General features: G+C 38.5%; 2 protein-coding genes and 1 non-coding gene across 3 annotated transcripts; 2 read left to right on the forward strand and 1 right to left on the reverse strand.

The window, feature by feature from the left end:
• Nucleotides 1–21,801: 21,801 nt before the first annotated feature.
• On the forward strand, nt 21,802–22,845 carry LOC122055040. The gene has a single exon (XM_042616438.1). The coding sequence runs from the start codon at nt 21,802–21,804 to the stop codon at nt 22,843–22,845; it is 1,044 nt and encodes a 347-aa protein (XP_042472372.1).
• Nucleotides 22,846–22,944: 99 nt separating this feature from the next.
• LOC122055041 (beta-glucosidase 26-like) lies at nt 22,945–73,839 on the forward strand. The gene is made up of 12 exons (XM_042616439.1): nt 22,945–23,206; nt 71,141–71,326; nt 71,435–71,493; nt 71,802–71,877; nt 71,968–72,039; nt 72,118–72,205; nt 72,338–72,581; nt 72,734–72,849; nt 72,933–73,150; nt 73,236–73,267; nt 73,377–73,479; nt 73,568–73,839. The coding sequence occupies exons 1-12, from the start codon at nt 22,945–22,947 to the stop codon at nt 73,837–73,839; spliced, it is 1,728 nt and encodes a 575-aa protein (XP_042472373.1).
• Nucleotides 73,840–85,992: 12,153 nt separating this feature from the next.
• LOC121968945 lies at nt 85,993–86,098 on the reverse strand. The gene has a single exon (XR_006108453.1). It is a non-coding gene; the product is annotated as a small nucleolar RNA R71 (small nucleolar RNA).
• Nucleotides 86,099–144,179: the final 58,081 nt, after the last annotated feature.

Below are 144,179 nucleotides of genomic sequence, written 5' to 3' on the forward strand. Positions count from 1 at the left end.
ACGCCACCTGATCTAACCAGAATTCAAACTTTGAGGATTTAGCATACAGCTGCTTTTGCTGAAGGGTCTGCAATACTATCCTCAAGTGCGTGTCATGCTCCTCTGGGGTTCTTGAATAGACTAGAATGTCGTCGATGAATACGATGACAAATTTGTCAAGGTATTCTCTGAACACTCTGTTCATTAAGTCCATGAAGACCTCTGGTGCATTAGTCACACCAAAAGGCATGACTACAAACTCGTAGTGTCTGTATTTGGTCCTGAAAGTCGTTCTAGGTATATCCCTTTCTTTCACTTTCAGCTGATGGTACCCAGAGTGCAGGTCTATCTTTGAGAATACTGTTGCCCCTCTCAACTGATCAAATGAGTCGTCGATCCTGGGAAGAGGGTACTTGTTCTTGATTGTCACTTGATTCAGAGCTCTATAATCCATGCACATCCGCATAGATCCGTCCTTCTTCTTGACAAACAACACAGGAGCTCCCCAAGGTGAGTGACTAGGGTGGATGAAGCCTTTGTCAAGTAGCTCCTGAAGTTCCTCTTGTAACTCTTTCAGCTCTGCTGGAAACATTCGGTACGGAGTTTTTGAAATTGGACCAGTACCAGGAACCAATTCAATTTCAAACTCCACTTCTCTGTTAGGAGGTAGTCCAGGTAGTTTTTCTGGATATACCTCTAGATACTCGCAGACTACCCGAACATCTTCCTGCTTGGGTCTTTCTTGTTCTTCTGCATTCACAATGTATGCAAGAAAACCAGTACATCCTTTAGCTAACATCAGGTGAGCCGTTAGGGAGGAGAGGAATTTCTGGGTCTTCCTCTTCGGCACTCTCGTGGACTCAAAGGATGGTTCACCTTCTGAATTCTATAAACTCTTCATAATGTTTATTGGTGATCCGTTGGCGGAAGAATTCTTCGTGAAACTCTATCTCGGAGTCAGTCCAACTCATCTGATTGACTACTCTCTTGCTCTTAACTCTCTCTCCCACCACATACGAGCATTTCCTGATAGGCAGAAAGAGGCACACTTGACCTTCTCGACTTATGTCCAGTCAAGAAGCTCCATGGTGCTCTCCAGTATATTGAACCAAGCCTGAGCATCCCAGGGCTCAGTCGTGCCTGAGAAACTTTCTGGCTTCAGCTTCAGCCACTGCATCAGGTATGCTTCTTGTCTTCTAGGTGTTGTGGCGACTTCCAGGGCAGCTGGTGGAACTTCAGTTACCACTGGAGTCTCCACATTAATGGTTGGAGAAGTGGGAGGAACTGGCTGCTGATTGGCCATCAGATTGGCAATCACTTGTTGCTACTCTACTACTTGTCTCTGGAGTTGGGCAACAATTTCAGAGAGATTGGGCTTAGTTAATCTAAGCTCTTCATTCTCCTAATCTTGGTTCTTCGTACGAACAGTACAAGGACGCCCTTTCCTTGAAATCTAATTATGCAAAGAAAAAGACTTGGTATCTTCTCCATCCTTTCTAAACAAACATATGTATAAATAAAGAAAACCAAACTTCTATATTACTAAAGCGCATACATATAAGTAATTACTCTCTACTGCAAATAATAAAGAAAGCATAAAAGGAAAAACTTAAATGCTTTCTTACTTGAAGACGGCAAGGCTGGTGCTGATGTGTGTGTGATGCTGGAGAATGGGAACTGCTCTGATACCAACTGTAACAACCACCCTTCTTACTATACTATATTACTCTCTAAGGATGACCGTTACTTAACTACTAACTCTACTTAACTGGTATGATCGAAACCACGAGGAGTCCTTATCGAAAAATTTTGGCAGAGTCTCCCCTGTACCAGTGACAATAATCTGAGATACATAAATATATACTTCAGCCACAGGCGGCTGGAACATGTATCAAACACTCATGCAGTTTAATAAGTGTCAAACACTAAAATAACTACTTATTACATAGAGACTCATCACAGCATGCAATCTAAAATACGAACAAACTCAATAAAACAAGGAATAAAAATACAATCTCAAATGACATAAACCATAAAGTATAACTCAACTATTTCTTATCCACTAAACATGAAAACTCAAAACTTCCCAGATCTCTCCATAGTCCTGGCATCACACACATCCATCACGCATCCTCCTTGTCGCCATCCTCTTTACACTTTAACTTTTCCTTTATCTGCAGTAGGAGGAAAATAAATCTATAAGCAAAACGCTTAGTAAGTACTATACTATCTCACAAAAACTCGAAAGTACATAAGATGCAAAGGATGCTGAAACTGAAATGCTAAAAAGAAAAGCTACTCATGCTCATCTAATAGCAAAGCACTAAAATAATCTACATACTCATGATATACAAGAATAAATCTGCATGCTGGAAATAAAACTAAACATGTGAAAGCTGCTCATCTAATAGGTAAACATGAAAAACTACTCATCTACTAGATAAACATGGTAGAATAAAGAACTAAACTTGCTGATTTTTAGAACTATATGAAACTTATTTCATTTGTTCAAAACTTATACTTATATACTTCAAAATAATAATCAACTTCTTTGGGCTCATGCGTAGTACCATCTTATGCGCGTTCCCTAATAGGTTGGGGTAGCAAGCCACCAATCATAAAAGAGCAGACCTTGGTCTACCAGGGCCAAGACCTTGGAATTGGACACCTGGATTTTATTTAACGATAACCTTGGAAGTCGGGTACTAGCCTCTTAAAAGTAAAATACTTATTATCTTTTATTACTTCTTCTTTAAATGCCTTGGCATTTTAATAAGCACCTTATGTGCCAAAATCCCTAAAATCTTGACTTTGAGATCTACTTAAGGTCTTGGCCTTTTTCTTTCTTTTATTTATCTTTCTTATACTTTTATTAAACTAAAAATACTGTATTACTTAACAAGATTTGTACTATGATACTTAACAAAAATCTGCATACTATGCTAATCAAAATTCTGCATACTATACAAAAGAAACTAGAAACTGATTGCTTTAAAAGGAAAGCAAATCTGAACTCTCTAAGCATGCTACAATAAACATAAGTCAAAGGAAAGCAAATCTGAACTCTCTAAGCATGCTACAATAAACATAAATCTAAGAGGACTGCCCATGCTCAGCTAAAGAAAAATGAACACAAACCATGCTCAGCTAAGGGTAAAATGACAACAAAACAAAGGAATCGATGTTGCACAGCTAAAGGGCCGGCTGGTTTTACCTGTTGAACTAGCAGGGAAATCAAAACAGCCTAGGATGCATAGTAGGGAAATATCTAAATCTGCAATACTTAGAAAGAATCTGTTCATGTTCAAGAAATCAAGAAACTAACACTACATGCTTTAAATAAAGGCTATTCTTGCCTTTTTGAGTAGCAAGGAAAATGATAAATCTATTCTAACTAAATAAAGGGTTGTTCTTGGATAAGGAACTACTCATGCTTATTTAAGAAACTTTCCTGCTTAAAACAAAACTGAAACTGAATTGCATGTTGAAATGCAAAGGAAACTAAGCAACTGAAATGCAAAGAAACCAAACACTGGAATGCTAGATAAGGTAAAAAAATAAGCTAACTCCGAATTATTATAACAAGGTTGTTCATGCTAACCAAGGAAAACAAGGAACTCAGAACTGAAATGCCGGAAATTAGGACTGATCAACCTTATTGAGTTAACACAGGAAGGTCTAAACAGTAAGCTCAAGGAGGGATGTTCATATTCAAGAATAGCACCAAAAACTAATATTGCCACTTAAATAACCTGCAGATCATGCCTACTAATTAACCAAGATTACCTAAACTTGAAATGCTAAAGATCAAGGGCTGTTTATGCCCATCTGCACGGGCCAAAAGAAAGCAAACTTGCTGGAATTTATGGGCAGTAGGTGGATATGCAGGGATACAAAACTGAAGATCTACAGACATGCTTAAAACATGAACTACATGCTAGAATTAGAGGGTTGTTCGTGGTTGCAGAAATGCAAATAAAACTGGGAAAATACACCTAACTTTACCAGTCATAAGAATCCAGAACTATACAAGATATAGAAGAACATGATAGCATAACAAGAACAAAATCTGAACCTTACCAGCTTCATTAATCCGAACAATACAAGGCTACATAGACTAAACTAAGGCACTTCCATAATTGCAAACATGCACCGTTCATATTAATTGAAGCAAGGAAACAAACCAACCTTAGCAATTCGGCTAGATAATCAGAGCATAGAGAGAAAAGCCCTAGCTTATAGTTCTACTCGGCACAGAAAAATCCAAAAGCAAGGAAATGAAAACCGAAAGTTCGGAGCAACTCCTACCACAGGTGAGTAGTACTTACCCTTGTTCTTGCACTTTTAGCCGACGGAATGTTCTAGGGTTTGGAGGAGGTGAAAATCTCAACGATCCCTTCCTGTCCGCATCCCCTCCTCGACGGGATGACCTTGCTTCTTCGTTGCTGTCGCCCGAGAGGAGGATCCCTAACCTTGGCTACGCCATCGCCCAAGAAGAATCGCTCAAAGAAGGGAAACGACACCGTCGCAGGAGGAAGAAAGGGAAAACGGGATTTAGGGTTCGCATCGGGCGCAGGAAAAGGATTAAATCCTTATACTTAGGGTTTTTTATTACTTACTATACCTTTAATATTTGTCGCTCTTTCCTTATTCAACAATGGCTGCGTGAACACTTGGTTGCCTGCGTTCTGCTTAAGGCTTGGCTCGTGGGTTCAAATCTCGGCTGCAACCCTTTTCTTCCTATTATTTCCTGTTATTAACTTCTACTACTTATATAAATTTTGTTCTCTATATGTTAACAAAAAGGTCATGGAACAATTGACTGGTTGGATTCGGTTAAGGTCGGGTTCGGTCCGAGGTCCACGGTTTGAATCTCGGCTTCAACATTATTTTTGTCGGACCTTCTTTCGTTTAGTAAAAATACCAAACGACCTTCAAAAATTATATAAAACTACTCTAAAAATTTCTAAAAGTCTCTAGAATATTTTAAAAGTATTTTCAAATATTTTTAAGGACATTTAGAACTCGAAATAGGAAAAGTTGGGTCGTTACAATCGTTATGGCTCTGGTAGATGTCTGTTAATTACTAACATGATCTCAAAGTTATCTCAATTTAGAAGTGTAAGCATTTAAAAAATATATTTGGATGGAATGACTTTTTGTTTAAGTTATAATTCACTTATAAAAATTGTAAGTGTATTTGGATGAAAATGGGTATTGTTCAAGATGGTTCCAATCACTCATAAAAAATTTATACGATTTAGTCAATTTAAAGTCATTTAATAAATTTTTATAGGTTTTGATTTAAAGCTGATACAGTCTTTAAGTGAGAAATATTTAATCAATTTTTATTATGATTTCACAACAAGTGAATCAAAGTAATCATGGAATCTCGATGTACCACATGGGTTAAATAAGTGAATGATACAAATTACATTCTTTGTATTTCTAAATTTTATTTAAATAAAAATGAAAAGTAAAACTAGATTTTTTTTTTTTTGATAATTCAAGTTGTTACGGTCACTATTGTAGATTTATCAATATATTTTTGATTGTTTGATCTACCATTCATTTCTACTAAATATATTTTTTTTAGAATAACAATGGATTCATCAAATGTGAATACAACATATAAGGGTGTGTTTGGTTAGGGTTTATCCTTGCTAATCTTAGTTATCCATCTAAGTTTATCAATAAAAATCTTATTTGATTTAGGTAATCGACTATTCCTGAGTAATGATCCATGGTCGATACATCATCAAAAAGGCATGCAACCTGGAATCAGAAAACTTTAAAAAAGTGAGGTTTTTCTTAATTATGGGTTAATGGAATTTTTTGACCAAAAAATATTATTTATACTTTGGGATAAAAATACCCTTAAATTTTTTATAACAAATTTTTTATTTTAAAATATAAAAAATAAATAAATAAAATAAAAATATGTGATATTATATATATATATAGGAAAGTAAAAAAATATTAAAAACTCATAAAGTTCAAAAAAAAATTAAAAAAAAAAGAGAAAAAAATGTAAGATTTAAAAAAGAAAAAAACCATAAAGTAAAAAGAAATACGTAATATTAAAAAAAAAGGAAAAAATATATGAAATTAAAAAAACATAAATTTAAATAATAATAATAATAATATTTGATTTTGTAACGTAAGGTAATATAGTAAAATATTAAATTAGGTTATATATTAAAATATCTAAATAAATAAATTTTTATTACATTATCTAGGTTGAATCAAACAATATTAGGGTTTTGGGTGAGTATATAATTTTACACAATTTTTTATAAATTATAAATTAAAGTCACTTAATTTTCATTTATTTATATTATCATTTTTATTTAATATGTCAATCTAAAAATATATATTAACAATCGATATATGGATATATACTTATTATATTATTAATTTTGTTTTAAATTTTAAAATAATGAATGATATATTTTTAAATAATTCTAAAGATAAGAACAAGTCAAATGAAAAATAAGTGATCAATCTCTAAATATTTATATATGATATGTTAGATATGGATGATAAAGTTACACAAATCATTCTCTTCTATGTCTATTAAAAAATTTAAATGATATTTTAGATGTAGATGAAAATCTCAAACAAATTAATCTTTTTTGCTTAAACATTGCATGATATTTTAGATTTAGATAATATTGTTATAGTGCACACACTCATTTCCTCTTCTTTACTAATCATAGTGCACACACTCATCTCCACATTGAATCAGAAAGTCTTCCTCATTATTTTTCTTTGCATTCATTTTACTTCTCAATTCTCATAGTCCATTGTATGTATGGATATGGCATAAACAATATGAAATCGACTTCAAGTGTACATAAACTAAGCCATAGTATCTTTTCTGATGGTTTTGTATTTCGTGCTACATATCTGCTTATCAAGTTGAGAGGGAGGCATTCAAAGGTGGTCAGGGACCTAGCATCTAGGAAGAATTTGTAAAAATTCTAGGCACTCAATGTATAACTTTACTTATTTATTTCTAAAATTGAAGTTATATTGTGAAATGGATTTGATTTGTTTGTTGTAAGTGTAGCTATAATTCCAGGTAATGCAACTAGTGATGTTACAGTGATGAGTATCATCATTTCAAGGTAAATATTGACTTATTTTTTTGGAAAAAATTAAAATTATTGTTATCCAAGACAACTAAAATGCAAATAGATTTTATCTTTTCCTTAAGTGTTTCTTGAGTTTTATCGTATAAGAAGATATTGACATCATGAAGGAGCACAATTTTGATGCTTATTGATTCTCAATCTCTAGGAGTAGAATTTTACTAAGTAATGGAAAGATATAATTCTTTTTCAATATCTTACATTAGGTTACCTTTTTAAATATACTAATAATTTGTTATTCCTTTTATTTTGTAATTGGAACGGGAGGTATGAACTGGAAAGGTGTAGATTATTATGATAGGTTAATTGATAATTTAATACTAAAAGATAATTTTAGAAATTAACCATGATATATATGTTTGGTCTTTTTTCTTTTAACTAATAGATAATATTTTCATTTTACATATTTTATATTTTTTAAATATTTTATTTTTATTTTTTATTAGGTATTACTCCATATGTATATCTCTATCACTACGTGTAACGACCCGACCACTCGGCCCCTCGGGCGGCTCAACTGATGACCCATTTGGCGGCCCCTTGGGCGGCCCAACTGGCGACCTTTTATGAGCCAAAGAGTCGTCAGTAGACGACATAAGGGACCACCCAAGGGACCGCCAAGGGGCCGCTAGTTGAACCGCCCAAGGGGCCGAGGGACCAGGTCGTTACACTACGATCTTCTATTGACACATAAATATTTTATTTTTATTTTTCCAAAGATAGTGAAAGTAGTAGAGTAGAATAATTACTCATAGTATTGAAATTGATTATGATTATTGTAATCTAAGAATTTCTAATGTCACATATCCAAAGATCTTATGTATATTTGATTTAGTATTTAATCATTTTGTTTAGGGATGTGTTTGTAGATTATGTTGAGTTTTGTTTTGAGAGATATCGTGATAGGGTGAAAAATTGATTCACATTCAATGAGCCAAGAATCGTGACAACTCTAGGTTATGATACTGGCTTTCATGCCCCTGAAGGACCTATTGGTAGTAAATTTGGAGAGAACTCAACTACATAACCTTACGTTGTAGCTTATAATCTAATCTTACCTCATGCTACAACAGTGAATAGATATCGTGAAAAGTATCAAGTAATGTATTCTCAACATGTTTTATATAGTAATGCATTGTCAACAAGTTTTATAATAATGTATTTCATTATCACATTATACATAATTTGAAAATTCTCTTTTCGTCAAATTACCAAACTCATTTAGGCTGCGTTTGGTAGGGTGTAATCTGCCTTGTAATGTAATCCAGATTACATTACTAGGCTGATTATTTTGTTTGGTTTCATTTTTAACTTGTAATATAATGTAATCTGGATTACAAAATGCAATGAAGTTTTGTAATCTGGATTACAAAACAAACACATTGTAATCCGATTACATTACAAGGTCATCTTTTAACAAAAATTTGAATGTCAAATATACCTCTAGTCTGTCGCCACCCATCTTCGCCCACCGCCACTGCCACCGCCCACCACGGCCCCCCCGGCGGCTGACTACCAGCAGGCGCCGGCGACCGGCGGCGGCCGACGATCGATGACCACCGGCGACCGGCTGCGGCCGACGATCGATGACCACCGGCGACCGGCGATCGACGACCGCCGACGGCCGGCGACCGGCGATCGACGACCGCCGACGGCCGGCGACCGCCGGGCGGCCAGCGATCGCCGGGCGGCCAGCGACCGCCGACAACCAGCGCCGGCCGGCGACTCCGACGACCGATGGCGGCCGGCGACGGCCGACGACGCCCCGACGATGGCCGGCGACTGGTGGCAGCGGCCACCGCAAGCTCCGACAGAGATGTAGCACCCACCGATAGAAGTCGTAGGATATTTTTGTCATTTTATAATAATACGAATTACATTACTTATAAAAATAATGGATACCAAACAAAAGAATGTAATCATCTTTGTAATCAAAGATTACATACATTTCATTACCAAACGTAGTAATGTAATCAAGATTACATTACATTATATTACAAATTTGATTATATTACAAGCTCAATTACATTACGCCCAACCAAACGTAACCTTAAAAATTGCAATATCATTGCTTTTATAATGAATTAGGAAAACTTATCTCTAGATTTTGGTACATGTAAGCTACAAATGCAAACAATAATAAAAATATTTTATTTTCTTATTCAGAAGGAGCAACAAGGAAAAATTAGAATTCTTCTAGATTTTGTTTGGTACGAACCTCACACGTACTCTGATAATGATACAACTATGACTCAAAGAGCTATCGATTTTCACATCGGATGGTAATACTGATTGCAAGCTTGATTTCCAAAACCTACCTATTAATTATGATTACCCTTTTCGACATACTCTAATTTTTCGTTTTCAAATTCCTTCACCCTCTGATATATGGATACTATCTTGGATCCATTCAAGACATAGTTAAAGAAAGAGTGTCAGAATTTCCTAATGATGAAGTGGAGTTGATTAAAGGCTCATATGATTATTTGGGAGTCAATCAATACAAAACCTATTATGTTAAGGATAATGGTACAATCAATCCTAAACCTATTAGCTATCATAATGATTGGTACGTCGAATTTAAATGTGAGACATATTCAACCATTTATTTCTTGTCAATGTTTAACTTAATTAATAAAATGATCTATTAGTAATATAATTTCTTCTACTATTTCTTTTTTTAGATATTGAAATAGCGTGCCAATTGGACCAAGAGTAAGAAATTACCTTATATTTTTTCCCCATGTGGTTATGCCATGAAATTTTGGATTTTGATTTAACGTTGGCTTATAATTGATAAAAAGTAATTTTTTATATGCTATTAGACCCATTCAAATTGGCTTTACATAGTTCCATAGGGTTTATATAAGGTAGGTACATATGTTAAGGAAAATTATGACAACCCAATTATCTTTCTATCAGAAAATGATAAATATTTGTATAAGAAATTATATATATTCTCTAAATTCAAACTTAATTGATTATAATCTTAGGTATGGATCAACTTGGCAATGTCACATTTCCATGAAGCTTCCAAGATACTCAATGGAGACATTATTATAAGAATTATATTACTGAACTAAATAGGGCAATAGATGATGATGCTTTAGCATTGGATACTTTGTATGATCTTTTCTTGATAATTTTGAATGGACACATCAAGGTTGTCTATGTTAGCTTCAAGAATAATAAGTGTTATCCAAAGGAATCAACACGTTGGATCAAGAAGATTCATGAGAGGAGTCAATAAATTAGGTTTTTGTTTAAAAAAATATTTATTATTGTCTTTAGTCCCCCGTTTAATTGATTTGATCATGAAATAAACACAATTTGTTGTTTTGATGTCTCTGAAAATAAATAAAATTATATTTCAATCACGACACTATTTCATTTTGGCACTTTTAATGACCTGACAAATTAGTTGTAAAATATCGAAAATGGACATAACTAAATGTAGTTCAAAACTAAATCATCTTGATTCATAATTAAACCAAATCCTTTTAATTTATTATTAAACCATCATGGATCATAATTAAACTAAATGCTTTTGGAATGTAAACTTGTCTATAAGAGGCATGCCCCACTATTGTTTCTGTTTTGCCAAACACCTTCCATATTTGCTCCTCATCTAGTTCTACTAGACTTAGTCTCTTTTAATCTGATAATCTAATTCTCAATATTATTTTATATCTTTTGAATATACTTGTAATATGTATAATCCAATAGGTTTCCGGTTTATGTTGGTCATTCATAATTAATCATTAATTATGAATCGAGCATGAGTGACACCTAGTAGTGCATTATATATGATCCCCAATTAATTGAAAAATTACAATTGATTCTAAAACCACTTTTGAACATTTCAGTAATTACAGTAAGTCATGCCTCGTTCCTTTCATTTGTCTTATACCCACTTAGTTTATGACATATTTTATGTATCAGTTTCCACTAAACTGACTATGTCACACCTAGCCCAAGTACTAGTTCCTTGTTTTATGGATTTAAATTACTCAATCATGTGTCCAAGAAGACCATCCTCTTGATGTGTAATTCTTTAGCCACAGATTTACGAGTAATAATGGTGACAAGAGACCATAGAATATACTTCTCCTAATAAAGAAGTGGTGAATCTTCTATGAGTTATTCAATCACTTTCGTGTACTTTGACTTATACCCAATCATCCCGAATCTATACCTCAAAGGAGATGTTTGCTTAAGATGTTAAAGCATAAGTCTCTATGATCAAGATGACTTGAATACCTCAAGTCAAAGGAAACTTGCACTTGAACTGCACTAAAATTATTATTGAAATATTCATATATGTATAAAATCATATGAAGTCTCATGGCGGGTCATTCTAATGAACTAGTTACCTTTAATTAGTATTCACGTTTAACTCTCAACATACCAATGTCTCCAGCCAATGAGAAGCAACTGCATGGATAAACCAAGGAGTATAACACATTCTAATATCTCGAAATCGATAATATCAGAACTCATCAATTCATTGACTATGAAATATTTCAATACATCCAAAATTACATACGTAAAGATATTCACTAGTTATGATCTAATCATAAGTTTTCTCATACTATAAATCATATTGTAGACTTTATTAATTAAGTTTAAGATCGATATTAAATACATAAAGAATGCATACTTAAATAGTGAATTAATTTATCCAATAAATAATATAATATCTAAAATGATTTTCTTAGGACACTTTTCAAATATAACATTAAAATGGAAAGGTCTGCTCCTCTAGTTAGTAGCATTTTTTCAACACATTGGTGGAGGGCACCCTCAAATTCATATCATAGCATGTCACTAGTCATGTTGATAGTTTTTCATAAAATTTAACGGAGGTTAGAAAAGTCTTCTTTTGCTCTGCTCATCGATTCCTCATCTGCTTTGTAGTCACTCAAATCTTTTGAGCAACCTCCTATTGGGCATTCATGGCCTTCTCTTTCTCAATGGTGATTCCCGACTCTAATGCTACCTGGATCCTAAGAGCTTCTAGTTTAGAAGTCATGTTCATATCCTGTCTTTTGGGTTTAGCTATTTCTAGCGCCCATTTCTTCTTGATTGAAGTCTCGACACGAATGTCACTTTAGAGATTTAGTCTTCAAGTTTCTGTAGCGATAGACCTCACCATTTTGGTTAGAAAATCATGTTGAACTTGAAATTACTCTTCTTGATCCTTTTTGGCCAATGCTTTAGAGACCCTTAAAGCAGCTAAGCTTCAATAAGCTCTTGCTGCAGTCTTTGAGTTTTGTCAGAATAGCCCTTGGCTTTCTTGCTCTAATACACAACCGATGTCTCATTTTTAGGTTTTTCTTTTGTTGTCTTAGCCAAAGCCTCCTCCAATTAAGTTTTTGCTGCTATTGTTTTAGTCGAAGTCTCCTCCAGTTGGGTTCTCTCTACTATTTTCTAAGCCGAATTCTTCCCAAGCTAAGTTTCCTTGGCGGTTGATGAAGTCCTGATTGAAGTTTGTCTCAGTTTATCTATTTGACTCCTTAGTTCTATTATTGTATCCTTCCTCTACTAGAAATCTTTGCTAATAGACTACACAAGCAAAGTTAATAGTCACATATAATTTATGGATTTTTTCTTAACTAAAGACCCTACCCTCTGAATGGACTAGAGCAAGCTTCTACTTAGTGTCAAGAAACCATATTTGGTATGGTCCCCTTAGCATAGATGGAAAGTTTCTCTAGTAGAGAGGTGCCTAGCGGAGGGGGCTCAATTGGGATTTGGGGTGCTTCAGCAAAGGAAGTGTTGGGTTTTTCGGGCCGCGAAAACAGCTTTTTCGCGTCGCGGAAACCCCGAAAGCCCCAGCCACCGGATCCGTGCGAAGTAAAAATTTTCGAAAAACTTACGAGTACGAGTTTTATGCTAGTTCTAAACTAGGAGAAGGAATTACCCTTGATGCGTGCCCTTTACGAATCCCGCTCGTCCAAGGAAGTGTCGGATCTCAAGTTGTCAAGGTAGACAACTCTCTATGCATATCCACACGAACACAAGAAGGAGATAACCAAACTATAGGAGTGCTAGCACCTTAGTAGGTCTCGGCAAGATGAGGAGAGGGAGAGCAAGAAGAGAACTCAAGGAGGAAGAAGAAGTGAATAGTCTTGAATGAGAAAAATGAATTCCCTTCATTTTTGTGTGTGGCCGGCCATAATTGTAACTCCATTACAATTAATGTGGCTGGCCACATTAAATGGAATGGAGGTTTGTAACCTCTATGATGTGGCACATACTTAAGTAGCCATGATGATGTGGAGCATCATCATTGGTCCACATCTTGCCAACTCACTAATGATGTGGCATAAAGTCAAGTTAAACTTGACTCTTCCTCTTCCTCTCAAGTCAAGTCAAACTTGACTTAATCTCTCTCATGGTTGATCTAATCCAACCATTTAATTCAAGCTAATTTAATATAATGAATCTAATTCATTTAATTAAATTGATTCAATGAGTCATAATCTAAATTAGACTCATTGAACACATGAATCAATTTGAGTCCAACTCAATTAGCCCAATTAGGATTACTCTTAATCCAATTTGATTCATCAAATGAATCTAATCATCTTGGTTCATCATATGAACTTAATCTCCATCTAATTATCCTTAGTGTGTGACCCTATCGGTTCTTATAACGTTGGCAATGCCCCTAAACCCATTTAGGAGCATAAGTAATGAGCGGTATCTAGCAACACATCATTACTACCCAAGTTACAAGAATGTCGAGATCCAACATCACCTTTGTGACTACTAATTGTGACTCCTCACAATATATGACAAGTGTCCTTCTATCTTAGACATCTAGATTGATCAATATGAGGCATAGACCATGTCATCCTCTGATCAAACTAAATCTTGAACTCCAAGTAGACTCACGAAATCAAATGAGCTCAATATCTCATATTGACTCATTTGGGCATGGTCATGCACTTCGTGGTCTCACTCTATCAAGAATATCGATGTCTCTCCCATCATATAGGAGGGATAGATCCCATCTACATCACTCACATCCCTCTGGATAATTCGTTACATACCCAGTAATCGCCTTTATAGTCCACCCAGTTATGGGTGACGTTTGACGAAACCAAAGTATATAACTCCTTATGTAGGGAACCATGGTGACTTCAGGTCTAAGGACTAGTAGTCATACTAATAGCCACATGAGAAAGTATATGACACTAATATAATGATCCATGATACTTTCTCATAGCGGATCATTCAGTATACATTCTCCAATGCATACCCATGTGTCAACTTAATATCTCTATATCCATGACTTGTGAGATCAAGTCATCGAGTTGACCTACATGCTAGTCTTATTGCATTAACATTGTCCCTTAATGTTAATACTCGACTAGGAATGATTAAGAGTAGTGTTCCCTATATCATCTCACTATCGGTTCAACTAACTGATTGATATAGGTGAGAATCTTCTACTCAATGACGCTATTATACTTAGTTTATTTGGCACCAATACAAGTAAGTATAATAACCAAAAATAAATGCCTTTATTTATATAAGAATATGATACAACAAGTCCATAATACAATTATCAAATGATTGGCTCTAGGACTTTAACTAACAATCTCCCACTAGCACTAGTGCCAATCAGTGTAGGCTCTAAGCCCCAAGACCTAGTGTGATCATCATGCTTCCTCTGTGCCAAAGCCTTGGTCAAGGGATCTGCGATGTTAGCCTCTGTAGGTACTCTGCATATCTTCACATCTCCTCTATCGATAATCTTTCGAGTGAGATGGAAGCGCCGTAGTATGTGTTTGGTCCGCTGGTGTGAGCGAGGTTCCTTCGCCTGTGCTATAGCTCCATTGTTGTCACAATAGAGCTCAATACGGTCAACGATACTGGGAACTACCCCAAGTTCAGTGATGAACTTGCGGATCCAAACTGCCTCCTTTGCTGCCTCTAATGCAGCAATGTACTCGGCCTCTGTCGTAGAATCAGCTACTGTGTCCTGCTTCGAACTCTTCCAGCTCACAACACCACCATTTATGCAAAATACGAACCCTAACTGCGATCGATAATTATCCTGATCGGTCTGGAAGCTAGCATCACTGTAACCCTTTACAGCTAGCTCATCATTGCCTCCATATATCAAGAAATATTCTTTAGTCCTTCTTAAGTACTTAAGAATATTCTTTACCGCTATCTAGTGACTTTCACCTGGATCTGACTGGTATCTGCTCGTCATGCTCAAAGCATATGAGACATCAGGTCGAGTACATAGCATGACGTACATGATAGATCCTATGGCTGAGGCATAAGGGATCTGATCCATGCGGTCTCTCTCCTCTCTAGAAGAGGGACCTTGAGTTTTCGAAAGACTCGCGCCATATGACATCGGCAGAAACCCCTTCTTGGAGTTCTGCATGGCAAACCGTAGGAGTACCTTATCAATATATGTACTCTGACTTAGGCCAAGCAATCTCTTAGATCTATCTCTACAGATCTGTATCCCTAGAATGCGGGATGCCTCACCTAAGTCCTTCATTGAGAAGCAACTCCCTAGCCAGGTCTTGACAGACTGAAGCAAAGGGATGTCCTTCCCAATGAGTAGTATGTCATCCACATACAATATGAGGAAGACAACTATATCCCCTACAACCTTCTTATAGACACAAGGCTCATCTTCGTTCTTGATGAAACCAAACTGTTTGATTGCATCATCGAATCGAAGATTCCAGCTCTGAGAAGCTTGCTTTAGTCCATAAATGGACCTATGCAGCTTGCATACTCTGCTAGTATGCTGTGGATCTACAAAACCCTCAGGTTGTGTCATGTACACATCCTCGAGTAGGTTTCCATTCAGAAACACGGTTTTGACATCCATCTGCCATATCTTATAGTCATGGTAAGCTGCAATAGCAAGCATGATCCGAATAGACTTAAACATCGCTACTGGAGAAAAGATTTCATCATAGTCAATACCATGAATCTGCTTGAAACCTTTAGCTACCAAGCGACCCTTATAGATAAGTCCATCCATGTCAGTCTTTCTCTTAAAGACCCACTTACACCCTATGGGTTTTACCCCTTCAGGTGGATCAACCAAAGTCCATACTTGGTTGGTGTACATGGATTCCATTTCGGATCTCATGGCCTCTAGCCATTTCTCAGAATCTGGTCTCATCACAGCTTCCTGATAGGTGGTAGGCTCATCATCTATGAGCACAACGTCATCATGGTTAGATAAGAGAAATGAGTATCTCTCAGGCTGACGACGTATCCTATCAGACCTGCGAAGAGGTATGTCTACTTGAACTGGTTATTGTTCCTCAACTCTTTGTGGAACAACATCATCCACAACACTTTGTGGTTCCAGTTCAACTTCCATCGAGGCTTCAGTGTATGGTCCGCATCTTGAACTTCTTCAAGATCGAACGTACTCCAACTAGTCTTTCTAGAAACAAAGTCCCTTTCTAGAAAGACCCCAGTTTTTGCCACAACTACCTTGTGCTGACTGGGAATGTAGAAGTAATATCCCTTAGTTTTCTTGGGATATCCAATAAAATAGCACTTGTCGGATTTGGGTCCCAATTTGTCTGAGACTTAACGTTGAACGTAAGCCTCACAACCCCAAATCCTCATGAAAGACACCTGGGCATCTCTCCCAGTCCATATTCTATATGGTGTCTTTATCACGGCCTTGGATGGAACTCGGTTGAGTATAAAAGCTGTCGTGTCTAGAGCATAGCCCCAAAGGTATGTCGGAAGATCTGTGTGACTCATCATAGATCGTACCATATCTAATAGGGTACGATTCCTCATTTCGGATACACCATTCCACTGTGGTGTTCCAGGAGGAGTGAGTTGGGATAGAATCCCACACTCAGCTAGGTAGTCACGAAACTCATGGCTAAGGTATTCTCCACCTCGATCGGATCGAAGTATCTTAATACTCTTGCCAAGCTGGTTCTGTACTTCATTCTTGAATTCCTTGAACTTTTCAAAGGATTCTGACTTATGTGTCATCAAGTACACATAACCATATCTACTGAAGTCATCAGAAAATGTGATGAAGTACCTATAACCGCCTCTAGCAGTAACATTGAAAGGGTCACATACATCACTATGTATAAGACCTAACAAGTCAGTCGCTCTCTCACTGTGCCCACTAAAGGGAGTCTTGGTTATCTTGCCTAGTAGGCATGACTCGCACATCTCATAAGATTCAAAATCAAATGAGTCCAGCAAACCATCCTTATGGAGCTGGGATAAGTGTTTGTCATTTATATGACCTAAGCGACAGTGCTAGAGATAAGTTTGGTTCAGGTCATTTGACTTGAACCTTTCGGTATTTATGTTATAGATAGATCTTTCAAGATCTAGAATGTAGAGTCCGTTCATCAGAGGTGCACTACAATAGAACATATCTTTTAAATAAACAGAACAACATTTGTCCTTTATAATAAAAGAGAAACCTTTCTTGTCAAACCAGAAACTGAAATTATGTTCTTAGTTAATGCAGACACATAACAACAATCATCCAACTCTAATACAAGCCCAGAGGGCAGAGATAGAAAATAAGTCCCTACAGCAACAGCAGCAACCCGTGCTCCATTGCCTACGCGTAGGTCCACCTCGCCCTTCGCCAATGCCCTTCTATTTCTCAGCGCCTGCACATTAGTACAAATGTGAGATGCACATCCGGTATCTAATACCCATGATGAAGAAATAGATAGATTGACTTCTATAACATATATACCTGAAGTGGAAGTCTCACTTCGCTTCTTCTTAAGATCTTCCAGGTACACCTTGCAGTTCCTCTTCCAATGATCGGTCTGACCGCAGTGGAAGCAGGTAGCATCCTTGGCGACCCCTCCTTTAGCTTCAGTGTCTTGCCTTTGCCCTTGGCTTGGGACTTTCCTTTGCCTTTGGGCTTGCCCTTGCCCTTGTGTTGCTGAACCATCATAACAGAGTAGGGCTTTGCCTTCTTAAGGTTCAGCTCAACAGTTCTTAACATGCTAAGCAGCTCGGGCAGTGACTTGTCAATTTCGTTCATATATAAGTTTAGAACGAACTGACTATAGCTATCCGGCAAGGAATGCAAGATCAGGTCAGTGGCTAGCTCTTGGTCAAGCGGGAATCTCAACCTCTATAAGTTTTCTATGTACCCAATCATTTTGAGTACATATGGGCCTACCGGAGTGTAAAATACGGTGCCCAAATAATAATTAAATAATAAGGTTTAATGGACGAATAATTTTATTAGAATTTTTAGAAAATTTTAGGAACTTTCTAGAATTTAATTGGAGCTCGTATGATGTATTTAAAGGGGATGCACTAATGGGGCCGATAAAAGCCTGTTTGGAATACCCGGGGTGGGAGTTGATTGAGAAATCGATCTAGGGTTTGATTTTACAAATCCCTAGGTTATAAATATAATCTTCCCGTGCCCTAACTCCCACACCCGCCGAACTCCTCATCCTCCTCGAGCCCTCTCCCGCTCGCGATCCCCTGCCCAAAACATCGCCGACCCCTCTTCCCTCTTCGTTGAGCTTGCGACGTCGTGCCCTAGCCAACTCGGCGCCGCTTCCTTCCTCCGTAGCTTCTTCCCTTCTCTCCCGAGCCACCGCCGAGCCTCTTCCTCTCCTCGCACGCAAACACCACAGCAGCCGGCAACCCTTCTCCTCTCTTGAGCCATCACCGCTGGTGATCTTTCCCCTAGTAGGTATGGAAGTTTGTCTCCCTTGGTAGCTAAGCGTAGGGATTAGAGGATGGTCCGAATTTTTGTGGCATTGCTTGATTTACTGCTCTAGAGAGATTTGAAGTTTCAAATAGATATTGCTTAATGAGGTTCTGGCTTTTCAAGAGGGTTCTTGTTTATTCATTGAGTTTTTGTTTTCTTGTGTTGGTTGTATTCTATTTGAAAAGGGTTCGGGATGTATAGATGGGCGTTTCCTCATGTAGGTTTGTAAATGATTCAAATGATGTCTTTATCTTAGATCCATGTTTTTCCTCCTATTACTGCTCTAGATTTTTTGAGATGTTGAGTTGGTTTATGATATTTGCATTTTCTCCTCGCAATGGATTTGATTCATCAGGATAGACTTGAGGGTTTGTAATTGGATTTGGTTTTCTTTCAATGCCTTGGGAAGGATTTCTAATTACGAATCAGAATAAAAGGGTGTGCTTTAGGTTTATTGTTGCTCTTGCTTTTCCTCATGTTATCTATTATTTAGGGGATAAAAGTAGTAGGTCGTAATCTGATTCGAGGTTGTTTTTACTTTCATGTTGATCTCGGATTTCTGGAACAGAATTGCTGGGTGGTAGTTGGATTACGATGTCACTCTTTCATGTCTTCAAAATAGCCTTGGTTTCTAGAATGGTTTTCAATGAAGTTCCTCTCCTTCATGATGCTTTTCGGGTCTTCTTGGCAGATTTAGTATTCTTTGGGTTCCTTGGGAAGATTTTCATTGGTGGTGTTCTAAAGTTGATTTGTGTCCAGGTTTGGTTATGATTTCGGTTTGTTTCCTTTCCGGATGGGATAGATTTAGATAGTGTGGATTTTAATTAAGGATTTATTCATTGTATCTGAGTGAATCGAGGTTCATAGTTGAATTAGGGTTTTTCCCTAATTAAGTTAGGTTTCGGTTTAGCTAGTGTCGTTTATGAAATTAGCTAAATTGTACATCACGTGATTTGGAGGACGTTGATTGAAGACGGTTGACACGATCTACATATAAAGGCGGGTACTTCTTGCTTTGTTTTCTTTTAGTAATTTGACCTTAGTGCATGAATTATTTTGGATAAGGACTGTTTACCTTGACTCCACTCTTACTTTCCTGCGCTTGATACTTCCACGCAATCTTTGAGAAATTCGTTCCATATCTATACAGTCTCTTGTTGTTGTCCATGATCAGTAGCAGATACTAGATACCATGTTTGTATGCTTTGACTGTTGGTTATTTATGTACTATATTGAGCATGTTAGCTTCATGTAGCATACCTGTTTCTGCTTATATATATATATATATATATATATATATATATATATGATGACTGTTGCATTGTTCGCATCATGTCATTGCATGCATGCCGCACCCTCTACCACTCGTGAGAGTGGTAGCTGGAGTTGATGCTGCTTGTCCTGTCGTGCCGCACTCGACCACTTGTGTGAGTGGTAGCTGGAGTACGAGCAGCAGGGACCCCATCGCAGATGTAGCTAGTTAGCTACTATGCAACTGTCCCCTCGGCCACTTGTGTGAGTGGTAGCTGGTGTGGTGTACAGTCTGTCACTGGCCCGGCCTCTCGACCATACAGGGGTCATGGTGCAAAGAGGTGGGCGGGAGTGACCATCCGTGCATACGCTGTTATTATGATATTTGTTTTGGCTGCTGCTGTTTATATATGCTGTTGTTGCTTACTTACTGCTGTTGTTCACATATGCTGATGCACTTACTTATGTTGAGATATATTCTCATTATGGATGTTTAGTCATTGGAAAGTTGTGTATGCCTTGCTTATTACCTCTGTATTTATGAGCAGTACTGTAGCAGATTAGTACCAGTTCTGACCTAATATACCTAGCCTAGGATATGGTTTCAGGTATGAGCATTTATTTTGATTCTATTGTAGTATCTGCTATTCTTTTTACGAGACTGTATTCCTTTTGACATTCGTTATTGGATTATTTTGTTCATGCGCTATCTTTTCCGTACCCGCTGAGTTCCAATACTCACCACCCCGTAAAAATGGTTTTCTTTCGCCAGGTAGCAGTAGATGATTCATGGATGCTTGGAGAGATGCCGACTGCCAGTCCTGGGTCCCGCATCATATTCGAAAATTGATTTTTGGTTCTGTTTCTCTTTACTTGCATTTCGTGTTCGTTGGATTTGGTGTTGTGAGAACTATGTTTTGATACTTCTTGTGTGGACTTGGTATTTGTGATGTTTTGATAACTTTGCAAATTGTGGGTTTTCTCTTCGTTCTCTTTCCGCTGTGCTTATTTTATTATATTTTCCTGCCGAGTAGGCTGAGTATATTAAACTGCGTGGTTGTGTTGTTTCCATCTTCTATGGTATATATATTCCAGCCGAGTGTGGCTGATGTATATTTTGTATGTAGTAATGTTTCATATTGTCCGCCGTACAGGGGAGGTGCTGCCGAAATTTCTTCGGACAGAGACCCCCCTCCCGGGGCATGACAATTTTAGTGGTATCAGAGCCCAGGTTGCGAAGCCTATTTATGTGTTTCAGATTGTGCGAATTGTTTTTCGTGTTGGGTATTTTCGAGTTAATCTGATACCAATTTAGCGGTATCAGAGCAGTTTCGATCTTGTTTCGGTTTATGATTATTTTCGAGTTAATCTGATACCAATTTTATGGTATCAGAGCATGGTTCGAGCCAAATGTAGGTTGTGTGTTTTTTTGAATTTTGATCTTGTTTCGATTTATGATTTTTGGTGTTCCGATTATTTTGTTTTCCCCTTGGTAAGTTGATCCCTTGATGTGACTCTCGAGTTTTGGGACCAGGTAGCGGCAGGATATCTCCAAGCTATAGGATGTAAGTTGTCTACCGTTAAATCATTTTTCTCACATACTTATTATTAACAGGAATGGCACGAAAAGGGTCGACTGCTATGCATCACCGTGGGCAAGGTCGACCACGAAAACAACCCACAGTATCGATGGGTCCCGAACCTACTGGCCAAGAGACGGAGTTTACAGGAAACCCGAATGAGGCTGATTCAGGTAGTAGTGATCGGAATCCTCCAACCTCTACTAGGGAGCCTGAGTTACGGACGCCGGGAGTACCACCTTCTATTCCTGCTCCAGACACTACTGGTTGGGTGATGGATAAAGCCCGAATACCCTTGTTGGCGAAGTCTGTGAAAGATCGGACTACTCTGTTCCATGGGGGTGCTGACCCTTGGGCGGCTCGTAGCTGGTTGAAGAACTTGGAGAGCACATTTTGGTACATGAAGTGTACAGATGAAGAGAAGGTGGAGTTGGCGGCATATCATCTTCGGGATCAAGCCGTCACTTGGTGGGACATGCAGAAGACGATCTTTGGGGAACAACATATCACGTGGCAGATGTACCGGGAGGCATTTGAGAGACAGTATTTTCCGGTTACATTTTGTCTAGCCCGTCGTCAGGAGTTCCTAAACCTCAAGCAAGGCGACCGTTCTGTGATGGAGTATAATGCAGAATTCAGTAGATTGACCGAGTTTTATCCTCATCTGGTGGCTCAGGATTATGATCGGATGCAACAATTTACGCAGGGACTAGCGGCATACATACGACTCAAGATGTCCGGATTTCCCGGTAGTTCTTATCGAGAGGTCTTAGATCGGGCGTTATTCATTGAGATGACTCAGCAACAGGTGAATCTGGAAAAAAGTAATAATAAACAAGTGACACAGAAGAAAGAGAAAAGAGGTCAAAGCTCACAGGTTACTTCAGGAGGGTCCTCTCCACCTCAGAAGACAAGGCGAACCTCGGATGGGGGTTCTCGTTCCTCTCAACGAGACCAGAAGAACAACTTTGGAGGGATCATGTGTTTTCAGTGTGGCTCCAAAAGTCATACCAGGAGTGATTGCCCGTTGGATCATGCTATATGCTTTTATTGTAAGCTTCCAGGGCATGAGAGTCGAAATTGCACTCTGAAGGCTCGATTAGAGACGACCAAAGATACCACTCAGGGAGGGCGACCCACCCAGCCACGATAGCAGAAAGGACCTCAGAGGACTCAGAACGCTTCATATCAGCCGCAACTGCCGGGACCCCAGGGAAAGGTATATCATATCCAGAGTCAGGAGTATCCAGTGATGCCAGCGACCACGCAGTACTCTATTGCGGCGTCCCCTTATCAGACATATCCGGTACAGCAAGACCCTGCACTTCCATCTCAGCCTTATTCGGCATTCCAGCCGCAGACTCAGCCTCAGTACCCGCAGCAGCAGCAGGGTGACGCTCCTCCGATTCCACGTCAGCCTACCTTAAGGATGCCACCATCAAGTGCAGAGGTGGGACGGGGTTATGCCGTCACACGGGAGGAGGCACAGCGAGCTGAGGGATTGGACTTCCGAGGTACTGGTTCACTTTATACATTGATGTAGATCTAGTGATAGATACTGGTAGTTCTCGTTCGTTTGTGTCTTGGGTACCTTTGGATAAGATCGGGGGGTTACCTACATGTCAAACGCATGAGTTAACCGTATCTGTACCATTTAAAGGGGTATTTATTAGTAGTCAAGAAGTCAAAGAATGTTCTTTGGACTTAGTTGGTCAGACACTGGTGATGGATCTATAGGCGTGGGAAAAAGGTGGGGTTGACCTCATACTAAGCTTAGAGTGGATGGCTATAAAACATGTCATTTGTGGTCTAACGTGGTTAGGTAGTAAATTTGGGGACCAAATTTTTATTAGTGGGGGAGAATGTAAAATACGGTGCCCAAATAATAATTAAATAATAAGGTTTAATGGACGAATAATTTTATTAGAATTTTTAGAAAATTTCAGGAACTTTCTAGGATTTAATTGGAGCTCGTATGATGTATTTAAAGGGGATGCACTAATGGGGCCGATAAAAGCCTGTTTGGAAATCCCGGGGTGGGAGTTGATTGAGAAATCGATCTAGGATTTGATTTTACAAATCCCTAAGTTATAAATATAATCTTCCCATGCCCTAACTCCCACACCCGCCGAACTCCTCATCCTCCTTTAGCCCTCTCCCGCTCGCGATCCCCTGCCCAAAACATCACCGACCCCTCTTCCCTCTTCGTTGAGCTTGCGACGCCATGCCCTAGCCAACTCGGCGCCGCTTCCTTCCTCCGTAGCTTCTTCCCTTCTCTCCCGAGCCACCGCCGAGCCTCTTCCTCTCCTCGCACGCAAACACCACAGCAGCCGGCAACCCTTCTCCTCTCTTGAGCCATCACCGCTGGTGATCTTTCCCCTAGTAGGTATGGAAGTTTGTCTCCCTTGGTAGCTAAGCGTAGGGTTTAGAGGATGGTCCGAATTTTTGTGGCATTGCTTGATTTACTGCTCTAGAGAGATTTGAAGTTTCAAATAGATATTGCTTAATGAGGTTCTGGCTTTTCAAGAGGGTTCTTGTTTATTCATTGAGTTTTTGTTTTCTTGTGTTGGTTGTATTCTATTTGAAAAGGGTTCGGGATGTATAGATGGGTGTTTCCTCATGTAGGTTTGTAAATGATTCAAATGATGTCTTTATCTTAGATCCATGTTTTTCCTCCAATTACTACTCTAGATTTTTTGAGATGTTGAGTTGGTTTATGGTATTTGCATTTTCTCCTCGCAATGGATTTGATTCATCAGGATAGACTTGAGGGTTTGTAATTGGATTTGGTTTTCTTTCAATGCCTTGGGAAGGATTTCTAATTACGAATCAGAATAAAAGGGTGTGCTTTAGGTTTATTGTTGCTCTTGCTTTTCCTCATGTTATCTATTATTTAGGGGATAAAAGTAGTAGGTCGTAATCTGATTCGAGGTTGTTTTTACTTTCATGTTGATCTTGGATTTCTGGAACAGAATTGTTGGGTGGTAGTTGGATTACGATGTCACTCTTTCGTTTCTTCAAAATAGCCTTGGTTTCTAGAATGGTTTTCAATGAAGTTCCTCTCCTTCATGATGCTTTTCGGGTCTTCTTGGCAGATTTAGTATTCTTTGGGTTCCTTGGGAAGATTTTCATTGGTGGTGTTCTAAAGTTGATTTGTGTCCAGGTTTGGTTATGATTTCGGTTTGTTTCCTTTCCGGATGGGATAGATTTAGATAGTGTGGATTTTAATTAAGGATTTATTCATTGTATCTGAGTGAATCGAGGTTCATAGTTGAATTAGGGTTTTTCCCTAATTAAGTTAGGTTTCGGTTTAGCTAGTGTCGTTTATGAAATTAGCTAAATTGTACATCTCGTGATTTGTAGGACGTTGATTGAAGACGGTTGACACGATCTACATATAAAGGCGGATACTTCTTTCTTTGTTTTCTTTTAGTAATTTGACCTTAGTGCATGAATTATTTTGGATAAGGACTGTTTACCTTGACTCCACCCTTACTTTCCTGCGCTTGATACTCCCACGCAATCTTTGAGAAATTCGTTTCATATCTATACAGTCTCTTGTTGTTGTCCATGATCAGTAGCAGATACTAGATACCATGTTTGTATGCTTTGATTGTTGCTTATTTATGTACTATATTGAGCATGTTGGCTTCATGTAGCATACCTGTTTCTGCTTATATATATATATATATATATATATATATATATATATATATATATGATGACTGTTGCATTGTTCGCATCATATCATTGCATGCATGCCGCACCCTCTACCACTCGTGAGAGTGGTAGCTGGAGTTGATGTCGCTTGTCCTGTCGTGCCGCACTCGGCCACTTGTGTGAGTGGTAGCTGGAGTACGAGCAGCAGGGACCCCATCGCAGATGTAGCTAGTTAGCTACTATGCAACTGTCCCCTCGGCCACTTGTGTGAGTGGTAGCTAGAGTGGTGTACAGTCTGTCACTGACCCGGTCTCTCGACCATACAGGGGTCATGGTGCAGAGAGGTGGGTGGGAGTGACCATCCGTGCATACGCTGTTATTATGATATTTGTTTTGGCTGCTGCTATCTATATATGCTGTTGTTGCTTACTTACTGCTGTTGTTCACATATGCTGATGCGCTTACTTGTGTTGAGATATATTCTCATTATGGATGTTTAGCCATTGGAAAGTTGTGTATGCCTTGCTTATTACCTCTGTATTTATGAGCAGTACTGTAGCAGATTAGTACTAGTTCTGACCTAATATATCTAGCCTAGGATATGGTTTCAGGTATGAGCATTTATTTTGATTCTATTGTAGTATCTGCTATTCTTTTTATGAGACTGTATTCCTTTTAACATTCGTTATTGGATTATTTTGTTCATGCACTATCTTTTCCGTACCCGCTGAGTTCCAATACTCACCACCCCGTAAAAATGGTTTTCTTTCGCCAGGTATCAGTAGATGATTCATGGATGCTTGGAGAGATGCCGACTGCCAGTCCTGGGTCCCGCGTCATATTCGAAAATTGATTTTTGGTTCTGTTTCACTTTACTTGCATTTCGTGTTCGTTGGATTTGGTGTTGTGAGAACTATGTTTTGATACTTCTTGTGTGGACTTGGTATTTGTGATGTTTTGATAATTTTGCAAATTGTGGGTTTTCTCTTTGTTCTCTTTCCGCTGTGCTTATTTTATTTTTTTTCCAGCCGAGTAGGCTGAGTATATTAACTGCGTGGTTGTGTTGTTTCCATCTTCTATGGTATATATATTCCAGTTGAGTGTGACTGATGTATATTTTGTATGTAGTAATGTTTCATATTGTCCGCCGTACAGGGGAGGTCCTGCCGAAATTTCTTCGGACAGAGCCCCCCCCCCCCCCCCCCGCGGCGTGACATATGGGCCTACCGGAGCCCCATCTGACATCTTGCACTGAAATAGTGCCCTTGAGATCTCAAATCTCTCATGCCTCGCTTGTCCTTGATATAGTTGACGAAGATGTTCAACCATATCGTAAGCGCCCATCAACTCGTGTTACTTCTGAAGCTCAGAGTTCATGGTCGCGAGCATTAGATAGGACACATCTAATGCGTCATCTTGATGCTTCTTGTAAGCTTCTTTGTTTGCTCGTGGGGCATTGGCAGGAGGAGCCTCCAGAATGGGCTGCTCCAGAACGTACAGTTTACGTTCCTAGGTGAGAACTATTCTCAAGTTCCTGTACCAGTCCAGGAAATTTGCTCCATTGAGCTTGTCCTTCTCAAGGACAGAACGTAGGGAGAAGGAGTTTGTATTCGACGTCATGGTTATCTACAACAGAAAATGTAGAAATAAATATCATATTCTTTTAAATCATTTAATTAGGCCTTTAACTAAATGATGCTCCCACTGAATTCTATAATTCATGTGGGACAAGATCCACATCATACTACGCCTTGAGTTAGCTTTGGCTAAATCACCCAAGACTTAGTATGATCGATAGGTAACAATTTACCAATTACATCTCTATGCAACTCTTTTTTATAGGATCATTATCCGCAGTTATATTAAAACTTGAGTTAGCTTTGGCTAATACGCCCAAGAATTAATATAAATGTGATTTATATCCTATCTTTCCAACCGTTGGAAGAATGCCTATAGTTATACTCGATCCAACCGAGTTAACTAGGAATACTCAATCTAATTGAGTTTGTACTCGCCCATGCGTTGATAAGCGGGACCAAGATTGTCCCTCCGTACCCTACCAAGATAATATGTGTTGCTCTGATTTGGCAGATTCAACAACACATGTGATCGAGGTAGTGATAGGTATCACGGCACGGTAGGCATTAGAGTTGACGCGATTTAGATCTAATCTAATCGTCGATGTGTATCAAATACGCGATAGATCTAATCTAATCGAGGGGTGCATCATGTGCACGACTTAGATCTAATCTAATCGTTAGGCACTAATTAATTACTTAATCATTCATCACATATACACAAGCAATTAATTAAATTTATTTGTGATTAGTCATGTCCCTACTACGATCTTCTCAAGCCAATGAGAAGATCGGATGGTCAACCTAGGGTCAACAGCTTCTCAAGCTCCTCCCTTTGACCACCTTGTGTTGCTCGCGCCCTCCTCATAACTCCGTCTCGAGTGGACCTTCCACGGCTCCAATTTTGTACATTACAATTTTGAAACTCGAGTTACATTTGAGTCTAAACTAATTTACAACGAGAATAAATAGAGAAAGGCACGACGCGCAGGTCGCTTATCAAAAATACAGCACACACAATCAAATGACGGCGTGCAGGCCGTAATATGAATTACAACACAAATATACCAATCCAATTAGGTCTTTTTGGGCCATGACTATCACAAATTATACATAATTCTAAATTATGTATTTTATATAATTTTATGCAATTTTAATACCAATTTTTACAATTTTTACGAGTAAAAATTCCCGGCGGTCCCGTTTAGCGATTTTCGGGCGCAATCACGGAACGAATCCCCTTGCAGGGCCAGAGGCAGCGACCCTACCCGTGATCTAACCATCATGAGGGTTCCTTAGCGATCCTACAGCACCTTAGCCCACTGTCCCAAAAAGTTTTTGGCCGAAACCTTGTCGTTTCGAAAAAATCTTCTCGGTAGTCGAAGCCTACAAGTGTCGTAACACTTATGCTTCGCTTCTACGAGAAAAATATCCATAAAAACTCTAAAAATCAGAAATTTACATAATGTAACAGTACTAAATTTTTGTCATAAAAATAAAAACTAAACTCGTACAAGCTTTGCACGTGGCTCTGATACCACTGTTGGGTTTTTCGGATCGCAAAAACCGCTTTTTCGCGTGGCGGAAACACCGAAAGCCCCAGCCACCGGATCCGTGCGAAGTAAAAAACCTTCGAAAAACTTATGAGTACGAGTTTTATGCTAGTTCTAAACTAGGAGAAGGAATTACCCTTGATGCGTGCCCTTTACGAATCCCGCTCGTCCAAGGAAGTGCCGAATCTCAAGTTGTCAAGGTAGACAACTCTCTATGCGTATCCACACGAACACAAGAAGGAGATAACCAAACTATAGGTATGCTAGCACCTTAGTAGGTCTCGGAAAGATGAGGAGAGGGAGAGCAAGAAGAGAACTCAAGGAGGAAGAAGAAGTGAATAGCCTTGAATGAGAAAAATGAATTCCCTTCATTTTTGTGTGTGGCCGGCCACAATTTAACTCCATTACAATTAATGTGGCCGGCCACATTAAATGGAATGGAGGTTTGTAACCTCTATGATGTGGTACACACTTAAGTAACCATAATGATGTGGAGCATCATCATTGGTCCACATCTTGCCAACTCACTAATGATGTGGCATAAAGTCAAGTCAAACTTGACTCTTCCTCTTCCTTTCAAGTCAAGTCAAACTTGACTTAATCTCTCTCATAGTTGATCTAATCCAACCATTTAATTCAAGGCAATTTAATATAATGAATCTAATTCATTTAATTAAATTGATTCAATGAGTCATAATCTAAATTAGACTCATTGAACACATGAATCAATTTGAGTCCAACTCAATTAGCCCAATTAGGATTACTCTTAATCCAATTTGATTCATCAAATGAATCTAATCCTCTTGGTTCATCATATGAACCTAATCTCCATCTAATTGTCCTTAGTGTGTGACCCTATAGGTTCTTATAACGTTGGCAATGCCCCTAAACTCATTTAGGAGCATAAGTAGTGAGCGGTATCTAGCAACACATCATTACTACCCAAGATACAAGAATGTCGAGATCCATCATCACCTTTGTGACTACTAATTGTGACTCCTCACAATATATGACAAGTGTCATTCTATCCTAGACATCTAGATTGATCAATATGAGGCATAGACTGTGTCATCCTCTGATCAAACTAAATCTTGAACTCCAAGTAGACTCACTAAATCAAATGAGCTCAATATCTCATATTGACTCATTTGGGCATGGCCATGCACTTCGTGGTCTCACTCTATCAAGAATATCGATGTTTCTCCTGTCATATAGGAGGGATAGATCCCATCTACATCACTCACATCCCTCTACATAATTTGTTACATACCCAGTAATCGCCTTTATAGTCCACCCAGTTACGGGTGGCGTTTGACGAAACCAAAGTATATAACTCCTTTTGTAGGGAATCATGGTGACTTCAGGTCTAAGGACTAGTAGTCATACTAATAGCCACATGAGAAAGTATATGACACTCATATAATGATCCATGATACTTTCTCATGGCGAGTCATTCAGTATACATTCTCCAATGCATACCCATGTGTCAACTTGTTATCTCTATATCCATGACTTGTGAGATCAAGTTATCGAGTTAACCTACATGCTAGTCTTATTGCATTAACATTGTCCCTGAATGTTAATACTCGACTAGGAATGATTAAGAGTAGTGTTCCCTATATCATCTCACTATCGGTTCAACTAACTGATTGATATAGGTGAGAACCTTCTACTCAATGACGCTATTATACTTAGTTTATTTGGCACCAATACAAGTAAGTATAATAACCAAAAACAAATGCCTTTATTTATATAAGAATATGATACAACAAGTCCATAATACAATCATCAAATGATTGACTCTAGGGCTCTAACTAACAGAAAGATCATCTAGAAAAGCATGGCTAACACCATGAGAAGGTGCCCCCTTATTTCTCTCCTGAACTCTTGCCGCTAAGGGTGGACCCTTATCCTAGGATCCCCAGTACTTGCTTTAGATTTTGCCTCAAGAGGGCATCTCCTCATCGAGTGTGGTGCCAAAAAAGGCTCCCAGAGCCAGGTCAATGTCTTCTTTCTCTTCTTTTCTTCTGACCCAATCATTATCTATTGGGTCTTTTATGGGCATTCTTGTGGGGTCTTAGACTCAGGAGTTGACTTCCAACTCCCACTTGGAAATGATAATTGAGATTTGGTGACTTTCTTCTTCCTCAGGGATGAATTTCAAACTAAGTATTCGACTATGATACCTCTGTCAACTCAATTATATGGCATGGCATTTCTGTCAACATCTAATCTAGTACAGGAAGAACTATAGTCTTGATTGTAGATCTAAAGGCCCAAGTGGTTACAAGATCACTTACCAGAGAAGGACAAGAGGTTGGTAACCCTGAAGATCTTTTAGCCCCATCCTTAGGGTGACTCAACTCACTAGTGGAGGTTAGCTCCCAGCTCAATTTACTATTTATGGATGTTCTATACATGATTTTTTCTGTAAGGGTAATGAAAAGTTAGTCAGTATAAAAGAAAAACTTTCTAAGTGGAGCATCTCACCCAAGGTGTCATCTAGAGGCACGACGTTTGGGCTTAGCTTCGCCCAATGAAGTAATGCCTCATCCTCATCCAACAGGATAACATTGAACTCTAAATCCCACATGATGCAAAGTGTCTCCACATACATAAGCTCTGACTTATATTCTCTAACTAAGGCTACTACGGTATATAATCCAGCTAGGGTATGGGCCAAGTGTACAACTAAGGTGATTTGATGATGAAGAAGCCTCCTTTCTACCCTTTATGTGAAAAAGGACATTCATCCAAACATTTACACTTCGTTCTAGTAGTGAAGCAGAAGATTCCAGGTTCGATGTGTCAAAGATAAAAAGGGTAATGAAAGATGGCAGGGTCGAAGGAAATATGTTATGCCTTAAAGACGATAGCTGGGCTACAGATCAAGCGGTAGGACTTAGGGACTAGTTGAGTAAGAGATAACTAGCAATGATGGGCAAATTCTTGAAGAACATAAGGGATTGAAAACCAAAGGCCATTGGGGACATGGAAAAAGGTGATGAATCCTAGCGGAGGGTCGTATTAGTATTAACCCTAGTATTAATTATGAGATGATCGACAAAGATACTTTTTGTATCATATTTCACTTATTAATAAAAGGTAAAGTTGATTATTATATTTACTTTAATTCAATGTAGAATGAACAAGTATAATAATGTCTTAGAGTAGAAGGTTCTAGTCTACAACATATCAATTGGTTGAATTGATAGTGAAATATTTTGGATATATAGAATACTACTCTTAACCATTCCTAGTCAAGTATTAATATACAAGGATAATATTAATACGTTGAGACTAGTATGTAGGTCAACAAATGACTTAATCTTATAAGTCATGGATATGCGATATCAAGTTGACACATGAGTATATATTAGAGAATATGTACTGAATTGACCTATCATAAGATGTTTCATAGATCATTATATGAGTATCATAAACATTCTCATAGTTGTTATTAGTGTGAATAATCCTTAGACCTGAAGTCACTACGGTTCCCTACATAAGGAGTTGTGTACTTTGGTATCGATAAATATCACCTGTAACAATGTGGACTATAAAGTCGATCACTAGGTATGCAAAGTTATGTAGAGAGATGTGAGTGATGTAGATGAGATCTATCCCTTCTATATGATGAAAGTGATATCTATGGGCCCCCTTGATTAGTAGGACACAAGAATGCATGACCATGCTCAAATGAGTCAATATATGATATTGAGCTTATTTGATTGAGTGTGTCTACTTAGAGATCAAGAAATACAAAATTGATAAGAGGATAAGATAGTCTATACCTTATTAATCAATCTAGATATCAATGATAGAAACATTAAGTCATACATGATAATGGACACGGAAAGGTTAAGTCGGATCTCAACATTTTTGCCACTTGGGTAGCAATGATGCCTTGGTAGATGTCACTCATAGTTTATGTATCTAAAATAGTTTTAGAGGCATTGCCAACGTTACGAGAACCTATTGGATTACACACAAAGAACAAGTTAATTTGGAGATAGGTTCATATGATGGATCATTAGATTAAGTCTAATTTAAATTGGACTCATTAATTTAGACTCACTATTTGATTGAGTCCAATTCGAATTAGACTCATTGAGTTAATTTGGATTGATGATTAATGAGTTAGACTCATTGAGTGATTTTATGAATTTAAATTCATGTAAGAAGAGGAGTGTTCAATTTAGAATTAATTATGCATTGGATGAAGAGTGGTCAATTTTGAATTGCTTATGTATTGAATGCATTGAATGAAGATAAATATTAATGTCAATTAAGGCAATTGACATTAAGGCAATTTCATGAATGAGTTTAAAAGGGGGTTTGATTCATTTTCATGAAAAGTTTTTTGTGTTCTTGCTCCTTTTCTTCCTTCTTCCACTCTTGGCTGAAACTTCCAAAGAGGTTGGTAGCACAACCTTTGGTTGTTTTTCTTCTCCACTTCGTGAGTTCATGAGATGGACGAAAGACTTGTTCATGTGAATACCAAAAGAGGCGCGAACACTTGATCATGCTGAGATCCAAGCTATTAGGAGTTCGTGTTTATGCAGCAAATGTAACTCCCTTTAACAAATACTTAGTATATGGTTTTCCTTTGCATAGATCTTCTGGAAAGAAACTAATTTTTCTGCTGCGTTTTTTTGTATATTTAGCGCTATAGTTCCTTATAGGTCATGTAGTTAGTGCTCTAACATCAAAATCCTAATCTCATGGTCAAGAGGGATTTCATAGGTTTTTCGAAGCTATGAAGCTAAATCCCTGGGAAGTGTTGTTCGTTAGGACCAATACCACTTGTCATAGAGATCATCGACAGTCATGGATTTGAAAGACAAGGAGGAGGAAGGCAGAATGGATCAATGAAGGAAAAAAGCAAAAGAAGGTTTAGTAAACTTTGTTGGATCGAGACACGCTAAAGGGGGGGGGGGTGAATAGCGCTCGTGGCTATTTCGTTCGATTCGTAAAACTATCGGAGTTAAAACACGCAGCGGAATAAACAAACAAACATAGAGACATAGGGGAATTCACTTCGTTCGGAGCCTAGATCGACTCCTACTCGAAGGCCCGCAATCCTTGATCGCTTTCCATGGGCAACAACTATAAGCTTGAATAGAATTACAAGTGAAGTACAATAATCAATAAGAAATAATTAAATTATACCGACGACAATATGAATAACTGAAGATTCGGAGCTCCGGGTCGTCGGGGGGTCGTCGCAGCACTTCGGGATCGTGTCGTTAGCAGCTAGTCGCAGAAGGATTACTTGGAGTGAGTTGTCTTGAGCTGCTGGTCGAAACCCTCATTTATACTGTGTTTAAGGCACCTTCAAACCCTCTCAAGGCGCCTCCAGCCCGCCGAGTCGCACGCGTGGATCAGCACAGACCTGGTCGAACTCTATCTGGTTCAAGGCGCCTTCAGCCTCTCCAAGGCACCTTCAACCTTCGGTCCAAGGCGCCTTGAGATTCATTTAAGGCGCCTCCAGTCTGCTGCGCTGGCTTTTCCTGGCTCGCACCCGAGGCGCCTCCAAGCTCCATGGAGGCGCCTCGGACACTGTTCATCCGAGGCTATTCTTTGCACTTTGGTCCCTGTAAGATACATTAATACCAAATATACCCTGCAGCACAAAGTTAGCACGTAAAACATAATAGATATGATAATGACAGTCTTCGGCTTGTCCGGGTCTAACTTCGGGTTTCCAACCGGAAACCCTAGGTCAACCCGACGCCTACTGTTCCCTCTACGGGGAACGTGTCCTCACCTACTCCACTCAGGAGATTTACCTGATGCCAGTGCGATCCTCCAGATCGACTGGACTTTTGCTGGGTGCTCGATGCTTGATGCTTCCGGACTTTCTGCTGGACTTCCGCTTCCCGGCTGGTCCAGTCTTTCACCTGGTTCGCGACACCAGGACTTTCCACCTAGGGTTGTCCCCCCTTAGGACTTTTGCTTGAAGCACTCGACCCACCAAGACTTTCCGCATAGGGTTACCAGCCCCTATGACCTAGGGTTACCACCCCCTAGAGTTTTCACTTGCCTAACCACAGTTAGGACTTTCCTAAAATACTTAGTCAAGCACGTTAGATCACAACACACGTTAACTTTGAATCCTTTTCCATTATCAAAACTCAGGTTCGATCGTCGGATACTTCCCGCACCAACAATCTCCCCCTTTTTGATTATGGCAACCCAAATTCAAAGTTAAGTTAAAACAAATGCATAAATATATCAAAAGGTTTAAGTGAGCAAGCTTAAGTACATAAATTCAAATAAAAGTATAACTTAAGCTAACACTTAAACTTTGTGAAGCTCCCCCTTAATACAGGGCTTCCTTTTACTTTTGAATTAGATAGATTTTTACTTTTTGAATTTCCTACTCTCCCCCCTTGCCATTTATCAAAAAATAAGTCAATTTTACTTTTGAATTTCCTACTCTCCTCCTTTGCCATTTACCAAAAAAATAAGCTAGTTGACAGCAAGTTTTAATTTTCTAGAAAAAAATAGACTTAGTCTTCGAATGAAAAAAAACTTGTGTATTACTTAGCTTATAATTAAGTTTTACTGAAAAAAAAGATGTTAGTTAAAGGAGAAAGAGGACTTTAAAAAGAAATATTTTTCTCTTAATTTAAAAAAAAGTTGCAAATCATTTTGAAGTTTCTTTTTACTTAGCAAAAACAAAAAAAAAAAATTGAAAGCCATGAGTTAACTTTTGCAAGTAAAGAAATATGATTTTAATACTTTTAGCTAAGTATAGAATTAATCTAATAGGTAACTTAGCAAAAATTCATAAAGATAGCTAAGTTTGAGGGTTGCTATATGAGTCAGTTAGCCAAATCTTTTGCAAACATTAAATTTTGAAAATATAACTTAAGTGAAAAGATACTTAGCTTAATTTGAATAAAATAATATTTATTTTTGAAAAAATTAGGAGTAAGAATTTATGAAACTATAGGACGCAGAGGGAGCAGCTAAAAGTTTAGGTTTTTTATTCAGTTGGTCCTTAAGTCCAAGCATGAGTCAAGTTAAAAAGTTGTTAACTTATTAATTTGTTTTGATCAGGTATCAGAGCCCTAAAGTACAAGCATGCTTAAGCTTAATATTTCCATTTTCTTCACCAACTGTCTAACCTTTAGCTACTTGCTGATTGCCTAGAGGGCAGCAGCTTTCACCTGGTTAGTCAAGTTTAGTCATTTAGTCCAGTTAGATTTGACTAAGGCTGGAAGACTTGACTTGATTACTGTTAATAAAGTATTTAACGCCCAGACTCATATTGATGCACAAAAATAAGCATTCTTGAGTCCAGGCTGTACCCTATGCATCTCACACCATTCTATGTTTTTCAAACACAAGCAAGGTATACCTAGGTGTTTGTGAGATGCTCTGGCTTAAATATAGGGGAACAGGATTTCTAGGGGGAAAGCCTAAGCTAATTCCATATTTTGAAAATCTAGGAAAATGAGATTTTTAAAATTATTATTTTTCCTAGAATATTTAAGAACAATTTAAAAGTGGTTTTGAAATTATACTAACAAAAAATTGACAAATAATACTGAATTAAAACATAAGTCATCTAAACATAAGATAATCAACTCCAAGATACAACCAAAAGGTGAGTGAAATATCCAGATCCAAAAAGTGAATGACATATCCAGACAATCTAAAAAGATAGAGTCAAGCAGGTGGATCGTCAGCTGGAGGATCAGCTAGAGGCTGCTCGGGTGCTGACTGAGGCTGTCCCTGACGCCGTATCTCGCCTCGGAGAGACGCGAACCCTGCAGCCATCTCGGATCGCATAGATCGAAGGAAGCGATGGCTATCTAGTACAGTTCGTCGCGTCTGAGAGGACTGGATATCGAGCCGAGTGAGTCTGTCCTCGACAGAAAGTGGTGCCGACGTCGAAGGACCGGCAGATGTAGAGGGTCTAGCAGAGGTGGAAGGATCTGAGAAAAAGTCCTCGGCTAAGAAGTCGTCCCACTCCTCTCCCTCGCCTGGTATATCCTCGGCCTCTGGATCGATAGGGGCAGCGGCTGGCTGTGGTCGACCTGTCCAGGCTAGAACTCCATCAGCGTTGACCTCAGCACGGGCTAGTCTACAACTGCGTGACCTTAGTTCATCATATATGGTTAAAGGGATAACTGTTCATCTGGTCACATCTATACCCTCGATGGTCGAAAAGATGGAAGTCAAAATATGACAGTAGGGCATATGCATTATACGGGAAGTGACTATATTATATGCTGAGATGATGTTCTGGAACATGTGTAAGGCTATATCAATGTCCAACCGATGACTCAAGACATATAGAAAAATTGAATGTGAAGATCCCATCTTCGGGACATCTCGAGATGAGATGGGCAATATGCAGGTTGTCAGGACCCTATACATGACATAGTCCTGGACTCTAAGAGAAATTGACCTGAACTCAGTCAAGCCAAGTGGTCCCCCCCCCCCAAAAAAATACGTATAGACAGTGTCTAATGTAATATGAGAGTAGGGATCGCCAAATGGCAGATCTCTACCGGGGTAGCAAAGGAAGGTACACTCTGACGCTCTAAGGCCTAAAGCGGTACGTAACAAAGTGGGGGTAAGCTGAATGTCAGTGCTACCAACTCTAGAGGAGTATGTTCTATCATCAACCCTTTCAAAGTTGTGATAGAACTGTGCACATAAATCATGATTTATTGCATTACTGCAATAAACCAATTTGTCCAGCTGATAGTATTATATCATCTGGACCGATGGGTGATAGAATTGACTAAAAAAGGGCCTATTTATGTATCTAGGTTTGATAGGGTTAAATTTAAAGCTAGTAAATGTAGCCCTAAGTTGGTCGGTTGGGAATCTGAAGTCGGCTGATGGGAGTTTAGCCGGATTGGGATCGACTTGACATCGTTTCCTATTTTCAACATTTTTACACAAAAATTGGCAAAATAAGCACAAAGATTATGTAAAATTGACTGGGTAGTGTTTAGAGTTTACCTAGGAGGCATTGTGGGGTGTAGAAGGGGAAGAACAGGTTGAAGGCACCTTAGATCGTGAAGAAATCGCACACGAGCTTGGGTTGTGTTTCGGTAGAACACGAATAGAATAAGCTTCTGTTCGTGGCAATATGAAGAATTGAAGGTGCCTTAAACATGAGTTTAAGGCACCTTATAAAGGCATTGGAGGTGCCTCGGACATGATCTGAGGTGCCTTAGTCTCAGGCGGTGGGAGTTTTCCCGCCGCTTTTTAGGGTGCCTCCCGTGTATGGGAGGTGCCTCCAACATGCAGTAACAACTCAAATTTCTTCAATTAGAGTCCTAAAAGTAATTTAAAAATATTATAGAAATATTCTATGGATTTTTAGAAATTTTTAGATTATTTTTATGAAATTTTTGGAGGTCGTTTGGTATTTTTACTAGACGAAAGAAGTTTCGACAAAAAAATGTCCAAGCCGAGATTCGAACCCGAGACCTCCGGCCGAACCAATATCTTAAGCAAATCCGGCTGACCAAGTGAGCAAGCGGATGTTGCTAATTAAGAAAGGAGCGACTTTTATTTAAGAAGTAATTAGTAATAGGGTATGAGAGTTATTAAGGGGAGCTTAGTTTTTTTCCCGTGACCTAAATTACTCACCTTTCCCTCTCACGTCGGCGCTTCTCATCTCGGGCGAAACCGCAGCAACAAGAAAGGGTTTCTCTGGCGGCCGGCCAAAGAGGATTTCCGCGAGCTCTTCTCGGACCCGAGTTCCTCTCGTCAAGAAGGAAGCCGTGAGCACGAGGAAGAGGCCACGATCTCAAGCTCACCCGAACCCTAGAAAGTCTTTCTCTTCGGTTGTAAGTCCTAGAATGAGGTAAGTTGCTACTCACCTGTGGTAAGAGTAGTTCCGAATTTGATTTGAGTTTTCCTTGTGTCTCTTGATCTTTTTGGATCATGCTGTGAAGTTGGTTGCTTGTGAAGCTTGCTGCCGTGAATTGAGGATTTGGATTCTTGTTTTCTCCTTGATTTTACTTCGAAGTATGCTGTAAGGGAATAGGGTTTTCAAAGTGTGCCGCCATGTGTAGGAAAGACCCTCTAGATGAGGATGCAGTAAAATGTTTCTGTTAGACTCGCTACCCCAACCTATTAGGGAACGCGCATAAGATGGTACTACGCCTGGGCCCAAGAGAAGTTGATAATTATTTTGAAGTATTATAAGTATAAGCTTTTGAACAAGTAAAATAAGTTTCACATAAGTATAAAAGTATTAAAGTATAAGTTTTAAACAAGTGGAATAAAAGAATAAGTTTAGAACAAATGAAATAAGTTTCATTTTATTTTCAATCAGCAAGTTTAGTTTTCTTTTATGCTAGCATGTTATTTAGATTAGCTTACTGTTCTTTGCTATTAGAAGAGCATGAGTAGCTTTACATGTTTAGCATTCCAGTATGCATTGTTCTTTTGCTATTAGATGAGCATGTGTAGTATTTTCTTTAGAGCTTTCAGTTCTTGGATTTTAGTATATTTACATGCATATTCGAGTTTTTGTAAGTTAGATAGCGCTTACTAAGTAATTTTGCTTGTAGTTTGCATTTGCTCTTACTGCAGATAAAGGAAGGTGACAAAGAGGTGCGGATGGTGTGTGATGCCAGGACTATGTGAGAGACTTGGGATGTAATTGAGTTTCCGCATTTTAGTGATTAATAAATATTTGAGATTGTATCTTAGATTTCTTGTCATTGGAGATTATTTTGTTTTAGATTGTATGCTGAGATGAGTTTGACACTTATTTAACTGTATGGTTGTTTGATATATGTTCCAGCCGCCTGTGACTGATGTATACTATGTATGTATCTCAGTTTATGGTCATCGGTACAGGGGAGATGCTACCGAAATTTTTCGGTAGAGACTCCTCGTCGTTTCAATCTTACTGGTTAAGTAGAGTTAGTAGTTAAGTAACGGTCACCCTTAGAGAGTAGTAGTAGTAAGAAGGGTGGTCGTTATAGTTGGTATTAGAGCAGTTCCTATTCTCCAGCATCACACATCAGCACCAGCCTTACCGTCTTCATGTAAGAATGTATTTATACTTTCTTTTATGCTTTTCCCTTAGTGCTTGCAGTATAGAGAAATGTTTAGAAGTATCTGCTCATATGTGTTTAAAATCAAGAATCATGCTTAAGTAAGATATATCTATAAAGCATAGTGATGATTTCAAGTTTTCCCTCTGCATGACGAGATGTCAAGAAGAGGGCGTCCCCGTACCACTCGTACTGAGGACCCAGCTCAGGAGAACGTAGAGCCCAAAACAACTAAGCCTAATCTCTCTGAAGTTGTTGCTCAACTCCAGAGACAAGTGGCAGAGCAGCAACAAGTGATCGTCAATCTGATGGCGAATCGGCAGCCAGTCCCTCCCACTCCTCCAACTATCAATGTGGAGACTCCAGTGGTGACTGAGGTTCCACCAGCTGTTCTGGAAGTCACCACAGCACCTAGAAGACAAGAAGCATACCTCATCCAGTGGCTGAAGCTGAAACCAGAAAACTTTTCAGGCACGACTGAGCCTTGGGATGCTCAGGCTTGGTTCAAGACATTGGAGAGCACCATGGAACTTCTTGACTGGCCAGAAATCGAGAAGGTTAAGTGTGCCTCTTTCTGCTTATCTGGAGATGCTCGTATGTGTTGGGAGAGAGTTAAAAGCAAGAGAGCAGTCAATCAGATGAGTTGGGCTGACTATGAGACAAGGTTTCACGAAGAATTCTTCCGCTAACGGATCACCAATAAACATTATGAAGAGTTTATAGAATTCAGACAAGGTGACCTGACAGTGGAAGAAGCAGTCAAAAGGTTCAATAGGCTAGCTCGTCTCTGCTCAGAGCTAGTAACTACAGAGAAAGAACGAGTCAGACCCTCCCATCCTTTGAGTTTACGGGAGTGTCAAAGAGGAAGACCCAGAAATTCCTCTCTTCCCTCATAGCTCACCAGATGTTAGCTAAAGGGTGTACTAGTTTTCTTGCATTCATTGTGAGTACAGAAGAACTAGAAAGACCCAAGTAGGAGAAAGTTCGGATAGTCTGCGAGTATCCAGAGGTATTTCCAGAAGTGCTACCTGGACTACTTCCCAATAGAGAAGTGGAGTTTGAGATTGAATTGGTTCCTGGTACTGGTCCAATTTTAAAAGCTCCTTACCGAATGTCTCCAGCAGAGCTGAAAGAGCTACAAGAATAACTCTAGGAGCTGCTTGACAAGGGTTTCATACGCCCTAGTCATTCACCATGGGGAGCTCCGGTGTTGTTCGTCAAGAAGAAAGATGGATTTATGTGGATGTGCATAGATTATAGAGCACTAAACAAAGTAACAATTAAGAACAAGTACCCTCTTCCCAGAATAGATGATCTATTTGATTAGTTAAAGGGGACAACAGTGTTCTCTAAGATGGATCTGCGCTCTGGGTACTATTAGTTGAAAGTAAAGGAAAGCGATATACCCAGAACAGCTTTCAGGACTAGATACAGACACTATGAGTTCGTAGTCATGCCTTTTGGTGTGACTAATGCACCTGCAGTCTTCATGGAGTTGATGAACAGAGTGTTCAGAGAATACCTTGACAAATTTGTCATCGTGTTCATCGACGACATTCTAGTCTATTCCAGAACCCCAGAGGAGCATGACACGCACTTGAGAATAGTCCTGTAGACCCTTCAGCAAAAGCAGCTTTATGCTAAATTCTCAAAGTGCGAGTTCTGGTTAGAGCAGGTGACGTTTCTAGGTCACATCATTTCTAAAGAAGGTATTCAAGTGGATCCTGCCAAGATAGAAGCAGTCAATAATTGGCATAGGCCCTAGAACGCCAAGGAGATCAGAAGCTTCCTTGGTTTTGCTGGGTACTATAGGAAATTCGTGGAGTACTTTTCCAGGATAGCTTCTTCACTAACGGCCTTAACCAGGGAGAACAAGAAGTTTGAATGGTCAGACAAATGTGAGCAAAATTTCCAAGCATTGAAGAAGAGATTGACCAGTGCTCCTATCCTGACTGTTCCAGAGAGCGACAAGAGTTTTGACATCTACAGTGATGCTTCCAAGATGGGCCTAGGAGCTGTACTCATGCAAGAAGAAAAAGTTATAGCTTATGCTTTCAGATAACTCAAAGACTATGAGAAGAACCACCCCACTCATGATCTTGAGCTGGCAGCTGTGGTCTTTGCACTGAAACTCTGGTGACACTACTTGTAGGGAGTCCAGTGCAGGATCTTCACAGACCATTAGAGTTTAAAGTATTTCTTCACCCAGAAAGACTTAAACATGAGTCACCGCAGGTGGCTAGAGTTGGTCAAAGACTATGACTGTAAAACCTCTACCACCCAGGCAAAGCTAACAAAGTGGCAGATGCACTAAGCAGAAAATCCAGTGCATCCCTGATGTCTTTGCCATCATTAGCCCTGTCACTGCAGAAGGAGTTGTTAGATTTAGAATTTGAAGTTATTTATGGGCAACTCTCTGCATTGACCTTAGAGTCAACCCTGCCTGAGGATATACAGAGAAAGCAAAGTGAAGATCCAGACATCCAGAAGATCAAGCAAGGGATACAAAAAGAAAAAAATTCGGAGTTTCGAGTATCAGACGGTGGAATTCTTTATTAGGGGAGCCGCCTTTGTGTCCACAATGATGAAGAACTAAGAAAGAGAATTTTAGAAGAAGCTCATAGTACACCTTACTCTATGCATCCTAGTTCTACCAAGATGTACCAAGATGTGAAACAGAGGTTCTGGTGGTCTGGACTCAAAAGAGATGTCACTAAATATGTCAATACCTGCCTGACATGTCAGAGGGTCGAAGCAGAACACTAGAGACCAGGATGAGTTCTACAGCCTCTCCCAATACCAGAGTGGAAGTGGGAAGACATATCCATGGACTTTATAACAGATCTTCCAAGAACCACGAATGGATATGATGCGATATGGGTAATAGTGGACCGATTGACCAAGTCTGCTCATTTTCTAGCCATCAAGGTGTCCAACTCTATAGAACAGTTGACACAGCTATATGTTAAGGAGGTGATCAAACTTCACAGAGTTCCTAAATCTATTGTTTCTGATAGAGATGGACGTTTCACCTCTCACTTTTGGGAGTGTGTTCAGAATGCACTAGGTACCAAACTCAAATTCAGCACAGCCTTCCATCCTCAGACTGATGGACAGACAGAGCGAGTAAATCAAATTTTAGAAGATATGCTTAGAGCTTGTGCACTAGATTTCAAGGGAAGTTGGTGCAAGTATCTATACTTGGCTGAGTTTGCCTACAACAATAGTTATCAGGCCACTATCAAGATGGCACCTTATGAGGCGTTGTATGGAAGGAAGTGCAGATCACCCATTTGCTGGCAAAACGCAGGTGAAAGAAAAGAAATGGAAGTAGAGCTGGGCATTCAGACTGAGATGATAGATGAGACCACTCAGGCTATCCAGAAGATCAGATAGAGAATTGAGACTGCCCAAAGTAGACAGAAAAGTTATGCTAAGACACGTCGTTGGCCACTTGAATTCTAAGTAGGGGATTCAGTTTTTCTCAAGGTCACTCCTATGATGGGATTGATGAGGTTTGGCAAAAAGGGCAAGTTAAGCCCTCGCTATGTAGGACCCTACCTGATTACAGAAAGGATTGGGAAAGTAGCTTACAAGCTGGACTTACCACAGGACATGTCGACAATACATAACGTATTTCATGTCTCCATGCTAAAGAAGTATCTCCACGACCCTAGTCAAGTGATTCAGCCTCAGTCAGTGCAGATCCAGGAGGATCTTAGCTATGAGAGTAGACCTGCACAGATAGTGGACAGAGAAGTGAAGAGACTAAGAAACAAAGAAGTGCCACTAGTGAAGGTCATCTGGCAGAACCAGAAGCACGAGGAAGTCACTTGGGAGAGTGAGGACAGTATGAGATAGAAATATCCAGAATTATTCTAAGTTCGAGGATGAACTTTTTATTAGGTATGGGGAATTGTAACAACTCAAATTTCCTCAATTAGAGTCCTAAAAGTAATTTAAAAATATTTAAAAATATTATATAAATATTCTAGGGATTTTTATAAATTTTTAGAGTATTTTTATGTAATTTTTGGAGGTCGTTTGGTATTTTTACTAGACGAAAGAAGTTTCGACAAAAAAATGTCCAAGCCGAGATTCGAACCCGAGACCTCCGGCGAAACCAATGTCTTAAGCGAAACTGACTGACCAAGTGGGCAAGCAGATGTTGCTGATTAAGAAAGGAGCGACTTTTATTTAAGAAGTAATTGGTAATAGGGTATGAGAGTTATTAAGGGGAGCTTATTTTTTTTTCACGTGACCTAAATTACTCACCTTTCCATCTCGCGTCGGCGCTTCTCGTCTCGGGCAAAACCGCAGCAACAAGCAAGGGTTTCTCCGGCACCCGGCCAAAGAGGATTTCCGCGAGCTCTTCTCGGACCCGAGTTCCTCTCGTCAAGAAGGAAGCTATGAGCACGAGGAAGAGGCCACGATCTCAAGCTCACCCGAACCCTAGAAAGTCTTTCTCTTCGGTTCTAAGTCCTAGAACGAGGTAAGTTGCTACTCACCTGTGATAAGAGTAGTTCCGAATTTGATTTGAGTTTTCCTTCTGTCTCTTTATCTTTTTGGAGCATGCTGCGAAGTTGGTTGCTTGTGAAGCTTGCTGCCGTGAATTGTGGATTTGGATTCTTGTTTTCTCCTTGATTTTACTTCGAAGTATGCTGTAAGGGAATAGGGTTTTCAAAGTGTGCCGCCATGTGTAGGAAAGACCCTCTAGATGAGGATGCAGTAAAATGTTTCTGTTAGACCTTATGAGTTGTTGTAGGTAAATGCTGTGAAGTTGTTGTTTTTATGGAATTCTAGTAGATTTCAGTAGCTTGCTGGACATTTGGTTTAATTTCGTTGAGTTTCCATGCATAGGAAAAGTTCGAGTTAAGTGATATGTTGTTGCTCATTATCTTGTGTAGTTAGTACAGATTCTGTTTGTAGTTTGTATGTGGAGCTTAATTAACTTAATGCCAGGCTTTACATTTCTTTTGTAAATGGCTAACAATGTGAGAGATGTCAATGAGAATTAGTTTATTGAGCGATACTTCATTCTTTTAGAATTAGTTTCTTGTCAAGTTTAGTTTTTATTCTAACATGTTGTTTAGACTTTTTCATTTGCTGTATAATTTCCCTTTTTGCTGTTTAATTTTCCTTGCTGTTTGCGAGCATGAGCAGTTCCTCTTTGCATTTTTGTTGTGTAGCAATAGATGTACATGAGCAGATTTTCTAATTTTCATTTGCTATTATTGAGCATGTGTAGCTTTTATTTGCCATGAGTTGAGCATTATCAATTTTCTTTACTACTAGATACACATGAGCAGTTTCTTTAGTTTTCATTTGCTATTATAACAAGCATGAGCAACCATGTATTTTAGTGGAAAAATAAGAGTTCTAATAAATTATTTAGAGGTTTATAAGTAGCTATAAGCAAGAGAGACCAAGGTCTTAACAGGATCCCTAAGTTTAAGAATTGGGATCAGTAGCACACCAAGTGCTCAATGAAATGCCAAGGCATTTTATTATAAGAATATTAAGAAAACAAGTATAAGATAGATAAAGAAAAAAAAAGAAAAAGGCCAAGGCCTTAAGTAGATCCCAATGTCAAGACTTTAGGGATTTTGGCACACAAGGTACTTGTTAAAATGTCAAGACATTTAAAGAAGAAATAATTAAGATATTTTACTTTGAAGATGCTAGTACCCGACTTCCGAGGTTGTCGTTAAATAAATCCAGGTGTCCAATTCCGAGGTCTTGGCCTTGGTAGACCGAGGTATCTTCTTTTAGGATTGGTGGCTCGCTACCCCAATCTATGAGGGAACGCGCATAAGATGGTACTACGCCTGGGCCCAAGAGAAGTTGATTATTATTTTGAAGTATTATAAGTATAAGCTTTTGAACAAGTACAATAAGTTTCACATAAGTATAAAAGTATTAAAGTATAAGTTTTAAACAAGTGGAATAAAAGAATAAGTTTAGAACAAATGAAATAAGTTTCATTTTGTTTTAAATCAGCAATTTTAGTTTTCTTTTATGCTAGCATATTATTTAGATTAGCTTACTATTCTTTGCTATTAGAAGAGCATGAGTAGCTTTACATGTTTAGCATTCCAATATGCATTGTTCTTTTGCTATTAGATGAGCATGTGTAGTATTTTCTTTAGAACTTTCAGTTCTTGGATTTCAGTATATTTACATGCATATTCGAGTTTTTGTAAGTTAGATAGCGCTTACTAAGCAATTTTGCTTATAGTTTGCATTTCCTCTTACTGCAGATAAAGGAAGGTGACAAGGAGGTGCGGATGGTGTGTGATTCCAGAACTATGGGAGAGACTTGGGATGTTATTAAGTTTCCGCATTTTAGTGATTAATAAATATTTGAGATTGTATCTTACATTTCTTGTCATTGGAGATTATTTTGTTTTAGATTGTATGCTGAGATGAGTTTGACACTTATTTAAATGCGTGGTTGTTTGTTATATGTTCCAGCCGCCTGTGGCTGATGTATACTATGTATGTATCTCAGTTTATGGTCACCGGTACAGGGGAGATGTTGTCGGAATTTTTCGGTAGAGACTCCTCGTGGTTTCGATCTTACCGGTTAAGTAGAGTTAGTAGTTAAGTAACGGTCACCCTTAGAGAGTAGTAGTAAGAAGGGTGGTCATTACAGTTGATATCAAAGCAGTTCCTATTCTCCAGTATCACACATCAGCACCAGCCTTGCCGTCTTCAAGTTAGAATGTATTTATACTTTCTTTTATGCTTTTCCTTTGGTGCTTGCAGTATAGAGAAATGTTTAGAAGTATCTGCTCATATGTGTTTAAAGTCAAGAATCATGCTTAAGTAAGATATATCTAGAAAGTATAGTGATGATTTCAAGTTTTCCCACTGCTTGACGAGATGTCAAGAAGAGGGTGTTCCCGTACCACTCGTACTGAGGACCCAGCTCAGGAGAACGTAGAGCCCAGAACAACTAAGCCTAATCTCTCTGAAGTTGTTGCTCAACTCCAGAGACAAGTGGCAGAGCAGCAACAAGTGATCGTCAATCTGATGGCGAATCGGCAGCCAGTCCCTCCCACTCCTCCAACTATCAATGTGGAGACTCCAGTGGTGACTGAGGTTCCACCAGCTGTTCTGGAAGTCACCACAGCACCTAGAAGACAAGAAGCATACCTCATCCAGTGGCTGAAGCTGAAACCAGAAAACTTTTCAGGCACGACTGAGCCTTGGGATGCTCAGGCTTGGTTCAAGACATTGGAGAGCACCATGGAACTTCTTGACTGGCCAGAAATCGAGAAGGTTAAGTGTGCCTCTTTCTGCTTATCTGGAGATGCTCGTATGTGTTGGGAGAGAGTTAAAAGCAAGAGAGCAGTCAATCAGATGAGTTGAGCTGACTATGAGACAAGGTTTCACGAAGAATTCTTCCGCTAACGGATCACCAATAAACATTATGAAGAGTTTATAGAATTCAGACAAGGTGACCTGACAGTGGAAGAAGCAGTCAAAAGGTTCAATAGGCTAGCTCGTCTCTGCTCAGAGCTAGTAACTACAGAGAAAGAACGAGTCAGACCCTCCCATCCTTTGAGTTTACGGGAGTGTCGAAGAGGAAGACCCAGAAATTCCTCTCATCCCTCACAACTCACCAGATGTTAGCTAAAGGGTGTGCCGGTTTTCTTGCTTTCATTGTGAGTACAGAAGAACAAGAAAGACCCAAGCAGGAGAAAGTTCAGATAGTATGCGAGTATCCAGAGGTATTTCCAAAAAAGCTACCTTGACTACCTCCCAACAGAGAAGTGGAGTTTGAGATTGAATTGGTTCCTGGTACTGGTCCAATTTCAAAAGCTCCTTACCGAATGTCTCCAGCAGAGCTGAAAGAGCTACAAGAACAACTCCAGGAGCTGCTTGACAAGGGTTTCATCCACCCTAGTCATTCACCATGGGGAGCTCCGGTGTTGTTCGTCAAGAAGAAAGATGGATCTATGCGGATGCGCATATATTATAGAGCACTAAACAAAGTAACAATTAAGAACAAGTACCCTCTTCCCAGAATAGATGATCTATTTGATTAGTTAAAGGGGGCAACAGTGTTCTCTAAGATAGATCTGCGCTCTGGGTACCATCAGTTGAAAGTGAAGGAAAGTGATATACCCAGAACAGCTTTCAGGACTAGATACGGACACTATGAGTTCGTAGTCATGCCTTTTGGTGTGACTAATGCACCTGCAGTCTTCATGGAGTTGATGAACAGAGTGTTCAGAGAATACCTTGACAAATTTATCATCGTGTTCATCGATGACATTCTAGTCTATTCCAGAACCCCAGAGGAGCATGACAAGCACTTGAGAATAGTTCTGCAGACCCTTCAGCAAAAGCAGCTTTATGCTAAATTCTCAAAGTGCGAGTTCTAGTTAGAGCAGGTGGCGTTTCTAGGTCACATCATTTCTAAAGAAGGTATTTAAGTGGATCCTGCCGAGATAGAAGCAGTCAATAATTGGCATAGGCCCAAGAACGCCTGAGAGATCAGAAGCTTCCTTAGTTTAGCTGGGTACTACAGGAAATTTGTGGAGGACTTTTCCAGGATAGCTTCTCCACTAACGACCTTAACCAGGGAGAACAAGAAGTTTGAATGGTCAGACAAATGTGAGTAAAGTTTCCAAGCATTGAAGAAGAGATTGACCAGTACTCCTATCCTGACTGTTCCAGAGAGTGACAAGAGTTTTGACATCTACTGTGATGCTTCCAAGATGGACCTAGGAGCTGTACTCATGCAAGAAGGAAAAGTTATAGCTTATGCTTCCAGACAACTCAAAGACTATGAGAAGAACTACCCCACTCATGATCTTAAGCTGACAGCTGTGGTCTTTGCACTGAAACTCAAGCGACACTACTTGTATGGAGTCCAGTGCATGATCTTCACAGACCATCACAATTTAAAGTATTTCTTCACCCATAAAGACTTAAACATGAGACAATGCAGGTGGCTATAGTTGGTCAAAGACTATGACTGTAAAATCCTCTACCACCCAGGCAAAGCTAACAAAGTGGTAGATGTACTAAGCAGAAAATCCAGTGCATCCCTGATGTCTTTGCCATCATTAGCCCTGCCACTGCAGAAGGAGTTGTCAGATTTCAGATTTGAAGTTATTTATGGGTAAATCTCTGCATTGACCTTAGAGTCAACCCTGCTTGAGGATATACACAGAAAGCAAAGTGAAGATCTAGACATCCAGAAGATCAAGCAAGGGATACAAAAAGAAGAAAATTCGGAGTTTCGAGTATCATACGGAGTAATTTTTTATCAGGGGAGCCGCTTTTGTGTCCCTAATGATGAAGAACTGAGAAAGAGAATTTTAGAAGAAGCTCATAGTACACCTTACACTATGCATCCTGGTGTTGGTTGCTACTCGGAAAACCCAATGGCTCCACTGTACAAAAATTTTGTACGAGATCTGAACCTTTCCTAGCTACCATGTGTTCTTTTAGGTTAAACTTGTATCTCCTGCGGAACTTAACACGTTTGATCCAAATCACCTAGGTTATAAATTCAATTAAATATTAGTTTCCAAAATTGGCTTCCAGTACTGCATGACTAGCCACTTGGCCTTCTTGGCTATAGGAGTAACCACCACCGACTAGACAAAGCCTTTTAAGGAAAGTTAATATTTAATTTCCTTATATAACTCTAGGTTAACCAAAAGGAACAATCAAATCACAAGGAAAAAAGAAAAAGAACACAACATCGAAATTAAATTCGAAAAACAAGAATCGAATGTCTCTTGTATTTGGTATTTATACAAAGAAAAAATAACTAGTATGATGCGGAAATTAAATACCAGTTATACCTCTTCCTTGTATGCTAAAAACCTCGAAATCTTCTGCCGTATCCCTCGCCTCCTCTTGGACGTTGTGTGGGCGACGATCCTCCAAGACGAACACCACCCGGAGAGCTTCTCCTCCTTCTCTAGAATTCGGCCACCACCACCACAAAGAAGCAAAAGAGAGCAAAGGGAAGAGAGGGAGAGGGGCCGGCCACTTGATGATCTCCAACAACACAATATCAATTGTTATGTTTTTCAAGGCCTCCCCTTCCCCCCCTTTTTATATTAGTTTCCCAACGGAAAATTATGGAAAGAGTTTTATAAAAAAATTAGACTCATTCCTATTTCCTTTTAATTTTTTCTTTTTCTTTCCTTTTAATTAATCAATCCTAGATTGATTTATTAATTAAACAACTATTTGTTGATGTTTAATTATTTGACCAGCCTCTTGCTTGGGCACCAAGCAAGGTGGCCGGCCACTTATTAAAAGGGAAAGAAAGAAAAAAATTTTATAAAATTTTAAAAGAAGAAAACTTCTAATAAAATTTTACAAACTCTCCTTTTTTTTCTAATGTGGATATTAAAAGGAAAGTTTTAAAATTTAAAACCAAGTTTTAAAATTTAAAACATCTCTAATAATATTTCTTTTAAAAGAAAGTTTTATAAATTTTACAACTCTCTTTTAAAACCTTGTGGCCTAATTTAAATTAGGAAAATTTTAAAATCTCTCTTTTTACAAATTGTAAATATCTGAGAAAATTTAAAAAATTCAAAAACAACCTTCCTAATTTAAATATTGCGGCCGACCCCTTTGCCCAAGGCAAGGGCCGGCCACTTCTAGAGAATATGTGGCCGACCATTACTTGGTCACCAAGCAATGAACTGGCCCCTTCTTGGACACCAAGATAGGCTTTTCTTTGGATGGACTTGAGGATTTATTGAGGCTACAATAGGACCTAGAGGAGAAATTGGTTTTGGCCTTCCGATGAGCTTGAGTATCCCGTGCTCGCCCTGAACACACAACTCAAGTTCATCGATAATAACTCATTCCACTAGAGAGTTATTACCGCACTACCGCACCAATCCCAAATTACATTATGGGCTCCTTCTTATCATGAGTGTGTTAGTCTCCCTGTGTTTAAGATTACGAATGTTCACTAATTAAGTGAGTTACTGACAACTCATTTAATTAATATCTAGCTCCAAGAGTAGTACCACTCAACTTTATTGTCATGTTGGACTAGGTCCACCTGTAGGGTTTAACATGGCAATCCTTATGAGCTCCTCTTGGGGACATTCTCAACCTAGATAGCTAGGACACATATTCCTTCTATAATCAACAACACATACTATAAGTAATATCATTTCTCAACTTATCGGGCATATTGATTTATCAAGCTAAACCTCACCCTTTGATAAGTCAAAGAAATAAATATTAAATATACATGCCTGTTATTATATTAGGATTAAGAGCACTCACTTCCATAATAACTAAGGTCTAGTTCTTTTACTAAGTCAGTACAAAAAGAACTTACCTAAATGATCCTACTCAATACACTTAAAGTGTATCAGTGTAATTTATTAGTCAAGATAAACTAATACTTAATTACACTACATCTATTCTGATGATTTGTTCATTTCCATCTTAGTCATGAGCAACTGTTTATAATTTATAGAGAACCGACAACATGATCTTCTAAGTGTGACTCCACACTTCATGTTATCTACTATATAAATTAATTGAACAATTACATTTAACAAATAAATGTAAACATTTGACCAATGTGATTCTTTATTTCAAAATAAATGTGTACAAAAGCTAAACTTTTAAGTATACACTCCAACACCTGATTCTACCAAGATGTACCAAGATGTGAAACAGAGGTTCTGGTGGTCTGGACTCAAAAGAGATGTTGCTAAATATGTCAGTACCTGCCTGACATGTCAGAGGGTCGAAGTAGAACACCAGAGACCAGGAGGAGTTCAACAGCCTCTCCCAATACCAGAGTGGAAGTGGGAAGACATATCCATGGACTTTATAATAGGTCTTCCAAGAACCACGAATGAATATGATGCGATATGGGTAATAGTGGACCGATTGACCAAGTTTGCTCATTTTCTAGCCATCAAGGTGTCCCACTCTATAGAACAGTTGGCACAACTATATGTTAAGGAGGTGATCAGACTTCACGGAGTTCCTAAATCTATTGTTTCTGATAGAGATGGGTGTTTCACCTCTCACTTTTGGGAGTGTGTTCAGAATGCACTAGGCACCAAATTCAAGTTCAGCACAGTCTTCCATCCTCAGACTGATGGACAGACAGAGTGAGTAAATCAGATTTTAGAAGATATGCTCAGAGCTTGTGCATTAGATTTCAAGGGAAGTTGGTGCAAGTATCTATGCTTTGCTGAGTTTGCCTACAACAATAGTTATCAGGCCACTATCAAGATGGCATCTTATGAGGCGTTGTATGGCAGGAAGTGCAGATCACCCATTTGCTGGCAAGAAGCAGGTGAAAGAAAAGAAATGGAAGTAGAGCTGGGCATTCAGACTGAGATGATAGATGAGACCACTCAGGCTATCCAGAAGATCAGACAGAGAATTGATACTGCCCAGAGTAGACAGAAAAGTTATGCTGAGACACATCGTAGGCCACTTGAATTCCAAGTAGGGGATTCAGATTTTCTCAAGGTCACTCCTATGAAGGGAGTTATGAGGTTTGGCAAAAAGGGAAAGTTAAGCCCTCGCTATGTAAGACCCTACCTGATTACAGAAAGGATTGGGAAAGTAGCTTACAAGCTGGACTTACCACAGGACATGTCGGCAATACATAATGTATTTCATGTCTCCATGCTAAAGAAGTGTCTCCACGACCCTAGTCAAGTGATTCAGCCTCAGTCAGTGCAGATCCAGGAGGATCTTAGCTATGAGAGCAGACCTGCACAGATAGTGGACAGAGAAGTCAAGAGACTAAGAAACAACGAAGTGCCACTAGTGAAGGTCATCTGGCAGAACCAGAAGCACAAGGAAGTCACTTGGGAGCGTGAGGACAGTATGAGACAGAAATATCCAAAATTATTCTAAGTTCAAGGACGAACTTTTTATAATGTATGGGGAATTGTAACAGCCCAAATTTCCTCAATTATATTCCTAAAAGTAATTTAAACATATTTAAAAATATTATAGAAATATTCTATGGATTTTTAGAAATTTTTAGAGTATTTTTATGTAATTTTTGGAGGTCATTTGGTATTTTTACTAGACGAAAGAAGTTTCGACAAAAAAATGTCCAAGCCGAGATTCGAACCCGAGACCTCCGGCCGAACCAATGTCTTAAGCGAATCCGGCTGACCAAGTGGGCAAGCGGATGTTGCTGATTAAGAAAGGAGCGACTTTTATTTAAGAAGAAATTGGTAATAGGGTATGAGAGTTATTAAGGCGAGCTTAGTTTTTTTTCCCATGACCTAAATTACTCACCTTTCCCTCTCACGTCAGCACTTCTCGTCTTGGGCGAAACCACAGCAACAAGCAAGGGTTTCTCCGGCGGCCGGCCAAAGAGGATTTCCGTGAGCTCTTCTTGGACCCGAGTTCCCCTCGTCAAGAAGGAAGCCGTGAGCACGAGGAAGAGGCCACGATCTCAAGCTTATCCGAACCCTAGAAAGTCTTTCTCTTCGGCTGTAAGTCCTAGAACGAGGTAAGTTGCTACTCACCTGTGGTAAGAGTAGTTCCGAATTTGATTTGAGTTTTCCTTGTGTCTCTTGATCTTTTTGGAGCATGCTGTGAAGTTGGTTGCTTGTGAAGCTTGCTGCCGTGAATTGAGGATTTGGATTCTTGTTTTCTCCCTGATTTTACTTCGAAGTATGCTGTAAGGGAATAGGGTTTTCAAAGTGTGCCGCCATGTGTAGGAAAGACCCTCTAGATGAGGATGCAGTAAAATGTTTTTGTTAGACCTTATGAGTTGTTGTAGGTAAATGCTATGAAGTTGTTGTTTTTATGGAATTCTAGTAGATTTCAGTTGCTTGTTGGACCTTTGGTTTAATTTCGTTGAGTTTCCATGTATAGGAAAAGTTTGAGTTAAGTGATATGTTGTTGCTCATCAACTTGTGTAGTTAGTACAGATTCTATTCGTAGTTTGTATGTGGAGCTTAATTAACTTGATGCCAGGCTTTACATTTATTTTGTAAATGGCTAACAGTGTGAGAGATGTCAATGAGAATTAGTTTATTGAGCAGTACTTCATTCTTTTAGAATTAGTTTCATGTCAAGTTTAGTTTTTATTCTAACATGTTGTTTAGACTTTTTCCTTTGCTGTATAATTTCCCTTTTTGCTGGTTAATTTTCCTTGCTGTTTGCGAGCATGAGCAGTTCCTCTTTGCATTTTTGTTGTGTAGCAATAGATGTACATGAGCAGATTTTCTAGTTTTCATTTGCTATTATTGTTCATGTGTAGCTTTTATTTGTCATGAGTTGAGCATTATCAGTTTTCTTTACTACTAGATACACATGAGCAGTTTCTTTAGTTTTCATTTGCAATTATAACAAGCATGAGCAACCATGTATTTTAGTGGAAAAATAAGAGTTCTATTAAATTATTTAGAGGTTTATAAGTAGCTATAAGAAAGAGAGACCAAGGTCTTAACAGGATCCCTAAGTTTAAGAATTGGGATCAGTAACACACCAAGTGTTCAAAGAGATGTCAAGGCATTCTATTATAAGAATATTAAGATAACAAGTATAAGAAAGATAAAGAAAAGAAAGAAAAAGGCCAAGGCCTTAAGTAGATCCCAAAGTCAAGACTTTAGGGATTTTGGCACACAAGGTGCTTGTTAAAATGTCAAGACATTTAAAGAAGAAGTAATTAAGATATTTTACTTTGAAGAGGCTAGTACCCGACTTCCGGGGTTGTCGTTAAACAAATCCAGGTGTCCAATTCCGAGGTTTTTGCCCTGGTAGACCGAGGTCTGCTCTTTTAGGATTGGTGGCTCGCTACCCCAACCTATTAGGGAACGCGCATAAGATGGTACTACGCCTGGGCCCAAGAGAAGTTGATTATTATTTTGAAGTATTATAAGTATAAGCTTTTGAACAAGTAAAATAAGTTTCACATAAGGATAAAAGTATTAAAGTATAAGTTTTAAACAAGTGGAATAAAAGAATAAGTTTAGAACAAATGAAATAAGTTTCATTTTGTTTTAAATCAGCAAGTTTAGTTTTCTTTTATGCTAGCATGTTATTTAGATTAGCTTACTGTTCTTTGCTATTAGAAGAGCATGGGTAGATTTACATGTTTAGCATTCCAGTATGCATTGTTCTTTTGCTATTAGATGAGCATGTGTAGTATTTTCTTTAGAGCTTTCAGTTCTTGGATTTTAGTATATTTACATGCATATTCGAGTTTTTGTGAGTTAGATAGCGCTTCAAAGCAATTTTGCTTATAGTTTGCATTTCCTCTTACTACAGATAAAGGAAGGCGACAAGGAGGTGCGGATGGTGTGTGATGCCAGGACTATGAGAGAGACTTGGGATGTTATTGAGTTTTCACATTTTAGTGATTAATAAATATTTGAGATTGTATCTTACATTTCTTGTCATTGGAGATTATTTTGTTTTAGATTGTATGCTCAGATGAGTTTGACACTTATTTAACTGCGTGGTTGTTTGATATATGTTCCAGCCGTCTGTGGCTGATGTATACTATGTATGTATCTCAGTTTATGGTCACCGGTATAGGGGAGATGCTGCCAGAATTTTTCGGTAGAGACTCCTCGTGGTTTCGATCTTACCAGTTAAGTAGAGTTAGTAGTTAAGTAACAGTCACCCTTAGAGAGTAGTAGTGAGAAGGGTGGTCGTTACACAGGCGCTACGTGTCTTTTTTTTTTATGAGTTTAATTAATTTTAAGTTAACACATATTTTAGGTTAATTTAAGTTTTGACAAAAATAATTTTAAGTTAATTTTTGAAAAAATAATTTTAATTAAATTAATTTTGAAAAATAAGTTAATTAATTTTGAAATAATTTTGAAAAGATTTTTAAATAATTTTGAAATTGATTTTAAATAATTTTGAAATTAAGTTTTAAAAGATTTTTAAAATGATTTTGAAATTAAGTTTAAAAAGATTTTTAAATGATTTTTCAAATAATTTTGAAATTAAGTTTTAAAAGATTTTTAAAATGATTTTTAAAAGATTTTTTCAAATAATTTTAAAATTAAGTTTTATATGATTTTTAAAATGATTTTAAAAAGATTTTTTCAAATAATTTTGAAATTAAGTTTTAAAAGATTTTTAAAAGATTTTTCAAATAATTTTGAAATTAAGTTTTAAAAGTTTTTAAAATAATTTAAAAAGATTTTTCAAATAATTTTGAAATTAAGTTTTATTTGAAAAAGTAATATTAATTAAGAATTTAATTATAGAATTTGAGTTAATTATAGTAACGAATTTGAATTAATTATAGTTACAATTTTAATTTTGAATTTTTAACTTTCTTAGTCATCTCACCCGATCTAAATTTTCAATCAGGTACTCCTATGATTGTTGTGAGATGAATTGAGGTTCAATTTAAGGGTTTGGTTTAATTTTGTGTTAGATTCAGGTTTAGCTTTGGGTTCAACAAGTAGACATTTTTTGGATAAACTTCCGGGCTATGGTGAGTCTCAAGGACATCATTAAAGTAACCATGCCTTTGAGGTTTTCCAAATAGTCCTACCCATTGAACTTAGTACAAAACCTTGGTCTAACTAGTTAGGATCCATTTAAGGATAGCTTCGGTCAGTTCCACTTGGCCAAATGCACCAGGTCGAAGCCATATCTTCCTAGACATGCGATGCCCAAGCTTCCTGTAACGCCCAAAAATTCTCAAACTTGCATTAGAATTATCCTATGATTTTTCTGGAATTTTTAGATATTTTTCCGGAATTTTCCGAGTAGCGGAAGTAGCAAAAATAATTAGAAGAATAAAAAGGCTTAAGCGGGAATCGAACCCGGGACCTCTCGGGTCCGCTAAACCTTTAGTTAGCCTTGGTAACCGGTGAACCCAGCAGGGCCGTGCTGAAAGAAAGAGGAACCAATTATATTTATATTAGAGTTGGGTTCAATAATCCACTTAATATAAATTAAGAACTTAAGTTGGGTTTGGTTTAATTTGGTTCGGCAGCCCTCTCCTCACAAAACCTCATGCCACTTTCTCCTCTCAAACCCTCACGCCGGCGCCCCTCTTTTCCTCCTCCTTCTCACGGCACACCAAGCCCCAAGGGCCAAGGGAACTTCTTCCGGCGAGATCTTCGATACGAGGACGTTCCCCTTCGCGAGAAGAACACGTAGACGCGAGCGGATCGTCGAGAAGATCATCTCCACCGGAGTTCTAGCGAATAGAATCGTAAGAAATTACGAATAGGAGGTAAGAAGCCCCTCACCTGCAGTATAATAGCTTCCGTTTGAGTTTGTATGCTTTAGTTTGGATGTATGCGATTTTTATCGATATCTAGGGTGTATTTAACTCTCTTGGCAGATTAGGGACTTAGTTGAGCACCTTTAGATGGGCCGGGCATGCCTTCCCTCTTCAGATAGGAGGTTAGATGTCGTCGGGTGCCTAGAGGTGGTCTCCCTAATAAGGAAAAGAGTTAGAGCATCCCAGGTGTTCGATAAAATAGCTAGTTTAGTAAAAATGCACCATAGGCATTTTAACAGCTCAGTTAGATACTTTAGAGGTATCTATTCAGTATTCTCAGTTTATTACAGCTTATATGGATCAGATATCCAATGGGTGGGCTCCCACAGTCGCCTCTAGGTTTAGATAACCTAGCTCTAGGTTCAGATAACCTAGAAACAATAGAATAAGCAGGTATTAGCTATTTCAGTATTTTATTTTCAGTGGCATTGTACTGGATCAGATATCCATTGGGTTGGACTCCCACAGTCGTCCCTAGGTTTAGATAACCTAGTTAGCCCTACTAAATTCGGGACTTGCAAACCCGGGTCTAGTTAGGGATGCGCGCACAGCAAGTACAGTTGTCGGGCCCAAACAGCATGATTATGTATTTTCACTTATTATGAATTAGTTTTCAAAACTCAAAATTAGTTATGTTAGTTGAGTTTGAATTCGGTATCAGTTTAGCTTCAGTTTAGCTTATTATATGTTCAGCCAGTTTTTCTATGATTGGGTATGATAGCTCTATGTTCAGTTCATGTACACATGCTTTAGATGATAGTATGTCATGACTAGCTTTGATTGCTATGTATTGTATGATAGTATGCCATGTTTTAGTTCAATCAGCACATATTTCAAACAGCATGTTTTAAAAGCATAGTACATCGAATGCATATTTTTGTGAGGTAGATGGTTTCTTACTAAGCTTTAAGCTTACAGATTCTACTTTTCCTTATACTGCAGATAAAGGTAAAGGAAAGATGGACTAACAGAGGAAGCTGGAGGGCAATGCAAAGATGGTGTGTGTGGTAGGAACTGGAATCAAAGATCTTTAGGGGACTTAAACATTCTAGCTTAGAAATATGAACTTTTAGTATTTTACTTTTCATGCATTTTAAGTTGTTCAATGCTAGAAATTAAAGAACCATGCACTATAACAAGTTAGATTGCTAGTCCCATGTTGTTAGAATGTTTATTATGCATTAGATAGTTGTAGTGTGAGGTTTTGGCACGAACCAGTGCTGAAATCAGAGTTTCAGTGCGAAATCAGACACCCCAATCGATCGGTGGATCGATTGGGGGGTCCCAATCGATCAGCTGATCGATCTGGCAACTTGCTCCGCGAACAGTAGGTTTCTGGATCGATCATCCGATCGATCCAGCAATTTCTATCGCGAACAGAAGGTTCGGGGATCGATCACTGGATCGATTGGTCAGTCTGGATCGATCAGCCGATCGATCCAGATTATCGTCCCGAGCACAGTAGCGTGCTGGATCGATCCAACTTATGTCCCGAGTACAGTAGCCGGCTGAATCGATCCCTGGATCGATCCGACGTTCCAATCGATCAACGGATCGATTGGGAGATCTGATAACAGCTGGAGAACGTTTATTTCAGCTCCTTGACCATAGGGGATGTAGTATATGTTAGGTATACTTTAGATTACATCCTTCAGTACATGTAGAACCAAGAATAGTTATCAGTTAGCAACTAAAATTTAAATTAGATCAGCTTTTCGCACAGTTAGCTCAGCATAACTGTAGCGATCGGCCTTACAGCCTAGTAGTAGAAGGCGGGTCGTTACACTTCCCTAACGTACTATCATCCAAACACTTCACTAGTATCGTGGTTCAAGTTAAACCTAGCCCATTTTATCTAACCTTAATTACCCTGCCGGGTAGTCTACTTTTGTTTACCCATTTCGGGTAGATTAATTTCGGTTACCCAGTCGGGTAGTTTAGTTGGGGGTGCCAGCTATTTTGGGTCCTCCTTCTATATTTTTTATTTGATTAATGTTGAATTTGAATTAATTTGGAATTGAATTTTGAATTTTTAATTGAATTTTGAATTTTGAATTTTGAATTTTAATTTAATTTTGAATTTTTTTAATTGAATTTTTAATTTTTTAATTTAATTTCGAAATTTTGAATTTTAATTGTATTTTGAATTTTTTTTAATGAATTTTTAATTTTTTAATTTAATTTCGAATTTTTATATTTTAATTTAATTTTGAATTTTTAATGAATTTTTTAATTTAATTTTGAATTTTAATTTAATTTTGAATTTTTAATGAATTTTTAATGAATTTTTTAATTTAATTTAATTTTGAATTTTTGAATTTTAATTTAATTTTGAATTAAGTTCGTTTTATTAATATCGTTTTTCTTTTTGCTCCCCCTGTATCATAGCCTCGATATGGTCTATCGAGGTAGTGTATTTGATCCTTCGGGATCCAATATTGAGCAAGTCCAACTTGATTAATCAATTTGGACTTGGGGACCCATGCTTGGACTGTTTTTCTATTTGATTTTTGTACAAGAGATAAATAAGATTTGTATTTTTTTCTTTGGTTTAAATCCTATACCAGTTCTATTGTAAACGGCTCTTTGTGTCCCATGAATTAGGTCAAGATTCTTGGAACCTAAAGAAAACCGTTCTAGTGTTTTCTCCAGATCCTTGACTTGAGTTTTCAGACTGGAGTTCTCTTCTTCAAGTTTTTGAACTTGAGTTGAGTTTCCAGTCTGAACTGGTTCAGTCAAAGATTTGGAGTCAGTCACTTCTTTAAGGACAGCTACTTCCTTTAGAAGTGACTTAATTCTAAGGTTTGACTTAGCTAATTTTCGCAATAAATAATTAACTAAGTTATTGAGTCGAGGGATACTTACAGAGGATCAATCCCTTCGGAAACAGATACGGATCCGTGGCTTTGCTCAGACTCGGTCTCCGACTCAATCTTGCTCTCGGATTCGTCGATCTGGTCCCGGGCCATTAGCGCAAGTAAACTTGTCTGATCAAGTTCGTCGTCGTCGTCTTCTGAGGAAGATTCGTCCAATGTCGCCGTTAAGGCCTTCTTCCTTCTTTGCTTCTTTGCATCCTTTTGATTAGGGCAGTTGGCCTTGATGTGCCCCTTCTGGTTGCACCCGTAGCAGATCACTTCGAACTTTACCTTAGAACTTGGTTGAGCCTCCTTGGATTGGACTGCCTTCTTTAGGTCCTTCTTGTCGAAGCCTTTCTTCTTCTTGTAGAGTCTCTTCACAAGGTTCATGAGTTCGGTTGTTAGTTCTTCATCTTCATCATCTGAGTCGGGTTCTTCTTCTGACTCTGGTTTAGTTCTTTGTCATGATCTCGGTTCGCGCGTTCGACTGGTACCTGCAACCAAAGCAACCCCCTTCTCGGTTGGCTATGCATTAGTCTGCTCATGTAATTCAAACTCACAGAATAATTCATCTAACTTTATTGAAGATAAATCCTTGGAGACTTTGTAGGCATCTACCATTGATGCCCACAATGTGCTCCTCAGAAACGAGTTTAGTGCGTACCTTTTGACGTCCCGATTCTCTATCTTTTGCCCGATTCCGTGGAGAGAATTGAGGATATCTTGAATTCTTGCATGTAGTTGGCTTGCCGTCTCATTTTCCTGCATTTTCAGATTATATAATTTATTAAGTAAAAGATCTCTTTTACTTACCTTGGTATCGGAAGTCCCTTCGTGAAGCTCGATCAGCTTCTCCCATAGCTCCTTGGCGTTTGAGAATGGACCTACGCGGTTTAGTTCCTCCTTTGTTAGTCCGCACTGGAGGGTACACGTTGCTCTGGCATTTGCCTCCACCTTCTTGATTAATGCAGGTTCCCAATCCTCGCAGGGTGTAGGATTTCCGTCTTTATCCGTTGGCAGATCCAAACCAGTCTTGACAATCATCCACATCTCGAACTGGATCTTCAGGAAGTTCTCCATTCTACCCTTCCAGTAACCAAAGTCCTCTCCGGTGAAGAGCGGGGGACGGACAATGCTATAACCCTCTTGTTGGGCCATTTTAGGTCAACTATGAAGAAAAATAAACGACAAGAAAAATTCCAGGACTTGGTCCTGGATTAGTAGTGTGGGAAGTATTTAAAAGAAAACGATCTCGAGTGGTGTTGCACCAACTTCGAGCAAAAACCGATTCGAGAAAAGAATTAGAATATAGCTATAAAGCTAAATTCTAATTGACTCCGAAAATCTGAAAATTACCATGAAAAAATTGTTTTGAATGGTAGTTGCACCAATTCAAAACGACTCCGCTCTTATACCAATTGTCGGATCGAGACGCGCTAGAGGGGGGGTTGAATAACGCTCGTGGCTATTTCGTTCGATTCGTAAAACTATCGGAGTTAAAACACGCAGCGAAATAAAGAAACAAACACAGAGACACAGGGGAATTTACTTCGTTCGGAGTCTAAATCGACTCCTACTCGAAGGCCCGCGATCCTTGATCGCTTTCCGTGGGCAACAACTATAAGCTCGAATAGAATTACAAGTGAAGTACAATAATCAATAAGAAATAATTAAATTATACTGACGACAATATGAATAACTGAATATTCGGAGCTCCAGGTCGTCGGGGGGTCGTCGCAACACTTCGGGATCGTGTCGTTAGCAGCTAGTCGCAGAAGGATTACTTGGAGTGAGTTGTCTTGAGCTGTTGGTTGAAACCCTCATTTATACTGTGTTCAAGGCGCCTTCAAACCCTCTCAAGGTGCCTCCAGCTCGTCGAGTCGCACGCGTGGATCAGCACAGACCTGATCGAACTCTATCTGGTTCAAGGCGCCTTCAGCCTCTCCAAGGCGCTTTCAGCCTTCGGTCCAAGGCGCCTTGAGCTTCATTCAAGGCGCCTCCAGTCTGCTGCGCTGGCTTTTCCTGGCTCGCACCCGAGGCGCCTCCAAGCTCCATGGAGACGCCTCAGACACTGTTCATCCGAGACTATTCTTTGCACTTTGGTCCCTGCAAGATGCATTAATCCCAAATATACCCTGCAGCACAAAGTTAGCACGTAAAACATAATAGATATGATAATGACAGTCTTCGGACTGTCCGGGTCTGACTTCGGGTTTCCAACCGAAAACCCTAGGTCGATCCGATGCCTATTGTTCCCTCTACGGGGAACACGTCCTCACCTACTCCACTCAGGAGATTTACTTGATGCCAGTGCGATCCTCCAGATCGACTGGACTTTTGCTGGGTGCTCGATGCTTGATGCTTCCGGACTTTCTGCTGGACTTCCGCTTCCCGGCTAGTCCAGTCTTTCACCTAGTTCGCGACACTAGGACTTTCCACCTAGGGTTACCCCCCTAGGACTTTTGCCTGAAGCACTCGACCCACCAAGACTTTCCGCATAGGGTTACCACCCCCTATGACCTAGGGTTACCACCCCCTAGGGTTTTCACCTGCCTAACCACAGTTAGGACTTTCCTGAAATACTTAGTCAAGCACGTTAGATCACAACACACCTTAACTTTGAATCCTTTGCTATTATCAAAACTCAGGTTCGATTGTCGGATGCTTCCCGCACCAACAAACTTATGGTGTGGTAGGACGCAAGGAAGAAGATGAAGGCACAAGATGCAAAAGGCCAAAAGAAACGGACAGATGGACGGGGCACCACTTTCTATTAACTTAATATACGTTGGTGGCGGCACAGTAGAAATGTCGCATCGATTCATCAAACCACTAGATGATGAGATCTATTCTCCACCATCAGATCGAGTCATCATGATCACGAACTAATTTTTGTCATTAACAAGTAGTAAATCTAGGTTATGATGTGGTGTATCAATTCCTAAAGAAGTTTAAATGTAGCTATCATATAGGGAGACTAAGTACATGCCAATGCACTCCCATCGTCTGATAAAGGGTGACATCAACGCACTTCGCTGTATTTATTGTGGTAACATACTCACGTAACCTGAAGCAGGTAAGTCACCTCATCCTTTAATGCCACATCCCAAGACACTAATCATCAGAACGATATGTTATCTTGCGTATCACATTTATTAAATGAAAGGATTTATTCTTCCCAAGTACCAATATTCAGATGTTTACTCTGGTTAAGATAACTATTTCATCTCAACACTCCAAGAAAATAACCTTTGAGAGCAAATGATAACCCATCCTAATCTAGTCAATCGAACTATACCTCTTTCAATTTTACTTGAAGGGAAGGCTTGTGATACAGTGGTTTCCTTCAGCCCTTACGTGTCATGGAGGTCAAGAATCCTGTTGATCTATTAGTCAAAGTCACAACAAGTCAAATTTGACCCAAGGGAGGGCTAACTCTATTCAGGTGGGACTCAGATCTAATTGAACTTGCTCAGTACCATCATCTCCCCCATCCAATCCTCACGAATCTCATCTTAGTCTCAGACTCCCTCTCATTCTCAAAGTTCGTCTCTATTTCAAACTCTGTCTCAATCTTAGACTCTTCTCAGTTTTAGATTTTATCTCAGTTTTGGACTCCACCTCAACAACAGACATCACCCCAAGGAGGATTAACTCCGTTCAAGTGAGACAGACTCTATCTCTATCTCAGTTTCCATTTCAATTTTAAACTACATCTTTATCTCGGATTCTATCTCTGTCTCAGACTCTGTTTTAATCTCGGACCTCATCTTAGTCTCAAACTTCATCTTAGTCTTGGGCTTCATCTCAGTCTCAGTCTTGGACCCCATCTCAGTATCAAATTCTATCTTAGTCTCAAACTCGATCTCTGTCTTGAACTCTATCTCAGTCTCAGACTCCGTATTGTCTCAAACTGTAACGACCACCCAATTTTATTTACTACTACTCTTTAAGGTGAACGTTACTTAACCACTAATTTTTTTTTTTTTTCGAGTCAAACACGCAATTAAGGGAGACAACAAGCATAGCATACAGACATATGTAGCTTAAACACTCTCACTGCTTGCTACATCTTTCCTAACTTGCATCTATTAAAGGAATGTAGTTTTCATTCTGCAATTTAATTCTACTGTTCGTATGTTTCAAACAACTGAACATTATACACAATGCTTCCATGAGACAAAACTCATATAATAATACTAACATGCAAAGCAAATATTGAAAAAAGTTCCAAAATCTGCAAAACCTTTATCATGCTGCATTTATCACCCAAAGGTAGCTCACGCATGTGTACAGTATTCATAAATTGTTGGGATTAAAATGAAGTAAGCACCTTTTGACTCCAACCGGCATACTACCGTCCATCACAACATCCTTCTACAACAAGGCTAAACTCTAACATCCTGTAACGATGCTAACATCTCAATGGTTGTAGGAGAACAGATTACAAACCAGCTAACAGCAAATTCCATCTCCTACTCATATTAAGAATTTAAAGCAACTTAAACATGTTAAATCTGAACAGTCCGAAAGAAGCACCTACTGCAGAAATTTCAAGTAGTACTTAACCATAACAAAAGAACCATTAAAACCAAACCAGCTACTGCAATTGAATCAAATCCAGAAACATGAATTTTACACACTTCCATATACATTAAGTGATAAGGTGAAGCATGCGGCAGTTCTTTTATTGAAGCAAAACTCACTTCACAAACTTGAAAACTAAGCCAGAATAAGGAAAAAGGAACATGTTTTCAGCTTAACAGTTATTCCAACTAAATGACAGGAAGATAACGAAATTAGTAATGCAAGGAAACTACTCTACAGCAACTTCCAATTATTTGTTCTAACACTTAAAAGAAGCAATCTAAAACAATCCTTAGCAATGCAAAATAAATTCTACTCTAACAATAACATAAACACAAGCAAATATGATTTCTAAACTCTTCTAGTAAGGTCCCAAGCTTCCATATCAGCCACCACACACACACCATCGACGTCTCCTTGTCGCCTTCCTCTATAACACTTTAGCTTTTCCTTTACTTTTATCTATATCTGCAGTAGGAGGAAAGTAGTATCTATAAGCTAAAAGCTTAGTAAGTGTTTTCTACTCACAAAAATTCGATAAGAAATGCATGTGCATAAAAGAAAGCAGGAAATACATGCTCCACATGAAAATAGAAACTTAAACTAAATCATGCATCTCTCAAAGGAACAACAGATTTAACTTGCTAAAATTTGCAACTTAGATAAAAGAACTTGTTCCATTTTTTCCCCAACTTATACTCTTATACTTTAAAATAATATTCAACTTTTCTTGGGCCCGGCATTGTACCACTTTGCGCGCATTCTTAGTAAGAATCGAGGTAGCTAATCCCGAAACTACTAAGATACTTCTAGGCCTTGTGCCTAGGGCATCTTGGAGCCCATCCCTTGGACCTTGTGTCCGGTACATGCCCTTTAAAAATAAAATACTTTTTTTTTCTTTAAATACTTCTTATAATAAAATGCCTTGGCATTTATCTAAGCACTCAGTGTGCTTTGATTCTAAATCCTGGAATTCAGGACCAAATCGTGACTTTATTCTTGCTTTACTTGTACTTCTCTCATATATACATTATATAAGAGATTCTAAAACCATTTGCCAACTGATATAAACCAGTACATATGCAAAACCGAACTCCACAGTAATTAAAAAGAACTATACCACTGGTATGTATCAGTATATGCTCAAAACAGAACTCAACAGCCAATAAAAACTACATGATCATAGGGAATAAATTTAGTCAGGCTCACGGCAGCAGAAATTTCCAAATAACAAGCTTGTAAAACTAATTTATTGTTGAATCTTAACAATCTTTTAGGCATGCTGTAACTTGAAGGAAATATACTACTTAGACATGCATACAATGTAGGGTAAATACATCTAAGTAGGCATGCTGTGACAATCAAAGGAGACCATCAAAATTCTGTCCGTGCACTAAAAACAACAAAGGATTGGAACCAAAGCTTAAACTAAATTGCTAGAGCAAAGGCCAAAATCCAAAACCATATGCTAGAATGAAAGCTGCTATTGTTCGACAAAATGCAAAACAAAACCCCGAGAGCTACTCCTACCGTAGGTGAGAAGCACTTACAATGGGTTCTTGGACTTACAACCGGAGAAAGAGATCTAGGGTTCGGATGAGGTGAAGGTTTCGGCGATCCCTTCCTATCCGCGTGTTCTCCTTGACGAGGAGACCAAGAATCCGCGAACAACACCCGAAAAGAAGTCCTCGCCGGCCACCGGAAACGAGCCCTAGCGCCGTCGCCCCCTTTTCGCCCGAGAGAGAAGAATCGCGCCGTCGGGAGAGAAAAGGAGAGGAAAGGTTTTGGTTTAGGTCACGGGAAAAACACTTAACCCTTTATAACCTAGTTTTAATCCGATTCCAACTATGCTTTAATTTATTTCTCCCCATACTTAGTTAACAAAGCCCATATAACTCAGTTGGTTGAGTCGTGTCCGGTTGGGTCAGTCCAACCCGAGGTCGTGGGTTCGAGCTTCGATTTTGACAAATTTTTTGTCAACTTCCTTTCGTTTTGTAAAAATATCAAACGACCTCCAAAAATTACGTAAAAATACTCTAAAAATTTCTAAAAATCTATAGAATATTTTAAAAGTATTTTCAAATATTTTTATGGACATTTGGAACTCGAAATAAGGAAAATTGGGTCGTTACACAAACTCTGTCTCAATCTTGGACTCCACTTCGGCAGTAGATGTCACCCTAGTCTTCCCTATCATCCCTGATGATATCTTCGTCTCAGCTCTAGTCATTGGCATTCTCCTCCAAAGGTGAATTCCAACATCGTCTCCCTCAAGGCCACTTTGTACTGATATCATCTCTATCCTTAAAACAAGTTTATGCCCTACATGGGCTTGATGGCGGTAACTACAAATATTCCAAGACACTTGGCATCTTGAGAATGGCGAGATAGTTATGAGGTTATCAAATTTGATTTCCTAGATACTCCTCTTTCTAACATGTGTCACTAGGTGAATGGAAAGACAACAATGGCTATTGGATCTGGTCCCTTCTTCAGCTCTGCGATGATAATATTCCAACTAATGTGGAGATCTCTTTAGAAAACCATATAAGCACCCATGGAGGTAAAGAAATTAAAAGAGGTATGATTCTTCACTAATTCCACTAGGTTTTATCTTCCTCCTATTTCATTTTTCAAAACATCACCTCAAGTAGACCTTAAATTGAATGTCGAAATGGTCTCGATCGGGATCCATCCCACGATCAGTCTAATCCTCCATTTAAGTGTGTCCTAGGTTCTTTAATTTCACCCCTTTTATCAATGATCATCGGAACACGTGCACATCAACTAATTTATTAACGGATGGCTTGACCATGCACAATATTTTAACTGGAACAATCACTATTAACATCATATATAAAATCCTTGTTAATTCCTTCTTTCTACTAGCTGTTCTATATTATCTTTCACACTCCTGTGGGTTTATAAACATCCACCGTATTTCACAAGTTTGGTATTACATCCCACAAATATATCTATTTATATATTTAATTTACATATGAATTATATTTAAAACAAGTTTATGCCCTACATGGGCTTGATGGTGGTAACTACAAATATTCCAAGACACCTGGTATATCTTGAGAATGGCGAGGTAGCTATGAGTTTGTCAAATCTGATTTCCTAGATACTCCTCTTAGTAACATGTGTTGCTAGGTGAATGGGAAGACAACAACGGCTATCGGATCTTGTCTCTTCTTCAGCCCCTGCGATGATAATATTCTAACTAATGTATAGATACTCTTTAGAGAACCATATTATCACCCATGGAGGTAAAGAAATTAAAAGATGTCTGATTCTTCACAATTCCACTAGGTTTTATCTTCCTCCTACTTCATTTTTCCAAACATCATCTCAAGTAGACCTTAAATTGAAGGTAGGAGGGATCCATACCATGATTAATTTAATCCTCCATTTGAGTGTGTCCCAAATTCTTTCACCCCTTTTATCAATGATCATCGGAACACGCACACATCAACTAATTTATTAACGAATGACTTGACCATGCACAATATTTTAACCAGAACAATCACTATTAACGTCATATATAAAATCCTTGTTCATTCCTTCTTTCTACTAGCTAGCTGTTCTATATTATCTTTCACACTCCAGTGGGTTTATAAACATCCACCGTATTTATATTATCTTTCACACTCCAGTGGGTTTATAAACATCCACCGTATTTCACAAGTTTGGTATTACATCCCACAAATATATATATATATATATATATATAGAGAGAGAGAGAGAGAGAGAGAGAAATTTTATGCTGCGGTACCATTCTTGCGGTTTTGCTGCGGTAGAGATGAGTTGGCATTCCACGTCAAAGCCAAAAAAAAAAACGCGGCATCATCTCTCTTCTCGTCTTCTTTGCCGACCTCGCCACAACGCTGCCGATTCTGGCCGCGATCCGGCCGGAATCCGGTCGCGACCGGATTCCGGCCGGATCGCGGCCAGAATCGGCAGCGTTGCGTCTGCTAGCGTTGCGGCGCAGACGGCCTGATTCTGGCAGCCATCTGGCCGGAATCCGGCCGCGATTCAGCCGGAATCCGGTTGTGATCCGGCCGCCAGCGTCAAACGTCGATCACCGGCAAACGCCGGGAGAAGCGTTCCCTGATCGGTCTAGAGACCGATCAGGAGGTTCCCTGATCGGTCACCAGACCGATCAGGAAGGCAAGTCCGCAGCGTGCGTTTTATTATTTTTTTTTTGGCTTTGACGTGGAATGCCAAATCACTTCTACCGCACCAAACCGCAAGAAATACACCGCAGGAGAACATTTCTCTCTCTCTCTCTATACTAGTGATCATACACACGTCGTGTGTATAATAAAATACATTGACCATTTATAATGAAATTATATTAATTAAAGTATTTTAGCATTAAAATACTAAAATAGAGTCATTAGGATAAAATACTGACTTTTGAAAATCTAAATTATTGGGTCTTTGAAAATTCAAATTGTTTGGATTTTCGAGTGTCACCCTTACGACTCCTCTATGAAAAAAATTAATTTAATTTAATATTAAACTTATATTAGTAAAAAAAACTAAGAAAAGTATATTTTTTAACATTGTCGACCTAAAATATTTATAGAAGTTTGTTTGATCATAGTGTTGTCAATTTTAAGATGTGGGACTAAAAAAAACTATATTTTTTTAATTTATATAAAACAACCATAGAAAATTAATGATGAGAAAAATTCATAATAATATGCCGCATCTGAGTCTCGAACTCTAGATCATTGATTGTTTCACTTGTGGAATTACTAATAAACTTTAGAATTATTTTTAGTGTGAATAGAAAAAAGGATATTAACGTAAATTCATTTTAGGCTTCACCAAAGTTAGTTAGTAAAGGGGGAAGATTTTTAATAAAATAGTAAGATATATATATATATATAAAATTTACATATGAATTATATTTACTTTTATTAGGACACAATCACATGCTAAAGAGGCCTTGGTAGTTGCATCCCATGAAGCCATTATTGCAATTTAATTACTTCATTATTTTGGTTAGATGTATTAATTAAGTGGCGCTAAAAAAAATTGAATTTTTATTGTTTATTTATTTATGGAATTCTACGAAGAAGTGGGGACGGGAGTTGGCATATTAAGGCTCGGTGGACGTTCGTGGTCGTTGATGAGGTAGAGGTGCACATCAAGTATATATGGTTGCAAGTTGGTTGGTGAGAAACCAGCTGGGATTTTTTGTTAAAAATATATAATGAAATAAGATTCAGTTAAATAAACATAATTAAAAATGGACAAATAAATTAAAAAATTTGACTTGATAAAAGTATTTGCTATTATCAAAGAAATAATCTAATCACCACTATGCTCAATTTGTTATCATTTAATAAATACATTTGATAAATTTTAGAGTGTCATACGTATTTAGTTGCAAACCATGGCTTGTTTGTATCATGATGTCATCTTCTCTACCCTTTTGGTTTTAGACCAACATCTGAAGGATCCAATGCATAAATCAGCAATGACAAACCTTGTTTGCCAAATTAAAGTTACAGAACAAAAATGGAAGAACAACTCATTGAAGTCTTCTTCAGTACTTAAAATTAGAGAATCAATTCAACCTTGTCTTTTCCATTACATGGTTTGCTTTTTTATTTTCCTTGGTATTTTGAGCTTATAGAACTATCCTGAAGAACCCAAATTTATGCAGTTAACCAAAGAATAGCCATGTCGTTGTATCTTCAGTTTAGATGCATGCTAATTATCATGCACTTAATTGAATTATTGTTTAAGATAAAATCTTTAAGTGCGCTTGTATCTTCTCATAGATAATCAAAGCTTACAAATAATAAATTTTTTATAGAACAGATACAAAAATGTACAAGATTTTTTCGTTGGCGGTGATATATGAAGAGGAAGGATTGCACATCTTCCTACGATACTTCATTCATTTTGGTCATGTTTAATTTGACTTGATTAAAGTGGATTAGTCATTATTCCAAATGCTAATAGTTGTTCATGATTTACCTCCTCCGTGTTGATCTTGGGATGGGTTGACGGGGGCGTTGGGGGCGAACGTATTCACTTTTGTCATAATAATGGATAATGAAGATGTGTCAATCAAAGCCTATAGATACAATAATAAATTAGAACAATAATAAATTAGAACGAATGAAGCTTTTAGGGGTTCAACTGAAACTATGGTGGACAAAATTGGACATAGCTGTGTGACCTTACACGTGGTTTAGTCCATTGAAACACAATTTATAGAAATAAATTTTGTGACATGTTACAATTTAAGTTAGCAAGCTAAATTAATTTTAACAACCTTTTGTATCCACAATTGTAATTTCTAAAATGTTTAGTTACTTTTATCATAAAAATTTAGATTATTAAAAAATATAATAAATTTTATATTAACACAAATGACAAAACTCCATTTGTGACATTAAAACACCATTTGAATCGTCATCACTAGCCAAAACTTTTTTCTTATCTTTGATCTATATCTTATACCCTTGTGTGTGCTAGTTGACCTTGACCTCGGCCTTATACAGATAATACTATTGATATTTTTATTTTTTAAAAAAGTGGCATAGGCTAAAAATTAGAGAGTAATATTCGTTGATTTTAAAATTCGAAATAAATGATATAAAAGTTAGACTTCGAGAAAATTAAAGTGATATTTTAAATTGAAAATCAATTCATTGAATTCTTGAATTTTTATCATTAGCTTGAAATTTTTATCCTTAAGAATTGGTCCAAGCTTTCTTTTATACTCATCCATTTAATTCTTACAATGTTTATCTAGTAATTACACCCCTATATATAGGTATCACTTGCTTCTTATTTTCTTCACTAATTGTAGTGTTTCTATATCTCTCCCATAATGAACCTTAAAGGGTCCTTAGCATTTTTCTTTTTATTTATTTTACTTCTCATAGCCCAATGTGCATATGGTTATAAAACAAACAATGCGAAACTAGTTTCAAAAGTGCACAAGTTAAGTCGTGATGTCTTCCCTCATGGATTTGTATTTGGCACTGCTTCATCTGCTTATCAAGTTGAGGGAGAGGCACTCAAGGGTGGTCGAGGACCTAGCATTTGGGATGCATTTGTAAAAATTCCAGGTAACATACTAAACTTTAAATTGTATAGTTTTACTTATTTCTTTCTAGAATGAAAGTTATACAATAGAGTAAATTTAATTTGAATTTGATTTGTTTGTTGTGGTGTAGGTTTCATTCCAAATAACGCAACGGGTGATGTAACAGACGATGAGTATCATCATTATAAGGTCAAATGCATATTTTTATGTTATCGTTGACTATTTAATAATTTTAAATTTAATAAAAAAGAAAAATTTTAATTTTTATGAAGAATCAAATATTAAATTTTATTTTTAAAATCATTACTCCATTGGTTCAAGATTTCTTTTTGTAATTTAAAAAGATCTTATTTAATATAATTTTATGTTTGATAATTAAGTTCAAACAAACAAATTTTTGATATTCTCATTGTTGATATTTAGAGACAATTAAAATGAAAATAAATTGGATTTTAACTTTTTCTTAAATATATTAAAATTTGAGTTTTGTCTTCTAGGAAGATATTGACATCATGAAGGAGCACAATTTTGATGCTTATAGATTCTCGATCTCTTGGAGTAGAATTTTCCCAAGTAATTGAAGCTATCATTATTTTTCGTAATATTATATACATCATTATCTTATCGTTTTAAATTACTAAGAATTTTTTATTTATCTTGTAGATGGAACTGGAACCATTAATTGGGAAGGTGTTGATTATTATGATAGGTTAATTGATAATTTAATACTCAAAGGTAATTTATTTTTATTTGTTAAACAAATAAGTTTGGCATGTTTTCATATTTTCTAACCTTTCTATCTCTTCACATTAGGTATTATTCCATATGTCAATCTCTATCACTACGATCTTCCATTGGCACTCCAAAATGAGTACTTGGGTTGGTTGAGTCCGAAGATAGTGTAAGTAGTAAAATAGAATAATTACTTATATTGTTTAAATTAATTATGCTTATTGTATATTTAAGAATTTGTAATCTAACTCATTAAAAGATGTCATAAATATTTGATTTAGTTTATAATCATTTTGTTTAGGGATGCATTTGCGGATTATGCTGACTTTTGCTTTAAGAGATACGGTGATAGAGTGAAAAATTGGTTCACATTTAATGAGCCAAGAGTGGTGGCAGCTCTAGGTTATGATACTGGTTCTCATGCCCCTGGAAGAGCTACTGGTAGCAAATTTGGAGGAAACTCATCTACGGAGCCTTATATTGTGGCTCATAATCTCATTTTATCTCATGCTGCAGCAGTTAATAGATATCGTGAGAAGTACCAAGTAATATGTCTTTAACAAAATTTATGTATTGATAGTAAATTCATTCTTAGCTAATTCATAAAATCACTTGTTATCAAATATAACAAACTCATTTGAAAATTGTAAGTTTACAAATATACATAATACTAAAACCATTTTCTTTTCTTATTCAGAAAGAGCAACAAGGAAAAATTGGAATTCTTTTGGATTTTGTTTGGTACGAGCCTCACACTTACTCTGACAATGATAAAGCTGCTGCTCAAAGAGCTAATGATTTTCATGTGGGATGGTAAGTAATTGTGCATCCTTGGTTTCAACATCTAACTATGGTTATCATTTTCAATGTAACCTAATTTTGTTTACTTTTCTTAGGTTCATTCACCCTCTAACATATGGATACTATCCTCAATCCATTCAAGACATTGTTAAAGAAAGATTGCCAAAATTTACTAATGATGAAGTGGAGCTAGTCAGAGGTTCATATGACTATTTGGGAATTAATCAATACACAACCTATTATGTTAAGGATAATAGTACAATGAATCCTAAACCTATTAGTTATCAAGATGATTGGCTCGTTGAATTTAAATGTAAGATATATACAATATTTTTTTTTGATAATGTTAAACTAAATAAAATGATATGCTAATAATATTGTTCTACTAATAATTTCAGATGATCGAAATGGGGTACCAATTGGACCAAGGGTAAGAGATAACCTTCTTATAACTTTTTTGATTATATTATAGATTTTTGTTTTTAAAAACCAAATGTAGGCCTATAATTAATCGAATTTAATTGTTTATATGTCATTAGGCTCATTCTGATTGGCTCTACATCGTTCCGTGGGGATTGTATAAGGCAGTGACATATGTTAAGGAAAACTATGGCAATCCAATTATCTTTCTATCAGAAAATGGTGAATATTTAGTACTTTTTTAATCTATCTTCTATTTAAGAAATTACATTTATTCTCTAACCACATAATTAATTGATTGTAATTATAGGCATGGATCAACCCGGCAATGTCACGTTTCCAAAAGGCTTACAAGATACTCAAAGGAGACATTTTTATCATAACTACATTACTGAACTAAAGAGAGCTATCGATGATGGTGCTTCAGTGATTGGGTACTTTGTATGGTCTCTTCTTGATAACTTTGAATGGAGACTAGGATACACATCAAGATTTGGTATTGTCTATGTTGACTTTAAGAATAATAAGCGCTTCCCGAAGGAATCAGCTCGTTGGTTTAAGAAGATTCTTCAGCGGAGTTAATAATTTTTTTCTTTTATAAATTTTTATAGCCTTAGGTTTTTCTTATCTTTGCTACTTTTATCATGAAATAATCACTCTTTGTTCTTTGAGGCACTATAAATAAATAAAATTACATTTCAATATGAATGTGTTTTATTTTGGTACTTTTATTTGTGTCTTATTCATTTTGTATTTTCAACATATGACAAGCCTAATTAGTCTCATAAGTCAATCTAGTTTCTATCAAAATTGACTTATATGGAACATGTTCAAAAAGATTTGTATGACCAACTGACCAATTATATAAGTTCGTGATTAATATTAAAGCTAAAATGAGCACGAAAAAATTATATATATATATATATATATATATATATATATATATATATATATATATATATATATATATATATATATATATATATATATAACCTGGTGGAATGAAAAAAATGACAAGTCCCTAAATATATATTTTCAATATATATTTATTTCAAAAGAAGCATATGTTAATTAATATACATACTCTAAACAAGTATAATATTTTTACATACTTTTAGTGTTTTAAACAAGTATAATATTTTTTTCCTGAAAATTTTAAAAGAAGAGTTTAATAGTCAGCCACTAAAAATTGGTTTAGAATCTGAGTTAATTTTAAAAATAAATTAATAATAAAAATAAATGTAAAAAATAGATAGGGATTGGTCTATAATTTACGAGGAAACTGTTGGAGGATCGGTGGCCGGCTTGAAGGGGGGTTGGATAGACGGCACCCCCAAAACTCGCTTCCTACGTATTCGTTAGCGCAAGCGGAAATACAAATACTAAAACAATGAATACGAAAGCTAAAGATAAAGAAAAGAACAAGCAAACCAATGCACGTCAATGTAACGTGGTTCGGAGATGATGCTCCTACTCCACGGCTGTCCGTAAGGTGGACGATCCCGATCCTTCGGTGGATTAACCCCCGGAAACTCTGGCTATCTCAAGTCGCTCCTTGTGGGTGGAGAAACCTCACCACAACACACCAAGACCTCTTGGATTCCACAAACACTTGAGCACTTGTAGACTACTAATTAGACCTTAACCAAGTCTAATTTCATCGCCATACCAAGCTCCTTCTTATAGAGCTTGGAACAAATCGAACCTGATTTGCGGGTTACCAGTCGATGGTCCTTGCACCAGTCGACTGGTGTCAGCCCAACGGCTATCTCAACGGCACAGTACTGCTACAGTAGCGCTACAGTAACGCTACAATACTGTTATGGTAAAACCCTAAAACTAGGATTTTACTCCGAGTACAATCTCTCATGCACTCGTACCCTCACGACTCATTTGACTCTTCTTTGCAGCCTTGCCCTCTTGCCTTCAAGCCTACTTCCTTTGGCTCTCGTCCCTCGGATGCATCCAAGCCCGCGGCTCGTTCCCAATGCCATCCTTCGCGTATGCCTCGAAGTCGCTTCCCTCGGCCCTTGTCCTTGCTGCCTTGTCCATGGTCCCTCGGATGCTCCATCCTTCACCGGACCCGAAGCCGTCAACCTGAGTCACATGTGTCACCTGCAGTCCTGCACAACTCAAGTACACATATCAAATAACAAGGGTAAACCTAACTTAAACCTTTTGCCCAAACACCAAAACACATGATCCCGCGGACCATTGGGATTGCTCCAACAATCTCCCCCTTTTTGGTGTTTGGCAATACGTTTAAGTTAGGGAAAACATATAGCAAATAAACATGCTAAAAACAATGGACTTACGATGCCAAGACTACACACTTGGACTTACTCCGCCGAATGGACTTACATTGCCAAGGCTACACACTTGGCAACCGCCGAATGGACTTACGTTGCCAAGGCTACACACTTGGCAACCGCCGAATGGACTTACGTTGCCAGGGCTACACACTTGGCAACCGCCGAATCAAAATGCAAACATGCATTAGAACCTATCCCAAGGCTCCCCCTACACCTACGCTCCCCAATGAGCTAGGATTTTACCATGGGCTTTTTAAGAACCTATCCCAAGGCTCATCCTACACCTAAACTCCCCAATGAGCTAGGATTTTACCACGGGCTTTTTAAGAACCTATCCCAAGGCTCCCCCTATGCAAAGACACTTAAGGTTTTCCCAATTTAAACCTTACTTCTCCCCCTTTGCCTAACATCCAAAAAGTTCTCCAACAATATCCCAATTGTTGAAAACTTATCATCCAAACTGACCCTAAACTCATGTATTAATCCCCCTTGGATCCCATACATCTAAGTGAGTTGACATGGTCAAGAACAACGCTGAAAAACACTTTCAGGCTGGTACCAGTCGACTGCCCCAAGTGCCAGTCGACTGCCCCCTTCGACAGAACCTTACAGAAACATTCTGTAGTCGAAATTTACTGTTACCAGTCGACTGGTGTCGTCAAAATGAGCTTACAGAAACATTCTGTGCTCAAAAACACTGTTACCAGTCGACTGGTATCTGTACTAGTCGACTGGTACCTTATTTCTGAAAAAATCAGCCTTTTCAGGTCAACTTCAGAAATGCACCAGAAATTCCCTAGACCTCCAAAAATTCCCAAATTTTGTGGAGAGGTCTATTGTACCAGTGTCTACTTGGGAAAAATACATTACAAAATATATCTATCACCAATCCCAAGATTGACACAAAATCCAAAACTAGCTCAATGGTTCAATTGAACCTTGACCTAAAGTCCTAGTTTTGGCTTCCTCTTGATGTATTTGCCCATACCAACCCACAATGCATCCCTAGCATTGGTTTATATGGCATCTATACATCTAAAACCAATTATCATGCTATATGACCCCAAATGTCATATTTATTGCATGAAACACAATCTATGTGTGCCAAATCCCTAGGTTTGAGACTCAAGTCCGTCTCTAAACCATTTGGCACACTCCATGGCTCCTCTAGACCCCCAAGTAGAACCCACCTGAGATCCATTGGCCATGGGTCCCAAATTGACTCTTGGAGCTCCCCCTAGAGCTCTTTACCTTAGTCACCTCCCTAGGTGACTCATCTACAATTACTAGGCCACATCGGTGCACCTCCGGTGACACTTGATCTACAAACCTAACCTTTTTAACCTTGGATACCTTGTCCTTGGTTAATTTCTTCTTACCATTAAATGACTTTCCCTTGCCATTTATTGGCTTCTCCTTGCTATAGTCATATGCAACCCTAGCATAAGACTTTCCCTTAGCTTTGGAGGACTCTCCTTTGCCCTTATCATGTGCCACCCTAGCACATGGTCTCCTTTTGGCCTTGGAGGGACTAGATCGGTATCCCAAACCCGATCTATCATTGTTGGGTTTTTGACTACCCAACACCATATTTAATTCCTTAGATCCAATAGTGAATCTCTTAAGGAATTTCTCTAAACCATCAAGCTTTGCCTTCAAAGCTTGATTCTCCCTTTCTAGGTTCCTAAACCTAGAGTCAACATGTCCACCTTGGGCATTCCTAGACCTACCCTTTCTAGGCATATGTCTCCCCTTCTTGGGATTAATGCCTTGGGTCTCCTTAGGTCTACCATTTCTAAATTTATCATGCATAGATTTCCTAGGGTTATGATCCACATTTACCCTACTCCTATCATGATATCTAAATCCAAAATTTTTCATTGCTACATAATGATAATCATTATTTTTCCTAGCATGCATGGGAGCATAAGAATTTGAATTAAACTTCAAGTTAGGATATACCTCCCTTACCCTTGAAGCTCCCCCTTGACACTTGCTTCTCTCCTTCTTCTCCCATTTCTTTAAATGCACCAACTTCTTGAGCTCTTTCTTCTTTGGGCATTTGGTGTGGTAGTGCCCTATTTCACCACAAGTGAAGCATCTAATGTGCTTCTTCTCCTTCTTCTTCTTGGCATCATCATTTCTACAACCCACATTAGTATTCAAATCAACTTGAATGAGTTTAGAATTTACCTCTTTCTTACCCATAGGACATCTACTCTTGTAGTGTCCTTTCTCATGGCAACCGAAGCAAATGATATGGTCCTTTGACTTGACTTCGGTGGAGGTGCTTGCTAGGTTGATTTCCAAGACTTCTTCTTCTTCGCTTGTCTTGGATTGTTCTTCAATCATTGAGGATGTCTCCTCATCCACACTAGTGGATGACATTTCTTCATCCTTCTCCTCAAATGTGACCAAATTCACTTCCTCTTCTTCTTTTGATGTTGAATTGGTCTCCACATCCGATTGATCCTTCTCTATTTGAGCTTCTTCATCCGTTTCTTCGGATTTTTCTTTTTCTTCTTCTTCTTGTGTAGGCATGAGTTCTTCCCATTGAACCTTCTTTATTTTGCTCCACAGCTCGTGAGCGTTCTTATACTCACCTACACCATTTATCACATTAGATGGCAATATATCTATTAAGATTGATATTACCTTTGAGTTTGCCTCCGATCGTGAGGTTTGCTCTTCCGTCCAATGTTGTGGTCGGAGCTTCTTTCATTTCTTGTCCTTTGGAACTTTGAATGGCTCTTTGACCACCATCATTATGTCCCAATCCGTGTTGAAGAAGGTTTCCATCCTCATCATCCAATACGTGATGTCCCCAAGGCTTCCTCCTTCAAATTTTGGAGGGACAATAAACCCGGCCATCTTGTGCTTCCTTGGCGGTTAGTCCAATGGAGAGCGTCCTCGCTCTGATACCACTTGTTGGAGGATCGGTGGCCGGCTTGAAGGGGGGTTGGATAGATGGCACCCCCAAAACTCGCTTCCTACGTATTCGTTAGTGCGCAAGCGGAAATACAAATACTAAAACAATGAATACGAAAGCTAAAGATAAAGAAAAGAACAAGCAAACCAATGCACGTCAATGTAACGTGGTTCGGAGATGATGCTCCTACTCCACGGCTGTCCGTAAGGTGGACGATCCCGATCCTTCGGTGGATTAACCCCCGGAAACTCCGGCTATCTCAAGTCGCTCCTTGTGGGTGGAGAAACCTCACCACAACACACCAAGACCTCTTGGATTCCACAAACACTTGAGCACTTGTAGACTACTAATTAGACCTTAACCAAGTCTAATTTCATCGCCTTGGCCGGCCATACCAAGCTCCTTCTTATAGAGCTTGGAACAAATCAGAACCTGATTTGCCCGTTACCAGTCGACTGGTCCTTGCACCAGTCGACTGGTGCCAGCCCAACGGCTATCTCAACGGCTCTGCTACAGTGCATCAGTCGACTGGTCCATACACCAGTCGACTGCTACAGTACGCTACAGTAACTGCTACAGTGCCGCTACAGTAAAACCCTAAAACTAGGATTTTACTCCGAGTACAATCTCTCATGCACTCGTACCCTCACGACTCATTTGACTCTTCTTTGCAGCCTTGCCCTCTTGCCTTCAAGCCTACTTCCTTTGGCTCTCGTCCCTCGGATGCATCCAAGCCCGCGGCTCGTTCCCAATGCCATCCTTCGCGTATGCCTCGAAGTCGCTTCCCTCGGCCCTTGTCCTTGCTGCCTTGTCCATGGTCCCTCGGATGCTCCATCCTTCACCGGACCCGAAGCCGTCAACCTGAGTCACATGTGTCACCTGCAGTCCTGCACAACTCAAGTACACATATCAAATAACAAGGGTAAACCTAACTTAAACCTTTTGCCCAAACACCAAAACACATGGTCCCGCGGACCATTGGGATTGCTTCAACAGAAACCAATAGAAATTTATTAATCATAAGATATAAATTCAAGTTTTTTTTATTGTCAAACTTTTTACAACTAAGCTTAAAACATTTCTCAGTTGTATTCAATTGAAATTGAGTGAATAACCCAAATAAATTTAATTTTACCTTTCTTATCTCTGAAGTAATTTTCACTAACTAACACCACTAACTAATAGTAGTGTTATGTGAAACATCGATAATAATTAGTTAGTTATGTTGACTTTTCAATTTTTATATTCGTTAACTATATATATATATATATATATATATATATATATATATATATATATATTCATTAACTATTGGGTCTAGACAATCTCTCTCTCTCTTTTTTTTACATGAAGAAATAAAGAAACTATCCCAATTGCTAAAAATAAAGAAACCATTGCAATTACCATACACATAGTGGAGGATCTTCACTAGAAAGAATTTGTAGAAGAGAGAGAAGGGGAGAAAAAAGAAGTTGAAACAAATACTAATCTCATGTCTGCAGCTGAAGTGCGAGTTCTGAAAGAGAGCCATTGAGTTACATATTTTAGTTACTTTCATCTTGAGAACCCTTACTTTTATAAACAGAACTACCGAGAATTTCAAAATCTAGGTCTTGCATTATCAATTCTAGTATCGTTGTGGCTCTGGTGGATGTCTGTTAGTTACTACCATGATCTCAAAGTTATCTCAATTTAGAAGTGTAAGCATTTAAAAATTATATTTGGATGGAATGACTTTTTGTTTAAGTTACAATTCACTTACAAAAATTGTAAGTGTATTTAGATGAAAATGGGTATTGTTCAAGATGGTTCCAATCACTCATAAAAAATTTATACGATTTAGTCAATTTAAAGTCACATAATAAATTTTTCTAGGTTTTGATTTAAAGCTGATACAGTCTTTAAGTGAGAAATATCTAATCATTTTTTATTATGATTTCACAACAAGTGAATCAAAGTAATCATGGAATCTCCATGTACCACACATGGTTTAAATAAGTGAATGATACAAATTACATTCATTGAATTTCTAAATTTTATTTAAATAAAAATGAAAAGTAAAACTAGATTTTTATTTTGATAATTCAAGTTGTTACGATCACTATTGTAGATTTATCAATATATTTTTAATTGTTTGATCTACCATTCATTTCTACTAAATAATTTTTTTTAGAATAACAATGGATTCATCAAATGTGAATACAACATATAAGGGTGTGTTTGGTTAGGGTTTATCCTTGCTAATCTTAGTTATCCATCTAAGGTTATCAATAAAAATCTTATTTGATTTAGGTAATCGACTATTCCTGAGTAATGATCTATGGTCGATACGTCATCAAAAGGGCATGAAACCTGGAATCAAAAAACTTTAAAAAAGTGAGGTTTTTCTTAATTCTAGGTTAATGAAATTTTTTGACCAAAGAATATCTTCTGATATTTATACTTTGGGATAAAAAATACCCTTAAATTTTTTATAACAAAAAATTTATTTTAAATTATAAAAACTAAATAAAAAAATAAAAATATGTGATATTATATATATATATATATATAGGAAAGTAAAAAAATATTAAAAACTCATAAAGTTAAAAAAAATAAAAAAAAAGGAGAAAAAAAATGTAGGATTTAAAAAAAAAAAACCATAAAGTAAAAAGAAATACGTAGTATTAAAAAAAGAAAAAATATATAAAATTTAAAAAAAACATAAATTTAAATAATAATAATAATAATATTTGATTTTGTAATGTAAGGTAATATAGTAAAATATTAAATTAGGTTATACATTAAAATCTTTAAATGAATAAGTTTTTATTACATTATCTAGGTTGGATCAAACAACATTAAGTTATATTTTATTCCTCCATAATCTTAGTTATATGATTACCAGATAATTATATAACCAAGGTTATACAAGATGACTTGAACCAAATGCTTCCTTAGGGTTTTGGGTGAGTATATAATTTTACATAATTTTTTTAAAAAATTATAAATTAAAGTCACTTAATTTTCATTTATTTATATTATCATTTTTATGTAATATGTCAATCTAAAAATATATATTAACAACCGATATATGGATATATACTTATTATATTATTAATTTTATTTTTAATTTTAAAATAATGAATGATATATTTTTAAACAAATCTAAAGATAAGAACAAGTCAAATGAAAAATAAGTGATCAATCTCTAAACATTTATATATGATATGTTAGATATGGATGATAAAGTCACACAAATCATTCTCTTCTATGTCTATTAAAAAATTTAAATGGTATTTTAGATATAGATGAAAATCTCAAACAAATTAATCTTTTTTGCTTAAACATTGCATGATATTTTAGATTTAGATAATATTGTTATATTCCTATATATATAGGACTCATTTCCTCTTCTTTATTATTCACATAGTGCACCCACTCATCTCCACATTGAATCTTAAAGTCTTCCTCATTATTTTTCTTTGCATTCATTTTACTTCTCAATTCTCATAGTCCAATGTATGTATGGATATGGCATAAACAATGTGAAATCGACTTCAAGTGTACATACACTAAGTCATTGTATCTTTCCTGATGGTTTTGTATTTCGCGCTACATATCTGCTTATCAAGTTGAGAGGGAGGCATTCAAAGGTGGTCAGGGACCTAGCATCTAGGAAGAATTTGTAAAAATTCTAAGCACTCATTGTATAACTTTACTTATTTATTTCTAAAATTGAAGTTATATTGTGAAATGGATTTGATTTGTTTGTTGTAAGTGTAGCTATAATTTCAGGTAATGCAACTAGTGATGTTACAGTGATGAGTGTCATCATTTCAAGGTAAATACTGATTTATATTTTTGGAAAAAATTAAAATTATTGTTATCTAGAGACAACTAAAATGCAAATAGATTTTATCTTTTCCTTAAGTGTTTCTTGAGTTTTATCGTATAGGAAGATATTGACATCATGAAGGAGCACAATTTTGATGCTTATTGATTATCAATCTCTAGGAGTAGAATTTTACTAAGTAATGGAAAGATATAATTCTTTTTCAATATCTTACATTATGTTACCTTTTTAAATACTAATTGATCCTGTCTAAGAGCTTGCGAGATGAAGCACTGGGCGGCGATGGGTGATGGCGAATTCTGATACCGGTGAACAAGAGAGGATCCGAGAAAACCACAGCGGACCTTACTTGCGCTTGAAGACAAGATAACCAATCCGAGAAAATCAAAGCGGATCTTATGAATAGTATCTCACAGAAGAGAACATTGGTGAGATGACTCCAAAGATCAGTAGAAATCTGACGATCCGATGAATGAAGTGATCCCGTGATCCTGCACACAATGAGACTAACTGACAAAGCGTTAGTGACCTAAGACCGAGGTGGGAATCCCTGGCTAGGCCCTCCGACGCTCAAGTTAGTTTCCGGCGAGAAGAGGAAGTCATATGGAAGAAAATGAAAATTAGGGTTTGAGTTGTGTCCGAATGATCACTTACCTGGCCAGTGGAGAGGATTCCCCTTTTTATACCACCTCACTTGACCTCCACAGTCATGAGGTAGACCCCGATTTGTTGAAGCTGGTTATGAGATGACGTAAGCACCACTTGTGAAAATAGTTTAAGGAATCTTTATCGTACTCCAGATGTACCTTCTTTGTCGTTTAACAAACATGTACAAGCTTCTAGAAGACATTTCCCGTCAAATTAGTTAAGCCCTCGTATAATCACAAAGTATTTCCATATGATTTATATATGCCAGAGTTTGTGAGAAGTCAAACGGTACGAGACTCGGTCGGCCTCTTTCGCTCGGTCGGTCTTCACCTGTCGAGCACACTGTGCCTTGTCTGCTATGGGGCCACATGCTTCTTCTGCTCGACCGGCTGTTCTTGCTCGGCCTGTCTCAGCCTGTCGAACTTAGATACTCGGTCGGCCTCTTTCGCTCGGTCGGTCTTACCTGTCGAGCATACTGTGCCTTGTTTGCTATAGGGTCACATGCTTCTTCTGCTCGACCGACTATTCTTACTCGGCCTGTCTCGGCCTGCCGAACTTAGATACTCGGTCGGTCTCTTTCACTCGATCGGTCTTACCTGTTGAGCATACTGTGCCTTGTATGCTATGGGGTCACATGCTTCTTCTGCTCGACCGGCTGTTCTTGCTCGGCCTATCTTGGCCTACCGAACTTAGATACTCGATCGACCTTTTTCACTCGGTTGGTAGATTATATACTCTTTTATGCATGTTTTTACGCACATTTACATACTTTGAGCATGCTTGATGTATGCATTTTTATACTTCCAGCTTTCCTTTTAGCATATTTACTCTTTTGGTTCGGAGATATGCTTTTTGTGCATTTTCTGTACACAGGAGTCGAAATTGGTGAAGATTATGCGTCCTCGGGCAAGCTTGGAAGGAATTGAAGGGAGAGAGCATCAGGCCGTGTACCACACACGGCCGTGTAGTTTTAACAGGAAGGGAAGAGGACATGGTCGTGTGAATCTCACACGGCCGTGTCTTGATTTGAAGAAATTAGAGCAGATGCCTTACATGGCCGTGTAGATCTACACGACCGTGTGAGTTTTCCAGAGGCCAAGCAGGTGGTGGCCATGTGCATCACACGACCGTGTAACATTTCCAGAGAACAGAAGGGTCCTGGCCGTGTGAATCTCACACGGCCGTGTCATGGGGCCGTGTGGCGCCCGATTTCCTTCTCTATTTAAACCCTCCTTCATGAATTGAAAGGGGATCTCTCTCCCTTTGGGAGAAGGCAAGATTTGGTGGTATCCTCCCATTCTTGGGAGGATTTCTGGGCGATTCGAGGGGAGTTCTTGACGATTTTGACTCCGGAGCGAGGATTGGATCCGAAGACGAGGCTTCTTCGTAGATAAGTTTTCTCTTTCCCCTTTTCTTGGTTTCTGGGATTGGGGATTTAAGAAATGCTTGTAATCTTTATTTCTTCGGGTATTCTTCCTCGATTCATGGAGTAGATCTTGTATTCTAGGATTAAGGGAGTATTTGTATGATGGATTGATGTAATCTCTTATGGATTTGCTAATTTCTTGTTTCAATGACATTGTCTTGCTTGTATCAATTAGATCTTGAATGATTAATGGTGATTTATGCTTAATTCTCATTCTTGATTGATTGTTTGGATTTCTTGTGGACTTTGTAAAGATAAACTCTCACTCGATCATCCGAGGGATCCACGTGACAGGTGCAAGCCCGTGTAAGGACGTTTGAGAGATAATCTTGAAGAGGAAATAGGAATATTCAAGAGAGTAGGATGGATCTTGTGATTAGTTTCTTGTATCTCGATAGATTAATAAGTTGTGGGCTTCTATGTTGATATCGAGGAAGGCATAGTAATAGGTGCGCTTCTGTGTAAGGACAACGTAGGTTCACGTCTAATTGATCATATTTAGATACATTTCTCAGTCCTTAGCCGGTTATCTATTGCAAGAGAGAACCGACAACTTTCTATAAGTGTTTGGCAATTGAGGGATAAGAATTGGTGAACCATTTACATTCAAGAAATCTTACAAAGAAACCGAAACTCCTAGAATCTCCCCTTATCATAACCCAAAACACTAAACTCTTGTTTGTTGATCTTTAATATTAGATTTGTTTACCTTCACTTTGCATTTGAAACAATTGGATAGTTGTTTAGCTAATTCGCATTGAGACATTTCTAGTGCTTATTCCAGTCCCTGTGGATACGATAATCTTTTATATTACTTGCGCCATTTCCGTACACTTGCGGAGCGTAACAAGTTTTTGGCGCCGTTGCTGGGGACTGTGCTATAACATTAGGAATTATCAATTGAGTTAGACTAAACATAACATTTGTTTTCCTTTCATATTGCATAGTTGTAACTAATCATTAGATTTCTGTTTTTTACTTTCTTGTATAACTTTTACTTCTTGTTAATTCTTTTTGTACAAATTCAATTCTGCGTTTTTTATTCTTTTATTTTTTTCTTTTTCTGTTGAATTGTCATTTGCTATCTTGTTCTTGTGTATGCGAAGATCTAACTTTGCAGGGGAATTCTTTCCTTTTGACCCTGAGATTGACAGAACTTTCCATAAAAGAAGAATTCTGCAAAGGCAAATTGAAGAACAGGAACATTTGAACATGGCGAATAGACCACTCAAGGATTATGCAGCACCTTATGCAAGAGGTTTTCGATCTAGTATTTCAAGACCTTCAGTAGAAGCTAATAACTTTGAGATCAAACCCGCAATTATATCTATGGTGCAGCAGAACCAATTTGGTGGAGGACCTCATGAAGACCCCAATCAACACTTAGAGGTCTTTTATGAAATATGTGGTACCATGAAAATGAATGGAGTTCCTTCAGAAGCAGTTAGATTATTATTATTTGGGTTTTCTTTAAAAGATAGGGCAAAGCAATGGCTGAATTCTTTGGCCCCTAATAGCATCACCACTTGGGAGCAGTGTGAGCAACAGTTTCTTGATAAATTCTATCCACCAAGCAAAACAGCTCATATGAGGAATTTAATTGCAAGCTTCAAGCAAACTGACTCAGAATCTCTTTTTGAAGCATGAGATAGATATAATAGTATGCTCAGACAATGCCCACATCATGGGTTGGAAAGATGGTTAGTGTTGCACACTTTTTATAATGGTATCAACTATCATACCAAAGTGTCCCTTGATTCAGCTGCTGGAGGGGCACTTATGAATAAAAGTTTAGATGAAGCTGAAGAAATTATTGACAGTGTAGCACAAAATCATCATCAATGGGAAAATGAAAGAAGTGGTGGCTATTCTTCTGTAAACCCAACAATTAAAGCATCAGGGAAGTTTGATGTAGATGCAGTCACTCTTTTGTCTGCAAAATTGGACGCTCTTACAAAGAAATTTGAGAATATGGGGACTAGTGCTAATATGGTCAATGCTATTAGTACATCTTGTGAAGTATGTGGGAGTTCAGAGCACTCAAATGACTCATGTCCATTGGGAGCTATCACTGCAAAAATCAATCAACTGGAACAATGTGATGCAATCATGAGTTACAATCAAAGGCAGAACAACCCATACTCAAATACTTATAACCCTGGATGGAAGAGCCATCTCAATTTTTCTTACAGAAATAATCAAGATCAAGGACCATCTATGGGGGCAAGACCAAATTTTCAAGCTGGGCAACAAAATTTTCAACATCTATCTTCTCAAGGCTTACCAAAGTCAAATATTGAAAAGATGCTTGAAGAAATTATCTCAAGTCAGAATGAAATGAAGCAAGATTTAGCAAAGCACATTCAGAGAATGGATAATTCTGAAAAGCATCAAAAGATCCAGGATAGTCAAATTGCCCAACTAGCTTCCTCATCATCCAGAGCACCAGGACAACTTCCAGGAAAACCTAATGTGAATCCTATGGAGCATTGCAATAGAATTGAGGTTAGGAGCGGACGGACCTTGGGAGACTCCCAAGTGACTGCTCCAAAAGGGATACAAAAAGAAGAAGAGCTCTCTCCTCTTATACCAAATCAGATTCAAGCTAATGAGGAGAGTACCATTGAGGTTGAAGAGACTCTTCCACTGAACCATCAGAGCAAAGCTGTCCCTTTTCCTCAGAGACTTACAATGCTCAAGAAAGATGAAGAATTTGGCAAGTTTTTAGAAAAAGTTAAGGAAATTTGTGTAGAGGTACCTCTTATTGATGCTAGTCTTCAAATGCCTAGATTTGCCAAATTCCTGAAGGATCTCATGTCAAACAAGAGAAGAAGAGGAGAGGTTGAGACAATTGCGCTTAGTGAGGAATGTAGTGCTATTTTGGAGAAGAACACTTCCCCAAAACTAAAGGACCCAGGGAGCTTTTATATTCCTTGCAACATAGGAAAATAATTTTTTGAAAAAGCTTTTTGTGATTTGGGGGCAAGTGTTAGCCTCATTCCCTATTCAATTTGTAATAAATTAGGTCTCAAAAATATTAAACTTACTACTATGGCACTTCAACTTGCCGATCATTCCTGCAGGTACCCTTTGGGTATTATAGAAGATGTGCCAGTAGAGGTGGATGAGAATGTTATTCCCACAGATTTTGTCGTGTTGGACATGGAAGAGGACCCCAGGATTCCTATCATATTAGGAAGACCTTTCCTTGCTACAGCTGGAGCTATAATTGATGTAAAAAATCATAAGCTTTCTTTGGTAATGGTAAGGAAAGGTTGGAATATGATTTATCTAATATCTCTAACCATGTCTCGTCTCTTTTAAATGCTTGTAGCAGGACAAACATTTATAAACTTGAGGAATGGAATTTTCATCCTCATGGAAGGCCACCAAACGAAGGAGACAATGTGGTGGAAGATGTTGGGAGAAGATCTCCCAACAAAAATGAAAAGTATATCTGTCCTCCAAGGGCGAGGAAAAGAAGTGAATGATCAAGTTTGGTCGAGCTAAAGACCTTAAACAAGCGCTTCTTGGGAGGCAACCCAAGGGTTCTTTTAGTTAGTTTTGATTTGTATTTTAATTTCTTTTAGTTTGATGCATTCTTTTGATTTTGTCTTCAGGTTAGGTGCAAAACAGAGCCCGGTCGTGTGCTATACACGGCCAGGCAAAGGTTGCAGAGAAGGGAAGTGCTTGGGCCGTGTCATCCAGACACGGCTGTGTAGGATCTCCCGAGGAGAAAAAGGTCTAGGCCGTGTCTCAAACACGGCCGTGTAAAGAATCCCGAGGAGAAAAAGGTCTAGGCCGTGTCCCAAACACGGCCGTGCAAAGAATTTCGAGAAGAAAGATGGAGAGGTCGTGTCCCAGACACGGTCGTGCGAAGAATCCAGAGAAGGAAGAGGGGGAGGCCGTGTGGATCTGCACGGCCCGTGTAGGAGAGTTATTAAAGTCTTCTTTCTACCTTACACGGCCAGATCTTGGTCGTGTTCCGCACACCCCCAACTCTCCAAAACATCTCTTTCTCTCCCAATCTCTTAAAAACTCCTCTCTAATCTCTCGAGATCTCTTAGATCCGGATTCTCCTCCTCTCTAAGACTTGGACTTTTTGTTCTCCTAACCTAAGATCTTTGCTCTTTAAAGTTTTGTTCTTTGAGTTCTATTTTTTTTTTCCAACCCTAGATAATTCTTCCCCTATCTAAACTCATTAAGATGTCCAACATTTTGAAGAAACTTCGCAAAGGAGGTGGTGGATCCAGTGGAGACAAAGAGAAGGAGCCATCAAGGGACAAAGGAAAACAACCAGTGAAGGGCAAAGGCAAAAGGACTTCACGCAACGAAGGTAATGACAATGAATTCAATATTGTGTTTAGAAATGATGATCAAGTAACTAGATTTGCAATTCTTGTCAATAGAAAGATAGTGTGTACTAGATATATGGACCCAACTATTCTTGATATGCTTGGAATTAGGGAAGATGTAGATTTGATGATTGAGTTTTTAGATTGGAGTGATATTATGTACACACATTTGCCTACATATCCTAGTCTTGTTTTGGAATTTTTAAGTTCATTGGATGCCCATTTTACTAATGAAGATGATTATTTTGGAAAAATCTCATTTAGACTAATGAATCAAGAATTTCTATGGGCATTTAGTGACTTTAATTCTTGTTTTGGATTAACCACCGGTAGCCCTCGTAGGTTTGATCCAAGGTTTAATTGGAATCATTTTTGGAATGCAATAACTGGGTTAGATCAACCTTATGAGCCTTCAAGAGCTAAGGCCTCCCATATGCAAAACCCCATCTTTAGGTATCTACATAGAGTCATGAGTAAAACTATTTTTGGTAGGGGAGAGAGTGATGGGGTGGTTAAAAAGATAGAGCTTTATGCTTTATGGGCTATGCTTTATAAGGTTGAATTTGATTTTGGTTTTCATTTTGTTCAAACCTTATTAAGTTCTGCTAGGGCATCATCGGGATCAATTGTTTTTGGTGGTTTGATTACCCGAATAGCTTATAATTTAAATCTTGATGTTGATGGGTTGGAAATAATTCATGGTAATGACATGATTGACATTGATGCATGTCTTGCTATGAAAATGATCGTTCGGGATGAGAATGGTTTCGCGTTTCCTAGGAGGAGTGGTTCTCCTTTACCCCTTCCTTTTCCTGAACGAACTACTATTCGTAACCCGACTAATTGGGTAATTTCTGAGTTAGATTTTGAGGATAACCCTTCTATACCTGGAGACACTGAGCCACATCATGAGCCCTCGTCATCTGGACACCCGCAGCCTTCTAGTTTTATGGAGCCTGCTAGGCATTCTTTTGCATATGGCACGGGATCTTCTAGGTTTGATTTTTCAGATTTTCGTACGTCTCTAGAATCACTTCATGAGAAGCAAGATGCCCAACGAAAAATGTTGGAGGGGCGCTTCTCTTTATCTGACGATCAGTTTAGGGAGGTACAAAATCATTTTCAGTTTACGAGGAATTTTCAAGGTCAAGTGGCTGAGTTTGTGCAGGATTATGATACTGATCAGGCTAGGATGAGAGATTTTATGCAGAGCATGACGCTTACTAGCCATCAAGTAGATGCTTTATATGAGTATCATAGATCCTTGGGTGAGATTCCAGGTTTTCCTAGTTTTCCTATTGGCCAACCACGTCGTAGACCTCCTTTCCCTCGTCCACCTCCACCTCCTCCACCATATTGATTTCATCGGGACGATGAAAAGTTTAAGTCTGGGGGGGGGGTGTCATGTACTGTTTAGTTTGGTTTTCAGTTTTTAGTTTTTCATGTTGGTTCTTATTTTCATTGCTTGTTGCTTTATTTTGCTTGTTTTTGAAATAATCATGGCAAAAAAAAAAAAAAAAATTGAGAACATCAAATCTTCACTTATATGCTTTCTTGGATTCAAGTGAAATGTTAGCACGATTATTGTCTTGATTCATAATGTTCGAATGATGCTAGTAGTAAACTTTGTGTTGTTCTTTTTTCTATCTTGGGAAGCATTAATAAGCTAAGAATCTTATGGTGATGAGTTTTAGTTTTGGTTCAACCTTAAGGATTTTATCTTCACTACACTGGTGCTTGATGCTTGAATAGTTGATGTCATTGAAATAGTCATGATTCATCTTGTTTGCTTAGTACTTGGTTTCCATGGTAATTTCTCAACTTTCATTTTGGTTACTGGATGAGGCTCAAATCATTAAAGCTCATTTGGAAAAATCAAAATATCCCAACATGTGTGCTAAAAGTACATTTGTGAATAAGTTTTGCACAATGCAAACACTTATAAAAAAAAATAAAAAAATAAGGGATATAAAAAACAGTTGTCATGAGTGGAATCTAGCAAGTCACCCCTTTGAGACCGAGTTAGGTTACTGGGGAAATGACTGCTTAGCTTCCCTTGAGATTGAGGACACCTTTGAGACCTTGGGTTAGTTGAGAAATATGAACCAAGTGAATGGTGAGTAAGTGCCTATCACTGGTTAATTGTCTTTCATTGGAAACACTAGGAATTCAAATTTGATGACGACTTGACTAGGACATGGATTGAAACTTGAAGGGTGTTGAGTTACTTTTACACTGTGCACAAGATTCTTATGCTTGAACCATACTTTACTTGTTTCCATGATCACGCTTGTTAATGAAACTTTTTGATAGAGTTAGGAAAGTGCACTAGGTTTTATGAATGTGTTGTAGAACATATGAATTTAGACTGCAGCATTTTGCTTGAGGACAAGCAAAGGTTTAAGTCTGGGGGTGTGATGTGCGTAGATTATATACTCTTTTATGCATGTTTTTACGCACATTTGCATACTTTGAGCATGTTTGATCTATGCATTTTTATACTTCCAGCTTTCCATTTAGCATATTTACTCTTTTGGTTCGGAGATATGCTTTTTGTGCATTTTCTGTACACAGGAGTCGAAATTGGTGAATATTATGCGTCCTCGGGCAAGCTTGGAAGGAATTGAAGGGAGAGAGCATCAGGCCGTGTACCACACACGGCCATGTAGTTTTAACAGGAAGGGAAGAGGACATGGCCGTGTGAATCTCACACGGCCGTGTCTTGATTTGAAGAAATTAGAGCAGATGCCTTACATGGCCGTGTAGATCTACACGACCGTGTGAGTTTTCCAGAGGCCAAGCAGGTGGTGGCCGTGTGCACCACATGGCCGTGTAGCATTTCCAGAGAACAGAAGGGTCCTGGCCGTGTGAATCTCACACGGCCGTGTCATGGGGCCGTGTGGCACCCGATTTCCTTCTCTATTTAAACCCTCCTTCATGAATTGAAAGGGGATCTCTCCCCCTTTGGGAGAAGGCAAGATTTGGTGGTATCCTCCCATTCTTGGGAGGATTTCTGGGCGATTCGAGGGGAGTTCTTGATGATTTCGACTCCGGAGCGAGGATTGGATCCGAAGACGAGGCTTCTTCGTAGATAAATTTTCTCTTTCCCCCTTTTCTTAGTTTCTGGGATTGGGGATTTAAGAAATGCTTGTAATCTTTATTTCTTCGGGTATTCTTCCTCGATTCATGGAGTAGATCTTGTATTCTAGGATTAAGGGAGTATTTGTATGATGGATTGATGTAATCTCTTATGGATGTGCCAATTTCTTGTTTCAATGACATTGTCTTGCTTGTATCAATTAGATCTTGAATGATTAATGGTGATTTGTGCTTAATTCTCATTCTTGATTGATTGTTTGGATTTCTTGTGGACTTTGTAAAGATAAACTCTCACTCGATCATTCGAGGGATCCACGTGACAGGTGCAAGCCCGTGTAAGGACGTTTGAGAGATAATCTTGAAGAGGAAATAGGAATATTCAAGAGAGTAGGATGGATCTTGTGATTAGTTTCTTGTATCTCGATAGATTAATAAGTTGTGGGCTTCTATGTTGATATCCGAGGAAGGCATAGTAATAGGTGCGCTTCTGTGTAAGGACAACGTAGGTTCACGTCTAATTGATCATATTTAGATACATTTCTCAGTCCTTAGCCGGTTATCTATTGCAAGAGAGAACCGACAACTTTCTATAAGTGTTTGGCAATTGAGGGATAAGAATTGGTGAAACATTTACATTCAAGAAATCTTACAAAGAAACCGAAACTCCTAGAATCTCCCCTTATCATAACCCAAAACACTAAACTCTTGTTTGTTGATCTTTAATATTAGATTTGTTTACCTTCACTTTGCATTTGAAACAATTGGATAGTTGTTTAGCTAATTCGCATTGAGACATTTCTAGTGCTTATTCCAGTCCCTGTGGATACGATAATCTTTTATATTACTTGCGACATTTCCGTACACTTGCGGAGCGTAACAGTCGGCCTCTTTCGCTCGCTCGGTCTTACCTGTCGAGCATACTGTGCCTTATCTGCTATAGGGTCACATGCTTCTTCTGCTCGACCGACTATTCTTACTTGGCCTGTCTCGGCCTGCCGAACTTAGATACTCGGTCGGTCTCTTTCACTCGATCGGTCTTACCTGTCGAGCATACTGTGCCTTGTATGCTATGGGGCCACATGCTTCTTCTGCTCGACCGGCTGTTCTTGCTCGGCCTATCTTGGCCTACCGAACTTAGATACTCGATCGACCTTTTTCACTCGGTTGGTCCTTGCCCGCCGTGCCTATATGAGCATCGTTGTTTGTCTAGTCCTCTTTCCCTCTTTACTAGAAAAATAGATTCATTCTTTATAACTCATATCACTAGCCTTCCCTCCAAGTCTAGTCGAAGGAGGTATAGCTGACTGACTAGTCCCAAGCCTATTTTTGTTCCTTTGCCTATCTTTGGTTATGGGCCTGCCATGGCCATTGCAGTGGTCTCATGAGTCTTTTGGCTCATTAAATAGGGTTGTGATCCTTCCTTCCTTCTTCACTTGCCTCATTTCTTCACCATCTTGTTCCCCTTGTTGAGAATATGGCTTTATATTTTCTCCCCTGGGAGCAATCCTCGTTGGAAAAGGCCAAATTTATAGATGAAACTACTCAGGCTTTAGATCTAGCTAGTTTCCGGGAGCGAGAGCTGGAAGTACTCTTGTCGATCACCCAATCTCCAACACGGTGGAAAATGACCTTGCGGAACAAAACTTACCGAGATTTAGAACTTCAGGTCAAAGAGCGGGCTACTTCGGGAGCTCAACAGGCTTCCGAGGTATCTACGTTAACCCTAGGGGTTTGCGTAACTATCCTGTTGGTGTTGCGACGACCGCAGGATCTAGTTCGTCTGCGAGCTAAGGTGGACGCTCTAGAAGCAATGCTCAAAAGGTTCAAGCAGGAAGTGGATTGTTCCATCATATGTCTGAGGGGGCGTGAACAAGTTTGCACCCCTTTATCCATGAGACCACTCCTCTTTCTACTTTCTCCTGAGCATAAAAGAATGCATTGGCTCTTCTAAATGGGGAAGGGGGAGGGTGGTTCAGGTGGATGACAAACTTTTCATCCTACTCCCCTACCAGGAAAGCTATTCCCACTTCTCCAACCTGGTCGGGCTTACCCTCAGTTGGGTTGAAGTTTTCTAAAGAGTCTGAGTGCTCATGTTTTAAAATTTCTACAGACGTTCCAAGGTTTAATGTTTTGGGAGGAAAATGTAAACATGTAACTAATTGTGTCCAAGATGTGAAACCGGACGGTCTCTTGTATAAGACTGGATGATTCTCTTGGGTTCTTTTGGTTGATAAAAACGAGCTTCTTTTACTTATTCAAACACTCCACTTTCACTTATTCCTTCATTTATTATACATAGGAAATTGAATATCTTGACCGGTTCTCTAACAAGGAGATAACATCAATAGTGTGATACGCAATGATATCAATGTGAATATAACTCATTCAATTATATCTATTATAAATGCTCTTGTACGGGCTCGTGACACATGTTCTCCAATCTTCTCTGCTGATGCACCTGGCTACACACTTCGACGCCATCACCCTGTCATTTCTTTTTTCTGACAAATCAACGCCTCCCCTTATGGGCACACTCTATATCCTACGGTGCTGGTTATTAGTTAACATTCACCGAAACCCTAAACCCTTTATGCTATAGTCCCTTCCTCTTCTTCCTTGAGTTGTTTCAGTGGTGCCACGGTTTAACTCTTTTCTGTCCTTTGTAAATCTCCTTCTTCTTCCGACCTCTTCCTGTCGTGTTCTCCCAAAAGACTTCAGTAAGTGTTTTTCTTCTTTACTCCTACATTTCTCCATGACTGAAGAATCATTTTCCGCTTCGTATGCACAAACTCGCTCTACCTTTCGTGAATCTGATCGATCTGCTCTCTATTCCCGGTATAAGATTCCTCAGTCTTTTCGTATTATTGTCCCTATCCCTGAATCTCGTCCCCATCTTCCTCCTAAAAATTGTGTAACCTTCTTTAAAGATCAATTAGTAGCTGGTTTACGTTTTCCCGTACCTCCTTTTTTTGATAGAGATAAGCCAACATTTCAGTATTCCCTTACAGCAGTTTGCTCCCAATGCCTTTCGTTATCTTTGTGGTTTGTATATGCTCTTCCGCCTCCACGACATCCCTCCTATTCCTCAGAATTTCTTCATGTTTTCCTACCCCAAGAAGTCAGACCCTGGGGTTTTCTTGTTTCAATTTAGACCCAAAATGACTCTTTTCGAAGAAATGCCCTCCTCCATCAAGGCATTGAAATCACACTTCTTTTTCATAGAATTCTCTGAACCCATCCCCTGGTCTCATTTCTGGATATCTTCTCTTGCTAATTTGCATACTGTGAAGGAGTTGCACAAGCTTCCCTTTTTTGCCGCTTATTCCAAGAAGCTATTGGCCCATCGGTTATACATTCACAAATGGCTTTGCGATGACCTCTTATATCTTTTTGGATTAAGTCCTGTCAGGGTGGAGATATGTGGCTCCCTTAGTAAGTTGTCATTTACTTATCTAAGTTTCCTTTTTACTAACTAAGCTATTTTTTGTTGAGCGCAGTGGAGGCCTATTATGACTCCATGATTGAGCAGCAACTAAAAGCCCGAGATGAAGCAATCAAAGTGAAGGAGAAAGAACTTCTTGCTGCTTTGAATCAGCCTCCCTCAACAGAGGTTCCTGCTAGTGTGGGCCAATCTTTTTCCGCAGAGGTTCCGACGGGTACCGAGGGTGCTTCTGTTTCTCAAGCTACAGCCTCGGAGGAGACCCTCGACGATTCCCCCACAATTTCCGAACTCCCCTCTCCAGTGTCCTTGGGGAAATCTCCTGAGAGAGCTCCTATCGGGAAGAGACGTAAATTGACTATTGTCCTTTCCCCCAAGAGGGCATCTTCCTCCATTCCTGAGGATTCCCCCCTTATGGACACCGCCCCTACTTCTCCAGATCTTCCTCTTGCGTCCCTCTATCCGGCTCTTGCCACTTTATCTTCCACAACCCCTTCCTCTACTATTGGTAGTTCTGCATCTACCCTTTTTGCGAATTTCCCTGTTCATCCCACTTTGACTACTCAAGACTCGAGCTGTCTTGTTTTTTTATCCCCCTTTGGCTCAAACCCATTTATCTTCGGCTTCTTCCCTCACTTCCCCCTTTCCGATAATGCTAGGAGGGTCCCTTAGCACCCTTTGGGAGGAGGTGCGCCAGACATATGAGGGAACTTCTGCTTCAGAAGCGGCCACTCGGTTTTTTATTGAGGAGACAAGGGTAACAATATTTTCTTATCTGTATTTATCATGTTTTCAGTGATTTGCTGAGGTACTTTAATTGTGCAGTGCTGGTTACATAATTTATACCTATCCCATTTGTTGGATTCTTCCCTTCGGGGGATAGAGATATTAAGGGGACAAGCTTCGGCCTTATCCTCAATTCAGGTCGTTGAGCAAGTAAACAAGTTGTCTGTCGAGCTTCAAGAGGTTCATTCATCACTTCAATCTGAGACCCAGAGAGCTGACCAATACAAAACTAAGGCGGAGAACTCCCAGTCTCAATTACAGTTAGCCACCACCCACAGTGATGAACTATCCTCCAAATTGGCAGAGCAGGCGGCCGAGATTTCCCGATTATCTTCTCAGCTACAGTCTTTAAAGGGCGGTCATGCTAAAGAGATAGTTGATCAGTTATCCTAGCTAAATTTGAAAGAGGATGCTCTAAAGGCTGCTCAAAAAGAATTGGTGAATTACAAGGCTGATGAGAATGCTCGATTCGAGATGCGCCAGAAGGCCTTCTTCAAGTCTCCTGCCTTCATGGCCCCCATGTCTGATTTCGTTATCAATAGCATCGATTTTATACTCAAGGAGGGGGTGGATCAACTAAAAGACTTGAAGTTGGTGGTCGCTGATCCTCCTCCCAGCTTTCCTGATCATAGAAGAATGTTGAAGAACCACCCTCCTAACTTCTATCCTCAATTTTTGTAATTATGGAAGTGTTATGTCTTTTACAATGGTCTTATGGTGATTTTAAAACTTGGTTGGATGTCTTTTTCTTATTCTTTGGTTGGTTTCATTCTCCGGGTAATGTTCCCTTCGCTCGACCCTTCTCTTTGAGAACATTGATCGAATAATTGTATGTGTAAGTTAGGCATCCGCTCGGTCCTTCTATCGAGGCAGGGCGGGCTTATCCGCCCGACCCCCCTTTCAAAAGACAGGGCGAACCTATAAGTTCCTTTCTTCTCGTTCGTTCTATATACCGGACGAAACTTTCCCATCCGCTCGAGTTGTCTCACACCTCTCCGTGATTTTCTTGATCATGCGGATGCCCATTCCTTCCATACCGACTGGATATCTTGATACACCTTTTCATTGCATTGATCGGGCTAATCTCAAGCATTCACTCGAGCTTTTCTCCAGAAGTCTGTTAAAAGGCGGGTTTTCATCCTTTTCGGGATCTGATATTTATTTGGGATTATTGTCCTAGGAAATGGCGCAACATAAGCGCACTTCCTTTTGTGTACCCTCTGCTCTACCTACACTTCCACTGGTCTTCCTTCCGTCTTAGCGTTTTCATCTTGATCTGTGAATCATCTTTCCAAGCCGTTGTTTCAAGGGTTTTAGGAAAAAAGGACGAAAAAGAGATTAAGGGGTTTTCTCTTCGTCTTCCTCCTCATGTTATTTCCCCTATCTCTGTTCAATTAGCAACTCCAACCCTTTTCTTCGGTCCTTCGCTTACGATGGCTTCTTCTTCCTCGGCTACTGAATGGTTTGCTAGCTGCTCTTCCGACGCTAGTGAGGTGGAAGTTTGTGTGCTTGGCCTGGATTATGGTTTTCCCTCGTATGTAGCCCTTCCTTCTCCCGAGGATCGCCCTTATCTTCCTCCTACAGGTAGCATCGCCATCTTTTGGGAGCAAGTTTTGGCAGGTTTTCGACTTCCTCTACACCCTTTCTTTGTGGGTGTAAGCTCCTACTTCGATGTGCCCTTGAACCAACTTATTCCTCAATCTTTTTTCATCCTATCGGGCTTCATTGTTGTTTCCTAGATACTGGATTTTCCTCCTACTCCTCGCTTGTTCAATCAATTTTTCGTTCTCCGTCAAGTAGAGGATAGTCTTTTTAAATTTCAAAGTCGCCCTAAGACCAGTTTATTTTGTCACATTCCCCCTCAAGCAGAATGGAGATAAAAGTTTTTCTTTTTACAACTCCCTTCTCCTCCCCCATACCCCATAGTCTGGTGACAGGTTCTTCCTCCTTCTCCTCCTCCAAAAACAAAGTCCATTGATCTGACATTTAACCCTTCTATGTCAAAACTACGAGGGGTCAAGTTTAGCCTGCCTCCGTTGATCGTTGAAGGCTTGCTATTTATCTTTGGAATAAGCTCCGTGGATATAGAATTGGAGGCTTCTTTTGGTGAGTTCAATACTTCTACACATTGATGTGCGTAGATTGTATACACTTGTTTAACATGTTTTGACGCACATTCACATATTTTGCACATGTTTTGTCTACGTATTTTTGTACTTCTAGCTTTCCTTTTAGCATATTTACTCTTTTTGTTCGGAGATCTACTTTTGTGCATTTTCTATACATAGGAGTCGAATTTGGTGAAGAATGCATGTTCAAGGCTAAATCTGCGAGCGAAGCAATGGAAGAAGACACCTTACCTGAACCACACACGGCCCTGCTATGGGGGGTTGCCCAGGACATGTAGAGATGAGAGGCCGTGTAGCTGTAGCAGAGAAGGGAGATGGCTTAGCCATGTGAACCTCACACGGTCGTACCAAGTTTTGAAGCCCAATGAAGCCTAGGCCGTGTACACCACACGACCATATAAGTTTTCCAGAGACCAGAGAAGCCTTGGCCGTGTATACTACAAGGTCGTGTGAGTTTCCTAGTGGGAAAGAGAGTGTCGGTCGTGTGCACCACACGGTCGTGCCAGGTTTCCAGAGGCAGAGGCAGCTTAGGTCGTGTAGATCTACACGGCCGTGCAGGAGGGTCATGGTAGATGCTTGCCACGACCGTGTCTCACGCACGGCCGTGTAAGGTTGGCAGAGAGGAGAGTGGCTCTGGCCATGTGAACCTCACACGGCCGTACCACAGGGCCGTGTGGCGCCCAAACCTTCCCTCTATATAAGGCTTCCTTCATGAATTGAAAGGGGATCTTCTCCCCTTTGGGAGAAAGCGAGATTTGGGCGATTTCCCTCCATCTTGGAGGGATTTTCTGGCGATTCTAGGGAGGATCTTCACCGATTCGACTCTAAGATCGAGGGATTGGATCCGAAGACCATTCTTCCTCGTAGATAAGTTTTCTTTCTCTCTTTTCTTCAATTTGGGGGATCAAGAATGCTTGTAATATTTCTTTCTTTTGGATTCTTTCTTCGATTTATGGAGTAGATCTTTTGTTCTAGGATGGAGGGAGTATTTGTAAGGATATCTTGATGTAAAACTCTTGTGGATATGCCAATTTACCATTTCTATGATTTTGTCCTGTTTTGTATCTATTTGATCTTGTGTGGAATGTTGTAATTGTGCCTAATTACCATGCTTGATTGAGGGTTTGAATATCTTGTGGATCTTGTAGAGGTAATTCCTCATTCGATTTTTCGAGGGATCTTCGTGACAGGAACATGCCCGTGTAAGGACGTTTGAGGGATTATCTTGAAGGGGAAACTAGGTTATTCAAGGGGGTAGGATAGATTTGTGCATTAATCTTTATATCTAGATGAGTTTGATGAGAGATGAACTCTTATGTTGATTATCCGAGGGACACACGTGACAGACAAGCCCGTGTAAGGACAACATAGATTCATTCCTAATTGATCAATCTAGGTGTAGATTTCAGTCCTAGGTCGGTTGTCTATTGTAAGAGAGAACCGACAACCTTCTACAAATGATGGACAATTGAGGAATGAGATTTGGGTAGATCATTTACATTGAATAACCTTACAAAGAAACCAAAACTCCTAGAACATCCCTTATCATTGCCCTTATTCTTGTTTCCTAACCTTTCATTTGCATCTTTACCTTTGGTAGATTTACTTTATACTTGTTAACTCATTGAATTATTGTTTAGCTAATTCGCGTTGAGATATTCTTAGTGCTTATTCCAGTCCCTGTGGATACGATAATCTTTTATATTACTTGCGATATTTCTGTACACTTGTGGAGGTCAACACCCATGTTTATTAATCTCCTACTACCTTTACCTCATCTTCTTAATTCCTGTTTCTCTCAGTTGACACTGTTCTTCCCGCCTTCATGTACAAACATTCGGGGCTAACTAACTCAGTTATATCTAAATTGGGTGAAGAACTATTACGGCGACGTCAGCTTAATCCTCGTTCTTCTTCTCTTGGACTACTTCCTTTTCATGAGACTCCTACTGAGGCTGATGAATCTTCTGAGGAAGAGAGTCCCTTTATTGTCCGACGCACGCAACATCTTACCTCAAAAAATAATCTCCCTCCGATTATCATATATGAGTTTACACAAGCCCCGATCACGACCTCCGAGATTTCCTACGAGAGAGGTAAGGGACCAACGCCCCCAGTCGTTTTCGTTATAACTTGGCCCTTAACATGATGCAACCCAGTTTACCGATTTCTACTATTCTCCCAGTTGTCTCTGCTCCTGAGGTAACACCAACCACACTTGAATCTCCTCCGCTTCCCCTTGCCTTCTAAGCTTTCATATTTGGAAAAGAATATCTTTATTATGAACACCAACATCTAGCCCTGATCAACATACCTTGATCAAGTTGGGCCGCTCATGGAGTGGTCTAACTTTTCCCAAACATCCTTTAGCCGGAACAAAGAGCCCCTGGAATGCCCTGAGGAATGCTCATGGAGTAGCTCGAGGATGATCGCTTCTACAAACTTAGACCATTCACGACCAAAGTACATGAGGGAGATGAAAAATAACAGATGTTATTTGGGGTTCAGAATACTGTGTACGTTGATCAAGAATGATCGCTCATGGAGAATACTATGGACGTTGATCGGCCAATATGAAACTGACATTGTACAATATGTGAACAATGTGATCGGATGGGGGGTTTAGAACATTGTGAACACTGTGTACAATATTAAACTGACATTATAATTGAAATGTATTTTTATTGATAATATTTTGTCAAGTTGGTCTAAATGTATTGTAAAACTACTGTAAAAACTGGTTAAATCCATTGTATAGCATATGTAAATGTATTGTCAAGTTGGCTAGCGCATGTTGTAGCAGCTAGTCAACTCTAGCTGCTATACCGTGTAGCAGCTACTCCTGAGTAGCTGCTACAACATATATTAGTACTGCCGACTAGCTGCTACATCATATATGCTAAGAGTTTAATGTATCGAACACTAACAGATTGTGTGATTATTCTGTGGGGTAGCCGTTAAACATTGTACTTGAATCTATTCTCCAATCTTTTTAACCACCTAATAAAATCATATATATATATATATATATATATATATATATATATATATATATATTATTCCTATTTTATTTTTTTAATCTGTTCTCCAATCTTGATGTGGTAAATTAAATAGGACTCATGAGTCATGATCAAGTTAGTCATGATCAAGTTCATGAATAGCAAACATGAGGTCCATGTTGTAGCAGCTATTGTCGATAGTATCAGAGTAGCTGATATGATAACCTCACCATTCCTTGATATTTTATCAAACTCCAAAATGTCATTTAAAGAAAAACCTATAAATAACAATAAGTAAGTCAAATCCATCTATAATAACTAATAGCCGCTCACTGAGAGTTTAGTAAACCTAGTTTTATAACTTAAAGGGCATTTTGTTAGAATCTGTAATAATAAAAAAAATCATAAGTCAAAATTTATCAAGAACCACTAAATAAAATGAAATTAAACTTTGATGTACCATCTATAGATGTCAAATCTTCTTTATATTTGTCGTCATCGCTGTTATGATAATTCTCTGTAGTAATTGATCTGGCAATCGACACATTGTCATATTACTAGTATTTAATTAAAATCATTGCTTTAGGAATAAAATTATAATACAAATGCATAATTAATGGATACATACCCTTGCTGCAAAACTAGATAGTTATGCTTGTTATGTGAGACACCTCGATGACATCATCCACAACATAACCTAAACTTTGAGGTTGACATCTTTTTTGATGATTTCAATTTCTTCTCACATCCCTTTGCCCTTACTAAAGAAGGATCAACAATAGAGGGAGCCCCATCCATGGATTTCTTCTTTTGACTTTCATTGTCACATGTTCTATTAATGTTCATCTCTTAAATTTTACTATATATACAATCAAATTATTCATATAAGAATTTTATCCCCTCATCAATCAAAGATGCATCATCAATTACTATAACCTCGGGTGTCTTGACATCAAATTCTCATCTAGATTATCGATGAAATTTTGCTTACCCAAAGAATATATTGCTCCAACCTTTTCATTTCTTGTCCATCGTTTGAGTATATACTTATCAGGCAATAGAAACACTTGGTTGATATGGAAAAAAGTTAACATATTCCTACATAGAATGCTCTTGAACTCAAATTTTCTACAACTATAGAATATGTACTCAGTCTATTTTTCATGCGTGAGCACCCTTGGTTTTGTAGAAAAATAATTTTAAAAATTCATGACATGATAAACCACTATTTCAATGTCTATAGATGCTTGTTGCACATAATAACCATGACTCATACTCATTTCACTTTAAAAATTCAACCATTGTTTTTGTATACAACTTAACCATTTGAGTTTCCATGGGCCAGTTTGTCTTAATCTTGGGATGCTCATTCATATCAATATGGTCAACAACTAACTCATTGTGCCTTTGGTGTCGCAATGCCCTATTGAAATGGGTGATAAAATCTATCAATAAGTTCTTATTTAAGACATACTTCTTAAAAAAAATGAATGTGAGCTTTTAGATTGCTGACTACTTGACATTCTAGCAAAAACTGCATGGCTTGGATATAATGGGACTCGCCTTTATCGTAAGTCATACATCAATGACAACCAATCATTTTTCTCCAAGCTAGAACACACATGATAACTTCTTCTCATTACTTCTCAAATCCATCGGGTGTTGGGAAGTTCACAATGATAGCCTTTATGGTTTGATAGTAGTTACGAAAAGTTAAAGGAGTAATTTATATAGAAATTTATTGAATATGTGCCACAAACAATATCGATGTATTGTTTAAGGGAAAACTTGTGCAATGACCTTCATCAATGTTGGATCTGATCAGTGATGATCATGATTGGTGGACCTTCAGGCATGACTTCTTTAAACTTCCTAAGCAACCAAACAAAAGAATCAAATTTTTCATCACTTAAAAAGCCACAACCAAATATAATAGTTTGATGATGATGATTAACTCCTATAAAGGGCGCAAAAATCAACCCATATTTGTTAGTGTTATATATTGCATCAAATACAATTACATCACTAAAGACACTGTATGTCCTCCTTGGTACATGATCCGTCCAAAACATCTAGTGAATCTATCAATTGAATCAGTCTCATAATTAAAGAAAAAGGCTGAATTCTTCTCTTTCTTAGTTGCAAATAACTCGATCGGTGTTTCAACATCAATATCCTTTTGTTCATCCCTTATATCTTTCTCAAAATTTCTAATATATCTTTCTGTGCAACCTAGATGCTTAGGCCTTCCATAATCTATCTCCAATAATCGAATTTATTAACAAGTTAGCACGTTAGCCTATGAAAACTGTTGATTTAATACTTTCTTGGCTATAGAAATATGACGATGTGAGTATAGCAAATGCACCTTTGAAGAAGTGGAGAGTGAATGATTATGAATTTCCATGAAGTTTATGACAACCCAATTTGACCCGGTCTATTCTTTAACAAGTGATATTTTTTACTTACATCCAATCCTAGTTTTGGCACATTCTCTTTCCATTATACTTTGAATTTGTGCTTCTTTCTTCCATTTATCATCTGTATGTCCTTCTTTAAAGCATACAAATTATTTCCATCCAACTTCATTTATCCTCTTATTTTTCTTTCTATTACCTATTCTGGCACTAAATCCAGCTTCTCATACATATTGGTTATAGAATGAAAATGTATCCTCCACTGATGCAAATTCCATCCCAATTCTTGGTTTTTAATCTTTGGCAACTTGAGAAATGTATAGCTGATTATCAAAAGAGGCTTCTTCCATTGCTAGGGAATGGCCTATTTAGTTTAAAATAAATTAAAACTTTCAATCATACAAGAAGAATAATAAGGAGAAAATATAATATAGAAAAAAAATTTAAATTCTTGTAGAAGTAACTGTTGAAGCAATTTAGATGCCCTAGGTTTTGATGTTTGGGCAAAGGTTTAAGTTAGGTTTATTATTGTATTTGATATGCATTGTGAGTGTGCAGGATACAGGTACAACAAGGAAAGTCCAAGGGTGAGTCTTGGCGGTGTAAGTCCAAGCATGTAGTCTTGGCAACGTAAGTCCAAGTGTGATCTTGGCAAAGGAGGAAAGTCCAAGGATGAGTCTTGGCGGTGTAAGTCCAAGCATGTAGTCTTGGCAACATAAGTCCAAGTGTGACTTGGCAATGGATGAAGTCCCGGAGGCGCGACCTCTTGGCAAAGGAAGACCCGACAACAATGACAAGGCCGATGGAAGCTCCAGAAGGCAAGACGTGAAGGATGGGGAGGCATCCGAGGGACGCAAGGCTGATGGAGGAGGCTAGAAGGCTAGGTCTAGGTTGGTCGGGCGAGAACGAGTGCTGAGTGAATGTACTCGAGGCAAAATCCTAAAATTAGGGGGTACTGTAGCAGTACTGTAGCGTCAATGTAGCAACACTGTAGAGTTACTGTAGTAGCACTGTAGCAGTCGACTGATTACTGTAGCAGTCGACTGGTGCACTGTAGAGAGCCGTTGTGATGACACCAGTCGACAGGTGCAAGGACCAGTCGACTGGTAACGGGTAAATCAGCTTACTGATTTGTTCCAAGCTCTATAACAAGGAGCTTGGGATGGCTGGCCAAGGTGACGAAATTAGACTTGGTTAAAGCCTAATTAGTAGTCACCAAACGCGCTCAAGGTTCTCTTGTGTCCAAGTGTTCTTGGTTGGTGTTGTGGTGAGGTTTCTCCATCCACAAGGAGTTTCTTGAGTAGCCGGAGTTTGTCGAGGGCAAATCCACCGAAGGATCGGGATCGTCCACCTTACGGACAGCCGTGGAGTAGGAGCAAGTTATCTCCGAACCACGTTACATTGACGTGCATTGGTTTGCATTTCTTTTCTTTGTCTTTAGCTTTCATATTCGTATTTAGTTTCGTATTATTCCGCTGTGCAACTAACGAATACGTAGGAAGCCATCGATTTTGGTGAGACGCTATTCACCCCCCCTCTAGCGGGCAAATCGGTCCCAACAGTAACTACGATATTCTGGAAGCCAATTCAAAACCATAAAAAACCTAAAACTCTAAACCCTAATCACTAGGTGAAGAGTCAAATTAAAATAACTTACAATAGGGATAAAGATTCGAAGGAAAAAACTAGACGTCGTTGTAACGTTGATAGACGAAGCGACAGTCATGACTTGCAAACGAGAGGGATAACCAAGTGGGAGTGTAGAATGGTTTGAAATGTTTCTCTTAAAAAAAATGGAACAGTCACATCAATAGCCCCCTTAAACTGGCCCCACAGATATGGAGGGAGGTAAATTAAAGTACACAAGTGGAAGGCACATAGCGGGGATTACCACAGGCAGTGACACTATTCGAAATGTTTCTCTTAGTATGGGTTAGTAGTGGTCGTGGAAATGTGGGCAGAAGGATAATTAGTCTATCGCTTTCACATTGTAGCAACTACTCAGGAGTAGCTACTATACAGTGTGGTAGCAACTACTGACTAGCTACTACAATGTGCAACAATAGCTGCTACATGTTGTAGTAGCTACTCCTGATTAACTACTACACGGTGTAGCATCAACTCCTGACTAGCTATTACAACGTGCACCAGATAACTTGACAATACATTTACATGTGTTATACAATAGATTAAACCAGCTTTTATAGCAGTTTTACAATACATTTAGACCAACTTGACAAAAAATTATCAATAAAAATGCATTTCGATTACAACATCAATATCATGTTGTAGCAGCATCTGTTAATATGTAGAGTATTTATCCCATGTTATTTTCCATCTCTCTTATATATGTTGGTCGAGGCTAGGAGAAGTTTTGTCGATTAGTGTCCATGCCTCCACGAGCCATGGTTTATACTTTATAGTTTATAATAGGTCATAGGCATAAGTGGTCATTCTATGGAAGTCACAGATCAATGAACTAGAGTACGTAGCAGCTACTCCCAATAAGCTTCTATACATTATAGAAGCTACTGCCGATTAGTTACTACAACGTACATATAGTAGCTATAACAACATGCAGCAGTAGTTGTTACACAATGTAGCAGCTACTCAGGAGTAGCTGCTACATGGTGTAGCAACTACTCGAGAGTATCTGCTACACTGTGTAGCAGCTTGACAATTTATTTACAGTAGTTTTATAAAATATTTACTCCACCTTGGTAAAAATCTTGAGTGACCCATTTGAAGCTCCTACGGACAAGAAGGGTAAATGCCTCCGACCTCGGCATTGGACCGAAGAGCAACGAGAGCAATCGGAGGCGGACAAGGAGGTAACGATAATTTTGCATAATTTACTACCTTCTAATATTTTGTTGAGTGTAGGTGAAACCACAAATGCAAGTGATCTTTAGAAAAAGATCATTGCCTATCATGAAGACCCTATAAAAATCCAAGGAGTAGAAGAGCCGAAGGAAAATGGCTCATTGGTCCAAGAAGAGAAGGAGCATCCGATGTTGACAAGAGGTCAACATTCTAGGAGGAAAAGGAAGAGGAGGAAGAGAAAGAGAAGGAAGATATGGAAGAGGAGAGATCTTCCACATCCTCAAGAGGTGAAGAAGTGGAAGAGTCCACATCTTCAAGTGAAGAGGAAGAAGAGAAATCCGAGGAAGAGGAGATTTTGGAAGCTCAACCCTCTACTTCAACTACCAAGAAGAGCATAAAGGACCACATCAAATGTTTTGAGTGTGGTAAGATGGGGCACTACAAGAGTAGGTGTCCTTCGCTCAAGAAGATAAAGAAGGTAAACCCTAAACTCACTAAAGTTAATTTAGAAACTAATGTGAGTTGTAGGAAGAAGAAGAAGGAGAAGAAGCACATTAGGTGCTTTACATGTGGTGAGTGGGGTCACTACCACACAAAGTGCCCAAGGAGAGGAGAGCTTAAGAAATTGGCGCACTTGAAGAAGTGGGAGAAGAAGGGAGCTTCCAAGGTAAAAACTAAGGTATCATTTAATGAATCCATTCCGTTGACACATGATAAAAAGCATGCTAGAAATAACTCTTATCATCTTAATGCTATTTATCATGAGAATAGGAGGCATGATAACCTTAAGGATAAATATATTCCTCCTTATGCTAGATTTACCACACCTATGGTTAGGAAGGTAAATAACAACTTAGGCAATAACACCAAGGATTTTAGATATAAGCCTAAAAATAGAAATGCTTAAAGATTAAATGAAAACCCAAAATCTAGGGATTTATGGAGTGAAAATCAAGTCTTGAGGACAAGACTTGATAATTTAGGAAGGACCTTAGCAAGAATGGAAAACATGCTTAGGGGTCAAAATGAGCATAACCTAGGAAAAGTTAGACAAGAGTCATCCAATTGCGATAGGGGTTTGGGATACAAACCTAAAGCCGAGGATGTGACTTCTTTTCATAGGGTTCCATATAACTATGGGGTCAACCCTAGGTGTAGAGGTCAAGTCAAAGATACTAGGGAAGGAATCCCTAAGAGTACTTTTGACAAGAAAAATGTGACTAAGACTTCTAAGAAGTCTAACAAAGTCACAAAGAAGGTCGCAAGGGAGGCCATCCCTAAAGTTGATCTAGTAAAGGTGACTAAGGCTCCAAAAAGGCCTAATAAAGTCACAAAGAAGGTTACAAGGGAAGTTATTCCTAGAAGTGACCTAGTAGAGGTGACCAAGGCTTCTAAAAAGCCTAGAAAGGTCCTTAGGAAGGTATCTAGGGAAGTCATCCCTAGTGAATACCTAGAACATCCAAGGAGCACCAATAGGTTGTGGGTTCCTAGGAGCATATTCTCTACACCCTAGATAGGTTTAGAGAGTGTCAACTCCAATTGGAAGGGTATTTAACCCAAACTTGTTAAAGTTGACACTTGAGAGCATTTTCAAGGTTATTGTTAACCTTTGAAAATGTAAAGGATTGTAGGGTTACTCTTTGAAAGAGTAATATATGTGTCAAAATTTGAGGAGTTAAATATAATTTAAATTGACACACTAGAGAGAAGCAAAAGTAATGCCAAATTTGGAATTCGACATTTTCTTATGGAATTAAGGGAAATGCAAACCTTAATCCAAATTGTCACTCTTGGAAAGAGTAACATGTGCCAAATCTTAAGGAATTATGTTTGAATTAAATTAGCACAATGTGGAAAAACATAAGAAATACCAAATTGGGATTTTGGTATCTTCTTAGGGTAATTAAAGGAAAATCTAGGTCCTAATGTAAGATGTTTACTCTTTAGAAGAGTAAAATGTGTCAAACTTTGAGGTTTTGAACTTAATTTAAATTGACACATTTAGAAAAGGATAAGAAATGCCAAGTTGGAGTTTTGACATTTTCTTAGAAGGTTAAAGGCGAATCTAAGTTTTAATTTGATTCCATTTACTCTTGGAAAGAGTAAAATGTGCCATACTTTGAGGAATTTGTTTAACTTAAAATGGCACAAATTTAGAAAGAAATTAAAGAAATGTCAAGTAGGGGTTTGGCATTTTCTTGATAAAATTAGGCAATCTAAGGTTAAATTTTGAGTTAGCTAGGGTTAAGAATACTTAGATAGGTAATCTAGGTAAATTTTATTTATGCTAACTTGCCATGATTGTTTGCCCATCATATGTCATGACATCATATTTAACATTTACATTTTATTATGAAAAATACAAAAATATCATGTCATGTCATACATACATCATGTAGCTATAACATGCTTTGCTTTTGAAAATTGCTTATTTTGATGTATGTCATTAATCATCATGCAGTATGTCAATTTCCTTGTAATTAAGGACAAAAGGCATTTATTATGTATGAAAATGTTCCAACAAGAGGGATCATATCAAGTGACATCCTAGATGGATGATCATGATTTTTACAATGCCTAGATAGAGATGCATGATCCCTTAGTTTAGGGCAAGACCAAATATACATCTCACAAAGAACTATAAGGTGACTTGTATGTGTTTTAATACACGTTAGATACAAGTGAGATGTTAAGATGGTGAACAAAACTCAAGATGTTGATCTAGTACATCTTGTTGAGTTTTAGGTTCATCAAAACACATAGTTATGTGTCTTCCAATCATTGGGAAAGATAATGTACAAGTCATGTGCATTGAGCCCAAAGAACGTGGTTGGATATTGGTTTTGAAAATGATTTCAAAATACTTTTGAAAAACCTTAATGAAGACTATCTTTTGATAGTAATCATCATTGAAAAGTTAGATACAAATTAGGAGAAAACATTGAAGTTTTCAAGAGTTTTCAAATTTGTGTCAATCTTTAAAAATAAGAAGTAGTTTCATAGAAAACTATTTTTCCATGATAAAGTATACCCTAAATAATGTTTACATGAGTTTTCATGATGAAAACAAGTATGGATTGGTTAAGAAAAAACAAAGTGAAGTTTCGGTTGAGGTTTAGTTTCATTATTGAATTTTGAACCTCAAAACTTCGAGTTTTGGTTTTCCTAATTATTTAGGAACCCCAAGTCATTGTTGGTGCAATGATGGAAGTTTGACCATATTTTTAGGGGGAGTTACGCTTTGGAAACATAAAAATCTTTTCCAAGACCAAAAGGAGGTCAAGTGTTAAGGTAGCACATGACATTGGTGTGAGAGGTGTTACCAAGGACAAGGGAGAGTCATCCAAGGCCAATAAGAAGGAATATGCTCGGGTAGCATATAATTATAGCAAGGATGAGGTGTCCAAGATTAAGGACAAGAAGAAATTAATCAAAGACAAGGTGTCTAAGGTTAAGAAGGTGAGTTTAGTAGGCCAAGTGTCACCCGAGGTGCATCGAAGTGACCTAGCCATAGTGGATGAGTCACCAAGAGAGGTGACTAAGGTTAAGATTCCTAAGGATAGGAAGAGCTTTTAGGACCCATGATAGATGGATTATCAAATGTGCCAAGTGGTTAAGAGACAGACTTAAGTCTCTAACCTAGTGGGTTGGCACAATTGGGATGTGTTTCATGCATGAAAATATGACATTGGGGGTCAGATTGTATAAAAATTAGTTTTTGATATATAAATGTCATATAAACCCATGCTAGGGAAGTATTGTGATTTAATATGGGCAGATAAATCAAGAGGAAGCCAAAACTAGGACTTTAGGTCAATGTTCAATTGAACTATTTAGCTAGTTTTGAATTTTGTGTCAATCTTGGGATCTGTGATAAATATATTTTTATATATTTTTTTTCCAAGTAGACAAGGTTAAAATAGACCTCTCCACAAAATTTGAGATTTTTTGGAGGTCTGTAGAATTTCTGGTGCATTTCTGAAGTTGGTCAGAAAAGGCTGATTTTTTCAGAAATAGGGTGCCAATCGACTAGTGAAGATACCAGTCGACTGGTAACAGTATTTTTGAGCACAGAATGTCTCTGTAAGCTCATTTTTATTAGGTCATTCGACAGGTGCCAAGAACAGTCGACTGGTAACAGTAGATTTCGACTACAGAATGTTTCTGTAAGGTTCTGTCGAAGGGGGCAGTCGACTGGAACTTAGGGCAGTCGACTGATACCAACCTAAACGTGTTTTTCAACGTTGTTCTTGACTGTGTCAACTCGTTTAAATGTATGAGATCCATGGGAGATAAATGCATGAGTTTAGGGTCAATTTGGATGACATGTTTTCAACAATTGGGATATTGTTGGAGCTCTTTTTGATGTATGGCAAAGGGGGAGAATTTTAGGTTTAAGTGGAAAACCTATACACCTTTGCAAGAAATCCTAGCTCGAGGGGGAGCATAGGTGAAGGGGGAGCAATTGTTTAGGCAAAGGGGGAGAAGTTTACCTTTGCGGGAAATCCTAGCTCAAGGGAGAACTTAGGTGAAGGGGGAGCCTAGGGATTTAGGTTCCATTATTTATGCATGAGTTGATTTGCATATTTATTTGCATATGTATTACATTTATGTTTCCCTAACTTAAACAGGTTGCCAAACATAAAAAAAGTGGGAGATTGTTGAAGCAATTTAGATGCCCTAGGTTTTGATGTTTGGGCAAAGGTTTAAGTTAGGTTTATTGTTGTATTTGATATGCATTGTGAGTGTGCAGGATACAGGTACAACAAGGAAAGTCCAAGGGTGAGTCTTGGCGGTGTAAGTCTAAGCATGTAGTCTTGGCAACGTAAGTCCAAGTGTGATCTTGGCAAGGGAGGAAAGTCCAAAGATGAGTCTTGGCGGTGTAAGTCCAAGCATGTAGTCTTGGCAACATAAGTCCAAGTGTGACTTGGCAATGGATGAAGTCCCAGAGGCGCGACCTCTTGGCAAAGGAAGACCCGACAACAATGACAAGGCCGATGGAAGCTCCAGAAGGCAAGACGTGAAGGATGGGGAGGCATCCGAGGGACGCAAGGCTGATGGAGGAGGCTAGAAGGCTAGGTCTAGGTTGGTCGGGCGAGAACGAGTGCTGAGTGAATGTACTCGAGGCAAAATCCTAAAATTAGGGGGTACTGTAGCAGTACTGTAGCGTCAATGTAGCAGCACTGTAGAGTTACTGTAGTAGCACTGTAGCAGTCGACTGATGACTGTAGCAGTCGACTGGTGCACTGTAGAGAGCCGTTGCGTTGACACCAGTCGACTGGTGCAAGGACCAGTCGACTGATAACGGGCAAATCATCTTACTGATTTGTTCCAAGCTCTATAAGAAGGAGCTTGGGATGGCCGGCCAAGGTGACGAAATTAGACTTGGTTAAAGCCTAATTAGTAGTCACCAAACGCGCTCAAGGTTCTCTTGTGTCCAAGTGTTCTTGGTTGGTGTTGTGGTGAGGTTTCTCCATCCACAAGGAGTTGCTTGAGTAGCCGGAGTTTGCCGGGGGCCAATCCACCGAAGGATCTGGATCGTCCACCTTACGGACAGCCGTGGAGTAGGAGCAAGTTATCTCCGAACCACGTTTCATTGACGTGCATTGGTTTGCATTTCTTTTCTTTGTCTTTAGATTTCATATTCGTATTTAGTTTCGTATTATTCCGCTGTGCAACTAACGAATACGTAGGAAGCCATCGATTTGGGTGAGACGCTATTCACCCCCCCTCTAGCGGGCACATCGGTCCCAACAGTAACTACGATATTCTGGAAGCCACTTCAAAACCATAAAAAACCTAAAACTCTAAACCCTAATCACTAGGTGAAGAGTCAAATTAAAATAACTTACAATAGGGATAAAGATTCGAAGGAAAAAACTAGACGTCGTTGTAACGTTGATAGACGAAGCGACAGTCATGACTTGCAAACGAGAGGGATAACCAAGTGGGAATGTAGAATGGTTTGAAATGTTTCTCTTAAAAAAATGGAACAGTCACATCAATAGCCCCCTTAAACTGGCCCCACAGATATGGAGGGAGGTAAATTAAAGTACACAAGTGGAAGGCACATAGCGGGGACTACCACAGGCAGTGACACTATTCAAAATGTTTCTCTTAGTATGGGTTAGTAGTGGTCGTGGAAATGTGGGCAGAAGGATAATTAGTCTATCGCTTTCACATTGTAGCAACTACTCAGGAGTAGCTACTATACAGTGTGGTAGCAACTACTGACTAGCTACTACAATGTGCAACAATAGCTGCTACATGTTGCAGTAGTTACTCCCGATTAACTACTACATGGTGTAGCATCAACTCCTGACTAGCTATTAGAACGTGCACCAGATAACTTGACAATACATTTACATGTGTTATACAATAGATTAAACCAGCTTTTATAGCAGTTTTACAATACATTTAGACCAACTTGACAAAAAATTATCAATAAAAATGCATTTCGATTACAACGTCAATATCATGTTGTAGCAGCATCTGTTAATATGTAGAGTATTTATCCCATGTTATTTTCCATCTCCCTTATATATGTTGGTCGAGGCTAGGAGAAGTTTTGTCGATTAGCGTCCATGCCTCCACGAGCCATGGTTTATACTTTATAGTTTATAATAGGTCACAGGCATAAGTGGTCATTCTATGGAAGTCACAGATCAATGAACCAGAGTACGTAGCAGCTACTCCCAATAAGCTTATATACATTATAGAAGCTACTGCCGATTAGTTACTACAACGTACATATAGTAGCTATAACAACATGCAGCAGTAGCTGTTACACAATGTAGCAGCTACTCAGGAGTAGCTGCTACATGTTGTAGCAACTACTCGAGAGTATCTGCTGCACTGTGTAGCAGCTTGACAATTTATTTACAGTAGTTTTATAAAATATTTACCCCACCTTGGTAAAAATTATGTGGTAAATTAAATTGACATCAGTTTTACAATAAATTTACACCAACTTTTTGGTAATCCAATGTTTGCTAGTAAAAATTTTATTACCAACATGAAAACTAAATTCTCTCATCCCAACTTGTCCAAAATTTGTTGGTCTTCTATACATTAAACTCTTGCCATTCTACATAACAAAAAAATACATAATCTAACCTGAAAGATATAGTTTTTTGAACTGTTAATAATCTATTTACAAACAAGAATATGGAGATATATACAAAATATGAATAAACATTTACTTACGATTTTACTTGTGTTGGATCCATGATTATAGATACGTTAAACTCTCTTGACATAACGATTGTAGCCCTGGATTCCACATATCGTAGTAAAATTGGTCCATATTGAAGGCCGCTGGAATTCCGTTGTGTTTAAATTTTCCTGTAAAAAATTGTACAAGTACAGAACTATTCCTAGCAACCAGCATGTTCGATCAGACATGTGTTTGATCAATCAAGCAAGTTCTTGACGGATCAAAGCACACCTTGATCAAAGTACAAGATCGCTGGCCTCTTGTGTTGGTATTCAAAATCCATACAAAGAAAACTCGACTAATTACGCAGCGGAATTAAAGAACTAGTCGTACCTTTCCTTTGTAGCTAAAGACCTCTTGATCTTCTGTCGTATTCCTCTCCTCTACTTGGACATTGTGTGGGCGATGATCTACCAAGACAACACCACCCTCCTTCTCTTCTTGATTTCCAAACCGCCGGCTACAAAAGGAGACTCTAGGATGGGACACCTTCTAATCTTTTTCCTTCTTCTTTCCTCTTCTTCTTGCCGCTGGCCACCAATGGATTGCTAGGAAGGGGCGTCGACCCTAGCTAGGAGAGGAAGGGGGAAAGGGGCGCCGACCCTAAGCAAGGAGGAGTGAAAAAGGGGTGCTAGCCCTAGAGGGAGAGAGAGGTGCCGCTGGCCATAAGCAAAGGAAAAGAGAATTAGGAAAATTAGGTTTTAGGGGTCACTACCTACTCCTTTTTATAGGCTTGCCGTTGGTTACAAAGAAAGAAAAATTAACAGAATTCTGTTAAGAAAAAATCTCTCTTTCTATAACCAAGTTAAACCAAACCAAGTTAATGTAAACCAAAACAAGTTAAGTTAAACCAAAACAAGTTAAGTTAAACCAAACCAAGTTAAGTTATGGGTGGATGAGAGGCTTTATATAGAGGCTACAACAGAGACCTAGAAGAGGAATTGGTTTAGGCCTCCTGATGGGTTTGGGCTTCATGTGTTCGACCCGAACACCCAACCCAATTCCATCGATAATAACTCATACCACTAAAGGGTTATTATTGAACTACCGCACTAATCCCATATTACAATTTGGACTCCTTCTTATCATGAGTGCGTTAATCTCCCTGTGTTTAAGATATCATATGTTCGTTAATTAATTGAGTTACTGACAACTCAATTAATTAACATCTGATTCCAAGAGTAGTACCACTCAACTTTATTATCATGTCGGACTAAATCCACCTGCAGGGTTTACATGATAATCTTTATGAGCTCCTCAAGGCGGCATCATCAGCCTAAATAAGTAGGACACAGATTCCTTCTATAATCAACAACACACCATATAAATAATATTATCTCTCAACTTATCGGGCCTATTGATTTAACGAATAAATTTCACCCATTGATAAGTTAAAGAAATAAATACTAAGTATACGTGCTTGTTATTATATAGAGATTAAGAGGATGCACGTCCATAATAACAGAGGTTCTATTCTTTTATGTAGTCAGTATAAATCGAACAACCTCAGATGATCCTGCTCAATACATACATAGTGTACTAGTGTAATTTTATAGTCAAGACAGACTAATACCAAATTACACTACAACTATTTCAATGGTTTGTCCCTATCCATCTTGGTTGTGAGCTACTATTTATAATTTATAAGGAACCAATAACATGATCTTCTGTGTGACACCACACACCATGTTATCTACAATATAAATTAAATGGACAACTGCATCAACATATATATAAATATAAAATGCAAACATTTGACCAAAGTAATTCTCATTTCAAAATATTACAAAACAGATGTTCATACAAAAGCTAGGCTTATAGTATGAATCCCAACAATCTCCCACTAATACTAAAAGATTATATTGCCATAAATGTTGTCATACATCTGATTCTCATTCCCTCAACATGCCTATCAAAAGCTCTCGCCGGAAGGGCCTTAGTGAAGTAATCTGCCAGGTTATATGTTGATGTAATCTTGGCGACAACAACCTCTCCTCGTTTTACGATGTCTCGTATCAGGTGGTACTTGCGCTCAATGTGTTTACTTGCCTTATGGGCTCGTGGTTCCTTCAAGTTTGCTACTGCTACTGCACCACTGTTCTCACAATAAATTGTGATAACTTTGGGCAAACCAGGAATCACATCTAAGTCCATTAAGAAGTTTCTGAGCCATACAACTTCTTTGGCTGCCTCAGAGGCTGCCACATACTCAACTTCCATGGTGGAGTCTGAAACGCATTTCTAATTAACACTCCTCCATACTATGGCTCCACCTTCTAAAGTAAACACATACCCCGAGGTTGATTTACTACTATCCCTATCTGATTGGAAGTCTGAATCTGTGTAACCCACAGGAAGCAAATCATCTGCCTGGTAAATCAGCATATAATCTCTAGTCCTTTTCAGGTACTTTAATATATGCTTTACGATAGCCCAATGTCCCGGTTCTGGGTTACTTTGATATCTGCTAACCATGGCCACGATAAAACATATATCCGGTCTCGTACATAGCATCGCATACATTAGGCTTCCTACAGCCGAAGCATAGGGAACTGCCTTCATCTCCTCTATCTCCTTTGATGTCTTAGGACACGTCTCTTTAGATAATGGTACTCCATGCCGAAAAGGTAGAAAATCTTTCTTGGAGTTTTGCATGCTAAAACGAGCTAGGATAGTATCGATGTATGAAGCTTGGGATAAGCACAACATCCTTTTCTTACGATCCCTTATTACTTTGATTCCAAGAATATGTCCACATTCTCCCAAGTCCTTCATATCAAATTGCTTGGACAACCATACCCTTATGTCCGATAACACTTTGACATTGTTGCCAATGAGCAAAATGTCATCTACATATAGTACAAGAAATACCACCATGTTTCCATCACTTTTCTTATATACACAAGACTCATTCGAACACTGAATGAATCCATAAGACTGGATCACTTCATCAAACCGGATGTTCTAAGATCTCGAAGCTTGCTTCAGTCTATAGATGGACCGATTGAACTTACATACAAGATACTACATCTTTATCTTGGAGTGCTTCATCATATGTCCAATGATTAGCTTCATGTTTACCAGGGATCAAGTCCGAAGACTCGCCCAAAAATATGAATCTATCAGGTTGTCTAACAACCCTCCCACTATGACGAGGCACTACCTGTAATTGTGCATCATTTGTGACGCGTGTTGCAGTTACTTGTGGTATCTCATCTTGTATCGTTGGTACTAAAATAGAAGTGTCCTCTCTTATTTCCTCAAGAACAATTTTACTCATGGGCTTATGGTTCATTACATAGTCCTCTTCTAAAAATCAAGCATTGGTGCTAACAATGACCTTCTGATCTTTAGGACTATAAAACAAACCACCTTTTGTTCCTCTAGGATATCCCATGAACAAGCAAACTTCTGTACGTGATTCCAACTTATCAGCGTCTCCCTTCAGCACATGTGTTGGACTACCCCAAATCCGAATGTGTTTCAAACTAGACTTGCGTTCATTCCACAATTCTGTGGGAGTAGAGGGTACTGACTTAGAAGGTACAAAGTTCAGAATGTACGCCGCCGTTTCCAGAGCATATCCCCAAAACGAATTTGGTAATTCTGAATAACTCATCATTGATCTAACCATTTCCATAAGAGTCCTATTCCTTCGTTCCGCCACACCATTCTGTTGGGGTGTACCAGGTGCTGACAATTGGGATTGAATCCCGACCTCTGATAAGTAACTCCTAAACTCTCCTAAGAGGTACTCTCTACCACGATCAGATCGTAGTGTCTTGATACTTTTACCATGACGTTTCTCTACATCAGCCTTGTACTCTTTGAACTTATCAAAGCACTCAGACTTGCGGCGCATCAAGTAAATGTACCCATATCTCGAATAGTCATCTGTAAAAGAGATAAAATATTTGAAACCACCTCTTACCTAGATAGTCATAGGCCCACACAAATCAAAATGAACCAATTCCAATACTTCTTTGGCTCTATACCTCTTTGCCTTAAAAGGCTTCTTGGTCATTTTTCATTCTAAGCAAGACTTGCAGGTCAGAAAGTTTTCCACTACTAATAAACTCAAAGGTCCATTGGCTATTAACCTTTAAATCCTACTCAAGTTAATATGATCCAACCTTAGATGCCAAAGATATATTTGGTTCATTTTCGAAGGTTGCTTTCTCTTATTAGAATTAGAAGATGTGTTATTAATTTTCATTTGTTGCATCGTGGAAGTTATTGGATTAAGAGTATACAAATTGCTAACCAACGCACCAGAACAGATAACCACCCTGTTTTTCTTGACAACCACTTTGTCATCAAAAGAAATAGAATATCCATCCATAAATAATTTATAAATTGAACCCAAGTTCTTTCTAAAACATGGTACGTAAAGACAATTTCTCAGAATCAAATTTTTATTCCTATCAAAAGATAAATAAACATCTCCCACTGCAATAGCCACCACTCTCGTAGCATTGCCCATGTAGACGGTGATTTCCCCTTCATGTAGTCGTCGAGTTTCCTGGAACCCCTACAATGAATTACAGACATCATCAGTGGCTCATGTGTCTACACACCTGGCACCGGTAGATAACATCGCTAAACATGTTTCAACAACTAATGAATAAGATACACCTTTATTATTCTCATGTCTGGCAGCCCGATTCTGGTGTCCGAAGAGTTCCTTGAGATTGAGCATTATGTCATAGGCAGTGGGTAGGGCCTGATGTTGATGTTGCAGCACATTTGACATAGAAGTCAAAATGTAACACCGCGCCATCTCATCTGCCTTGACCCATTTCCTATGTCTCTCTATCTCCTCTTCACTAGAATCCTTATCAGACACGCTAGGACATACCTCAAGAAGTATGAACTTGTATTCTTTAGTAGTAAGACAATGTCCAAGTTTCGTTTCCAAACAATATAATTTGGACCAGTAAATTTGTTTTCTTTTAAAATAACAGCAAGAGGATTGAAAGCCATTTTGAAATCCTGAGAAACATAAAATAAAATATTTGGTTAAAAATTTAGAATTTAAAATAATATTGATTCCTCAAATAATATAATTTAAATTCACCAACACCTCAAAACACCGTGAATTTTGTATGCCACGATAGTGCGGACGTATACTAATTCAAACATTTGGAAGAGGAGGTTTTACCCTTTAATTTTATTATCTTATCAACCTAACTTTATGACAAATAAAATTAATAGTTGGTTCATCTTCGGTCACACAAATAATAGCAGTGACTCTGATGGGGAGGATACTATTAAATGCGCCTAAGTATATACCATTACTTGATACTTAGTCCATTAATTAGGATTGTGCCCCTTCAGATGGAGAAGATCACACATACCTAAATAATTTCCTATAATCATCCATAGAGGAAGTTTGATCTAGTGATCCGCAAACAAACTCATCTGATATGGAGGAAGGCACTTAAAGCCAATGTGTAAGTTTGAATGCATCACTTACAAACCAGTAATGGATACCGTGAGATTTATTTAAATAATTTCTCTCCTACTTAGTTATTTAAATCAAGAAATTTTAACATGCACACACATCACAACACATAAAAATAGCATCATCACAGCACATACAAATAGCATATAAAGGCAATAAATATGAAAATAAATTTCCAACTATTATGGCCTCATCCAACGCTGTCCTCCAATATGCCGCCAATGGATTGCTGCCCTTCAATATGCCACCGATGGATCAAGTCGTCGCATCTATCTTGCTTTCTTCTCCGCTGCGCCTCTGGTCCTCAAAATAGCACCACGCATAGCAAGGATACAACCCGCAACAAAAAGAAATAAAATTTACATTCATCGATCCTATATTCCATAAAGGAATTTACATGTAATTTAGATCGAACAAAATGTAAAGAATAATAATAATACGACAACCGGTTGTATTTAATTATTACAATCATGCACACACAACAACCTCGATATGCCCGAGGGTTCAAATCATAGACAAACACACAAAAGTCATAATAGTTGGATCTAGGATGCCTACAACCACAGAGTTAATCTATCTAGCACATCCTACTATTATCTGGACTAAACTTATGTACAAACAGTGCATAATTTAACCGAAAACCAATCACACAGAACCAGAAAACTTGCTCCGATACCACTTGAAGGGCATTGGAATTCCATTCTATTTAAATTTCCCTGTACAAAAATTATACAAGTATAGAACTATTCCTAGCAACCCGCATGTTGGATCAGACATGTGTTTGATCAATCAAGCAAGTTCTTAATGGATCAAAGCACACCTTGATTGAAGTACAAGATCGATGACCTCTTATGTTGGTATTCAAAATCCATACAAAGAAAACACGACCAATTACGCAGCGGAATTAAAGAACTAGTCGTACCTTTCCTTTGTAGCTAAAGACCTCTTGATTTTTTGTCGTATTCCTCTCCTCTTCTTGGACGTTGTGTGGGCGACGATCTTCCAAGACAACACCACCCTCCTTCTCTTCTCAGTTTCCAGACCGCAAGCTACAAAAGTAGCCTTTAGGATGGGGCACCTTCTAATATTTTTCCTTCTTCTTTCCTCTTCTTCTTACCGCCGGCCACCAATGGATTGCTAGGAAGGGGCGCCAGTCCTAGCTAGGAGAGGAAGGGGGAAAGGGGCACCAGCCCTATAGGGAGAGAGAGGTGCCGCCGGCCACAAGCAAGGGAAAAGAGAATTAGGAAAATTAGATTTTAGGGGCCACAACCTACTCCTTTTTATAGGCTTGCCATTGGTTACAAAGAAAGAAAAATTAACAGAATTCTATTAAGAAAAAATCTCTCTTTCTATAATCAAGTTAAACCAAACCAAGTTAAGTTAAACCAAACCAAGTTAAGTTAAACCAAAATAAGTTAAGTTAAACCAAACCAAGTTAAGTTATGGGTGGATGCGAGGCTTTATATAGAGGCTACAACAGGGACCTAAAGGAGGAATTGGTTTATGCCTTCTGATGGGCTTGGGCTTCCTGTGTTCGGCCTGAACACCCAACCCAAGTCTATTAATAATAACTCATACCACTAAAAGGTTATTATTGAACTACTGCACCAATCCCATATTACAATATGAGCTCCTTCTTATCATGAGTGTGTTAATTTCCCTATGTTTAAGACATCATATGTTCATTAATTAATTAGGTTACTGAGAACTCAATTAATTAACATCTGATTCCAAGAGTAGTACCACTCAACTTTATTATCATGCCGAACTAAGTCCACCTATAGGGTTTACATGATAATCCTTATGAGCTCCTCAAGAGGACATCATCAACCTAAATAATTAAGACATAGATTCCTTCTATAACCAACAACACACCATTTAAATAATACTATCTCCCAACTCATCGGGCCTATTGATTTAACGAATAAATCTCACCCATTGATAAGTTAAAGAAATAAATACTAATTATACATGCTTGTCATTATATAGGGATTAAGAGGATGCACATCCATAATAATAGAGGTTCTATTCTTTTATGTAGTCAGTATAAATCGAACAACCTCATATGGTCCTGCTTAATATACACATAGTGTACTAGTGTAATTTTATAGTCAAGACAGACTAATACCAAATTACACTATAATCGTTCCAATGGTTTGTCCCTATTCATCTTGGTTGTGAGCTACTATTTATAATTTATAAGGAACTGATAACATGATCTTCTGCGTGACACCACACACCATGTTATCTACAATATAAATTAAATGGATAACTGCATCGACATATATATAAATATAAAATGTAAACATTTGACTAAAGTGATTCTCATTTCAAAATATTTCAAAATATATGTTTATACAAAGGCTAGGCTTATAGTATACATCCCAACACATATTCTTAAAAAAAGTCAGCTTGCATTGGGATGAAGTTTGTAAGAAATACACTAAAAGTCGATACGTATTGAATTCTTCAACATGACAGGTACTTATAGAGCTATGAAACTTAGAAGTATATAGTTTTAAGCCTCCAAGGGAGTTATAATGCATTTATTCAGTTTCTTGTAGGTTTATAATCAGTAGGTGTCAGTGATCATCTGCATTATTTAATGGACAGAATATATATCTGATTGGTTTATCATTGTCATTGTTTGATGATAGACCAAATTCCTCAAATGACATCAATTCAAACAAATCCTATGTATAGAGACAAACATTGTAAGAGGAATATTTGGAGGAAAAAAACTCGATAGTAGCAGTTAGTGATATACTTACAACAAAACCAGCAGTATAAAATATTGATGACTAATATGGTATGTCAGATGTTTTGGCTTCCTCTACAATGATTGCAAAATATGCATTGATGCAATTGTCATATATGAGTATGGTCCAATCAAAAATAGTAATGAAAGATGTCATATTCAATGAAATCGTTCCGTTAGACCATATTATTTTTGTCATAGCCCTACATAAATAAAAAAAATAAAACATGTCCATAAATTATGTTTTACTACACTATTACCTATTGTTGCTACAATTGTAGCAGCTACAAAAATTATATGTGTTATAGGAACTTCTAAATATGCGTGGTTGAATTTATTCAACATTATGAAATGTTTTATTGACAATATAATAAGAAGATAATTCCAATGTAATTTATCCTTGTGTTCACAATATAATTATTAACATAATTCATCATATATTTGCATTACAATAAGTATATAACTCAAGGACCACTTGACTCACTTTAGCTCACTCAATTTTAATAATGTCTTTGCTATCAAATCATCTTTGTTTTTCTTAAAATATGACTTCATTGCTGAATAAATACATAGACAAAAATTTTCTCCATGAGTAATTAAATGTCATATAGGAATAAAAGATAAAATAATTAACCAACCTAAATCATACCTTCATGATTTTGGATTTGTGTTTGACAAGCGTATGCAAGAGTTCAGATGATTAAGATGTGGTAGCTACTTCTATAGATGAGACAGGGGCTTCTTGAACTTTAACATGATGCTCAATAATTTCCTCTCCTTTACCCTTGGCCATATGTGTCTTATGCTCATCTTAGAAACTTACTTTTTTAGTTCTCTTTGCCACAAACACTCCCTCAATCTCTTTTGTAGGTGGGGGTGTGATTCTCTTTGTAGAAGTCCTCTTTGCCCTTGTTATTAGCCGATTAGCAGCTAATGCCTTTATATCCTTGGCAAGCAACTGTAACAACCCGCTTCCTACTAACTAGACTGTGAGGCCGATCGTTACATTAAGCTAACTAATTCAAGTGCGGAAAACTGATCATAGAACTATCACATGTATCAATAATGAAAACTAAGCTGAAGCATGAACTGAGCTAAAACTAAAACTAAGATAGAACTGAAATTAAACTGTATACACAACTGATTTGTGAGTTTTGAAAACTATTTATCATAGATAGATGAAAATACATAATCATGCTGCTGTTTGGGCCCGACAACTGTACTTGCTATGCGTGCATCCCTAACTAGACCCGGGTTTGCAAGTCCCGAATTTAGTAGGGTTTACTAGGTTATCTAAACCTAGGGACGACTGTGGGAGCCCAACCCAATGGACATCTAGTCCAGTATAGTGCCACTGCTGAAAATAAAATACTAGTTATAGCTGAATTGTTCTTATCTTGCTATTTCTAGGTTATCTGAACCTAGAGCTAGGTTGTCTGAACCTAGAGGCGACTGTGGGAGCCCACCCATTGGACTGTAGTCCCATAAAAACTGTAATAAAACTGGACATGCTATAAAAATGCTTCTATTGCATTTACTGAGCTATTACAATGCCTAAGTTGCATTTTAAATGGGTTGCACCTACTATCGAGCACTTGGTGTGCGCTATTGCTCAACCTATGTGCCAAAAATCCATATACTACTAAACTAAAGCATGAAATCATACGAAAGCTACTTATACTGCAGGTGAGGGGTTTCTTACCTTCTGCTCTAATTTTCTTACGATTCTAATCGCTAGATTTCCGGAGAAGATGATCCTTTCGACGATCTTCTCGCGTCTATGTGTTCCTCTCGCGGAGGGGAGCGTCCTCGGGTCGGAGTTGTTGCAGGAAGGTGTTCTTGGAGCCTTTGGGTTATGGAACCCTAGCCTTTGGGGCTTGGTGCGCCGAGTGAGGAAGAAAAGAAGGGGCGGCGTGACTAGGGTGAGGAGAAGAGGTAAGTCACGGTGAAAAATAAAACTCCTCACTTAATTCCCTATTTATATTAAGGAATTAATTCACCCAACTCTAACTTAAATAAAATTGTTTCCCTTTCCTTTCAGCATGGCCCTACTGGGTTCTCCTGGTTACTAGAGTTCACCTTAAGTCGTAGAACCCAATAGGTCTCGGGTTCAATTCCCGCGTAGGCTATTTCTGCGATTCTATTTATTTTTTCTACTTCCGCTACTCTAAAAATTCTGTAAAAATATCCTAAAATTCCAAAAAAATCATAGAATATTTCTAAAATAATTTTGAGAATTTTCGGGCGTTATAATCCCCCATACCTTATAAAAAGTTCGTCCTCAAACTTAGAATAACTCTGGGTACTTCTGTCTCATACTAGCTTCTGTCTCCCATGTTGCCTCTTCTGCTGTGTGATTTTGCCAAATGACTTTTACTAATGGTACCTCCCTGTTCCGCAATTTCTTAATTGCTCGGTCTATTATCTGAATAGGCCGACTATCATAGCTGAGGTCTTCGCGGACTGGTACCGACTGGGGCTCAATCACCTGGGTGGCATCTGGGATATGCTTCTTCAGCATAGAGACATGAAATACATTATGGATGGCTGACATCTCCTGTGGTAGCTCTAGCTCATATGCTACCTTGCCAACTCTTCTAGTGATAAGGTATGGTCCCACATATCTGAGACTTAGTTTGCCCTTCTTCCCAAAATGCATTACTCCCTTCATGGGAGCCACTCTGAGGAATACTGAATCCCCAACTGAAAACTCTAAAGGTCTGCGCCGTGTATCAGCATAGCTTTTCTGGCAGCTCTGAGCTATCTCTATCCTCTGGCGGATCTGCTGTATAGCTACTGTAGTATCTGCTACTAGATATGTCTGAAGTTCTAGTTCTTTCTGTTCACCACTCTCATACCAGCAGATTGGAGATCTACACCTCAGCCCGTAGAGAGCCTCGTAAGGTGTCATGCCAATAGTGGCCTGATAGCTATTGTTGTATGCAAATTCCGCTAAACTCAGATATTTGCACCAACTACCCTTAAAGTCTAGGGCACATGCTCGGAGCATATCTTCGAGTACCTGGTTTACTCGCTTTGTCTGACCATCTGTCTGAGGATGGAAAGCGGTACTAAATTTTAACTTCGTGCCCAGTGCTGACTGTACACACTCTCAGAAGTGTGATGTGAATCGACTGTCTTTGTCTGAAATAATGGTTCGTGGGACTCCATGTAGTCTGACGATCTCCTTGAGATACAACTGAGCTAGCTGCTCCATGGAGTAGAATATCCTGATAGCTAAGAAGTGGGCTGATTTAGTCAATCTGTCGACTATTACCCAGATGGTATCAAAACCATTCGTGGTTCTGGGTAGTCCCACTATAAAATCCATAGAAATATCTTCCCACTTCCATTCTGGGATCTGGATAGGCTGCAGAACTCCTCCTGGTCTCTGATGCTCTACCTTGACCCTCTGACAGGTCAGACAGGTGCTAACATATCGAGCGATGTCTCTTTTCATCCCGGACCACCAAAAACGTTTCTTTAGATCTTGGTACATCTTGGTGGAACCTGGATGCATCGCATAAGGAGTCCTGTGAGCCTCATCTAAAATCTTCCTCTTTAGTTCCTCCTGATCTGGAACACAGAGTCTGTCACCGAAGTATAATACCCCACTATCGGACACTCTGAATTCTCTATTTTCTGATTCTGCTACCCTTGCTTGATTTTCTGAATTTCAGGATCCTGTTCCTGAGCTGTTTGGATGTCACCAAGCAGGTTAGATGCTAATGTCATAGTAGAGAGCTATCCCACTATGAGTTCGAGACCAAAATCTGTGATCTCTTTCTGTAGGGGCGGTGACATGGCTGCTAGGGATAGTAAGGTAGCATCGGACTTTCTACTAAGTGCGGCTGCTACCTTATTAGCTTTTCCTGGGTGGTAGAGGATGTCTATGTCGTAGTCTTTGACCAGCTCTAGCCATCTGCGTTGTCGCATATTCAGATCTTTCTGAGTGAAGAAGTACTTCAGACTCTGATGATTTGTATACACTCTGCACTAAGCTCCATACAAGTAATGTCTCCAAATTTTGAGAGCAAACACTACTGCTGCAAGCTCAAGGTCAAGAGTAGGGTAATTCTTCTCATATTCCTTGAGTTGTCTGGAGGCGTAGGCAATCACCTTGCCATTTTGCATCAGTACTGCTCCTAGTCCCAACTTAGAGGCATCACTATAAATATCAAAGTTGTTTGTGTTTTCTGGTAGAGTCAAAATGGGAGCACTGGTCAATCTCCTCTTTAACTCACTGAAGTTGTTCTCACAGTCCTCTGTCCACTGAAATTTCCTGTTCTTCCTGGTGAGAGCTGTCAGTGGTGAGGCTATTCTGGAGAAGTCCTCTACAAACTTTCTGTAATAACCTGCTAGTCCTAAAAAGCTTCTGATTTCACTGGCATTCTTAGGTCTTTTCTAGTTACTCACAGCTTCTATTTTACTGGGGTCTACCATAATATCATCCTTTGAGATGATGTGACCTAGGAATGACACCTGATCTAACCAAAATTCACATTTCGTGAACTTGGCGTACAGCTGGTTCTGCTGAAGGGTCTGCAATACTATTCTCAGGTGCTCTGCGTGTTCTTCCTGAGTTATCGATAACAAATCTATCTAGGTAGTCCCTGAATACTCTGTTCATGAGGTCCATGAAAGTAGCTGGAGCATTTGTCACGCCAAAGGGTATGACTACGAACTCGTAGTGTCCGTATCTAGTCCTGAATACTGTCTTGGGTATATCCCCTTCTTTAACTTTCACCTGATGATAACCTGATATGAGGTCTATCTTAGAGAACACTACTGCTCCCTTTAGCTGATCGAACAGGTCATCAATTCTGGGAAGAGGATACTTGTTCTTGATGGTGACTTGGTTCAGTGCCCGGTAGTCTATGCACAGGCGCATGCTCCCGTCCTTCTTCTTCACGAACAATACAGGCGCTCCCCATGGTGAGTGACTAGGGCGTATGAAACCATTGTCAAGTAGTTCCTGTAATTGCTCCTGAAGTTCCTTCAGTTCTGCTGGGGCCATGCGGTAAGGTGCTTTGGAGATAGGATTCGTACCGGGAATGAGTTCTATTTCAAATTCGTTCTCCCTGTCTGGTGCTAGGCCTGGTAACTCTTCAGGGAAGACTGCTGGGTAGTCACATACGACTCGGACCTCTGCTAGCTGTTGGTCCTTGCCCTGACTGGTATTGACTACATGTGCTAGGAATCCCGTACATCCTGAATCCATTAATTTTTGTGCTTTTAGAGCTGAGAGAAACTTCTTGGCCTTTCTCTTTGGTTCTCCGATGTACTTGAATTGTACTTCTGCTTCAGGTTGGAATATGACTTTCTATTTACGACACTCGATAGAGGAACCGTATCTGATTAGAAAGTTCATTCCAAATATGACATCATAATCAGTCATGTCTAGCACTATCAGATCACAAAAGAGCTCTCTGTCTGCTATAATGACTGGCACTGCTCTGAGCCAGTGCGTAGATGCCATAATTTCTCCTGAAGGTAGTGTTGTCAAAAATTGACCACGGAGTACCTCTGGAGGCATTGCTAACGTTTCGGAAAATGCCCTAGATACATAAGAATGGGTTGCCCCAGTATCGAATAAGACAGTTGTACTTTGCTGTAAAATACTGATCTGACCTGTAACAACTGTCGAGGCATTCGCTACGTCCTCTCTGGTTAAGGAGAAAATCCTCGCATTTGTCGTAGCTGGAGGGGCTTCTAGTCTGGCCTGGCTGATGTGTGGACCATCTAAAATGGCCTGCATCTGATGTAGCTGTGCTGGCTGGCCTCCATACTGTATCAGCTGTGGTTGAGGAAGACTTGTCTTGTTCGGGCATTACTTAGCCATATGCCCTTCCTGTCCACATTCAAAGCATCCTCGTGTGCCCTTGCGACAAACTCCTGGGTGAAATTTCCCACAAGTAGCACATTTGGGATAACTAGGCTGTTTGCTGGCTGGTCCTCCCTTTGAGTAACTCCCTGGTTTGCGCTTGTTGCTGGAGTTCCCTTTCCAGTTAGAGCTGTGGCCCTGTTATTTCTGAGTACTTGAGCCTCCTTGCCCTTTGGACTTTGTGAGGACTTGCTTCTGCTGCTTGATATGGTTCTGGTAGTGCTCGGTGGTCAGAGCACTGCTGACTAGTTCTTCGGTGGTTTGCGGCCTATGAACGCCGCCAGCCACGTTCATTGCTATTTCCAGTCTCAGCATCTTGAGCATCAACCGGACTCGTTGTTTTTCTGTGCTGACTAGTTCGGGCCATAGACGAGCCAGTCTATTGAATTTCTTCACGACTTCCTCAACTGATAGGTTGCCCTGACGAAACTCAGTGAACTCGTCGTAGTGACGGTTTGTGACCCGCATGTGAAAGAACTCCTCGAAGAATTCTTTCTCGAAGTCAGCCCATGTCATCTGGTTCACTGGGCGCTTCGCTCTAATTCTCTCCCACCACATACGTGCATCTCCTGTCAAGCAGAAGGAGGCGCACTTCACCTTTTCATGCTCTGGCCAGTCCAGAAGCTCCATCGTACTCTCCAGTGTTTTGAACCAGGCTTGAGCATCCCATGGTTCACTGGTGCCTGAGAAGTTCTCGGGCTTGACTCTCTGCCACTGGATCAGATAGGCTTCTCTCTTTGCCTCTGCTGCTGGGGCTACTGGTGCTGTAGGCTGGACTGGTGGAACCTCTATAACTACTGGGGTTGCTATGTTTGGTTCTGGGGTGACAGTGGGAGTATTCTGCTGATTAGCCTTTAAGGTGGCTATCTCCGGTTGTTGTTCTACTAGCTGCTTCTGTAACTGAGCCACTACTGCTGTAAGGTCTGGGGGAGGCACTGAACTGCCTGCCTCATGCTGGGGCTCAGTAGCTGGTGCCCTTCTAGCTGGGCGTCCTCGTGCCATTTCTAAAGGAACAAAGGACATACATAACTAAAGCATCATGTTTATATAACTACTATCATTATCATGTTAGTTAATATCACAACTAAGCATACTTTAGTTATCTACAAATATGAAAGCAATAGACATAATAAAGTGAGAGGTATTCTTACTTGGAAGCTGCAGGTTCAATGCTGATGTGTGTGTAGGAAGTATGGAACTTTGCTCTGATACCACTCTGTAATGACCCGCCCCCTACTAACTAGACTGTGAGGCCGATCGTTACATTAAGCTAACTAATTCAAGTGCGGAAAACTGATCATAGAACTATCACATGTATCAATAATGAAAACTAAGCTGAAGCATGAACTGAGCTAAAACTAAAACTAAGCTAGAACTGAAATTAAATTGTATACACAACTGATTTGTGAGTTTTGAAAACTATTTATCATAGATAGATGAAAATACATAATCATGCTGCTGTTTGGGCCCGGCAACTATACTTGCTATGCGCGCATTGCAAGTCCCAAATTTAGTAGGGTTTACTAGGTTATCTAAACCTAGGGACGACTGTGGGAGCCCAACCCAATGGACATCTAGTCTAGTACAGTGCCACCGCTGAAAATAAAATACTGGTTATAGCTGAATTGTTCTTATCTTTCCATTTCTAGGTTATCTAAACCTAGAGCTAGGTTGTCTGAACCTAGAGGCGACTGTGGGAGCCCACCCATTGGACCGTAGTCCCATAAAAACTGTAATAAAACTGGACATGCTATAAAAATGCTTCTATTGCATTTACTGAGCTATTACAATGCCTAAGTTGCATTTTAAATGAGCTGCACCTACTATCGAGAACTTGGTGTGTGCTATTGCTCACCCTACGTGCCAAAAATCCATATACTACTAAACTAAAGCATAAAATCATACGAAAGCTACTTATACTGCAGGTGAGGGATTTATTACCTTCTTCTCTAATTTTCTTACGATTCTAATCGCTAGATTTCCGGAGAAGATGATCCTTTCGACGATCTTCTCGCGTCTATGTGTTCCTCTCGCGAAGGGGAGCGTCCTCGGGTCGGAGTTGTTGCAGGAAGGTGTTCTTGGAGCCTTTGGGTTATGGAACCCTAGCCTTTGGGGCTTGGTGTAACGCCCTGCCCCTCCTGCTAAGGCGACGGGGGTTACTTACCATACTTAACAACTTAATAACTTATTACAACGGAAGTCTTACTTGTAAATTTTTTAAACATAGAGTCCATATGTCATACTTAACATTATTTCAAGACATATAGAGTAACATGATAAAATGTCATGGAGTTATAACGTAGTAATATAAACTAGGCATAATTCCTATTAAATAAAAGCAGGTCTTTTTCTTCTTTAGCCAGTCACTGCCACACACATCCGGCTAGCCCCTCCTGCTGCTCTCCTAGTTCATCCATCCTTTGCCCTTATCTGTGGTACAAGAAAGTAAGCTATGAGCACTCATGGCTCAGTAAGTTCCTTTCCTACTCACAAAAAAACCGTATAGCATGTCAACAATCATAAAGCATACATCATAGCATAAGGTATCATGGCATAACATACATGATCATCATACATGTCATAAGCATCATCATAGATATCATGGCATAATCATGGCATAAACACAAGGTAGCATGGCATATCATAAACATGATCATCATAATTATCTTGGCATATTCCTAAGGTATATGCAGGGTGAACTCTTAAACATACATCATGAAACATATGCATCATGTCTTTTTAAAACGTATAGCATAGATACTTAAACATAATCTCAACATAAGAAGGGATCCCGGCTTGTACCACGTACATAACTGCGCGCGTCCTAGTAGGTCCAAGGTAGCAAGTCTTGAACCCTACAAGGCATACATATACTAGGCCCGTTTCTTAGTCCATCGACCAAGGGGCACTTAGGAGCTCATCCCTAACGAGGCCGTTCCTTAGTCCATCGACCCCGGGGCGCTTATGGAGCCCACCCTTGGTACAAGCCTTAAAAGTAAAATAGCATGTCATATCTACATAGTCCATATCACTCATGTCATATTCATGTCATGAAGAGTGCTCTTGATCCCACTTATAGGGAAGCAACTCTTTTAGGCATAGCTTAAAACATGTATATTTGAGCACACAGCATATCATGATTTTGAGCACACAACATATCATGAACACATGTATAATTAAGCATACAACCTATCATGAGTTTAAGCACACAGCATATCATGAATTTGAGCACATAGCATATCATGAGTTTAGGCACATAGTATATCATGAATTTGAGCACACAGCATATCATGAAGTTAAGCACAAAGCATATCATGAAATTGAGCACACAACATATCATGAAAATAAGCCCATAGCATATCATGAAATTTAGCACACAGCATATCATGAAAGTAAGCACATAGCATATCATGAAATTTAGCACATAGCATATCATGAGTTTAGGCACATAGTATATCATGAATTTGAGCACACAACATATCATGAAGTTAAGCACGTAGCATATCATGAAATTTAGCACACAGCATATCATGAAAGTAAGCACATAGCATATCATGAAATTTAGCACACAGCATATCATGATCTTAAGTACATAGCATATCATGAAATTGGACCTAACATACATAAATCAACATCACAGCATGTCATACTCTTAACATATCATAAAGCATTGCATGTGAAGTTCATGGGAGAACCTAATTAAGTCTCTAACCCTAGTAACAAGGGGTGGCCGAAACATGTAGAGATGGCTTGGGTTATCAAGCAACAAAAAAAAACATGTGAACCCTAAACATTTATCATTTCTTAGAACATAAGGAACATCTTAAGCATATTAGGTATAGGTTCCAAGCTTTCTAGGTTCCTTTTCATAACATGGACGAAACCCATTAAGCCTTTATTTTGGGTTATAAACATCATACAAGCATGAAAAATAAACCTAACAATTGTCACATCATATTTCATAAGAAACAACTAGAGCATGTTTGATTTAGGTACTAAGTTCTCTAAGCCTTTAACCCCAACATGGCCGAAACCCTAGCAACATGTTTCTAGGTTACAAGTAACATAAAAATGTTGAACTTCATACCAATATCCCAATACATATCATGAGAAGCACCATAAGTACTTTTAGTCTAATTTTCAAGCTTCTCAAGCCTTTTAACCTAATGTGGCCGAATCTTGTTAAGCATGGGAATTAGGTTTCTCGTGGCATAATAGCATGAAGACCATAAGAATTTTCCTAGCATTCATTTCAAAGAATAACATGGACCACTTAGTTTAGAATTTGAGCATCCTAGGTCAAAGAAACAAGTGTGGCCGAAAGTTGTAGAACAAGAATTCAAGTTTCAAACAACATAAGAACATTTGTTTACTTCATATCTTTTCATCAAGAAGATCCTAAGTATCTTAGGCTTGATTTAAACTTTCCTAGGGTTCAAGTCTCAACATGGCCGAATCATCATATGCATAAAAAATATAGTTCAACTTAACCTAAGAGCATGACATGTCATATTAGCTTCATATCTTGTCTTATGAAAATCATAGCATGCTAAATTTTAGGTTTAAAGCCCTTCTAGGCCCTCAACTCTATCATAGCCGAAAGTTCATGAAGATGGAATCAAGTTTAAATTAACATACAAGTGGGAAAAACATTAACAACACCATCTACCATAAGGTACATATCATAAGGACAAGAGAGCATGCTTTGGTTTAGGTCTAGAGTTCTTCTAGTTCTTTTGTTCTTTCTTGGACGAAAGTCTAAGCCCATAAACTTATGTTCTAACCAAATATTCTAGCATGAAAATATTAGTTTAACCCCCTTATCATCGGATACATATCATAGGAAACATCATGAACATACCTAGTTGGTTTTCAAGTTCTTAAAACCTTTCTTTTTTTTTTTTTTTGGCCGAAACCCTCATGAAACAAGCATAGGTTTTTCTAGCAATATATTTACATGACAATCATATAGCTATTGTACCACAGGTGAGGGGAACTTACATCCTTTCACTTGTGATTTTTCTTAAGGAGAAGAATATCCTAGGAGCTAAGAAATGAAGGAGCTTCCTCTTCTTCTGTCTCCTTTGGTTTCCTTTGCTTGGAAGGGCTAGAACTTGAAGATTTCTTCTCAAAAATTAGTTTTCTTGGAGAAGAAACTTGATTTAGTTTTCGGATCAAGGAGAGGGAAGACCTCTTAGTCTCGGTGAAGAAGAGAAAAGGAGGAAGGAGGAGGAAGAAGGAGAAAATGAGAGATTTATTTTCTCATTTTTCTATTTATTCACCGTGAGGGGAATTTATGCCTTCATTTATTCCCTTTCTTAACTCTCCCATGTCTCTTCCCTTGGTTCTCATGAGAATGAGAAGAGGGAGAAGTGAGGAAGGCAACTTGCCTTCTTCTTGTTCCTTCTCTTAACCAAGAGGAAGGAGAGGTAAGCAAATTTGGTTTTCTCTTGCTTCTTGCTTTATTTTCTTTTTCTCTCCTTTAACTAACATTTTTATCTCTTCCTATCCATATGTACTCTCTATCCTAGTGGTGATCATGCCATAAATCTTTCTCCATTGTTTGTGGGAGGTTCAAGGTTCAATCCTTGACCTTCTCCTCTTACCATTATATTATATATCATTTTTTTTTCTTCTCTCCTTCTCTTATTCTTTTTTTTTTTTTTTTATTTCTAAGTTCTAGTGGAAATAATTTCTCATGTACTTATTAAGATTCGTGGGTGTTACAGTACCCCATACCTCATAGAAAGTTCGTCCTCGAACTTAGAATAACGATGTCAAGTGGTGCCGGACTTCCTACTGAGTGCATCGGCTACCTTGTTCGCTTTTCCCGGATGATAAAAGATTTCACAATCATAGTCCTTGACTAGCTCGAGCCATCTGCGTTATCTCATATTTAGGTCTTTCTGCGTGAAGAAATACTTCAGGCTCTGATGATCTGTATAAATTTTGCACTGGGTTCCGTATAAATAATGCCTCCATGTTTTTAGTGCGAAGACCACCGCTGCTAGTTCTAAATCATGAACGGGATAATTCCTTTCATGCACTTTGAGTTGTCTAGAGGCATAGGCGATGACTTTGCCCTCTTGCATGAGTACAGCTCCAAGTCCTAGTAAGGAAGCATCGCTATACATATCAAAGCCCTTGTTACTTTCCGGAAGAGTGAGGATCGGAGCACTGGTCAGTCTCCATTTCAATTCCGTAAAACTCTTCTCACAGTCATCCGTCCATTCGTACTTTTTGTTTTTCTTGGTAAGACCCGTTATAGGGGCTGCAATTTTTGAAAAATCTTCTACAAACTTCCTGTAGTAGCCTGCTAATCCCAGAAAACTTCTGATTTCGCTGGCATTCTTTGGTCTGTCCCAGTTACTTACGGCTTCGATCTTGCTTGGGTCTACCATGACTCCATCTTTGGAGATGACATGACCCAGGAATACTACTCGATCTAGCCAGAACTCGCACTTGGAGAATTTTGCATACAGTTGTTTTTCTCGGAGAATCTGTAGTACAATATTCAGATGCTCAGCATGTTCCTCCTGGGTTCTTGAGTAGATGAGGATATCGTCAATGAAGACTATCACACATTTATCAAGATATGCTGCAAATACCCGATTCATCAAATCCATGAATACAGCAGGGGCATTTGTTACTCCGAAGGGCATAACCACGAACTCATAGTGTCCGTATCTTGTTCGGAAGGCTGTCTTGGGTATATCATCTTGTTTCACTTTCACTTGATGATAGCCGGACCTTAGGTCAATCTTCGAGAAAACAGTTGCTCCCTTCAATTGGTCGAACAAATCGTCGATCCGCGGAAGAGGGTATCTGTTCTTGATTGTTGCATTGTTCAACGCTCGATAGTCTATACACATTCGCATAGACCCATCCTTATTTTTCACAAACAGTACCGGAGCTCCCCATGGAGAGTGACTAGGGCGGATAAGTCCTTTGTCGAGTAACTCCTGTAGCTGTTCTTGCAGTTCCTTTAACTCGGTTGGCGCCATCCGGTAAGGTGCTTTAGAGATTGGCTTAGTACCCGGAACTAGTTCAATCGTAAATTCTATTTCTCTATCGGGTGCTAATCCTGGTAGTTCCTCTGGAAATACCTCCGGATAGTTGCATACTACTCTGACCTCTTCTATCTTCTGGTTCCCGATTTGTCTTGCATCAACCACGTGCGCTAGAAATCCAGCACATCCTTCGTCTAACATTCTCTGCGCCTTTACAGCTGATAAGAATCCTTCAGTTTCCTTCCCAGATTCCCCAATTAATTCAAACATTGGTTTGGCTTCAGGACGGAAGACTACTTTCTTCTTATGGCACTCGATTGAGGCACCGTACTTGCTCAGGAAGTCCATGCCTAATATAATGTCATAGTCTCGCATATCGAGTACTATCAGGTTGCTGTAAAGTTCCCTGTCTGCGATCCAGATAGGTACGGCCTGCAGCATATGATCTGATGGCATAACCTCCCCGGATGGTAGGGTTGTTAAGAACGTGATATCCAGGGTCTGGGGTGGTATGTCTAATCTCTTGGTAAACGATGCCGAGACGAACGAGTGTGTCGCCCCCGTATCAAACAATACTAAAGCATACTGACTGAAAATAGGCAGCTGACCTGTAACGACAGTAGAGGCGTTTGCCACATCTTCCTTAGTGAGTGAGGAAACCCTGGCGTTTGTAGTTGGCGGGGCTTCCAATCTCCCTTGGCTAATCGGTGTCCCTTCAATGGTAGGTTGCATTTGATGTAGTTGTGAGGGAACACTCTTGTTCTGGTTATTCTACTGGGGTGGTGCTTGAACTCGGTTGGTGCAGTCTCTAGCCAGATGTCCTTCCCCTCTGCAATTATAGCACCTCCTTGAACACTTCCGACATACTTCAGAATGCAGCTTTCCGCAAATAGTGCACTGGGGGTATCTCGGTTGCTTATTCGTTGGGCCACCTTTAGCATTGTCCCACTGCTTCCTTTTTCCGGTAGAGGTCCCCTTCCAGTTTGTTTTGCTGCCTGAGGATCTCTGTTCGTCTGTTTGAGACTGACTCTTATTCTCGTTCATTGCTTTCTGATAGTGCTCCGTGATCAGGGCACTGCTGACTAGTTCCTCTGTAGTCTGCGGTCTATTAACTCCGCCGGCCACGTTTAGTGCTATCTCAGGTCGGAGCATTTTCAGCATCAGTCTGACCATTTCCCTTTCTGTGCGAACCAACTCCGGACATAGGCGTGCCAATCGGTTGAAGCGTTTCACTGCCTCGTTCACTGATAGGTCACCTTGCCGAAACTCGGTGAATTCGTCATAGTGTCGGTTCGTCACTTGTATATGGAAGAACTCCTCAAGGAACTCTGTCTCGAAGTCCGTCCAGGTCATCAGATTAATCTGTCTCTTTGCCTTTACTCTTTCCCACCACATCCTTGCGTCTCCAGAAAAACAGAATGATACACATTTGATCTTTTCCGACACGGGCTAGTCCAGCAATTCTACTATGCTTTCCACTGTCTTGAACCAGGCCTGGGCGTCCCATGGTTCGCAAGTACCCGAAAAATTCTCCGGCTTCAGCCGTAGCCACTGTATCAAGTAGGTCTCCTGTCGGACCACCGGAATAGGGGCTATCGGTGGTACTGGTGCAACTACTGGAATAACTAGCGCTGCGTTCTGATTCACTACCGGGGTGGCAGGATTTCCTTGCTGACCCATTAAAGTCGTGATCAATTGTTGTTGCTCCGCGATCTGACGCTGGAGGTCAGTAACTACCTGTGTCAGATCCGGTGGAGTCGCTGTCTCGTCGGCTCGAGTAGTGCGTCTCCTAGCCATGCTTATCTTCATTTAAACGACAATAAATTATCGTTATTTCTATCCAATTTATCATAAGGTCGTTATCATTCTTACTCTGCCAGCATGCATTCCTATCCTAAACTTGTGACTTATCATAATCAAACAGGATAAGTAAACATGCATAATATTAAAGCATCATAACAAAAGAATTTAACTTAAACATATAATTTCTTACTTGGAGCGGCAGGAGGAAGGCTTGACATGTGTGTAGTGAGAGGCTAACTTGGCTTTGATACCAAACTGTAACGCCCCGCCCCTCCTGCTAAGGCGACGGGGGTTACTTACCATACTTAACAACTTAATAACTTATTACAACGGAAGTCTTACTTGTAAATTTTTGAAACATAGAGTCCATATGTCATACTTAACATTATTTCAAGACATATAGAGTAACATGATAAAATGTCATGGAGTTATAACGTAGTAATATAAACTAGGCATAATTCCTATTAAATAAAAGCATGTCTTTTTCTTCTTTAGCCAGTCACTGCCACACACATCCTACTAGCCCCTCCTGCTGCTCTCCTAGTTCATCCATCCTTTGCCCTTATCTGTGGTACAAGAAAGTAAGCTGTGAGCACTCATGGCTCAGTAAGTTCCTTTCCTACTCACAAAAAAACCGTATAGCATGTCAACAATCATAAAGCATACATCATAGCATAAGGTATCATGGCATAACATACATGATCATCATACATGTCATAAGCATCATCATAGATATCATGGCATAAACACAAGGTAGCATGGCATATCATAAACATGATCATCATAATTATCATGGCATATTCCTAAGGTATATGCAGGGTGAACTCTTAAACATACATCATGAAACATATGCATCATTTCTTTTTAAAACGTATAACATAGATACTTAAACATAATCTCAACATAAGAGGGGATCCCGGCTTATACCACGTATATAACTGCGCGCGTCCTAGTAGGTCCAAGGTAGCAAGTCTTGAACCCTACAAGGCATACATATACTAGGCCCGTTTCTTGGTCCATCGACCTAGGGGCACTAAGGAGCCCATCCCTAACGAGACCCGTTTCTTAGTCCATCGACCCCGGGGCGCTTATGGAGCCCACCCTTAGTACAAGCCTTAAAAGTAAAATAGCATGTCATATCTACATAGTCCATATCACTCATGTCATATTCATGTCATGAAGAGTGCTCTTGATCCCACTTATAGGGAAGCAACTCTTTTAGGCATAGCTTAAAGCATGTATATTTGAGCACACAGCATATCATGATTTTGAGCACACAGCATATCATGAACACATGCATAATTAAGCATACAACCTATCATGAGTTTAAGCACACAACATATCATGAATTTGAGCACATAGCATATCATGAGTTTAGGCACATAGTATATCATGAATTTGAACACACAACATATCATGAAGTTAAGCACATAGCATATCATGAAATTGAGCACACAGCATATCATGAAAATAAGCCCATAGCATATCATGAAATTTAGCACACAGCATATCATGAAAGTAAGCACATAACATATCATGAAATTTAGCACATAGCATATCATGAGTTTAGGCACATAGTATATCATGAATTTGAGCACACAGCATATCATGAAGTTAAGCACATAGCATATCATAAAATTTAGCACACAGCATATCATGAAAGTAAGCACATTGCATATCATGAAATTTAGCACACAGCATATCATGATCTTAAGTACATAGCATATAATGAAATTGGACCTAACATACATAAATCAACATCACAACATGTCATACTCTTAACATATCATAAAGCATTGCATGTGAAGTTCATGGGATAACCTAATTAAGTCTCTAACCCTAGTAACAAGGGGTGGCCGAAACATGTAGAGATGGCTTGGGTTATCAAGCAACAAAAAAAAACATGTGAACCCTAAACATTTATCATTTCTTAGAACATAAGGAACATCTTAAGCATATTAGGTATAGGTTCCAAGCTTTCTAGGTTCCTTTTCATAACATGGACGAAACCCATTAAGCCTTTATTTTGGGTTATAAACATCATACAAGCATGAAAAATAAACCTAACAATTGTCACATCATATTTCATAAGAAACAACTAGAGCATGTTTGATTTAGGTACTAAGTTCTCTAAGCCTTTAACCCCAACATGGCCGAAACCCTAGCAACATGTTTCTAGGTTACAAGTAACATAAAACTGTTGAACTTCATACCAATATCCCAATACATATCATGAGAAGCACCATAAGTACTTTTAGTCTAATTTTCAAGCTTCTCAAGCCTTTTAACCTAATGTGGCCGAATCTTGTTAAGCATGGGAATTAGGTTTCTAGTGGCATAATAGCATGAAGACCATAAGAATTTTCCTAGCATTCATTTCAAAGAATAACATGGACCACTTAGTTTAGAATTTGAGCATCCTAGGTCAAAGAAACAAGTGTGGCCGAAAGTTGTAGAACAAGAATTCAAGTTTCAAACAACATAAGAACATTAGTTTACTTCATATCTTTTCATCAAGAAGATCCTCAGTATCTTAGGCTTGATTTAAACTTTCTTAGGGTTCAAGTCTCAACATGGCCGAATCATCATATGCATAAAAAATATAGTTCAACTTAACCTAAGAGCATGACATGTCATATTAGCTTCATATCTTGTCTTATGAAAATCATAGCATGCTAAATTTTAGGTTTAAATCCCTTCTAGGCCCTCAACTCTATCATAGCCAAAAGTTCATGAAGATGGAATCAAGTTTAAATTAACATACAAGTGGGAAAAACATTAACAACACCATCTACCATAAGGTACATATCATAAGGACAAGAGAGCATGCTTTGGTTTAGGTCTAGAGTTCTTCTAGTTCTTTTATTCTTTCTTGGCCGAAAGTCTAAGCCCATAAACTTATGTTCTAACCAAATATTCTAGCATGAAAATATTAGTTTAACCCCCTTATCATCGGATACATATCATAGGAAACATCATGAACATACCTAGTTGGTTTTCAAGTTCTTAAAACCTTTCTTTTTTTTTTTTGTTTTGGCCGAAACCCTCATGAAACAAGCATAGGTTTTTCTAGCAATATATTTACATGACAATCATATAGCTATTGTACCACAGGTGAGGGGAACTTACATCCTTTCACTTGTGATTTTTCTTAAGGAGAAGAATATCCTAGGAGCTAAGAAATGAAGGAGCTTCCTCTTCTTGTGTCTCCTTTGGTTTCCTTTGCTTGGAAGGGCTAGAACTTGAAGATTTCTTCTCGAAAATTAGATTTCTTGGAGAAGAAACTTGACTTAGTGTTCGGATCAAGGAGAGGGAAGACCTCTTAGTCTCGGTGAAGAAGAGAAAAGGAGGAAGGAGGAGGAAGAAGGAGAAAATGAGAGATTTATTTTCTCATTTTTCTATTTATTCACCATGAGGGGAATTTATGCCTTCATTTATTCCCTTTCTTAACTCTCCCATGTCTCTTCCCTTTGTTCTCACGAGAATGAGAAGAGGGAGAAGTGAGGAAGGCAACTTGCCTTCTTCTTGTTCCTTCTCTTAACCAAGAGGAAGGAGAGGTAAGCAAATTTGGTTTTCTCTTGCTTCTTGCTTTATTTTCTTTTTCTCTCCTTTAACTAACATTTTTATCTCTTCCTATCCATATGTTACTCTCTATCCTAGTGGTGATCATGCCATAAATCTTTCTCCATTGTTTGTGGGAGGTTCAAGGTTCAATCCTTGACCTTCTCCTCTTACCATGTTATTATATATCATTTTTTTTTCTTCTCTCCTTCTCTTATTCTTTTCTTTTTTTTTATTTCTAAGTTCTAGTGGAAATAATTTCTCATGTACTTATAAAGATTCGTGGGTGTTACACTTGGTGCGCCGAGTGAGGATGAAAAGAAGGGGCGGCGTGACTAGGATGAGGAGAAGAGGTAAGTCACGGTGAAAAATAAAACTCCTCACTTAATTCCCTATTTATATTAAGGAATTAATTCACCCAACTCTAACTTAAATAAAATTATTTCCCTTTTCTTTCAGCACGGCCCTACTGGGTTCTTTTAGTTACTAGAGTTCACCTTAAGTCGTAGAACCTAATAGATCTCGGGTTCAATTCTCGCGTAGGCTATTTCTACGATTCTATTTATTTTTGCTACTTCCGCTACTCTAAAAATTCTGTAAAAATATCCTAAAATTCTAGAAAAATCATAGAATATTCCTAAAATAATTTTGAGAATTTTTGGGCATTACAGCAACTGACTTTGAAGATATTTGATTTTTTTTCTCTCTTGTTCTGCTATAATTTTATCTTTTTAAGATATAATTTTGTCCTTTTCTTCAATTATTTTATCCTTGGCAGCTATTATAGTTTTTGAATCACTAGCACAGATTTTAATTTCATCAATTAACTCTCTAATTTTGGTCTCCATATTTGCAATGAGTTGGACGTTGTCCTTAATCAAAGACTCCAAATGAACAATTTCGAACTCCTTTTCTTGGAAAAATGTACAAGACTCTTTCTCTTAAACATGTTCTACAACATATTCCTAAACTTTCGCTTGCTATTCAGGAAATTGCTCAGGAACTTGTTCAGGAATTTCCTCAGAAACTAGTTGTATAAACCCCTCGGTAATTTGTTGATCTATATGTTCTACAACATATTTTAGGGAATCATTTGATAGCAAATGTGTCTCTAATCTAATGGACTTAAATCAATAATTATTTAGGCTATAGATAGTTCTGCAAGTCTAGACTTTATTGTCTCCATACGGAGCCTAACCACTTCCATCTGCATATTCTTGGAAGGACATGTTGTCTGTAAGGATCAATTATTCTGACATGTTCACACATCTACACCTGTAATACAATAAGAATGGTTAAATTTAAAATTGTATGTATAAAATATATGAATATATCATTAAATTGAATAACTTATAGTGAGGAGATGTGCAAATCCTTTGAGCATGGTAGCTTGATTTCCCTCAAGGCCCTCTGGCTTCGGTCTCTGTGAAAGCATCATACCAATGATCCCTAGCTGTGGACTCATATAGTCATATATAGCCTTACACCAATTATACCTACCTAAATTCTCCAAATCATCTACATAATCAATTAGTGATTATACTGGTAATCTAGATATACTACTAGTAGTAGTAAATAAAACACAAACAAAGAATACAATATTAAAAGTTGGCAAAAGATAGTATCAGATTCAGCAGATGAAGATTGTTTACTATGGTTGATCATCTTATCCTCTAGTTTCTTCTGTGAACACTCCACATTACTGAAGTGTTGAAAAAATAGTGGGGTAGCGGTTGCATGCTGCTACAAATTAACTTCGTCGCCTTGGTCTAGGAGTCCTAGAATCATCTTTCCTTGAGAATCTAGCCTCCTTATTATGAAAAATGAAGCATTTGGCTTCAACGTCCCAATTGTCAAACATTTTTTGTATAAGACTTTGGATATTTGTAATTTTAGACACGGCTATGGCCCAAGCAAATGGGTTTCCATTTATCAACTCCATTTGCAGGTTATTTATGTCTAGTAATGATAAAAAAAAAAAGACTTGAAGTGAGGATAATTACTTTTCTAATGTACTTTCTTACAATATGTATGGGAAGCAAAAGTTCCTTGGTTCACCATTTAATTCTATCAAATAAATACATTAGATCTTAGTGATAATCATTTTGCTTCATTACAATATTGTTAGTTTTCAACCATAATATTTTTTAACCATAATATGATGCATTACAATATCTATTAGCTGGCTAGCTACTACAACATAGCTATTGATCATGTTGTAGCAGTTACAGTTAAATAGCTACTATAATAATGAGAAGCCAGTATGGACTATAGGGTTTAACCACGTTGTAGCAGTCATTAGGATTTACCTATGTTGTTGCACCTACTGTTGAGTAGCTGCTACAACATTACAACTTTTTTTTAAAACCTCTATTTCCTAAAAGTAAATCTTCAATCCAAATACTTATAATCATTCAACACTATTATAGCAACTAGGAGAAGAATCAAAACCCTAAAAAAATAAAAACCCTAAACAAGAGGAGAAGAATCAAAACACTAAACCCTAATGAAATACTTACGATGGAGGCAAAGCTTCTGAGGAGAAAACAAGTCATCTTGGTGAGTTTGATAGACGAAAACATTGTATGCCACTGATCTACTTTCAATGAGAATCTTTCGAAATATTTGTCACATGCCCGATTTAGGGGTTTAAACTTTTGTCAGAACCATGAGGGCAAAACGACAATTGCACAATATAATTTTTTCTTTCATTCTTTCATTCTTGCATGATAATATATATTAGGATTAGAGAGAATTACTACTTAAATTGAAATGACTTACCATCGAATGAATTGTGTGAAATGATGTTTGATAAGTTTTTTGCAAATTATATAACCAAAAAATGATAAGAAAAGGTTGTTTAGAGTGTCCAACTAGTTGCTACAATGTGTAGAGCTAACTGTCAAAGTAGTTGCTACAACGTATAGCAGCTACCTGTCGAAGTAGCTGTTACACGTTGTAGCAGCTAGCTGTTGAAGTAGTTTTTATACATTATAGCAGCTAGCTGTTAAAGTAGCTACTATACCGTATAGCATCTAGGAATTTTATATTATAGCATAAATCCTAATAATATATATTAGGATTAAAGGGAATTATAACTTAAATTAAAATGATTTACTATCGAATCAATTGTGGGAAATTGAAATGACTTAAATTGACAGGTTTGCTGTAAATTATTTAACTAAAAAAAATTAAATTTTATTTTAAAAAATTATTAACACTGTAAGATTGTACGTTATAAGCTTCAAAAGCTCTTATTACATCATATTTACTCTCGAATGATTGATGTATATGTCTTTAAAATAATTAACTTGTGTAGATACTTCTATCTAGGTGTTATAAACACTCAATTGACGCCCAATAAAAATAACATATATTTTCTCCTATATTAATTAAATAGATTATTTATAATCACATATAAAAAATATTAGGATTAGAGAAAATTACAACTTAAAATAAAATAACTTACCAAGTAGATGTTACACACTATAGTAGCTACTTGGACATTTAGCTACTACAACATTGTAATTCCTAATAATATATTAGGATTAGAGGAAATTATAACTTAAAATAAAATGACTTATCATTGGTTATGAAATATGGGAAATGATGTTTGGCAAGATCTTGTTGGTTAGTCCTAGGAAGATCGTACCGGTTTACAAAAATTTTGTACAAGTGTCGAACCTTTCCTAAATAACCTATTATGTTCTTTAGAAGTTAAATTAGGAATCGCAAACGGAACTTAACATTATTGATTCCAAAATTAACTTATCTGTTCTTAATGGTTTAGACTTGGATCGCAAGCGGAACTTAACACTATTGATCCAAATCCACCTATGTTATAAATTCAATTAAATATTAATTTCCAAAATTGGCTACCAGGTTAAACATGGAGAGGCACTAGACCTTCTTGGATATGGGAGCAACCACCACTTCCTAGACAAAGCCTTTTAAGGAAAGGTAATATTTAATTTCCTTATATAACTCTAGGTTTAACCAAAAGGAACAACCGAATCACAAATTCGAAAA

Source organism: Zingiber officinale, chromosome 3B, assembly GCF_018446385.1.
Source record: "Zingiber officinale cultivar Zhangliang chromosome 3B, Zo_v1.1, whole genome shotgun sequence".
NCBI classification, from domain to species: domain Eukaryota; kingdom Viridiplantae; phylum Streptophyta; class Magnoliopsida; order Zingiberales; family Zingiberaceae; genus Zingiber; species Zingiber officinale.

Excerpts from the sequence above, each read along its gene's own strand:
- LOC122055040 (XM_042616438.1), top strand. The coding sequence starts at position 21,802 with ATGGGTCCCGAACCTACTGGCCAAGAGACGGAGTTTACAGGAAACCCG.
- LOC122055041 (XM_042616439.1), top strand. The coding sequence starts at position 22,945 with ATGCCAGCGACCACGCAGTACTCTATTGCGGCGTCCCCTTATCAGACA. Across the intron at positions 72,850-72,932 it reads AATGATTTTCATGTGGGATG|GTTCATTCACCCTCTAACAT; the intron begins GTAAGTAATTGT and ends TACTTTTCTTAG. Across the intron at positions 73,480-73,567 it reads TATCTTTCTATCAGAAAATG|GCATGGATCAACCCGGCAAT; the intron begins GTGAATATTTAG and ends TTGTAATTATAG.